This window comes from Schistocerca piceifrons, chromosome 5, assembly GCF_021461385.2.
Source record: "Schistocerca piceifrons isolate TAMUIC-IGC-003096 chromosome 5, iqSchPice1.1, whole genome shotgun sequence".
In the NCBI taxonomy this organism is placed as follows: Eukaryota; Metazoa; Arthropoda; class Insecta; order Orthoptera; family Acrididae; genus Schistocerca; species Schistocerca piceifrons.
The window spans coordinates 336580724-336724902 of record NC_060142.1 but is presented as its reverse complement, the minus strand read 5'-3'; the positions used below and the strand labels follow the sequence as shown (position 1 = coordinate 336724902).

General features: G+C 38.1%; 1 protein-coding gene across 1 annotated transcript; it reads right to left on the bottom strand.

Annotated features, from left to right (window-relative positions):
• Positions 1 to 50754: 50754 nt before the first annotated feature.
• Positions 50755 to 142257, bottom strand: LOC124798976. Its single transcript, XM_047262511.1, has 8 exons — positions 142250 to 142257; positions 142037 to 142202; positions 110813 to 111017; positions 89415 to 89521; positions 86648 to 86749; positions 86063 to 86128; positions 73511 to 73612; positions 50755 to 51006 (listed from the first exon to the last, which is right to left on the bottom strand). The coding sequence occupies exons 1-8, from the start codon at positions 142255 to 142257 to the stop codon at positions 50920 to 50922; spliced, it is 843 nt and encodes a 280-aa protein (XP_047118467.1). The 3' UTR covers positions 50755 to 50919.
• Between the last annotated feature and the right edge of the window lie 1922 nt (positions 142258 to 144179).

The window sequence follows — 144179 nt, the reverse complement described above, 5'->3', positions numbered from 1 at the left end:
TCTCATCATCATGAACGTTTTCTCGTCCACTTTTAAATAAACGTACCCATTCACGGACAACTCCTTCACTCATAACTCTTGGTCCGTACATGGCACAAAGCTCACGATGAATAGCTGCTGCAGAATATCCTTTGGCTGTAAAAAACCTTATGACAGCACGCACTTCACATTTGGCGGGGTTTTCTATTGCAGCACACATTTCAAACTGCCACAAAAACTAAACTAGCGCAGGTACGACGTTCACTCGACCACGGCTTGATGCCGACTGACCTGTTGAGTGCGTGAACGCACAGATGGCATCGCTACTCCCCCCACAACCCGCACTGTGACCAATTCTGAGGTTACTTTCTGAACCGCCCTCGTATGTACTTATGCTAGTTTACGTCATTATAAATGGATAGACTACATCAAGGCTTTTGAGGAAATAGTAAAACATTTGCCAATATACAATACACCATACCGCTAAACTAATGTCTAACAAAAGAGAGAAGAGTGAAAGGCTGCAGCCTTTGCATCAACTGCTGAAAGAAGAATCGTCACTGCAAGACAAGATAAGAGACACATTAACTGTACTTACAAACCAAGCAAGGCTACAAAAAAGGAGGGATGACAAAAGACTTATTAAAACTTAGCAGTAATCTGTGGGAGATCTAGTACTTCTACATTCTTCAGCTCTACTTAATAAAAACCGTACATGGCAGATACTGTACACAGGTCCATACATGACTGTAAACATACCACATTCTGGAAGTTATCTTTTGGCATCAGTTCAGTCATTAAAGATCAAAGCAATCTACTATCACCATGGTCTAAAAGATATCTATGAGCATAGATCTACAAATCGTAATACAAAAAGTTAAATCTCAAGTATACTAGTGTTTGAGCAATGATACACTATACAAACCAATTCATGAAAATTTTGCTATAAAATGTCAATGTATTTACAATGATGTAATTTCTTCCTTCAGTGTTTGCTTAAGGAATGCTGATTTTTCAATTCAATTTTGCTGAATGATGTTATTTATAAGAATATTTTACATGCATAATGTGTTATGAATTTACATATTTCTTTCTTCAAACAGAACTGATCTATAATGTTAAAATGTTGTTCTATGATGCAGATTAGTTTAATAGCTTAACAAAAAGGTAATACATATGGCCTAAGACCAAACTTAGAATTATTTAAAGAGGTTTTCTGACTAATGTGAAACTATGATTTTAGTGGTATATATTAGAATGTAAGTGGCTGTACTCACATGAAGTAGATCACTTTGAAAACTTTTAATAAGTATAACTTGATGGAATGACTAGCAGAGAAACTAGAATTTTACATTGGAAGGAATACTTTACCACACATGTGTGGAGAACTTTGTGTAAATTTTGTATATGTGAGCACAACTTTAATTTAGCCCATGGAAGGTGAAGTTTTGTCTGTTAGTTAAGTCTGAATAGCTATTAATGACTTAATGATGGACATAAATGTGGAATAGGAAACGTTGAGTGTATCACTGAAACACAAACAAACTCTTTGTAAGCATGTTTTTATAAGTGTTAAAATGAAGTTTGGGGTAACTCAACATTTAGAGAAAAAGTATTCACTGCTCAAAAGAAAGTGGTATTTATTTTATTTTTATTTCATTTATCCATCCATTGACAATAAATATTGTACGGATGTTGTCAAGCCATTTCAAAGAAATGGACACAAACAATATATATGTAAAAAAGTACAAAACAAAATAATACAATGAGGTTAATAATAATACAATGAAAGTAATGGTTTAAATTGCTCTAAGCACTATGGGACTTAACATCTGAGGTCATCAGTCCCCTAGACTTAGAACTACTTAAACCTAACTAACCTAAGGACATCACACACATCCATGCCCGAGGCAGGATTCGAACCTGTGACCGTAGCAGTCTCGCGGTTCCAGACTGGAGCACCTAGAACTGCACGGCCACTTCAGCCAGCACAATGAAAGTAATATAGCCTATATACATCCCTGCTTGTTATTTTAAATGCATAGTCTGTTTTTCATAAGACATTAGTTTTGTCCTCCCTAAACAGCAAGTCCTTATATAAACAACATTGCTTAAATATATATTTACATCACACAACAGCCATCCATTTAAGTGTGTAAATGTAATGAATGATTAGGTAATGAATGGTTAGGTACGTATTGAGTATATTCCATTTTGCCTTTATAAATATCATTAGAAAAAATTTATTGACCTACATAGTCATTTACACAATAAAAACATTGTTCTACTAGAAATTTTTTAAATTCTGTTTTAAATTTGTTATCATCTTCTAACTGCCTGATGTTGACTGGCAGTGCATTGTACAGTTTTGCACCGATATGGCTCACATGCCTTTGTGTATTCGTTCTTTTCGTTCGCTGAGTATGGAGTGCTGCGCTATTGAGGGTATTGTAGTTATGAAAGTCGGCATTTGTCTGAAAATCTGCAATGTGGGTCCTGACATACAATACACATTTGTATATGTATAATGATGGTATAGTAAGTATTCTAAGCTTTTTGAATATCGGTTTGCAGTGTGTCTGTGGATGACTGTGAGTTATTATTCGGATGGCCCTCTTCTGCAACAAAAAAATTTGTTTTAGGCGCCCTGTTGTGGAACCCCAAAATATTATTCCGTAGGTGCCAAGAGATTGAAAATAGCCGAAATATGCCATTCTGGCACCCTCTGAGGTACAAACATTTGCAATAATTCTGAGAGCAAAACAGGCTGAATTAAGTTTCTGTGCAAGTTTTATTACGTGGTCAATAAAATTTAAGTTTTCATCCACATGAATCCCCAGCAATTTTGTGGATGTCACTCTGTCTAAGGCTTTGTCACCCCACACCAGATTGAGATTTACATTTTGACATCTTTTCCCAAACTGCATATAATTTGTTTTATTTACATTCAATGTCAACCTGTTTGCATTGTGCCAAGAGTAGATGTAATTTAGTACTTTATCAGCAGTCGTTGGTAGCAATTGCTTTGGTGCACTTATTATCACACTAGTATCATCTGCAAATATTATTGCTTTGGCTGCATCATCTGAGGTGTGAAAATCATTTATATAGACAAGAAACAATATGGGCCCTAGGATGCAGCCTTGTGGTACTCCTATTTCTACATTTTTTGCCTCTGATACTGAATTTATTTTGTGGCTGGAGTAAGTTGATGTCAGTCCTACAACCTGTGTTCTGCTTTTTAGGTATGATTCAAACCATTTTTTTCCTATCCCATGTATTCCAAATGATTCCAATTTTTCTAAGAGAATGTCCTAGTTCACAGTGTCAAAAGCTTTGGAGAGGTCTAAATTTACTCCTATTACACTATAATATTTTTCTAGATTTTTGATTATTTATTCAGTGTAGCACATTACTGCTGTTTTGGTATTTTTATGTGCTTGGAAGCCATGCTGATTTCTGTTAAGTAAATTATGGTCATTTAGATATGTGTTGATTTGGTGCTTCATCAGTTTTTCTAATATTTTTGAAAATGCTAGGAGGAGAGATATTAAGCGATAGTTTTCTACCTTATACTTGTCGCTGTTTTTAAATAATGGCTTCACTTTTGAAATTTTCAGCCTTTTTGGAAAAGCTCCTTCACTGAATGATAAATTGGCTATGTGTGCAAAGGGCTTTGCGATTTGTGGTGATGTCCTTGTTATGATTCACACATGCACCTCATCTATGCCAGCCAACATTTTGGGTTTCAAACTTTGTATCACTTTCAACTCTTCACCCTCAGTTGTTGGCTCTACCCTCATCCTACAAGCTGTTTTTGGATATTCAGGTTTTTCTTTGTTTGTAAATTTTAAGCTTAATGAAGTTGTTGCATATATGAAACAATTGTTAATATAATTTGGCAAATCTTGTTTATTAATACTGACATTTTTTAAATTTTTTAGGCTAATGTCCTAGTTTTCACAACTCTTCCCCGTTTCAGTCTACACAATACCCCATATGGCTTTTGATTTGTTTTCAGACTGTCTTATAAAACTATCATTATTCATGAATTTTGCTTTAGCAATTACTTTTCTATATACCCTCTTGTAATTCCTGACATATTCTATGAATTGTGGGTCTGTGGATGTTTTCATTTTTGAAATTAGTCTCTTTAGAGTTCCACAGGAAGTTTTGATGCCAGCTGTGATCCAAGAACTTGGCTTTGCATTGCCATGTGACCTGATTTTTGACAGCTTTTTTGGAAAACACATTTCAAAATATCCCATGAAAATGGAAGAAAATGTGTTATATGCATCATTTGTATTTGTTAGGGATAGAACTTCTGCCCTAGCCTCATTAGTTAGGATATTTATGAATTCTATACAGTTCTCTGTAGAAAAATTTATTTTATACATGAAGTGTGTTTTTTTCTCTTCATTTGCCTTGAAGGGATTTTGAGGACAAGAGCATTATGGTCTGATAATCCCAAATCAGTATTTGTTACTTCAACTTCTGTGCATCCTACATTTGAAAATATACACTCCTGGAAATTGAAATAAGAACACCGTGAATTCATTGTCCCAGGAAGGGGAAACTTTATTGACACATTCCTGGGGTCAGATACATCACATGATCACACTGACAGAACCACAGGCACATAGACACAGGCAACAGAGCATGCACAATGTCGGCACTAGTACAGTGTATATCCACCTTTCGCAGCAATGCAGACTGCTATTCTCCCATGGAGGCGATCGTAGAGATGCTGGATGTAGTCCTGTGGAACGGCTTGCCATGCCATTTCCACCTGGCGCCTCAGTTGGACCAGCGTTCGTGCTGGACGCGCAGACCGCATGAGACGATGCTTCATCCAGTCCCAAACATGCTCAATGGGGGACAGATCCGGAGATCTTGCTGGCCAGGGAAGTTGACTTACACCTTCTAGAGCACGTTGGGTGGCACGGGATACATGCGGACGTGCATTGTCCTGTTGGAACAGCAAGTTCCCTTGCCGGTCTAGGAATGGTAGAACGATGGGTTCGATGACGGTTTGGATGTACCGTGCACTATTCAGTGTCCCCTCGACGATCACCAGTGGTGTACGGCCAGTGTAGGAGATCGCTCCCCACACCATGATGCCGGGTGTTGGCCCTGTGTGCCTTGGTCGTATGCAGTCCTGATTGTGGCGCTCACCTGCACGGCGCCAAACACGCATACGACCATCATTGGCACCAAGGCAGAAGCGACTCTCATCGCTGAAGACGACACGTCTCCATTCGTCCCTCCATTCACGCCTGTCGCGACACCACTGGAGGCGGGCTGCACGATGTTGGGGCGTGAGCGGAAGACGGCCTAACGGTGTGCGGGACTGTAGCCCGGCTTCATGGAGACGGTTGCGAATGGTCCTCGCCGATACCCCAGGAGCAACAGTGTCCCTAATTTGCTGGGAAGTGGCGGTGCGGTCCCCTATGGCACTGCGTAGGATCCTACGGTCTTGGCATGCATCCGTGCGTCGCTGCGGTCCGGTCCCAGGTCGACGGGCACGTGCACCTTCCGCCGACCACTGGCGACAACATCGATGTACTGTGGAGACCTCACGCCCCACGTGTTGAGCAATTTGGCGGTACGTCCACCCGGCCTCCCGCATGCCCACTATACGCCCTCGCTCAAAGTCCATCAACTGCACATATGGTTCACGTCCATGCTGTCGCGGCATGCTACCAGTGTTAAAGACTGCGATGGAGATCCGTATGCCACAGCAAACTGGCTGACACTGACGGCGGCAGTGCACAAATGCTGTGCAGCTAGCGCCATTCGACGGCCAACACCGCGGTTCCTGGTGTGTCCGCTGTGCCGTGCGTGTGATCATTGCTTGTACAGCCCTCTCGCAGTGTCCGGAGCAAGTATGGTGGGTCTGACACACCGGTGTCAATGTGTTCTTTTTTCCATTTCCAGGAGTGTATTATCAATAAGACTGACTGTATTATTTGTTATTCTTGTGGGTGTGTGTATATGTGGAAGCAGGTTGAAACTACATAGCAGATTTAGGAACTGGTCTTTTAGCCTACTTTCACTCATAAGATTGATACTGAAGTCCCCACACACAACTACAGTGGCTCCATTGGTGAACAGAGTGTTAAGCAATATTTCTAATTGGTTAAAGAATATGTCTGCATTACCAGTAGGTGGTCTGTATATTGCTATGACTATGACTTTTCCCTGTTTTTCATTCAACTGCACAGCTGCAGCTTCAAAATGATTTTTCACACTCAATAATTCAGCTTCATCAGGAAAGAGGGAAAGAGAGGGAAAGACGAAAGGATGTGGGTTTTAAGGGAGAGGGTAAGGAGTGATACCAATCCCGGGAGTGGAAAGACTTACATTGGGGGGAAAAAGGGACACGTATAAACTCGCACACACACACATATGCATCCGCAGATAACAGACGCAAGCAGACATTTGTAAAGGCAAAGAGTTTGGCTAGAGATGTCAGTTGAGGCGGAAGTACAGAGGCGAAGATGTTACTGAATGACAGGTGAGGTATGAGTGGCAGCAAATTAGCGGAAGTTGAGGCCTGGTGGGTAACAGGAAGAGAGGATATATTGAAGGGCAAGTTCCCATCTCCGGAGTTCTGATAGGTTGGTGTCAGTCGGAAGTATCCAGATAACCCGGATGGTGTAACACTGTGCCAAGATGTGCTGGCCGTGCACCAAGGCATGCTTAGCCACAGGGTGATCCTCATTACCAACAAAAACTGTCTGCCTGCGTCCGTTCATGTGAATGGACAGTTTGTTGCTGGTCATTCCCACATAGAAAGCTTCACAGTGTAGGCAGATCAGTTGGTAAATCACGTAGGCGCTGTCGTATGTGGCTCTGCCTTTGACCGTGTACACCTTCTGGGCTACAGGACTGGAGTAGGTGGTGGTGGGAGGGTGCATGGGACAGGTTTTACACTGGGGGAGGTTACAAGGGTAGGAGCCAGAGGGTAGGGAAGGTGGTTTGGGGATTTCATAGGGATGAACCAAGAGGTTACAAAGGTTAGGTGGATGGCGGAAAGACACTCTTGGTGGAGTGGGGAGGACTTTGTGAAGGATGGATCTCATTTCAGGGCAGGATTTGAGGAAGTCGCATCCCTGCTGGAGAGCCACATTCAGAGTCTGATCCAGTCCCGGAAAGTATCCTGTCACAAGTGGGGCACTTTTGGGATTCTTCTGTGGGAGGTTCTGGGATTGAGGGGATGAGGAAGTGGATCTGGTTATTTGCTTCTGTACTAGGTCGAGAGAGTAGTTGTGGGATGTGAAAGCTGTTTTCAGGTTGTTGATGTAATGGTTCAGGGATTCAGGACGGAGCAGATTCGTTTGCCACGAAGACCTAGGCTGTAGGGAAGCAATCGTTTGCTATGGAATGGGTGGCAGCTGTCATAATGGAGGTACTGTTGCTTGTTGGTGGGTTTGATGTGGACGGATGTGTGAAACTGGCCATTGGACAGATGGAGGTAAACATCGAGGAAAGTGGCATGGGATTTGGAGTAGGACCAGGTGAATCTGATGGAACAAAATGGGTTGAGGTTGGAGAGGAAATTCTGGAGTTCTTCTTCACTGTAAGTCCAGATCATGAAGATGTCAGCAATAAATCTGTACCAAACTTTGGGTTGGCAGGCCTGGGTAACCAAGAAGGCTTCCTCTAAGCAACCCATAAATAGGTTGGCGTACAAAGAGGCCATCCTGGTACCCATGGCTGTTCCCTTCAATTGTTGGTATGTCTGGCCTTCGAAAGTGAAGAAGTTGTGAGTTAGGATGAAACTCGCTAAGGTAATGAGGAAAGAGGTTTTAGGTAGGGTGCCAGGTGATTGGAGTGAAAGGAAATGCTCCATCACAGTGAGGCCCTGGACGTGTGGGATATTTGTGTATAAGGAAGTGGTTACAAGGATGCTTTCCAGGGTAACAGATTGGATAAGGATTCCAGGCATTCGAGAAAGTGGTTGGTGTCTTTGATGAAGGATGGGTGACTGCATGTAATGGGTGGAAGGTGTTGATCTATGTAGGCAGAGATACGTTCTGTGGGGGCTTGGTAAGCAGCTACAATGTGGCGGTCGGGATGAATGGGTTTGTGAATTTTAGGAAGTAGGTAGAAGGTAGGGGTGCGGGGTGTCGGTGGGCTCAGGAGGTTGATGGAGTCAGGTGAAAGGTTTTGTAGGAGGCCTAACGTTCTGAGGATTCCTTGAAGCTCCACCTGGACATCAAGAATGGGATTACCTTGGCAAACTTTGTATGTAGTGTTGTCTGAAAGCTGACGCAGACCCTCGGCCACATACTCCTGATGATCAAGTACCATCGTCATGGAACCTTTGTCCACAGGAAGAATGACGATGGATCGGTCAGCCTTCAGATCACGGATAGCCTGGGCTTCAGCAGTGGTGATATTGGGAATAGGATTAAGGTTTTTCAAGAAGGATTGAGAGTCAAGGCTGGTAGTGAGAAATTCCTGGAAGGTTTGGAGAGGGTGATTTTGAGGAAGAGGAGATGGGTCCCACTGTGACGAAGGATGGAACTGTTCCAGGCAGGGTTCGATTTGGATAGTGTCTTGGGGAGTTGGATCATTAGGAGTGGGATCAGGGTTATTTTTCTTCGTGGCAAAGTGATATTTCCTGTAGGGAGTATGGGTGTAGGACAGTAAATCTTTGACGAGGGCTGTTTGGTTGAATCTTGGAGTAGGGCTGAAGGTGAGGCCTTTGGATAGGACAGAGGTTTCGGATTGGGAGAGAGGTTTGGAGGAAAGGTTAACAACTGAATTGGGGTGTTGTGGTTCCAGATTGCATTGATTAGAATTTTGAGGTTTTGGGGGGAGTGGAGCTGGAAGTGGGAGATTGAGTAGATGGGAGAGACTGGGTTTGTGTGCAATGAGAGGAGGTTGAGGTTTGCTGGAAAGGTTGTGGAGGGTGAGTGAGTTGCCTTTCTGGAGGTGGGAAACCAGGAGATTGGATAGTTTTTTGAGGTGGAGGGTGGCATGCTTTTCTAATTTGCGGTTGGCCTGTAGGAGGATGCTCTGAACAGCCGGTGTGGATGTGGGAGAGGAATGATTGAGGGCTTTTATTAAGGATAGGAGTTGACGAGTGTGTTCATTGCCTGAGTTGATGTGTAGGTGAAGGATTAGGGGGGTGAGGGCTATGGATTGTTCAGTTTGGAACTGGTATACAGACTGATGGAAAGAAGGGTTACAGCTAGAGATGGGAACTTTAAGTGTGAGGCCTTTGGGGGTAATGCCAAATGTCAGACAAGCCTGAGTAAATAAAATATGGGAGCGTAATCTGGCTAGGGCGAAGGCATGTTTGTGGAGGAAATGTAAATAAAACTTAATGGGGTCGTTGTGGGGATATTGTGAGGGTGACATGGTATTAGAATGTGGGAAGTGTAACATGAGGCTCAAATGAAAATAAAAATAAAAATATATGGGGAGAGATAAAGGTGAACTAGAAAGCAACTGGAGATCTGGTGTGAAAAGTGTCGAAAAAATGTTGATTAAAGCTGAGCTATGTTGATCCTGTGGCGAACTTAGGTTGGTAAACAATGACGTGCACAGAGGTTAGGTGGGTGTGTTGCCTCCAAAACACGTTAAAGGGTGGAGAGAGCACGGAAAATTTCGAAAATACTGCATGTAACGGTATTAAAAGGAGTGGTTTTGTGGTGGCAGATTATGAAAATGAGGCTCCAGAACCTTCCACAGAAGAATCCCAAAAGTACGCCTCTTGTGACAGGATACTTTCCAGGCCTGATTCAAACTCTGAATGTGGCTCTCCAACAGGGATACAACTTCCTCAAATCCTGCCCTGAAATGAGATCGATCATTCACAAAATCCTCCTCACTCCACCAAGAGTATCTTTCTGCCGTCCACCTAACCTTTGTAACTTATTGGTTCATCCCTATGAAATCCCCAAACCACTTTCCCTACCCTCTGGCTCATACCCTTGTAACTGCCCCTGGTGTAAAGCCTGTCCCATGCACCCTCCCCCCACCACCTACTCCAGTCCTGTAACCTGGAAGGTGTACACGATTAAAGACAGAGCCACGTGTGACAGCACCCATATGATTTACCAACTAACCTGCCTACACTGTGAAGCTTTCTATGTGGGAATGACCAGCAACAAACTGTCCATTCACATGAACGGACACAGGCAGACAGTTTTTGTTGGTAATGAGGATCACCCTGTGGCTAAACATGCCTTGGTGCATGGCCAGCTCATCTTGGCACAGTGTAACACCGTCCGGGTTATCTGGATACTTCCGACTGACACCAACCTATCAGAACTGAGGAGATGGGAACTTGTCCTTCAATATATCCTGTCTTTCCATTACCCACCAGGCCTCAACCTCTGCTAATTTCAAGTTGCCGCCGCTCATACCTCACCTGTCATTCAGTAACATTTTTGCCTTTGTACTTCCGCCTCGACTGACATCTCTAGCCAAACTCTTTGCCTTGACATGTGTCTGCTTGTGTCTGTTATGTGCTGATGGATATGTGTGTCTGTGAGCGATTGTATACCTGCCCCTTTTCCCCCTAAGGTAAGTCTTTCCACTCCTGGGATTGGAATGACTCCTTACCCTCTCCCTTAAAACCCACATCCTTTTGTCTTTCCCTCTCCTTCCCTCTTTCCTGATGAAGCAACTGTGGATTGCAAAAGCTTGAAATTTGTGTGTGTGGTTGTGTTTGTTATTATTTCTATCAATGTACCAATGCTTTCGTTTGGTAAGTCACAGAATCTTTATATATAATGGAAGGAGACATTCCACGTGGGAAAAATATGTCTAAAAACAAAGATGATGTGACTTACCAAACGAAAGTGCTGGCTGGTCAATAGACACACAAACAAACACAAACATACACACAAAATTCAAGCTTTCACAACCAATGGTTGCTTCATCAGGAAAGAGGGAAGGAGAGGGAAAGACGAAAGGATGTGGATTTCAAGGGAGAGGGTGAGGAGCCATTCCAATCACGGGAGTGGAAAGACTTACTTTAGGGGGAGAAAAGGACAGGTATACACTCGCACACACACACATATCCATCCGCACATACACATACACAAGTAGACATTTGTAAAGGCAAAGAGTTTGGGCAGAGATGTCAGTCGAGGCGGAAGTACAGAGGCAAAGATGTAGTTGAAAGACAGGTGAGGTATGAGCGGCGGCTACTTGAAATTAGCAGAGGTTGAGGCCTGGCGGATAACGAGAGGAGAGGATATACCGAAGGGCAAGTTCCCATCTCCGGAGTTCTGACAGGTTGGTGTTAGTGGGAAGTATCCAGATAACCCGGACGGTGTAACACTGTGCCAAGATGTGCTGGCCGTGCACCAAGGCATGTTTAGCCACAGGGTGATCCTCATTACCAACAAACACTGTCTGCCTGAGTCCATTCAAGCGAATGGACAGTTTGTTGCTGGTCATTCCCACATAGAAAGATTCACAGTGTAGGCAGGTGTACACGATTAAAGGCAGAGCCACGTGTGACAGCACCCATGTGATTTACCAACTGACCTGCCTACACTGTGAAGCTTTCTATGTGGGAATGACAAGCAACAAACTGTCCATTCGCATGAACGGACACAGGCAGACAGATTTTGTTGGTAATGACGATCACCCTGTGCCTAAACATGCCTTGGTGCATGGCCAGCACATCTTAGCACAGTGTTACACCGTCCTGGTTATCTGGATACTTCCCACTGACACCAACCTATCAGAACTCCGGAGATGGGAACTTGCCCTTCAATATATCCTGTCTTCCCATTACCCACCAGGCCTCCACCTCCGCTAATTTTAAGTTGCCGCCGCTCATACCTCACCTGTCATTCAGTAACATCTTTGCCTCTGTACTTCCGCCTCGACTGACATCTCTACCCAAACTCTTTGCCTTGACATGAGTCTGGTTGTGTCTGTTATGTGTTGATGGATATGAGTGTGTGTGAGCGAGTGTATAACTGTCCCCTTTTCCCCCCAAGGTAAGTCTTTCCACTCCCGTGATTGGAATGACTCCTCACCCTCTCCCTTATAACCCACATCCTTTCGTCTTTCCCTCTCCTTCCCTCTTTCCTGATGAAGCAACTGTGGATTGCGAAAGCTTGAAATTTGTGTGTGTGGTTGTGTTTGTTATTATTTCTATCAATGTACCAATGCTTTCGTTCGGTAATTGACAGAAAAAAAAAAAAAACGAAAGTGCTGGCAGGTCAGTAGACACACAAACAAACACAAACATACACACAAAATTCAAGCTTTCACAACCAATGGTTGCTTCATCAGGAAAGAGGGAAGGAGAGGGAAAGACGAAAGGATGTGGGTTTCAAGGGAGAGGGTGAGGAGTCATACCAATCCCGGGAGCGGAAAGACTTACCTTAGGGGGAGAAAAGGACAGGTAAACACTCGCACACACACACATATCCATTCGCACTTACACATACACTAGCAGACATTTGTAAAGGTAAAGTGTTTAAGCAGAGATGTCAGTCGAGGCGGAAGTACAGAGGCAAAGATGTAGTTGAAAGACAGGTGAGATATGAGCGGCGGCAACTTGAAATTAGCAGAGGTTGAGGCCTGGCGGATAATGAGAGGAGAGGATATACCGAAGGGCAAGTTCCCATCTCCGGAGTTCTGACAGGTTGGTGTTAGCGGGAAGTATCCAGATAACCCGGACGGTGTAACACTGTGCCAAGATGTACTGGCTGTGCACCAAGGCATGTTTAGCCACAGGGTGATCCTTATTACCAACAAACACTGTCTGCCTGTGTCCATTCATGCAAATGGACTGTTTGTTGCTGGTCATTCCCACATAGAAAGCTTCACAGTGCAGGCAGGTCAGTTGGTAAATCACATGGGTGCTTTCACACGTGGCTCTGTCTTTAATCGTGTACACCTTCCAGGTTACAGGACTGGAGTAGGTGGTGGTGGGAGGGTGCATGGGACAGGCTTTACACCAGGGGCAGTTACAAGGGTATGAGCCAGAGGGTAGGGAAGGTGGTTTGGGGATTTCATAGGGATGAACTAAGACGTTACGAAGGTTAGATGGATGGTGGAAAGACACTCTTGGTGGACTGGGGAGGATTTCATGAAGGATGGATCTCATTTCAGGGCAGGATTTGAGGAAGTTGTATCCCTGCTGGAGAGTCACATTCAGAGTCTGATCCAGTCCCGGAAAGTATCCTGTCACAAGTGGGGCACTTTTGTGGTTCTTCTGTGGGAGGTTCTGAGATTGAGGGGATGATATTTACTTCTGTACCAGGTCGGGAGGGTAGTTGCGGGATGCGAATGCTGTTTTCAGGTTGTTGGTGTAATGGTTCAGTGATTCCGGACTGGAGCAGATTCATTTGTCACAAAGACCTAGGCTGTAGGGAATAGACCGTTTGATGTGGAATGGGTGGCAGCTGTCATAATGGAGGTACTGTTGCTTGTTGGTGGGTTTGATGTGGACGGACGTGTGAAGCTGGCCATTGGACAGATGCAGGTCAACGTCAAGGAAAGTGGCATGGGATTTGGAGTAGGACCAGGTGAATCTGATGGAACTAAAGGAGTTGAGGTTGGACAGGGAATTCTGGAGTTCTTCTTCACTGTGAGTCCAGATCATGAAGATCTCATCAATAAATCTGTACTAAACTTTGGGTTTGCAGGCCTGGGTAACCAAGAAAATGTACATAAAGTGTTTAAAAGTAAGAAGTCAGAAAAAGTTGTGAAGAGAAGGAAAGTTCTCTTGTTAGATATTTCACATTGTAGATATGTTGGCCAACTGTTGCAGGGTGAACTAGGGTCAGGTTCTTTTTAAACCTAGTGCAAGTCTGGGTAAGGTGATAGAGGACGTAGGTGCAAATGCACAAAGACCTCAGAAAGGAGGATACAGGGTAATAGTGAGTGGGGCAGGGCAATAGCATAGAAACGAGCCCTAACTATTCAACTGCAAGTGATCTGGTAAACATAGCTTCAGCAATGAGACACACTGGTGTTGGGCTTGTATCTGTTCTGAGGCACCAAGACGAGTCTCATTTAAACTCTTCTGTTAGGAGAGTTAATTTACAGGTAGAACTGCTGCTTGGCTCAGGTAGGCATCTCATATCAGTGTGGTTCCTGTTGACTCTGTCAGCAGGTGGGACTATACCAGGCATGGCCTTCACCTCAACAGGAAAGGGAAGGGAAGGAACAATTATCTGGGCTAATAGCAAATAAGTTAAAGGGAGGGGGGTGGGAAGGCACTAGCACAGGTGCTAAAGTACCAGTGGCTACAAGTGACAGACAGGTGGGCAGAAGCAGAAGATATTCAGACACTGGATGAAAATGGCATTCACGTTGATAAAACAGGCAGCCAGAAAGGAAATTTTAATGTACACAATTCATGCAGACAGCCTCTGATTGAAAAGTGCTGGTAACATGCTAAATGTGTCAAAGTCAATTTGAAATATATAAAAGACGAACATGACTGGACATGCCGACAGTGCTTCATAAGTGCCGTGGAAAACACAATAACGAACACGCTAAAGACAAAAGAAAAAATAATAAGCCTGTTAACAGATGATTTAGTGTCAATCAATACAAAATATGAAGAACTTCTGAGGAAATATCAAGAGCTGGAAACTAAATATAAAGCAGTGGATCGAGATTATTGGCTAACTCAAGACAACGCCATTGTTAATAGTCATTCTGCGCATAAAATCTGGCGTGTGCCAAAAAAGGCAAACAAGTAAGAACTACATGTAAGCATAGCTCCAGTGATACCATTATCAAACAAATTCTCAGCACTAGTAGCGAATTGTGGTAACACAACAGACATAAACAAAATAGAAAGCAATCGCAAAACTCCTGCTATAGAACCAATAAAGAACTTGCCAACCTTAAGATGCACCAAAGGGCTCCTTCTGTATGCTGACAGTCATGGAAAAGATCTATCCAAATATTTTCGTGAAAGTAAGCCTTCAAAGCATTCAGTTTTCATGAAAATCAAGCCTGGTGCAATGTTAAATGTAGTGGTGGAGAATATTACAACAGAAACAAGTCAATTGAACAAAGACGCTCACATTGTGATTATTGGCGGTGGCAACGACATATACAAAAACAAAAGCAAGACAGCCCTGTGATGCTTCCGCAACATATTACCAAAACTATTTCAAATGAACATTGTCATCACAAACGTGCCAGTGCGACATAATTTACCACTGTGGTCATGTATAAACAAGGAGATTCGACACTACAATTCTGAGCTAAAGAAACTGTGTGATGAACGTAGCCATGTACATTTGATAGACTTATGTAAGATGAGTCGTGATGAACATACAAAACACAGATTTCACTTAAATAGGAAAGAGAAGGCCAAGCTAGTTTCCTACAAAAGCAAACTGTGCAAGAAAGACAGTGTGGAGAAAGCCTCAATTGCTCTGGGCTACAATCACGAGACTTTTTTAGAATAAAGGACCATAATAATAGTTTTCAGGGATGTATTTTGGATATTACTGAGTCCTGTTCACGCAAAGAAAACCCAGGCTGTGAAATAAGTGATCAGTCATTTCAGGTCAGTTCTAAAAAACCAGTGTATGCAAAATGTCGTAAAAAGTGTAACTCAAACAATTTTGATTCGTGCAAGATGGTAAATAAACAAGAAGGGATAACATCCTTAAAGTTAATGCACTTAAATGTGCAATATCTCAGAAACAAACTAGACATTCTACAAATATTCATAGAGGAACACTTGCCAAATGTACTAGTAATAACAGAACATGGGCTAAAATGCAGTGAAATACTATATTATGGATTAGAAGGTTACATACTAGCAAATAGCTATTGTAGGCAAAACCGTAAAGGTGGTGGTGTGTCAGTTTATATTAATAAGGATAAAGAAGCTAAAAAAATTTCCTTTCTTGAACATCACACCAAAGAAGGATCAATTGAAATGACAGGTATTGTGCTCCATAGTAATGATCTTAAGTTACCAAAGCATAAAGTGATTGGAGTATATAGGCCACCAAATGCAGATGTAATACTGTTTATGGATAAACTTTGTAGTGTTATTGGTCAGGCTGGTTCTAATGACCTTACTATATTAGGTGACTTTAATATAGATGCAAACTCAAATAGTATAGAAAACTTGAAACTCGGTGAGTTGCTGACTTCATACAATCTTGTTAATATAGTGAACTCTGACACCAGAGTGATGGACACATGTTCCACTAGAATAGATTATGCTTTAATGAACAAAGATGTTATAGACAAGGTAAATTACAGTAACTTAGATTTTCTTTATTCTGACCACTTCTGTCAGGTGATGTTGTTGTTGTGGTCTTCAGTCCTGAGACTGGTTTGATGTAGCACTCCATGCTACTCTATCCTGTGCAAACTTCTTCATCTCCCAGTACCTACTGCAACCTACATCCTTCTGAATCTGCTTGGTGTATTCATCTCTTGGTTTCCCTCTACAATTTTTACCCTCCACACTGCCCTCCAATACTAAATTGGTGATCACTTGATGCCTTAGAACATGTCCTACCAACTGATCCCATCTTCTAGTCAAGTTGTGCCACAAACTTCTCTTCTCCCCAATCCTGTTCAACACCTCCTCATTAGTTATGTGATTTACCCATCTAATCTTCATCATTCTTCTGTAGCACCACATTTCGAAAGCTTCTATTCTCTTCTTGTCTAAACTATTTATCGTCCATGCTTCACTTCCATACATGGCTACACTCCATGCAAATACTTTCAGAAACGACTTCCTAGCACTTAAATCAATACTTGATGTTAACAAATTTCCCTTCTTCAGAAACACTTTCCTTCCCATTGCCAGTCTACATTTTATATCCTCTCTACTTCAACCATCATCAGTTATTTTGCTCCCCAAATAGCAAAACTCCTTTACTACTTTAAGTGTCTCATTTCCTAATCTAATACCCTCAACATCACCTGACTTAATTCGACTACATTCCATTATCCTCGTTTTGCTTTTGTTGATGTTCATCTTATATCCTCCCTTCAAGACACCATCCATTCTGTTCAACTGCTCTTATAAGTCCTTTGCTGTCTCTGACAGAATTACAATGTAACGGGCAAACTTCAAAGTTTTTATTTCTTCTCCATGGATTTTAATATCTACTCTGAATTTTTCTTTTGTTTCCTTCACTGCTTGCTCAATATACAGATTGAATAACATCGGGGAGAGGCTACAACCGTGTCTCACTCCCTTCCCAACCACTGCTTCCCTTTCATGCCCCTCAACTCTTATAACTGCCATTTGGTTTCTATACAAATTGTAAATAGCCTTTTGCTCCCTATATATAGATATGATAGAATACAAAAATTCAGTTGTGCCTCAAATAACAAAAATTGTGCTACAGAAACAAAAGCTGAATACCACAAATATTAATGCTCATAAAAACTAACTAGCGAATGAGAAATGAGATTCTGTGTACCAGGTAAATGGGTCGGATGATAAATGGAATAAATTCTACTCAACCCTACTGCATCATTATGAATATACTTGTCCAGTCAGAGAAACCTAGAAGGTAGTTAAACACTGTCAAAATGGAAGTAAACTTAGACCAATAATCTCTCAACAAATCTGATTATGCTCAGGCAGCAAGTACATGATCTAAACCAGTTTTATAAAGCTACTATGATGCAGGTTTTCAAGGAAAAATACAATAGGGCTAAGCAAACTTTTAAAACTGAGGAAGCAGATCAACAGCAAAACAACAGAACAGTCTGACAACATAAGCAAAGCATTTTGGAAACTGGTTGAGAAATACTGAAAAGGTCCCAACAAGATGAACATGGAACCACTCAGCATAAGACATGATAGTAACATTATAAAAGACCCAGATACTATATGTAATATTTTTAATAACTACTACATTTCTGGTGAACAATCACCCATATTATAGATTCACAAGTAGAGACCCGATGCCATCTCACCCATTGTACCGAATTTGAATTTGTGGAAGTGAATGAGCAGGATGTTCACAGGGCAATATACATGATAAAGAAAAAATTTTCATCTGGATGGGATGGTGTATCCAGTGCTATTACTAAAGCGTGCTTAAAAAAATCTCTAAACCTCTTACTCACCTGCTCAATTGCAGCAGTAGAGAAAACATGTATCCAACAGTTCTAAAAATGAGTGTAGTGACACCAGTGCATAAAAAGGGAAGTAAGGAAGATGTCTCCAACTACAGAGCAATGTCATTAATTCCCACTTTTAGTACGATATTCAAAAGCATTACCCTTTCTCAGCTAAGTACCTTTTTCACAAAACATAAACTGCTGGTAGATTCACATCATGGCTTCAGAAAAGAGCTAAGTACAACCACAGCTGTTACACAGTTCATCCATGAACTGTCTAACATTGGACCAGAAGATGCAGACTGCAGGTATATTTTTGGACCTGACAAGAGCATTTGATATGGTAAACCATAGGGTACTTCTTAAAAAGCTAAAATATTATAGTATTGGGAATCAAGCCATGAATCTTCTAACCACATACCTGCTGAATTGTAAGCAAAGCACTAAACTGTCATACAAACTAGATAATAAAATCATGAACTCCCAGTCCACCAGTGAACGTATTACAAGGTGTACCACAGGGCTGAATCCTTGGAGCCTTTCTCTTCCTTATTTATATTAATGACATTGCACAACCCATTAACTCCCATACTGTAAGCTATGCAGATGACACATCAATCTTATTCTATGGGAGTCAATCTAATGAGCTAGAATCTCTTGCTACTAGTGGTGTAACAGAAGTAACAAAACACTTCAATGATCAGGGACTCAAGGAGAATGTCACAAAATCTCAACTACTGACATTTAAAACAGGCAGTTCTCACCACAACAATATGAATAGTGTGGGTAATATCTCTGCAACAGAAAATGGTAACTATAAATTTTTGGGTGTGTATGTGGATGAAAATTTGCAGTGGACATACCACATTAATTTCATATGCGGGACAGTCAGTAGTGCCATATATCTCCTCAGCCAGCTCGCAAAGATAGTTCCTAACCAAGCACTGAAATTAGTATATTATGGAACACTTTACCCCTTTCTCAATTACGGAATTGAACTGTGGGGCTGTGCAGCTGATGTACATTTAAAAAGAATACTACTACTACAGAAAAGAGCAATAAGACATATACATGGGATGGGACATAAGGATTCATGTCGTGAAGTGTTTGACAATTTATATATCTGACAATATATTGTCTGTACATCTTCAAAATAGTTGTATTTTTTATAAGTCAACCAATAGAAGCTATCAAGGGCAGTGACGTACATGATCACAACACCAGAACAAAGAGTAACTATTTCCGTAACAGAACAATGTTAAAAATGACTGATAGAAGTCCATACATCAGTGGTTTCATTTGGTATAACAAGCTACCTAACTCTGTAAGAACGTACATGGGAAATGTTTTTACAACAAAATTAAAATCTTTTCTAATAGAAAAATGTTTATATTCTTTCAACGAAATTTAAGATAGTGATTGTAACATGAGGCATTAGCATATCAGTTGTAATGTGATAAATGTAAAAATAGACATAAGAAGCAACAGCTACAGAATATAGTGTATTTTATAAGTGTATATATAACCATAGTATTAAGTCTGACATTTGCAAAAGCCATTATTACGATGGCTCCACACAAAGAAAATGTAACTAAATAAAAGAAACTAAAGATGCCCAAAAATTGATGGAAAAATTAGGTGCATCCAGCTGTAATTCAGCTGGTGCGCAAAATTGGTTATCCTTATTGTATCAGAATACCCAAGGACTAATGGGTAAGCTTAATGAGTTGCTTATTTGTGTTGAAGAATTAGAGTTGAACAAACCACTTGATATATTCTGCCTCTCTGAATATCATGTGACCACTGGTATGGATATGTTAAATGTTACAGGATTCAAGTTAACTCCTTACTTCTGTAGAGAAAATATAGAGAAAGGAGGAGTTGCCACATTTGTCAAAAATTGTTTGGATTTCAAGGATATTGATATTAATCAATTTTGATCAGAGCAGCACTTAGAATCTTGTGCAGTCCTTTATCATGTTTCCTGAAAGTGCTATGTATACACTTATTATAGTAAGTATATACAGAGCACTTTCAGGAAACTTTAACCTCTTCGTAAAAAATCTGGAAGCTCTGTTATCCCATCTCACAGTAAAAAAACAAGAAAATAGTAATTGCTGGTGTGTTTAATGTAGATTTATTGAAAAGTTCTATCAGTGATCATCTATTGCAATCAATAACACTCTCATTCAATTCAGTTTCTACTGTGAACTTTGCAACTAGGGCATGTGACTGCTATTGATAATATCTTTCTAGACAATTCTAGGAAAAAAACTCATATCACAAATGGGCTATCTAATCATGACATGCAGCATCTTGTGTTAAATGTTGAAACTTGTCAGGATAAAAAAATCTATTAAATCTGAACACAGGAGGGTAATAAATCAGTCAAAACTTGAGAATTTTAGGAGACTGCTCAAACACATGAACTGGATAAATGTTTAAAATACTTCTGACTCAAACAGAACATACAAAGCATTCATAATAAAGGTACTTGCATTTTTGATAACTGTTATCCTCTAAAGGTTAGTCAAATCAAGCAGAAATCAAAAAAATAAACCATGGATTATGCAAGGAATAAAGATATCATTTGTTACCATCAAGTATAGATTTAAGCATCAGGAAGTCATTTCTGAAAATATTTGAATGGAGTGTAGCCGTATCTGGAAGTGAAAAATAGATGATAAATAGTTTGGACAAGAAGAGAATAGAAACTTTCGAAATGTGGTGCTACAGAAGAATGCTGAAGATTAGATGGGTAGATCACATAACTAATGAGGAGGTATTAAACAGAATTGGGGAGAAGAGAAATTCGTGGTACAACTTGACTAGAAGAAGGGATTGGTTGGTAGGACATGTTGTGAGGCATCAAGGGATCACCAGTTTAGTATTGGAGGGCAGTGTGGAGGGTAAAAATCATAGAGGGAGACCAAGAGAGGAACACACTAGCAGATTCAGAAGGTTGTAGGTTGCAGTAGGTACTGGGAGATGATGAAGCTTGCATAGGTTAGAGTAGCATGGAGAGCTGCATCAAACAAGTCTCAGGACTGAAGAGAACAACAACAACAAACAAAGATATCATGTGGGACAAAAAGGCAACTGTTTCTTCTGGCTAGAAAAATCTCTGATGTTAGCACTGTAATGCATTACAAAGATTACTGCAAAATACTGAAGCAAAAAATTCAGAAATCAAAGCAGCTTTATTATCAGAAAAAGATAATTACATCAGGCAACAAAATAAAAACTATGTGGGATATAGTGAAGACAGAGACAGGTGGGCCAAAAAGGAAGAATAAAAGATAGCTCTAAATATAAATGAGACTTTCAAAAACTGTCTGGGATATAGTGAAGACAGAGACAGGTAGGCCAAAAAGGAAGAGGAACAGGTAGCTCTAAATATTAATGAGACTTTCATAACAGGTACATGCAGTATTGCAAACCTCTTAAACAAGAATTGCATTTCTGTTACTGACAGCTTGGGGTTAGTAGTTTCGGTGATCAGTGCAATAGAGTATCTGAGACTAATCTCTAAAAATAACTTCAGTAAAATGCAAATGACACTCACATCTGAAGAAACAGCATCCATCAAAAATCCTTACAGTCTATGTATTCTAATGGGTATGATAACACATCAACAAAGTTAATGAAAGTGTATTCATGTGAGTTGAATTCTATCTTAAGTTATTTGTGTAATTAATCTCTTATCAGTGAAAAATTCCCAGACTGGCTAAAATATGCTGAAGTTAAGTCTCTTTACCCCAAGATTGGGGATAGAGAGATATCATCAAACTATTGACCAATTTCACTTTTGCCAGCTTTTTCAAAAATATTTGAAAATGTTGTGTTCAAGTGTCTCCTTAAACATCTGACTGCAGTTAATATATTGTCCAAGTCACAGTTTGTGTTTCTTAGGGGTTCTAATGTACAGAAAGCTATTTAAACTTACTGTGTGAATGTACTTATTAAATTAGGAAATGACTTAGAGGCTACTGTCATTTTCTGTGACCTGTCAAAAGCCTTTGTCTGCATGAACCACAGCATCTTAAGTAAATTATAATATTATGGTGTCACTGGCAATGCCTTGAAGTGGTTTGAGTCTTATCTAACTAACACAATATAAAGGGTGTCATCTGGAAATACCTGTGCAGTAACCGCCAGACTTCATCTGATTGGGAATTAATTACATGTGGTGTTTCCCAAGGTTCCATCTTGTTTCCATTGCTTACTCTTGTGTACATTAATAACCTCTCATCCATTACATTGCCAGATGCTAAATTTCTTTTGTTCGCAGATGTTACAAAAATTGCAATAAGTAGCAAGTCAAGTGCAGATTTAAAAGAAGCTACTAATCAAATTTTCATGGACATTAACTGAAGGTTTAAACCTAATTGACTGTCATTACACTTTGAAAAGACCCACTATATGCAGTTAAGAATCTGTAAGAGATTTACTTCCAGCATGTGTATATGTGTATAACACATGAAGACGTGCAGATTGAAGAGGTTGACATTGTTAAATTTCTGGGATTCTAACTAGATCATAAATTCAGTTGGAAAGCACACACCACAGAAATGCTGAAGCCTCTAAACAAGTCTGCATTTGCAGTGAGAATGATGTCAGATGTAGGAGATATAAATATAAAAAACTTGCATACCTTGCTGACTTTCATTCTGTTATGTCATACGGGATCATATTCTAGGGTAACTGGTCAAACAGGGCAAACGTTTTCAGCATGCAAAACCACGTAATAAGAATCATTTGTGGTGAAAATTCAAGAACATGATGTAGAAATATGTTCAAGGAACTTGGATCCTAGCACTGCTTCTCTGATTTTTATTGTGAAATTTGTTGCAACTATTATATCTCTATTTCCAACCAATAGCTCAATTCATACTTTCAATACTAAGAATATGAACTATCTACATAAAGACTTAAAATCCCTTACCTTGGTACAAAAAGGGATTCAATACTCAGGGACACACAGTTTCAATAAATTGCCAGCAACCATTAAAAACTTGGTTTCAGATAATGCATGGTCTAAACAGAGTTTGAAAGACTTTTTGATAGGAAACTCCTTCTGCTCTATAGATACTTGTGAATTTGTGTTTTATTCATCTCATGACATACATTTGCAATCCATTTGGTCTGTGTACATGTCAAAAATTTATAAAACAGTTACAATGAATTTTAAATTAATAAATAATAGCACTGTAATAAATAATAACACTATAAGGATATTTCTTGGAATGTGCAACATTTTTACTGTCAAACCAGCTGAAGTAAAAATGTCTTTTAGATTCCAGTTTTGACAGTACTTGGTCACAACAGTCAAGATTAGGTATTTTGTGTATGATAAAATTGTGAAAAGTCTATAAAAATGTTTCATTCTGACCGTGTACTAATTCTGTTAATATCAACAGTTCCAGTTTACTGTAATGGATTTACCTCTTTTGACAATCTCCTGAAAAATGATCAGAGTAGTAGGTATTGTATTCAGATGTTTTATGTTTTTTATATTATTTTTCCTGACACGTTCCACACCCAAGAGAATCATCTCATTTTTTGGTCTATGGAACAAAAAGTGTATCTAATATAATCTCTAATACAAACTTCTACATCTGACGATGTCTCTCCATCCGAGATAATGTTGCATCCTCCCTACCCAACCTCACTTGATGCCCTATATGATTTATTTATTCATTTATTTTAATTTTATTTTGAGCCAACATCAACTGATTACAAAGAAAGGAAAGGTTTTTTTTTTTGTTCCAGTCTTCTGGATAGGTCAGAGCCTTACTTACTAGAGTTAGATATTATTGGCTGGCACTTTTATCTACACAACTTTTTCTAAATTTAGTTGAGAGAACAGAGTTACATATATGGACTATACATAAGAAAATTGTTATTGCCATACTTAGATTAAGGAATCTACAATTTTTGACACAGTATTCATATCTGACATTCAAATATTTACAGTTTGTGACACAGGCTAAGCTCTAAGATTACAAATATTTTGAGATAGATGGTCTTCCAGCATACAAGTGTGCTAAATCTAGAAACTCATCTATTGAATATACAGGATTGTTTAGGAGCTATAATTTTAATTTCATTTTTAGTTTTGTAATGGGAAATTTGGAGATATTAGGATGGAAGCAATTCAGTAGTTTTATGCCTGCGTAGTGAGGGCTTTTCTCATAAAGTGTTGTTCTATGAGAGATGATGTGGGGTCTCTCTCTACCTCTGGTGTTGTGATCATGTATTTCTTTATTAAGTGTTTTGTTACTGTTTACTGCCATAATGATTATCTTCAGCACATACAGGTTATGAACAGTTAGTATTTTAAATTCTTTAAACAAATTTCTGCAGGACTCCCTGGCACATTTCTTTCCCATAATTCTAAGTGCCTTCTTTTGTAAGAAAGGACACTTTTCATATTACCTTTACTGCTGGATCCTCATACCTCTATCCTATAGCTTAGATGGGATTCAAATAGTGCATTGTACTTTTGATAATGAGTGTAGGTATGATACTGACTCAAATGCTTTTTTGGAAATTAAGAAATACGACATTTACCTGAATGTCTTGATCCAAAACTTTCATTATGTTATGTGGGAAAAGTGCAAGTTTGGTTTCACATGATTGATGTTTTCAGAATTCATGCTGGTTGACACTGAGGAGGTCTTTATGTTCAAGATACCTCATTATGTTTGAGCTCAGAATATGTTATAAGATTACAGAACAAATCAGTATCAAGTTTATTGGATAGTGCTTTTGTTGATCAATTCTACTACCTGTCTTGTACACCGTCCTGTTTGGATTAGATTAGATTAGATTAACTTTTCGTTCCATAGATCCATGCTGAGGAGACCCTCGTGGATGTGGAACATGTGCTGTGCTCTTTCCAAGAACTGGGCATGGTTTTTGTTTGAGGGATCTATAATAGAGTATAGCTGTAAGAGGGACTAAGTCAGTATCAAATTCAGGATAGAATCTGATAGGGATTCCATCAGGCCCTAGATATTTTTTCACTTTTAACTATTTGAGCTGTTTCTCAAAACCACTGACACTAATAATTAATTCATTCTTCTTTTAAGAAGTACAAGGATTAAATTGGTGCAATTCTTCTGAGATTTTCTTCGTAAAGGAGCGTTTGAAAAAAGAGTTAAGCATTTCAGCTTTCGTTTTGCTACTCTCCATTTCAGCTCCTATCTCATTCACTAGGGACTGGACACTAACACTGGTGTCACAAACAGCCTTTACATACAACCAGAATTTCTTTGGTTCTGTAAAATATCAGTTGTCAATATTCTGCTATGGCAGTCATTGAAGGCATCTCACATTGCCCTCTTGAGTGCCAAACATGATTCATTCAGCATCTCTTTGTCTATAGTCTTAAGCTTTGTTTTCCACCTATTAAGCAGTAATTTCTGTTTCTGTTTCTTTACAGTGATTGTACATCGTGGAGGATCCTTCCCATTACGAACTGTTCTACTGGATACATATCTATCTTGAGCTATCTTTCCTCTACATGCTCCTGCCCTGTGCTGAAAGTTTCAGGTTCCTCATTAACATATGATAGTATTGATTGTTTATCTAGTTCACTGAACATATATATCTTTCTTCTTGTTTGAGTTGTTATTTGTACTCTGGTAATCATTGTCACCACAACAGTATCATGGTCACTGATACCAGACTCAATGTGGACATACTCAAAGACATCAAGTGTAATTGTTGCAGTTAGATCCAATATATTCTCAACATAAGTGTCGTTCTCAACTATCTGTTCTTGCTAGTTTTCAGAGAAGTATATAGCAATACTTCACAGGATGTTTTATGCCCAACACTAACTAAACTGTAATGTTTCCAATTCATTGTTGGATGATTAAGTCTTTTCTGATGATTACAGAATGATTGGGAACTTACATACATGTGAATTGAGGTTTTCTCCAACGTTTTCAGTTATATCAGGAGTTGAGTCTGGTGGTCAATAGAAGGATCCAATTATCATTTTATGCCCAAAAAACCTTACATGCAGCTTCAATTTCTATCTATGTGGATTTGAGTGTCTTGTCTACTGTGACAAATACACCACTTCCATTTCCCATTTGTCTATCCTTTCAAAATATACTTGTGGCATTGATAGTTTGTATCGACCATGAAACTTAATATCTGTGAACTCTAAGTGCTCTGTCGAGCCTCCATCTTAACTTTACTTTAGTTATTTCTTTGTTATATTTCATTCTGTGCAAGGTTAACAGTGGACAGTTGCTGCCCATTCCCATTCACTCGGCACTGCATGCGCACCCACCCCCTCCACACAAGTGCCCGCTGCACTCCCATAAGAGACATGTGACTTTCGTGTTACCTTTCCCCACTAACGCTAACGGCTATGCTTCATTGTGCCCCAATCGTCCAAGGACTCGGCACCAGGACATTTACCAATCTCATGTGCAGTTCTCAGTTTCTTCCATCACTAATGGAACAACACATGAGATAGTTACAACTGCCGGCCCTCCTATTAGGCATAAAGTTCAATGCCTCAACTCTACCAAGTTGCGCGTGGCCTGGCAGCAGATTAATGAACTTTTGTTGGCAGGTATTCCGCAACCTTCAGACAGCAACTGGTCTTCACCAATCCACCTTGTCCCCAAACACAATGGATCTTTCCGAATGTGTGGTGATTACAGATGCTTAAACGCTCATACCATCATGGACAATGACCCACTGCCGAACATCAGTCTCCTTCCTAGGTTACACCATCCCTGCTGACGGAATACAGCCTCCCAGATCTTGTGTGCAGGCTATCACATCTCTGCCGCCCCTGGCTACTTACAAAGAGCTACGTTGTTTTCTCAGCACCATCAATTACTATTGTTGCAATCTGCCTCCTGCTGCCGCTGTTCAGGCAGCCCTGATGGATGCGCTATCAGGCAAACAAACTTCTGGTATCAAACCCGTCTCTTGGACTTCTGCGATGCTAGAGGCCTTAAAGGCTCTGAAGACTTCTTTAGCTCACACTGTGACACTTGCCCACCCGGACACCTCGGCCAAGTTATTCATCCCTACAGACGCCAGCAACATCGCGGTGGGGGCAGTGTTGCAACAATGCAAGTGCAACACAATTTCCCACCTTCATTTCTTCTCCAAGAAACTATCTATGGCTCAGGGAAAATATTCTGCATTCGATAGAGAGCTCCTTGCTGTTTATGATGCACTCAAACATTTCTGCCCTGACGTCAAGGGACGTTCGTTTTTCATCCTCACCAATCACAAACCACCGGCAGAAGCGTTCTGCAACCCACCTGAGGACCCACCACCTCAATTTTACTGCCACTTTGGCCTGGTTTCTCAATTCACAATGGACATCCGTTACATCAAGGGTGTAGATAATTTCACTGTGGATTTCCTCTCATGAATCAGTGCTGTTTCCAGCATCATTGATCTTTCCGATCTGGCCTCCCTCCAAGTTTCTGACAAAGATTCTCAGGCTCTCCTATGAGACCGACAAACATCACTTGTTTTCACAAAGGCTAAATTCCTGGGTGTTTCCAATGAGATGTGGTGCAATTCTTCGACCGGCTCCCTACGCCCTTTGCTCCCACCTGGGCTACGCCGACAGGTTTTCAACGCCCTGCATAACCTAGCCCACCCGGGTGTTCAAGCCACCATATCTCATGTCAGAACATTTTATTTGGAAGAATATTGAATGGGACTGTCAAACCTGGGCAAGCAGCTGTGTCGCTTGCCAGTGCAACAAGATCAGCCACCACACCTCCCCACCTCTGGGCAAGTTCAACGTTCCTGCACGGCGATTCCATCACGCACATATTGACCTGATCAGGCCTATTCCTCCTTCAGAAGGCCATAGATATATCTTATCAACTATCAACCATTTGTCTCACTGGGTCAGGGCTGTCCCTCTCCCTAACATTACTGCTGAGACGGTAGCCAAGGCTTTCATTGGCTCGTGGATTGCTCGTTTCGAGTGCCTGACCACTATCACCACCTCCCTTTTCACCATCATTTGCAATATCTGCAGTATTAAAAAAATACACACTACCACCTATCACCCACAAAGCAATGTGTTGGTGGAGATATGGCACCACACACTCAAGACGGCCCTTCGATGCCATGATTGTCTGTGGTCGGAAGCTCTCCCATGGGTGCTACTTGGTCTACGCTCGACCTAAAAACTTGACCTTCAGGGGACTATATCTGAATTTGTTTCTTCCCCAGGTTAGCTAGGATCTTCCCCCCTCACCACATTTCATTAGCTGGATGCACACGCATTTTCAACAAATGCGTTTGCAGCTGCCCATCAGTCACTCACCGCCCAAGACTTATGTTCCCACCACACTCTCTGACTGCTCCCAAGTCATGCTGTATGATCATGCAATTAGGCAGCCTCTTCAACCACCTTATCTTGGCACCTACAAGGTCCTGCGGTGGGGAGACTCAACTTTTGATATCATGATTAAAGACAGAACACAGACAGTTTCTCTGCATCACCTGAAACCGGCTTTCATCGACCCTGATGGTCTCACACCACTGCAGTCACACTCTGCAGATGATCCAGCCTTGATCAAAAATGAAAATGTGCTCCCATCAACCTCACTGCAAGCCTCTTCCGCCAAAGAGTGTTTGCCACCGTTCGCTGGTTTCCTGACCTCGCCCCCTGTTTCACCCTGCGCAGATTTCGCGCTCCACCTCCAACGTTGGAGACACACACACACACACACCTACTATCAGTTTGTCCTGCAGCATGCCGCCACACCAATTGAATGACGTTTCTATAGTGACGTTCAATGAGCAAGTGCGCATTCTTTTGACAGATACCGAGGCCCCACCATTGGACGGTCCTTTACACGTCAACATTGCACACAACCTCACACTCCCGTGCAAGTGTGACCAAGCATCTGTTCATGATTTCATTTCTACGGGTGGCTCAATCCACTTAAGGTCCACACACGCCTCCACCGCATCGTCGACCGCCTCGCCTGCTTACTCCCGGGCCGGCCGCCGTCTCGTCCGGCCACAGTGGCCGACTGACTACAAATTGGAACTACCTCTCGCCGCTCCGCCTGCACAACCCACCTCATTCAAGATGGAAGTACCTGTTGTGCGCCTGCCTAGGCGCAATTAACATCTTACCATAGGGTTTTGTGTTGTCTTGTTTTGTATATCTGCTTCAATAGGGAATTAGCAACTTTTCAGCTCAATCGAATTGAAAGATAATCAGCAAGTTTAACTTAGAGTTATTTGTTCACTGCCCTAATATGCTCCAGCAGCCAAATTTCAACACTACTGTGAATGCTGTTGTCAAACACAGGATGAGTAAATTGACATTCCTGGACAGCTGGAAATCAGCATGACTTGGCAGCTCCTGTGTGTTGGAAGAGCTCCTGAGAGTCATGTGATACAGGTACTAAAGGTGCCTCAAGTACTGTCATCTTCTATGGATCTTGTCTCCTCTGCAGAGCGTACAGACCTGTCATTACTCATCCAATTGACTGTGCATGGTGTGTTAATGCCAAATCTAGGCATCCTGCAGATGGTGGACAGGGACCAGCGACGACTCAGGGTGTTATACAGATCCCCCAACCAAATAGTTTGACGTGCTGTTTTCCGCTGAAACTGAAACTGAGCCAGAGGGACTCACTTCACCTGTTGTGGGGAAATTTGTATTGACCAGTGCCAAGAGAAGGCAAACGCAAAAGAGTAGGGGGTCTATTAATTGTCAGTAGTTCAAATGTGTGGTGAACAATGGTAACCTGTAGGGAAATGGCAGAAAGGGACCAGAAATGGCACTAGGTGCTCTTTGTGTGTACACATGGCAGCCTCATTCAACATGTTGAAGAGGCTAGTCCAGCAGCCATTGCAGTTGTTAGAAATCTTGAAAACAGAGTTCATTTACAATAAATGCAGATAATATATAGGGCTACCCCTCTTTAAGGGAAAACTAGATGTAACATGATATGTTAGTTACAATCTCTGCTACAGTAACTAAATCACAAATGCTGATGTGCTACAAATTACTTGTAGATTAAGCAAATGACAAAGGTAACTTCCAAAAATTCTCAAAAATGCACATTTATTTACAATGATATTCAGGGTGATGTATTCTTTGGTAGCAACTGCGAACCACAAATGCTGATTTTCAATGAAATAAATTACATATCTGAAACACTCATACTGATAAATTACCAAAATATAGTTACGTAAGTCTAAAAAATAACCTACTTCTCATGTAATAAGACAATACAATTACCGAACAGCTGCTCTGAATGATGATAGGCCTACTTTTCTCAAAAAGTTTAAAAAGAACAATATTAAGTTTAAGCTTACAATTGACAATAACAGTACAAGTTTATTGCAGTACTCGTCAATGTTTGAAATTTCACAATATATCACAATACAAAAGGGTATCAATACAGTCAATGAAATATTATGCACAACCAATGTGAACAGTAAAATATATGAGTCTAGAACTTCAAATCAGCCAATGTATCTTGTACATGTGGTCTCACACAAAGGAAATTTCCTAAGTCGGCTCTGATATGTAAATAAATGTGTGTAGGCCTTATTGCACAGATTTTTTGCTTAGCTGTTCCTGTGCACATTTCTACAATGGCATGCCAAAGAAGAATACTGCAGCATGAGTTTATCTCAGTCAAAATTGCTAAAATGCAAAGTACCAACAAAGCATGTCTTCTGCCTGTCGCAGCTAACAATGTTACCACAAACTATAATGCCATATGAAACAAATGAATGAAAATTGGCATATTAGGCTAATTAACTGATATTTTTATCATGCAAATTTGCAATAACCCTAATAGCATAAGAAGCTGTACTCAAATGTTCCAGTAGATCATCGATATGTTTCTTATCAGGTCACACATCCAGAAATTTTTAATATTCTGCCTTAGCAACAAACTTCTGTTCAAAGTCTACAGTTATCAATGGTGTTACACCATTTATTGTGGAGACCTCCATATACTTTACTTTCTCAAAATTTAGTGGGTGTCCATTTGCAGAGATCCTCTTAATAATTTTCTGAAAGACATTATTTACAAATTCCTCAGCTAATTCTTGTTTCTTGGATGTAATAACTATACTTCAGCAAAAGGATCTAGCTTTGTGTCTTCATGAATATAGAGTGGTAAGTCACTATACATATTAAGAATGGTAAGGGACCTAAGACTGAACCCTGTGAGACATCATTCTTGATACCTCTGCAGTTAGAGAACTCTGCTGAGTTTTGCAGACTATGTATTATTAATTTCAACATTCCACATTCTTCCAATTAAATTTGAATTAAACCAGTTGTGCACTGTCCCACTCATAGCATAATACTGAAAGTTATCTAGAAGAATTTCATGATTCATGCAGTCAAAAGCCTTTGAGAGGTCACAAAAAATTTAAATGGGTGACGCTCAGTTATTCAGAGCATTTAATATTTGACCAGTGGAAGCGTATGTGGCATTTTCTGTTGAAAAGCCTTTCTGAAAATTAAACTGAAATTTTTTAGTACTTCATTTTTACAAATGTGCGAAGCTACTCTTGAATACATTACTTTTTCAAGAATTTTGAATAAAGCTGTCAGAAGTGAGATTTATATTTGTTGGCATCAGAACTATCCCCCGTTTTATGCAATGGTTTAACAATGGCAAATTTCAGTCTATCTGGAAAAATGCACTGTTTCAGTGATCTACCACATTTGTGGCTTAGAATCCTACTTATCCATTGGGAAGAAGCTTTGAGTACTCTGTTGGAAATGCCATCAATTTCATGCAAACTTTTACTTTTGAATGAATTTAATATTTTCCTATTTCAGTAGAAGAGATGATTTGAATTTCAGTTTGATAAAATTGCATATGTATTGCCCTTCCATAAACAGCCTTGCATTTTCTAATGAACAGCTGATCCTATAGTCTCTACAAAACTATTTAAAAATGTTTGTTAAAAATATTTTCTACTTATGACTTTTTATTAACAAATTTTTCATTGAGTCTGATAGGAATACAGTCTTCCTGTGCTCTCAATTCCTCTGTTTCCCTTTTAACAATATTCCAAATTGTTTTAATTTTATGAGAAGAGGTGCTAATCTCATACATAATGTGCATACTTCTGGACTTTTTAATAACTTTTCTTTTACAGTGTAGCAGTTGTCCCAATGTTAGATTGTTTCTGCATCAATGCTTCTTCTAGCTATAGGATACATATCCCATTTTACATTTACAAGGTATTTTTATCCCCTTAGTGAGCCACTATTTTTAGATGGTTTCTTACAATTATGTTTCACTGTTTTCTTCGGGAAACTGTTTTCAAATATACTCACAAACGTATCATGAAATAGGTTAAATTTTAAATTAGCCTCAGCTTCCTTGTACACCTCATCCAAGTCTAACTATTGCAAGCTTTCCCTAAAATTTGTAACTGTTCAATTCTTAATTGAATGCACCATTTTGGAGGATTGTTTTGCATTACTGTATGGAGCTATGTCATATACTGCAATTAGCTGTGCACCATGATCAGAAAGACCATTCTTAATAGTAAAAGTCATGGCAGTAACCAGGATTGTAAGCAGAAAGATGGGTGATGCAAATAAGCCACAAGCCAACCGAGAAGGAGTGAACCAGGAACCTAAAGATTGACAGGGGACACCCTGAATAATGGATGGTGGTGTTACAAGGGGCAGTAGGAAATGCATGTAGTTTATGTGATACCAGCATGATGGCAAGCTTTACAAACAATTCATTCACAAATACAGGGATGGAATTGAAGTATTAGTAAATCGATCAAAAATTTCTGTCCTCATTGCAGTCATGTTTGCGGGAGTGATAACTGACACATGTGCAGCCCTTAGTGTCATTTCTCTGGAACTGTGTGGAAAAATCAAGGAATGTCAGAAGAGTCTAAAGTTAGCTGTATGTGATGTAAAGACAGGTGGTACATTTGTAGCATGGAGCAACCCTATACAACCACAAGTTTGTTTAGATATAATGATAGGTGATGCTGCTTTTCTGTAAGTGTCTGGATTAGTGGTCAATTGCATTTTAAAGATTGATGGTTTTAAGTGGATATAGGACTTGATTTCTAAAGAGGCAATTTTATAATATCTGCAGGAGATCACAAAGTGACAGCCAAATTAAGTTACCATCAGGACACAATACCGACAACCTGTAAGGTTCCAAGGGAAATGAAGACAACTGCTTAGACCATAAGAACTGTACCAAGTTTATTTTCAAGTTGGTGTTTTGAATAAAAACAAGGAATTGTAAAGAACTTTTATGTGAAAAATGTAGATCAAACCGCAAGCATGAGTTATTTTGCACCTCCCCCCCTCACCTCCCCACCCACTTTCCCATGTTATACCCTGGCAGCTGTTGATACAATTTCACCTTTGACAGACTGTACTATGATCTGTGTGCTGTGTGTCGGTTGGAGGTGGGGTTGGAAGGTTAAGGGGAGGGGGGGGGGGGGTTGATGTGCGCATACACACGTCTTCTGCCCCTCATCATCGCCCTCTCCCTAATGAACCAAAACATGCTGAATAGTGTATTGCTCCACCTTTGGAATACAATTATGTGTTGCATGATTTTGACAAGTCCTTGGTAGATTTGTGGAGATACTATGTGCAGATCACATAATTTCTGGAAGTTATGGGCTGGTGGATGGTGAGGGCAGAGTTGGCACCCAATAGTGCCACTGGCTTCAGATCAGATGAATTTGGTATCCAAGAAATCAATGTGAGATCACTATCATGCTCCTCAAACTGAAGCACTTAAGCATGATTCTAGCCTTGTGACTTGGACAATGGTTATTCACTGTTGGGGAAGACATCGAATATGAGGGAATGCAATTAGCATGCAATAATATTCATAGTCCCCAGTTGCCAGGTTGCCTTCAATTTTTACCATACAGCACATGGAAGCACAGGTTAATCTCCTTCTTATCATAATACTTATCACACTGGCCTTTATCTATGGTGTGGTGCGTGTTTTCAGCAGCCTTTTGCATGGATGACGGCATATACAGACACAGCTATCAACCTGATGAACAAGAAATATGATTCATCTGACCAGGAGACTCATTTTCATTGATCCACTATCCAGTATCCATAATCCTGTACCCACTGCAATTGTAATTGAGGGTATTGTTGTGTCAATAGGGTAAGAATCATATCCTAGAACAGTAAGCTGTGTAAACGTTAGGCACAAAAAAGACACTGAAATTAACAAGATCATTAATCATATTTTTCTTGTATTGTTAAACAATTTTCAAAATTCAATTTTCACTTAAAAACCTGCATTTGACCACAAAGAAAACAACATATTATTTCATAAATGAGTCTATAATCAAATGGTATGTTTAATGCAAAGAAAAATCAATATTTGTAATTGTAATTTGCTAATTTAACAGATCCAAAAACATGACTGCAATGAGGACAGAAATTTTTGATCCATTTACTAATACTTCAATTCCATCCCTGTATTTGTGAATGAATTGTTTGTAAAGCTTGCCATCATGCTGGTATCACATAAACTACATGCATGACAGAAACATGAGAGCTAAAGAGGGCAATGGTATGCCAATGGAACTGACTGTTTACAGTCTGGCATGATTGTCTGAAATATTTTTGGACTGACTCTTAAACAGCTGCAATGTCGAACAGATAAGCAGGCGGCCTACTTGACTCTGTTTTTTCTTTTCTTTTTATCTAATAATTTCTAACTGTAATGACTAACTGATGTGAGATTATACTTCCTTATTGAAATGTACAAACTTAACAGGAATGATTAACCTGGATGTAGATGATCCTATGTTAGTGTGAAATGATACAGGGTTCTATGAAAGTCACAGTCCACCTCCTAGGTGAAATAACAATATGTTTGTAAAAGGTGGTAAAATTCTTGGAGGAAAAAATAGGTGATCTAAAATATCCAAAAGACACAAAACTAGAAATGATCAACAAACATTTCACAGTTTGATGTAAGTGGGGAAGTAGACAAAATGAGTCAGCAGATGAGAAGTGACTCGAAAAATGTACTGGGTGACACAAAAAGTCATCTGAAGTCCAAGCAAATAACTGAAACAAATGTTAAAAAGTGACAAAAGTCTCGCATAAGGTATGACTGAATTACTAACTAAGTTATTCAGCAACAGTAAAATATAAAAATCAGGGATGTAGAATGAATTTTGTCAAAAGAGATAGAGAACAATGTGAAAAATTTTGAAATAATTAATAATGTTGTGAAATGGAAAAACTGAAACATGAAGGCAGAGACAGCAGAGACTAAACAACATTCAGAAGAAAATATGGAAACTTACAAATGTGATGCTTACAAAAAAATTCTGTGGTCAATGTGAAAGTTGATGGTACAGAGAAAGTTGTTATTTTTAATGTTGTAGTTGTTGTTGTTGTTGTGGTCTTCAGTCCTGAGACTGGTTAGATGCAGCTCTCAATGCTACTTTATCCTGTGCAAGCTTCTTCATCACCCAATACTTACTGCAACCTATGCCCTTCTGGACCTGCTTAGTGTATTCATCTCCATTAAATTTGTGATCCCTTGATGCCTCAGAACATGTCCTGCCATCCAGTGCCTTCTTCTTGTCAAGTTGTGCCACAAACTTCTCTTCTCACCAGTTCTATTCAATACCTCCTCATTAGTTATGTGACCTACCCATCTAATCTGCAGCATTCTTCTATAGCACCACATTTCGAAAGCTTCTATTCTCTTCTTGTCCAAACTATTTATCGTCCATGTTTCACTTCCATACGTGGCTACACTCCATACAAATACTTTCAGAAACGACTTCCTGACACTTAAATCTATACTCGATGTTAACAAATTTCTCTTCTTCAGAAACGCTTTCCTTGCCATTGCCAGTCTAAGTTTTATATCCTCTCTTCTTCGACCATCATCAGTTATTTTGCTCCACAAATAGCAAAACTCTTTTACTACTTTCAGTGTCTCATTTCCTAATCTAATTCCCTCAGCATTTGACTACATTCCATTATCCTCGTGTTGCTTTTGTTGATGTTCATCTTATATCCTCCTTTCAAGACACTGTCCATTCCATTCAACTGCTCTTCCAAGTCCTTTGCTGTCTCTGACAGAATTACAATTTCATCGACAAACCTCAAAGTTTTTATTTCTTCTCCATGGATTTTAATACCTACTCTGAATTTTTCTTTTGTTTCCTTTACTGCTTGCTCAATATACAAATTGAATAACATCGGGGATAGGCTACAACCCTGTCTCACTCCCTTCCCAACCGCTGCTTCCCTTTCATGTCCCTCAACTCTTATAACTGCCATCTGGTTTCTGTACAAATTGTAAATAGCCTTTCGCTCTCTGTATTTTACCCCTGCCACCTTCAGAATTTGAAAGAGAGTATTCCAGTCACCATTGTCAAAAGCTTTCTCTAAGTCTAATGCTAGAAACGTAGGTTTGCCTTTCCTTAATCTTTCTTCTAAGATAAGTCGTAAGGTCAGTATTGCCTCTCGTGTTCCAATATTTCTACGGAATCCAAACTGATCGTCCCCAAGGTTGGCTTCTACTAGTTTTTCCATTCGTCTGAAAGGAATTCGCGTTAGTATTTTGCAGCTGTGGCTTATTAAACTGTTTGTTTGGTAATTTTCACATCTGTCAACACCTGGTTTCTTTGGGATTGGAATTAATATACTCTTCTTGAAGTCTGAGGGTATTTCGCCTGTCTCATACATCTTGCTCACCAGATGGTAGAGTTTTGTCAGGACTGGCTCTCCCAAGGCCATCAGTAGTTCTAATGGAATGCTGTCTACTCCCGGGGCCTTGTTTTGACTCAGGTCTTTCAGTGCTCTGTCAAACTCTTCACGCAGTATTGTATCTCCCATTTCGTCTTCATCTACATTCTCTTCCATATCCAGAATATTGTCCTCAAGTACATCGCCCTTGCATAGACCCTCTATATACTCCTTCCACCTTTCTGCTTTCCCTTCTTTGCTGAAAACTGGGTTTCCATCGAAGCTCTTGATATTCGTACAAGTGGCTCTCTTTTCTCCAAAGGTCTCTTTAATTTTCCTGTAGGCAGTATCTATCTTACCCCTAGTGTGATAAGCCTCTACATCCTTACATTTGTCCTCTAGCCATCCCTGCTTAGCCAATTTGCACTCCCTGTCGATCTCATTTTTGAGATGTTTGTATTCCTTTTTGCCTGCCTCATTTACTGCATTTTTATATTTTCTCCTTTCATCAATTAAATTCAATATTTCTTCTGTTACCCAAGGATTTCTACTAGCCCTCGTCTTTTTACCTACTTGATCCTCTGCTGCCTTCACTACTTCATCCCTCAGAGCTACCCATTCTTCTTCTAATGTATTTCTTTCCCCCATTTGTGACAATTGTTCCCTTATGCTCTCACTGAAACTCTGTACAACCTCTGGTTTAATCAGTTTGTCCTGATTCCATCTCCTTAAATTCCCACCTTTTTGAAGTTTCTTCAGTTTTAATCTACAGATCATAACCAATAGATTGTGGTCAGAGTCCACATCTGCCCCTGGAAATGTCTTACAATTTAATACCTGGTTCCTAAATCTCTGTCTTACCATTATATAATCTATCTGATACCTTCTAGTATTTCCAGGATTCTTCCATGTGTACAACCTTCTTTTATGATTCTTAAACCAAGTGTTAGCTATGATAATCTAAAAGAACTAATTAGAAAATCTGTAAAATTATAAGAGGTGTTGCAGTGAAAAGTTTTGTGATTAGTTGTGAGGAGTTGTGCACTAATGTGTCTATTAACAGCTTTCCTGGTGAAGGAAAACTGTACTGTGCAGACTTTTTACAATGTTGTTGTGACAAATTTTCAATTGAGATGATCAATGCATTTAATATAAAATATGTAAAAATCTTCTTGCATGGATAGGCGTTTTCATGGGACAATCAAAATATTACATCAGGTATGACATAAAGTGATTTTGAAAAAAGTTTTCAAAACACATTTTGGTCTGAATCAGAATGGTCAAGAATCAAGAATGAATTTTTCAATGGGGCAATATATAGAGAGGGGGAAGTGGAAGCAAGGAAGAATTTTATGAAAAACTGTTAAGCCTTTTAATAAGTTAATTCAAATAGATTCTCTAAAGTGAACTTTACCTGGGAAACTACTGTGGGGTTTCATTTATGGACCAGATGGTTGTACTGATCAGCTGTTAAAGTATGTTGATAAACTAGACAGAGCATTTGAAAGGCAAAAAAGGAAAAACTTTAATCAGAGCTACACTGGGGGTCCACAGTACAGGAGGTGGAATCAAAATTACAGTGGTGGAGAAGAGATGGTGGAAGTTACAGAAACGAATATCAAGAAGATGGAAATAAAAGGGATTCAAACTGGAATGACAGAAACAGACATGGGAACAGGGAATTTTATACTAGAGGTAGGCTTTTGTAAGAGTAACTGAAGAGTAACAGGATAACTGAAGACCAGATAATAGAGGAAATGGAAGGGGAAACTGAGGTCAATCCCTTTGAAGGCCTGATAGTTTGGTGAAAGTAATCGGTATCAAAACCAGGGTAATAATTATAGGAGGAGAGACATTTGGGGGAGAAAATCGGAGTTGTAGGGACAAAATAAGTGGAGGCCACACCAGATAAATAGGATTTATTTCGACTAGAACTTTTAAAAGGCTATGAATGATGATCCCCCCATGAACCATGGACCTTGCCGTTGGTGGGGAGGATTGCGTGCCTCAGCGATACAGATAGCCGCACCGTAGGTACAACCACAACGGAGGGGTATCTGTTGAGAGGCCAGACAAACGTGTGGTTCCTGAAGAGGGGCAGCAGCCTTTTCAGTAGTTGCAAGGGCAACAGTCTGGATGATTGATTGATCTGGCCTTGTAACAATAACCAAAACGGCTTTGCTGTGCTGGTACTGCGAACGGCTGAAAGCAAGGGGAAACTACGACCGTAATTTTTCCCGAGGACATGCAGCTTTACTGTATGATTAAATGATGATGGCGTCCTCTTGGGTAAAATATTCCGGAGGTAAAATAGTCCCCCATTCGGATCTCTGGGCGGGGACTACTCAAGAGGATGTCGTTATCAGGAGAAAGAAAACTGGCGTTCTACGGATCGGAGCGTGGAATGTCAGATCCCTTAATCGGGCAGGTAGGTTAGAAAAATTAAAAAGGGAAATGGATAGGTTAAAGTTAGATATAGTGGGAATTAGTGAAGTTCGGTGGCAGGAGGAACAAGACTTCTGGTCAGGTGACTACAGGGTTATAAACACAAAGTCCAATAGGGGTAATGCAGGAGTAGGTTTAATAATGAATAGGAAAATAGGAATGCGGGTAAGCTACTACAAACAGCATAGTGAACGCATTATTGTGGCCAAGATAGATACGAAGCCCACACCTACTACAGTAGTACAAGTTTATATGCCACCTAGCTCTGCAGATGACGAAGAAATTGAAGAAATGTATGATGAAATAAAAGAAATTACTCAGATAGTGAAGGGAGACGAAAATTTAATAGTCATGGGTGACTGGAATTCGAGTGTAGGAAAAGGGAGAGAAGGAAACGTAGTAGGTGAATATGGATTGGGGCTAAGAAATGAAAGAGGAAGCCGCCTGATAGAATTTTGCACAGAGCACAACTTAATCATAGCTAACACTTGGTTTAAGAATCATGATAGAAGGTTGTATACATGGAAGAACCCTGGAGATACTAAAAGGTATCAGATAGATTATATAATGGTAAGACAGAGATTTAGGAACCAGGTTTTAAATTGTAAGACATTTCCAGGGGCAGATGTGGACTCTGACCACAATCTATTGGTTATGACCTGTAGATTAAAACTGAAGAAACGGCAAAAAGGTAGGAATGTAAGGAGATGGGACCTGGATAAACTGAAAGAACCAGAGGTTGTACAGAGTTTCAGGGAGAGCATAAGGCAACAATTGATAGGAATGGGGGAAAGAAATACAGTAGAAGAAGAATGGGTAGCTCTGAGGGATGAAGTAGTGAAGGCAGCAGAGGATCAAATAAGTAAAAAGAAGAGGGTTAGTAGAAATCCTTGGGTAACAGAAGAAATATTGAATTTAATTGATGAAAGGAGAAAATATAAAAATGCAGTAAATGAAGCAGGCAAAAAGGAATACAAACGTCTCAAAAATGAGATCGACAGGAAGTGCAAAAAGGCTAAGCAGGGATGGCTAGAGGACAAATGTAAGGATGTAGAGGCTTATCTCACTAGGGGTAAGATAGATACTGCCTACAGGAAAATTAAAGAGACCTTTGGAGATAAGAGAACCACATGTATGAACATCAAGAGCTCAGATGGAAACCCAGTTCTACGCAAAGAAGGGAAAGCAGAAAGGTGGAAGGAGTATATAGAGGGTCTATACAAGGGCGATGCACTTGAGGACAATATTATGGAAATGGAAGAGGATGTAGATGAAGATGAAATGGGAGATACGATACTGCGTGAAGAGTTTGACAGAGCACTGAAGGACCTGAGTCGAAACAAGGCCCCCGGAGTAGACAACATTCCATTGGAACTACTGACGGCCTTGGGAGAGCCAGTCCTGACAAAACTCTACCATCTGGTAAGCAAGATGTATGAAACAGGCGAAATACCCTCAGACTTCAAGAAGAATATAATAATTCCAATCCCAAAGAAAGCAGGTGTTGACAGATGTGAAAATTACCGAACAATCAGTTTAATAAGCCACAGCTGCAAAGTACTAACACGAATTCTTTACAGACGAATGGAAAAACTAGTAGAAGCCGACCTCGGGGAAGATCAGTTTGGATTCCGTAGAAATACTGGAACACGCGAGGCAATACTGACCTTACGACTTATCTTAGAAGAAAGATTAAGGAAAGGCAAACCTACATTTCTATCATTTGTAGACTTAGAGAAAGCTTTTGACAATGTTGACTGGAATACTCTCTTTCAAATTCTAAAGGTGGCAGGGGTAAAATACAGGGAGCGAAAGGCTATTTACAACTTGTACAGAAACCAGATGGCAGTTATAAGAGTTGAGGGACATGAAAGGGAAGCAGTGGTTGGGAAGGGAGTAAGACAGGGCTGTAGCCTCTCCCCGATGTTATTCAATCTGTATATTGAGCAAGCAGTAAAGGAAACAAAAGAAAAATTTGGAGTAGGTATTAATATCCATGGAGAAGAAATAAAAACTTTGAGGTTCGCCGATGACATTGTAATTCTGGCAGAGACAGCAAAGGACTTGGAAGAGCAGTTGAACGGAATGGATGGTGTCTTGAAGGGAGGATATAAGATGAACATCAACAAAAGCAAAACGAGGATAATGGAATGTAGTCGAGTTAAGTCGGGTGATGCTGAGGGTATTAGATTAGGAAATGAGACACTTAAAGTAGTAAAGGAGTTTTGCTATTTGGGGAGCAAAATAACTGATGATGGACGAAGTAGAGAGGATATAAAATGTAGACTGGCAATGGCAAGGAAAGCCTTTCTTAAGAAGAGAAATTTGTTAACATCGAGTATTGATTTAAGTGTCAGGAAGTCGTTACTGAAAGTATTTGTATGGAGTGTAGCCATGTATGGAAGTGAAACATGGACGGTAAATAGTTTGGACAAGAAGAGAAAAGAAGCTTTCGAAATGTGGTGCTACAGAAGAATGCTGAAGATTAGATGGGTAGATCACATAACTAATGAGGAAGTATTGAATAGGATCGGGGAGAAGAGAAGTTTGTGGCACAACTTGACCAGAAGAAGGGATCGGTTGGTAGGACATGTTCTGAGGCATCAAGGGATCACCAATTTAGTATTGGAGGGCAGCGTGGAGGGTAAAAATCATAGGGGGAGACCAAGAGATGAATACACTAAGCAGATTCAGAAGGATGTAGGTTGCAGTAACTACTGGGAGATGAATAAGCTTGCACAGGATAGAGTAGCATGGAGAGCTGCATCAAACCAGTCTCAGGACTGAAGACCACAACAACAACATGAATGATGAAGTAAATAATGAAAAATAGTATTAAAACATGTATTGACAAGATAGAATTAAATGATGAAACTCTCAAAAACCTTATAATCAATTAGAAAATGTAATTGTTACTAGAGAGGGCACATTAGGAAGCAAATATGATGACTCTTACTAATGGGTAATGGAGAGAATAGTGAAGAGAGCAGTGCTGATTCTAATCTAATTAATGTTAGGGCTGATGACCATTGATAGAGAGGGAAGAAGTGTTAACACTAAATGAAATGATAATGGTGTGGTAGGAGTTGATGTTAGTGTATGTAATGATAAATATAGAAATACAAGGTGCAACAATAAAGTAATGAGACTGATGTGAAAAAAAAATGTTGCTTACCAATTTAGTCAAGTTTAGTGTTGTCTCCTTCAAAGTAGTTCCCTTCTGATTGCACACACTTTTCCAAGCAATTCTGCCATTGATGGTAACATTTCTGGAACTCATCTTCTGTAATATCCTCCAAGACCATCGTCACAGCTTTTTGGACATCTTGTGTTGTTTGAAAATGGTGTCCCTTGAGCACTGTTTTGACTCTTGGAAACAGAAAAAAGTTGCATGGAGCAGTATCTGGTGAATAAGGTGGCTGTGGTAGTACTGAAATTTGTTTTGAGGTTAAAAATGCTGTATTGACAGAACAGTATGGGATGGCGCATTATCGTGATGCAGAATACAATTATCAGCAATGTTGGCACGGACATGAAGAACTCTTTTACGAAAGGTTTCTAAAATTTCTTTGTAGTAATATTGGTTACCTGTTTGTCCAGGAGGCACTCACTCTTTATGAACAATTCCCTTGGAATCAAAGAAGCAGACAAGTATGCATTTCACTTTTGACTTTGACATGTGAGCTTTTTTTGGTCTGAGTGATCCCTTTCAGCAGCATTGCGAACTCTGGCGTTTTGTCTCTGGATCATACTGAAAAAACATCTTTCATCACCAGTGATAACACAGCTCAACAATTCTGGATTGATTTCCTTTTGCTCTAATAGATCGGCTGCCACATTTTTCCATGTTTTTCACTGTTGTGGTGTGAGATTTTTGGGGACCATTTTTGCACAAATCTTTCTCATACCAAGATGTTCAATTACTATTAGATGAGCCATTTCTTTATTGATGTTCAGTTCTTCTGAAATCATTTTCACGGATAATCTTTGACGAGACCATACGAGTTCAAGCACCCTGGCCAAGTTGACATCGGTCCATGAGGTTGATGGTCATGCACTGTGGTCTTCATCTTCAACATTCATTCTGCCTTCACTAAACATTTTATGCCAATGAAAAGCTTGAGATCTTGACATAAACTCCTCTCCAAAAGCCTTCTGAAACACTATAAGTGTCTGTCACATTTTCACTCGATTAAACGCAAAAAAAAGGCATACTGTTGCACAATATTATGCGGTTCCATTTCTGTGATGAGAGACACAAACACATGTTAACTTATTACAGCACAAATGATGACTGAGCAGTTGCATCGATGTCCCGCTTGGACTAGAAACAGCTTATAGACCAAGGTCAAAGATATTGCGCCTACGTGAGCCTGCAGGGTTGCCAAATCTTGCAAAGAAAATCAGTCTCATTACTTTATTGTTGCACCTAGTATATAATGACAAACTAGATGAGATGATTTACATTGAGAGGAAAGGAGAATTATCAGAATCAGATAGTGATGATGAAACAAGTTTTTTAAGGAAAAACCCTGTTCCTACTCCACAGCCTTCTACTTTACAGGAGAATCCACAGTCTTTTTACTTCTCTCCTTTTACACCACTCCCCTGCCATCTAACCTTCCAACAGCACCTAGCTGCCCTACCCTCTCTCCACTTTGTTCCTGTGTGCTCCGACAAACAGCACTTTACTGTCCCCCACACTATCAGTGTCTTTACTTCCAAAACTTGTCTCATCATAGCTATCTGCTTCAGCTAATTCTCATTTTGTCTCAATGTAAATCATCCCCACCCATACCCTGCTCTCCCTCCCACTCTCTGCCTCAGCCTCCTCCTTACCCTCACCACCCACACTACTTCTCCCATCATGCATAGTTGCTCAAAATCTGGCCTCAGAGCCAAAGACAGTGGTCACGTGTGTGTGTGTGTGTGTGTGTGTGTGTGTGTGTGTGTGTGTGTGTGTGTGTGTGTTTTGTCTATTTTCAACAAAGGTCTTGTTGGCTGAAAGCTCACTTTCTGATGGTCATTTTGTTGTGCCTCTCTGTGACTCAGCATCTCGGCTACATGGTGGGTAGCAACTATCCTTTTCATAATATTGTTACATTCCATCTTGGATTTTCCATTGTTCAATGTTGGAAATATAATATATGATTAAGATATTTCTTTAATGTTTTTCTTTCACTTAGAAAAATGCACAACACAATAATACCTAGTAAAACTTACTTATTATGATCAGTTATGGTCATTGACCATCCTTCAATTAATGCAAACTTATGATCATTGTGTTAAGCATTTTGACTATTTTTAAGTTGTATGTGGAGACATGTGTAACAGGTGATGATGTGACTGTATTTTTTCTTACTTGGAAGAAGTTTGGCAAGACAGCATTGTATCATGCATTTTTCCAAGTATATACAGGGGATTATGTGATGAGCTGACAAACTTTCAGGGATGGCGAAGAAGGGTAGATGTATCAATCTGCAGTAAGGGACACTGTTCTGGAAATGACAGTCAAAATTTATGAGTAAAATTCATTCTGATACCTCTGACAGTGGAAAGCAGGTATCAATACTGTTTTGCTAAGATTCTAGGTTAGGCAACTTTCAAAGTTGGCGGTGTTGACCAAAAGTAAAAAAATAAGGTCTAGTAACTATGGACTCTAAAATGCATACCTTAAGAGCTAAGAGCACCTGTTCATCTGTGATACCCCAAAACATGTTTCTTCTACTACAAGCTCTTTGGTTTCCATAGTTTTGGAGGAGGTAGTATGGAACAAAACAAGGAAAAATGTCCAGTAAACATGGGATCTAAAATGCATACCTTAAGAGCTATGATCACTTCTTCAATGGGATAGCTCTTTTTCACAGTAGTGAAGACGAACAAGGGCTCATAGTTCTTAAGGTATGCAATTTAGAGTACAGTATGTGTATTCCACAGTCAGAGGTACCAGAATGGTTTTTTCTTATAACATCTGACTTGGGTCATTTCTGGATCAGGGTTCCTTACCTCAGATTAACATATTTTCCTGTCTCTACCAAAGACTATAACATCAGCACAGAGTCACCCTGTATTTGAAGTTAAGTATCCCCTGAAATGATACTTTTCATTCAAGTTGATTTTTATGATTCGATTCAAATATTTATACCAAAACAATTTTTTGCAGTATCTGTCTTTTAATTTTATTATTATTTGTTGGAAAACTTTCACTTTCAGCATTATGATTAGTGACAGAGGCTTGAATTTAAAATGTAACATTTCTTTTCTCAATACGGGACAAGATATACTAAATTACATACATCAGTAATCACAGCTGCCTTCTAATGTTTATTGTAATAAATTTTTTTACATACATATATTTTAATATGCCAATTTGTTTCATCAGTTGCATTCTTGCAATATATAACAAATAAATTTTATGCAAGACATACTGTGCGTGTGTGTTTGTGTTGTGTTGTGTTGTGTTGTGTGTGTGTGTGTGTGTGTGTGTGTGTGTGTGTGTGTGTGTGTGTGTGTGTGTGTGTTTGTGTGTAATATGGCTAAGCATAACATTACAAATTATGTGATTTCACATACTACTAGCTGACTTGATACTAGATTTTGCATCTTTTTGAAAGACAAGATTAAATATTTCTTTCTTGATACTATATTGTAGACTGTAAAATTGTAAGTTGTAAAGGAAAGCAGAATGTTTAGTTGACACAGTCAAGTTAAAAATTAAACTGTAAACAAACACTTATAATATGTTGTAATTCTTCAGGCTTTCCCGGCGAGATCTAGACATGTGGAATAACCGGGTCTACTGCCGGATGTTTGTGTCGCTCTGGCACAATATTTGGGCCACGTAACTCGTTGCCTTCTTCAGGTGAGACAGTCTCAGGTCGCACCTGAAGAAGGCAACGAGTTACATGGCTGAAATATTGTGCCAGAGCGACACAAACATCTGGCAGTAGACCCGATTATTCCACATGACTTATAATATGTTTAGAATTATTCTATTAAAAACTAACTATACAGTTTAATTATATCCTAGACCAGTAAGCTACGTAAATGTTTGTAACAAAAAGACACTGACATTAACAGGATAATTAACTATGTATTTCTTGTATTGTTAAACAATTTGTAAAATTCAATTTTCAGATTAAAAAACCTGCATTTCATGACAAAGAAAACAATGTACTAATTTGTAAATAGATCTGTAATCAAATTATATACTGGTACTTAATGTAATAAAAAAATCAAAATTTGTGATTTGCTTATTTAATGAATCCAACAATAAATTATGAAAGCAGGACCTCCGAAGGTGGGCACCATGTGTTGATTCTGGTTAAGTATTAGCTCTAAACCTATGTCACTATGTTAAGATCTTTTACAATGTTACTACTTCACTTGTGTTGGCCTGTGGTTCATTGATGTTGTGGATGTTGCGAATAATGAGAATATCACAAAAATTTCAAGCTTGACAAATTATTTATTGACATCATCTGATTAACAAAACTGACATAACTGCAAAACAACTGGTGAACTGAACTGCACTGACACCTTCAAGGAAAAAAAACTCAACTGACTCCCCCACAGCATCGCTGCGTCTCTTTAAATAGCATTTTAATAGTTGCTACCATTGGTAATTTATTACAAAATGTAACTTACAATTAAAAACAATTTCATCTAAACTAACTGCTGTTACATTTGTACAGGTTATAAAACATAATGTCAAATGACATAATCTTTTTTATCATCATCTTGGTTTTACATGTGAAAATTAATTCACAATCTGATTTCAACACTTATTTTGATTTTACTTCAATTTCATAATTAGTGATTGCATAGATTTTATTGCTAACATTTCTTTGAAGAATACACATCATACTTAGCCAGATTACATAAATTAAACACACACAAGTTCTCTCAAATACCAGAATTTCATAAATTTGGGTGTGTAACTAACAAGAGGTAAATATCTGGATAATTTACAAGCATCATTAATTACAATGAATTACATAAAAACGGATAACAAATGAAATTACATTACTGGATAATGATTGTTATTTTCATTTGAATAGTAGTGAGGTTTTTGTGTTAGTGAAATAACAATTTGCAATTATGGTAATTAGAGGCATTAGTTATCTATGCTAACATATCCACAGCCTCTTTATATTTGTTAATAAACATTTATTACTTCAATTTCACAATCTGATATTTAATTTGGCATATGTACATAATGACAACAATGTATTAACAATAACAAGAATGTACGTCATTACAGAATATTCCATATCTAACTATAAAGAACAGGTTTTTTGGCAAACTGAACTGAATGATACCTATAAAAATACTGATAAAAGCCCTTAGGAAGCACTGAATCATATGATAAATATACGGATGCATATAAAAAAAGAGAAAGATGGTATCAGACAGTTCATAATGATCTTGGTGGAGGGTGTTGCACTATACATAGAACTCATATATTTCTCATATGTTTTCAGAGTTTTGTGAATACATATTTCATTTTTTGCAAAGAAGTGATTCAAAGAAATGTCAGAAAAATTTAACTGCAAACCTGATGTTGTCTACATTATTTAGAGAACTAGTTTCAAACATATGATTTCCCCAGACTACAAACAGCAGACGCACACCCTAAATCACAATGGAGATCAACATTTTCTGTTACCATTTTGAATGTGAATACTTCTCTGTCAAATATAATATTAAGTGCAAACAAGTGTAGAAAGTTTGTTACTTAAATTTTGAGGTGATAATCTCATTTTGACCCTTCAACCACTTCCCATAGATGCTTGTGATAATAACACACACAGAACCAATCAGCTTTGTTATTTTTGAGATGCTCATTACCAGATGCCAGTTCTTAACCATCTGTCATTTCTCAAAGTCACTTATGTCACTGGTTTTTCCCATTTATTGATTGTAATGCTGCTAGAATGATTCCCCCACTTGTCCCTGTCCCTCTCATACACTTTTCTTACAGAATCATATGCCTACATCATGACCAAGCAACACACATACAGAAACAGAAGAAATGGTAAACAATGTCCTTAAATGTATCATTGGCTGTAGTTTTGTGACTCGTCCTGCCCTAATCTTAGATCTACTATTGTTCCTCATATATGGGAAGAATCTGTCATCTAATATACAGTAGTTCTTTTTGCAAATTACACTAGTATTGTAATAAATCCAAGACTAATTAAATAGCAGAAGAAATGGGAAACAATTTTCTTAAAAGTAACATGGATTGGTTTTCTGTGAATGGTCTTACTCTTAATTTTAGAAAGTCACAACAGATTCAGTTCTGCACATCTTGGATTACTACATTTACAATAAGTGTAACACATGGTGAGTAAATGATAAACTGTATGGAAATTTCAAAGTTCTGAGAAATATATATTGATTCTAATTTAAGCTGGAAAAAGCACATTTTAAAACTCTTAAAACAACTTAGTTTAGCTATATATTGAGAAGGGAAGTTGCTACTCACCATACAGCAGAGATGCTGAGTCGCAGATAGGCACAACAAAAAGACTCTCACAATTAAAGCTTCAGCCATTGAGGCCTTCAACAACAACAACAACACACACACACACACACACACACACACACACACACACAAACTCATGCAAATGTAATTCACACCCACAACTGCAACAGTCTCAGGCAACTGAAACCCACTGCCCCACACCTCTTAGAGAAAGAAAAAAATAAAGTGTAGTCAGTGTTTTCCTTTCAAGAAACTACTACGGAAACCATTAACTACTGCACACTCAGGAAAATTCAAAACACAGGGCTGTATATAGAGTAATAGTAAATGAGATGCACATGACTGTTAGAAGTGTCATGTGTGAAACCATCAGTGACTACCATAACAGAATCTTCTCAAAAGATGTCTAAAAACAAACTAGCTTTACTCTTGTAGTGGCAATGAAGTTAGTGTCCAGACACTTGTGAATGATAGGAACTGAAATTGAAGGTAGCAAATGAAAATCAGAAATGTGAAACTCCATTTTCAATATCCCTATACAAAGGAGGATCCAGGAGCTCTGCCCCAGTTTAGTTCTTCCACCACCACAAAGATGAGTGATGTAGATATGTTTCCTTGGCTGACAAATAACTAAAATTGAATCCAATTTGCAGCTGGGCTAGCAGCTATTTCAATGTTACAAGATGGGAACTTGCTTTATTTCATCATTGATTGTGCTCGGTGTTGACGTACTGCATTGCTGTACTGGCTGAAAAATGGGAGTGGAAGTTCAACACTGACTACTTTAAATGATGTAGCCGACAGGTGCACATTTGCGTTTCACAGTTCTTTACTTTCATTGTTCACAACCCCCTAATAATACACACTTATATGGACAGTGCACTATTGTTTATCTTCCAATAAGCCTCATTAATAGGTTGCAGGTAAACATCCACATACTGCTCCAATAGTTTACTGTTGAAAATCTATGAGCAGTAAAAACCTAACCACACAGTTCTTTCTGCATAATATGGTACATATTGAACAGACACTGTCATTATTTTAGCACACAGCCTATTACACTTATTTCACAGTGAAATCGATGCATTGTTGTTGATCTAACCAATACAGGTTCCTTGTCTGAAACTCGGCCATGGACTAACTGTTGCATATTATATATATATCCTCGAAATAATAGGCACTGAAACTATACATTGTTTGATGTTAATTTTACAGAAATTACAATTAAAACATAACTCATTAAATAAACTGAATGCATTGAAAAATTCCACTTTTTAACTGTTCTTCTACTACAATAGTTACTTTTGATAAAGCTGTTAATTAGTTTGGAATTAATTAAGTGCTGGCTTTGCTAACATGTTTTTGAATAGAGCTAAATACCTTAAGAATGCTATTAGTTGTTCCTCCAAATGTTTGTAATTAGTACAGAATTTATATTTGTTTATAACTCTTTTTTTTTGTTTATAACTCAACAACAGAATTTAAGTTATGAAACAATTACTGACTTCACCCTATAACAGAAGATACTAATCAGGAATAGTCTAAATAAATACGAAATTCAATTACATATATAAAACTAAGCACAAAATTAGATATGGTGTTATATTCTTTAAAACTGAGGGCTAACCTTCCTCTTTTATGAGAATGCAGATTATACTTACTTATGTTAATGGTAATTAGTCAGACACAAAAAAATGAATTTAAAGGATGCAGATGGCAAAACAAGAGGGGAAGTAAAAATATCCCATCTTGCTTTGTCACGTCACCCCCTCATTGGACTGACCAGATAGATATTACAAATAGCTAACTGGGCAATTCAATGACCACAATTTGGTTTAACAATCTAGAAATAAAATATTACATATGAAATCTCATTAAAACTACAGTACATATGTTATTTCAAACTTGTAATTATATGAACTGGCCATATGAAAATCGCCATATAAAATATGTATGTATAGTGTACTGTATAATGGCACAAAAATCCACAAATTATACTTTTAATAAAATTTAGACAACTTCATCATAAGTGAAGTGTTTTTTGGGTAAACAAGGATTGCACTCTAAGTTCCATATCACTATATACAAGCCCTATCTCACTTAAAAGAATAAATCCTCATGGGTTGCAAAAAGTTAAATTACACTGCGCACTGAAATTCTCTTTTTAGACAGAAAAATTCACTTGCTCAGTGTTTAGTATTTTTCACATGCACTTTCACTCTTTTTCCATGCCTTCAACAGGTCCAAGTGGCAGTTGGTAAGGAAATGCACTGCTGTTAGTTCCCTTGGAGGTGGTTTTCCTCTGTCACAACACATGAAAAAATTAGACAAAATACCCTACTTTAGTACACTTACTTTTACTTCTAAATTAAGTCTAAGAAAAAATGTTTAACACTAATGACAAATAATAGTCATTACAACATAAATAAATACATTACATAGTCCTCATAACATTACAATAATTAGCACTAAAATTGACTACAGTATGAAAGGTGTGGACTAGTAAAAATTTTAAATCAAGTACACATTACATTACAAAGCATTACTCTAAGTCATAACTCTATCTGAAACTGGTTAAACTTGAAAGACTTTTGTTTCTTTCCCATTTGCAAAATATCACCTTAGTATCTAAAATATGTACGTTACTTCTAGTAAAAACTGAAGATGTGCAGTAGCATAGCATCACTAGGTCATGAAAAAAGAATAGTCATCATCACATAACTTAATTACTATTCAAATCAAGATTTAGGGGATGGAAGTTGTACCAAATAATTGCCCTATTTCTCTACTCTGAGTACTACTCTCACTCAACCAGAAAATTAAGCCCTCATAAAATTCCAAAATGTTACCAAATAGTTGGCCTGTCAGAATATTCACATCAGTTTAGCACCACAGTTACCAATTAATTAGCAAAATTACTGGTCTTCATTTCAGCATTACCACTTTAAGCTCATAATTCCTCAGAATACAAGTAGAAGTTTTCAGATCCAATGAAGCATCATTATATGACTTGTACCTTACTAAAATATTGCTTTTTCTGTTAAGTTCTCATTCCCAGCTTCAGTGTCACGAATTGCACAACATACACAGTACTCAATGTAGCCTAGTTCAAAATTTAGACCATCAAGATAGTTACACTACATTTGTTTGTATACAGTTATTTTTTTCATTACTCAATCATTTCTGTCAGCTCCATTGTTTTACTTACATTTCTTACCTTGATAGCCAGTGGAGTGCATTCTCAAAAAATATCCCTACTACAGAGACAGGCTCCCTAACCAGTAAGGCCCTAAACATTATTCATTATTTTATTATTTCCTTATTTCTTGATTAAGTAATAAAAAAACACCTCCTCTGCTTATCCAATGCAAAATTGATTCTACTGAAAAACACTCCACAGTAACAGATCCTAATGCTAAGGCAAACTTAACTCTCATTACCGATAAGACATAATTATCACTTAGAAAAACAATTATTTCATTGTATTCCATCAAACTGCTTAAGATTCTAGCCTGAAGGGTGATATACATACAAATCTTGTTTACTCTTTCCACATAAATTACTCTGGGCAACTATGTTTAAAGCTGTAATTCATTAAGGTTAGAAAAGGCTGTACCATGACACACTTCTGTAGGTAGATAGTTATCTCAATATACTGATTGCATTGAACACGAACACTTCTATTATACCACAATTAATATTAATAACCTAGTATCCAAAATGGTTTTTACTGCATATTGCATCTCCGGCTGCATTAAACTATGCTAATTTCACTCATGAGCTGAATACTTCAGACATTACTTATAGTTTTCAGATAATCTGCAGCCTCTCCACCACATATGCTGACACTTTCCATTTTCTGTTTATCTTACCTCCTTGGCAGAAATTCTTTAACAATGGTACCAATTTATTTTCTTCCTTCCTCTTATGATTCTATTGCTTATAACTAACACAACATAATATACACAGATTACACTAGAGAAATCTTTTCTAAAATATCCCTATACTAAAGTATCCTGCTGTACCCAATCACATGGAAGTCAAAGTAAAATGTCTCAGATTCACTTATAAACTACAGATAGGACAGGAGAAGAGTTTGACTGCCTCAGGAAACATGAAAAATGAGACAGACAGCTGGGGTAAGCATTACTGCCACATAATGAATCCAACACAGAATGTTATACCCCCTACTTTCTATTTGCACAAGAAATTCGTTCCAAATATTACATCAATGCAGAGGTTTTGAATCACCAAGAAATTGCATTTCAACAGCTGTCCTGCCAATTCCACAGTTAACAGTACCTCTTGTTTCACACTCTTTGATAGCTTAACAGTAGCACCAATAATTTTTATTCCAGACCCAGGCATCACTACTTCACCCTCTGTGTTCTTAATAGATTCAAAAAATTCCTGTGAAATTCCATCAAATCACTACCACTGTCCAGTAAACACTTAACATGCATACCTTGTACACTTGCTGTTATTACAGGGTGCCACACTTCCTTTTTACTTACGACATTATCATCATTATCGATAATAAATTCAAATACCCCATCTTCATCACTACTGGATTCATCATTGCTATCATCTTTACAGCTACTGTCAGAATCAGACCCACTGTCTCTTTCTCTAACCTTTAGATCATATAGCTCTTCCACGTTCATCTCCATTTCAGTCAATGCTGAATTTACATTTTCATTTAATTTTACCAGTTTTTCCTCTACCACTACTGCACATTTGGTTTCTATCTCAGTTTCTAAATCATTCTTAACCTGATTGATTTGGTCCTCAAGTTTAACTCTCCTTCCAGCATGAAATTTCTCTGAAACCTCCACCCTCCTACTACAAAGTTTCTCTCTCTCTTCTACACATTTATTACTTATATCTAATAATTTCTCATTAGTGTTATGTACTACTTTCCTTATACTAATATCCTTTTTCATACTATTTTCCCACATACTACTGTCTTCTTAGGTGCACATACTACTCATAATTTGCCTTAACATCTCTTCCAGTTTTCTGTACCCACTACTGCCTTGTGAGTCAGGCCCCATTAAGCCTTTCTGTTTATTTAAAAACTTAACCTCCATAGCTTTGTTTTCAATCACACCACTCCCCTGTTGTCCACTGTCTTGTCCTCCACAGCTTTGTTTTCAATCACACCGTCCCCTGCTGTCCACTGTCTTGTTCATTAAGGTCACTCATTAAGTATTACTTAATATAAAACTGCTTTTGCTGTGAAATTACCTTATTTTTTAATCACTCTTCTTCTCCTTCTTCTTCTTCTGCTGTTGCTGTGGTTGTCATCTCATTTCATTGGCTGCATGGCTGCTGCAAGTTGTAATTCTCTCGGTGAGGCGTGTTGTTTATCCCGGGAGGCTGTGTCCACCTGCGTGCTGATTGGCTGCTCCCATATTCAATGTCTGCTTCCACAGAACCTGCTTGCTGATTGGCCACTGTCCTACTGTAGCCATGAAACCCAACTGCTGATTGGCTGTTGCATCTCCTTCAAATCACTGCACTGTAAACCGCTCTTGCGTTCACTGTTCAAAGTTTACGAGTCCTAGTTTATTGTGCCCACATAAAATAGTCCTCACAAGCAAGGGCACCATATGTAATGTCTGACTGCTTTATTTCATCATTGATTGTCCTCAGCGCTGATGTACTGCTTGGCTATACTGGCTGAAAAATGGGAGTGGAAGTTCAACACTGACTACTTTAAATGATGTAGCCAACAGGTGCACATTTGCATTTCACAGCTCTTTACTTTCACTGTTCACAACTCCCTAATAATACACACTTATATGGACAGTGCACTATTGTTTAACTTTCAATAAGCCTCATTAATAGGTTGCAGACAAACATCCACATACTGCTACAATGGTTTACCGTTGAACATCTACAAGCAGTAAAAACCTAACCACATAGTTCTTTCTGCATAATATGGTACGTATTGAACAGACACTGTCATTGGTTTAGCACACAGCCTATTACACTTATTTCACAGTTAAGTGGATGAATTGTTATTGATCTAACCAATACAGGTTCTTCTTCTGGAACTCGGCTGTGGACTGACTGTCTCAACCCCAAAAATCAGGCCTATATACATATCCTCACAATAATAGGCACTGAAACTATACATTTTTTGATGTTAATTTTACAGAAATTACAATTAAAACATAACTCATTAAATAAACTGAATACATTGAAAAATTCTGTCTTTTTAACAGTTTCTTCTACTACAAGAGTTAAGCCAAGTTATTTGTTTAAATGTGAAATTAACAGATATTGTTATGCAAACAATACTTCTGACAATATTGTTAATTACTTTGGAATTAAGTGCTGGCTCTGATAAAATGTTTTTGAATAGAGCTAAATACTTTAAGAATGCTATTAGTTGTACCTCCAAATGTTTATAACTAGTACAGAATTTACATTTGTTTATAAGTCAACAATAGAATTTAAGTTACAAAACAATTACTGATTTCACCCTATAACAAAAGATACAAACTAGGAATAGCCTAAATAAATTATAAACGCAATTACATACATAGAACTAAGCACAGGATTAGATATGGTGTTATATTCTTTAAAACTGAGGGCCAACCTTTCTCTTTTATGAAAATGCAGATTACACTTATGTATGTTAATGGTAATTAGTCAGACACAAAAAAATGAACTTTAAGGAGGCAGATGGCAAAACAAGAGGGGAAGTAAAAATATCCCAGCTTGCTTCATCACAAAGTGATCCACATAATAATCATTAATATCGTTGACATCCATCTGTTTTACTATCTTAGAACAGATTTTAAACCAAAATGTGAGGAAGTACCACAAACAGAATGTGAAGAGAGTGAGTTGGCTTTCACCTTGACCAATGTATTTGGTTGACAATCAGGTAGATGCAATCTTTTGAGATTTCCATTATTCAGAACCACACCAGTACTTAGTAACGAAAGTACAGTCACAATCAGTATTGATTGCAATTTGTGGCTGTGCTCTGAATTTCTTGATATGGAAGATTTAGCATGTTATCTCAGATAGTGAGTCATCAAAAATGTATAAGTAACTTCAGGCATGTCACCAGTGAATTGGTTTGCAGTCCTTGATATTTGTGTTAGTTAGTTTCAAGTTCTATGGATGATTTTGCATGATAAATCACAATGATATGTAATGAGTCATTTTACATTCACAGAGCAAAGTAATTTTTAAGTACACCTACATTCTGAGCGTTTACACTTATGTGCAAAAGACACTGGTATAGGCAAGCATATTCAAATACAGTGATAAGTAAACAGGAAGAAGATGGCATTGCACTATGCAACACCTATGTAAGACAACAAGTGTCTGGCACAGTTGCTAGGTTGGTTACTGCTATTACAATCACAGTTCATCAAGATTTAAGTGAATCTGAATGTGGTGTTATAGTCGGTGCATGAGCAATGGGACCCAGCATCTCTGAGGTAGTGATGAAATGGGTAATTTCCCATATGACAATTTCACAAGTGTATTGTAAATATCAGGAATCTGTTAAAACAACAAATCTCTGACACACTGTGGCTAGAAAAAGACCCTGCAAGAACAGGACCAATGATGACTGAAGAGAAACATTCAGCGTGACAGAAGTGCAACCATTCTGCAAATTGCTGCAGTATTCAATGCTGGGCCATAAACAAGTGTCAGCATGTGAACCATTCATAGAAACATCATTGATATGGGCTTTTGGAGCTGAAGGCCCACTCAGGTACCCTTGATGACTGCATGGCACAAAGCCTTATACCTCAGCTGGTCCCATCAATACCAACATTGAACTGTTGATGACTGGAAACATGTTGCCTGGTAGGATGAGTCTTGTTTAAAATTGTATCAAGTGGATGGACATGTACAGGTATGGAGACAACATCATGAATCCATGGACCCTTCATGTCAGTAGAGGCCCTACAGTCTGGAACCGCGCGACCGCTACGGTCGCAGGTTCGAATCCTGCCTCAGGCACGGATGTGTGTGATGTCCTTAGGTTAGTTAGGTTTAAGTAGTTCTAAGTTCTAGGGGACTGATGACCTCAGAAGTTAAGTCCCATAGCGCTCAGAGCCATTTGAACCATTTTTGTCAGTAGAGGACTGTTCAAGTTAGTGGAGGCTCTGTAATGGTGCAGGGCATGTGCAGTTGGAGTGACATGGAACTCCTGATATATCTAGATACAACTCTGACAGGTGACATGTACATAAGCATCCTGCCTGATCACCTGCATCCATTCATGTCTATTGTGCAATCCAACAGACTTGGGCAATTCCAGCAGAACAATGCTACACCCCACATGTCCAGAATTGCTACAGAGTGGCTCCAGAAACACTCTTCTGAGTTTAAACACTTTCGCTGGCTACCATACTCCCCAGACATGAACATTATTGAGCATATCTGGGATGCCTTGCAATGTGCTATTCAGAAGAGATCTTCATTGCCCCGTATTCTTACAAATTTATGGACAGCCCTGCAAGATTTGTGGTGTCAGTTCCCTATATCACTTCTTCAGATATTACTTGAGTCCATGCCACATCATATAGCAGCACTTCTTTGTGCTCATGGGGGCCCTACATGATATTAGGCAGGTGTAACAGTTTCTTTGGCTTTTCAGTGTATTAGGTTTTTGTAATTTTTCTTTTGTTTCTTTTCTTTTTTTCTTTTACATGCAGATGTGAGTAAGTAATTCCTACTCAGTACATTTTACACCTTACAATAACAGAAATTCTACAGAACAGAAGGAGTTGTCTAGGAGAAACTTTTGCTATTTGTTTTCAAATTTTACTTTTCTGTCTATTGGGCATTTTATACCACTGAGTAGATCATCAAAAAATTTGGTTTGCAACATCGTATATCCTTTTTTGTGATACAGACAATCTTAATGTGGAGTAATGGCAGTAGTTTTTCCTTCTGTTATAGTAATTATTTTCATCATCATTCTTTACAATCTGTAAAGCATTATTTACAACAAAACTTCTTGACAGAATAAATATACTGTGAAACAGTAGTCAGAATGCCCAACCCTTAAACAGATGTCTACAGGATGATCAGGTGTGAGCACCACATATTTTCTTACAGCATATTTTTGAGGAATGAAGACTTGCTTTCTTAAAGATGAATTGCCCCAAAATGTTATTCCACATGTAATTATTGAATGAAAATATGCAAAATATATCATCTTCCTGATTTGTCTCTCTCACAGACTTGCAATGATTCTATGTGCAAATATAGCTAAACTAAACAATGGAAAACCCAAGTTGGAATGTAACAATATATGAAAAGGAAAGTTGGACATGCTGAGTTGCAAAGAGGCACAACAAAAAGACTCTCACAGTTCAAACTTGCCCCCAGGTATGAGAAATCTCGTATGTTAGTAATCATTGTTACTGTGACTGCCTCATGGTCACCAAGGCTAGTTTCAAAGTAGACATTCTCAGTGCTGTAGGGTCTATTTATTGCCATTAGATATATTTCCTTCATGACTCAACTTCCAAACTATTTGTTTCTAGAAGTTTTCAGAGGAAAGCAATAAATACTGTATTCCTTTATGTCTTGTCACACTCATGACTTACAAACCTGTAACTATCCCAATTGATTATTAGATGTTCAAAATCTCCTACAATGATGGCAGTGTAATAGGAGAACATGTGTACTAGCAAGCTGAGATAAGAGTCAGTTAGATGGCCAGTAGGAAGTCCTAGTTATAAGTTTATGCCCACTCTCGACACTGAGTGTCTAATGCTCTAGACGACAAGAATTGATGTGGAGCTGATTTGCCAACTTTGCACCTCTCTCGCATCAGTTGACTTACTTGGTATGCACAGCCGATCTTCTCCAAAGAATAAAGCTGGTTAAGGAAATTTACATGACTCTCTCTCTCTCTCTCTCTCTCTCTCTCTCTCTCTCCCTCTCTACTCATGAAATAAGTGGATACTTGCAGAATACTTTTAGTTTAGACTTGGTATATTTCAACTTCCACAAAGAACAAATTCACCATTTCTTACATAAATACTCAAAAGTTCGCAAGTCAACCGATTCGTCTCGCATTAGACTCAATTAAATACATTTACAATAGCGTTGATTTAACAACCACATAATTTATGAAACATGTCTTGCTTCTAGCAAGTCCAATACATGAATTACTTGAAAGTCTAATCTCAATTCTTCATTTGTCCTCAACAATAGTCACAGTCACTAAAAGCACAGAATAATACATAAACACCCCTTGTTCTTCTCTACACACACACTGAAACTCTATGGATCACATAGCAGGTACTTGTCAGACCTGCACATACAAACACGCAATGCGCAGCAGGTCGGATTCATCTCTTTCACACTTCTATTTAAAATATTGTGCGTTCAAGATGGAGGAAGGCCAAATGGTTATAGAATTTATGAAGAAATTCTTGAAGCACTAAATGTGCACCCCCCCCCCCCCCCCACCCCCCCACCCCCCAGCCCCACCCCCAACCCCCTCAGATCGAACATACAATATTTTATATACAATCATTATGTACATTTATATCACATATAATAACAATTCATATTTCAACAGTATACCTCGTTCTTTTCACAACCATGAATACCCTTCTTCTTATTATTTAGCATTCCTTATTTTTTTCATTTTACTTTAATTATAAAACATGAACAATTCAATCAATGTTGGAGTTTGTTTTCTTATATCTATGAATTGTGAAGACTAAACCTTTAGTTTCCAATCATAAGCTCCAGGTGTTCATGACACTTGAGTAAATTATCCTTTATTTTAATTCCTTGTACTATTTTTTCCTTATACATACTAGCATCATTATTTATAATGGTTTGTAGTCTGGAGGAACTCTGGGCAACTGAAAGTTTTTCTTTCAACACTTGTAAATTCACATAAAACATAATAATGCTAGTCATATATAGAATTCAAACTTACCAGAATAATTCCTATTAAATGTGTGCCTTCTGTCACAATCCTGTCCATTTCCCCTAGGATCAGTACTTATACTTTACATGTGGGTTTGACCCTCTGAGTTCACTTCTTCCTTCCATTCTGGTAGGTACGCCCCTTTATAAAACATCCCTATTTGTCAGGCCACAGGTCATCCTATCTCTAAGTAGGTACGCCTGCCCTATATCCTTAGCATATGCCGGGTATGCCCCCTTATCCTTTGTGAGTAGGCCTCATGGTTCATTGTCCTAGTATATATCTTTATGTACACTATAATTAAATACTTTCTGGTAAAGATAAAAAATCTATTCTATAATTCACATTTACTTCTTAATACTTCATCTAATCCATGGAGTCCTCCTCTACTTTTCAACTTCTATAATCTCAGTAGATACTATGTCTACACATATTATTCAACTCATGCTAGATACTATGTCTATCTATTTTGTTCAAGTCCCACTATCCTACTATTCATCAATTTATCCGAGTATTCACTACATTAACTTTTCTTAAATAAGCATCACAATTAACTCCAATCTGTCTTGCGTCATCCTTCATTATTCATGTTTCCTGCTTATGTATACTCGTTGTAAGATCATCATAGTTTTTCTATACTTATGTTCATATGCGATATTGAATCTTCATTGTCCTTATATATATATATATATATATATATATAAAAAAAAAATAGGGAAACATTCCACGCAGGAAAAATATATTTAAAAACAAAGATGATGTGACATACCATATGAAAGCGCTGGCAGGTCAATAGAAAAACAAACAAACACATACATACACACAAAATTCAAGCTTTCGCAACAAACTGTTGCCTCATCAGGAAAGAGAAAAGGAGAGGCAAAGACGAAAGGATGTGGGTTTTAAGGGAGAGGGTAAGGAGTCATTCCAATCCCGGGAGCAGAAAGACTTACCTTAGGGGGAAAAAAGGACAGGTATACACTCGCACACACACACACACATATCCATCCGCAGATACACAGACACAAGCAGACATTTGTAAAGGCAAAGAGTTTGGGCCTGGCAGGTCGATAGAAAAACAAACAAACACATACATACACACAAAATTCAAGCTTTCGCAACAAACTGTTGCCTCATCAGGAAAGAGGGAAGGAGAGGGAAAGACGAAAGGATGTGGGTTTTAAGGGAGAGGGTAAGGAGTCATTCCAATCCCGGGAGCAGAAAGACTTACCTTAGGGGGAAAAAAGGACAGGTATACACTCGCACACACACACACATATCCATCCGCACATACACAGACACAAGCAGACATTTGTAAAGGCAAAGAGTTTGGGCCTGGCAGGTCGATAGAAAAACAAACAAACACATACATACACACAAAATTCAAGCTTTCGCAACAAACTGTTGCCTCATCAGGAAAGAGGGAAGGAGAGGGAAAGACGAAAGGATGTGGTTTTTTTTTATATATATATATATATATATATATATATATATATATATATATATATATATATATATATATATATATATATATATATATATATATATATATATATATATATAAAAAACAAAGATGGATAGATATGTGTGTGTGTGCGCGAGTGTATACCCGTCCTTTTTTCTCCCTAAGGTAAGTCTTTCTGCTCCCGGGATTGGAATGACTCCTTACCCTCTCCCTTAAAACCCACATCCTTTCGTCTTTCCCTCTCCTTCCCTCTTTCCTGATGAGGCAACAGTTTGTTGCGAAAGCTTGAATTTTGTGTGTATGTTTGTGTTTGTTTGTGTGTCTGTCGACCTGCCAGCACTTTCATTTGGTAAGTTACATCATCTTTGTTTTTAGATATATTTTTATATATATATAAAAAATAGAGGGAAACATTCCACTTAGGAAAAATGTATCTAAAAACAAAGATGATGTGACTTACCAAATGAAAGTGCTGGCAAGTCGACAGACACACAAACAAACACAAACATACACACAACATTCAAGCTTTCGCAACAAACTGTTGTCTCCTTCCCTCTTTCCTGATGAGGCAACAGTTTGTTGCGAAAGCTTGAATTTTGTGTGTATGTTTGTGTTTGTTTGTGTGTCTGTCGACCTGCCAGCACTTTCATTTGGTAAGTCACATCATCTTTGTTTTTTTTATATATACATATGATGACTTTTCATGTAAATAGGTGATGTACAACTGTCATAATAAAAACAATGTGTGCAACTTTCTAGATGTACATATATTTTCTCCGCTGCAACCCTTGGTGGTTGTTACGAACTTCTAATCTGTGACTTCATTGTTTGTGTAAGCGTAGGTCTTTGTGTGTATTCATAAGTGTGTTTGTGTGTTCCGATTCTTCAGCCTTCTTATGTGAAAATAAGTTGTAGGTTATCGGAAACCACAGAGGCTAGGAAGGACTATTGTGATAGAAGTATATGAATATGGAAAGAGGAAAAAAGTACATAGGTCCTCAAATGAGAAGTAAGAAAGGAAATAAATAGAAACAGTTGCTAAGGTCAAAGAAGAGAAAGAAGACAGCCTCAAAGACAGGAAACCCTTCCCCCCCACCCCCGAACTCCTCCACCCCCCAACTTGCTGGTACCTGAGTGAGGAGCTGGAGGAGGTATGGTGTTAAATCGTCTCCTACAGAATAGACGTTTCCACCTTCACCCTTGAGGTCCCCGAAGAAAATCTTAGCAACCCTATGGAAACAGCAAATGGTGAAGAACAAGTCACACTTGTCTGCAAAGGTTGTTTGAAAGGTATGATGTGTGTTCTGTGTTACCCATGATTTATCTGTTGGTGTAAATCATGCTCTTATTTACACTACCCACCCCTTTCAAAATCAATACAAACCCTCCCGTCTACATCATATCTCATAAAAGGTATAAAAATATTCTGTACAAAATAGAAAATCCATACACTACAGTATAATGGTTGTTCAATTAGTTACATGACATTACCTTTTTTCCACAAATATTGTATTCTAGTCTGTTCATTTTGTCTAGAGATCACTGTTTATTCATGATTCTCTTTAATTGTTTTTTATTTTGTTGTCATATCCAGTTTTCTCAGTACTAAAATTATAGGATAGTTTAAGAATTCAAGAACATATTACAGAATAGTTTGAGATTTGAAGGGAATTCAGTGCAGGAAACTATTATGGAAGAAACACCAAAAACAACTTGGGATCCAACGGTCGTCACTGCGCCCGTTAACACAGAATGTTAACATCCCTGAGGGATAGATGACTCTGCCTGGACCCATGGATCTGATATTAACTTCACTTGAGCAAGTACAAACCAGTACTTCTCGTTAAATTTTGTATGAAAGTCTCCCCTCTGAAAAACAATCACCATGTCACTAGGTAACACTACACTAGGTGACGATGCATTTTTTTTCTACTTTGTTTTGGATAAGCTTGAATTTTTTCCACAGGTGATCTATAACCTTGCTAGTATCATTAAGTTTGGAAGAAGCAATAGTCAAAACGTTTCCGGAGGATATACTCTTGGTAACTTTTGGTCAATTATTCCCTTTACCTGACTCTCCAGACTACTTATATTTACAGTATCAGAGTTGGCTATTCTCTCTTGGAAAATTTTTTCTACATTTTGTACTCGTGTGTTAATGCCTGTAATTTGTGATTGGATTATTGGTATTACTTTGCTATTCTTATCGACGCTCCCTTTTAAAGTATGCAGTCTCTGTTTCACAGCATCAAACTTAACATTACACACATTTTAAAATGATCCTAATCTTCCACTAAGTTCAGATTCCCCATTATTACATTTATCTTCAATATCAAATTCTACCTTTTTTATCAAATACTGAATTTGATCATTCTGTTTCTGACTAAAGTCAGCAAACAGGTGATTTACATGGAGGTTTAAAGGGTTAGTTACTTCATTCTTTAATTCTAATTTCAAATCTTCTACTTCATTATTTAAATCATCAAATTCAGTCTTTAAAGCCACAATGCTTTGGCACAGTCTACCAAATTTTTTGCCTTGTGATTCTACTTTGGCATTTAAAAAATTTAATTGAGAATTTACTGAGCCTAGTTCTTTACCTAAGGTAGCATTTTGAGCAGTTCAAGCTGCACTCTTGGCATCTAATTTAGCATTCTGAGCTTTTAAAGTTTCATTTAATTGTAAACTCTGGGCTTCTAGTTTGGCATTTAAAGTCGCACTTAGTTCCTTTCTTAAAGCTGCTGAATCTGCACTTTGGGCTTTGACTAAATTTACTAATTCAGACCAGTCTGGCACTTCCTTACTCACTTTCATAGCCATGGCCAGTTCTGAAGTTTCTCCAACTCTCTGTGAATTATCCATATTCCTATTAGTTTTTGATCTAGTGATCATTTAATGAATTAACTCTAAGTATAATAACTACACCCATAAAAGTCACTCTACTGTTTGTATCACTTCTTGCTAAGGTACTCAAGTTCTATTTTGCGCCCACCTGGCATAGAATTCTTGCAACTTAGGTAAGTGGATGTGACAGCAAGTCAGCACCGGTGAGCAGCAAGCGGGCAGTGTCGGAAGCAAGCTGGCAGCGTCAGATGTTGGTGTCAACATTGGTAGGCAGCAGGTCAACACTGGTGAACCACAACTGGTGCCAGCAATGTCGGATGTTGTTTCCACGTCAGCATTGCTGCAATGTGTGTGAGAGCTGTATACTCCCCCTGCTGGATCTTCGTAGTTGAATTATTCTCGTCATATCTCTTCTTAGTCTAATATGTTGAGCTCTTCTTTCCATTCTTTTGACGTTATTACTTCCTTATGTCTTCCCTTTTGTAGCATCCACAAATTTTTCCATTTGATTTTTGGACTTAATCCAATTACACGAAACAGTTCTCTTGTCTTGGTATATCTGGTTGCTATGGCAACATATCTTATCTTCTTCTTCGATTTCTTCTCAAAATTCCCATTTTTTTAGTCCTTTTCACTGGTCACCATGCTCTAATGCTTTTTGATGATAGAAAATGTGGAGTAAATATACAATATTTATGTATTCATCAATTAACGATGTACTGGATGATGCAGAATAACATTCTCACATTTCACATGTAAATATCTCCATCTTCTCATATTTCACTCCTATTTTGAGCTTTAGAAACACATTAAATTAACATTTGTAAGTGAGGTGGTTTAAGGACCACTCATAATTTATGAACATGTTTGCTTCTAACAAGTCCAACACACGAATTACTTGAAAGTCTAATCTCATTTCTTCATTTGTCCTCAACAATCACCACAGGCATTAAAAGCACAGAATAATACATAAACACTCATTGTTCTTCTTTACACATACACTGAAACTCTATTGATCTTATAGTAGGTACTTCTCAGTCACTGTTCAGCCACCTCATCCACATTTTTCTCGTGACTGTTTTTAGACCTGCACACACAAACATGCAATGTGCAGTAGGTCAGATTCGTCTCTCTCACACTTCTATTTAAAATATTGTATTTGAGACAGAAGAAAGCCAAGTGGTTCTAGAATTTATGCAGAAATTCTCAAAACACTACAGATGTTGTGCAAACAATGTCACATGCAGCTTCTTGGTGGATTTGACTTTTGTGTACTGCCATGAATACACCACCCCCATTCCCTTACGGTCTGTGCTTTTGATATACACTCTGATTCGCCATAAAATTCCCACTGCTGTCTATTCCAGGTTTTAGATAGTTTCCTGTGCCTAAATTTTGTGAATTCAACTGCTTTTGGGAGTGCTTCAACTCTGGCTTATTGTCACAAGTGTTTAATAAACTGGTCACAATGATTTCAGTAGTAATCATCTGGGGAGGGGGGGACAGGGTAATGTTGTTGGATCTTACACTAGTGTTTCAGGGGCTCTTACAGATATTTGGACTGGATGGAGAGTCTCCCAGTCAACAAAATCCCAGTGTGCATTGTCACCTACCTGGATAGCAGTCTTTATATGTAGTGCATCCTACCCATGTAGCAGGACCAGATAGTTATTAGCCCTAAGGACCAAGTCTTGGAAGTCACAGTCTAACTTGTCACAGAACCTTTGAAGTCTCTACTTCACATCTTCCACTCAACTCAGAACCATGCGGCTTTGATTAACTTTGGGGACAGTACTGTACATTGTGAGTTTCATTGAAATTTTATGAGCATGGCTGATGTTCTCAACCTTCTCTGTCAGACACTGGAATGATCCTAGTATAACCTCAGAACATAGATGGCAGGAATCATCTTCCTGAGATGCACCACAATCTGTAGTTATTTTCATCCTGCTCCTTCAAAGCCTGCTGAACAGCCTCTTCAAGACGATGAATAATGTGCAAGGTGATCCTTCTTTTCCTTTTCTGGCATATCTCAAAGGAGTAGCATTATTCACTGTATGTTCAAACTGCTTATGTTTGACAGATACCTACATTTTGGGGTTTTCTTCCCCCTGACATGAGAAACTGCACACTTTTCTACAGGAGAATTGTGTTGCACTGGTTGACTTTCGGTTTCAGTTTTATAGGGAGACAGCATCTCAAACATGTCAGTTAGGGAGTTGGATGTGATACACTAAGTTCTCCTTGGTCCACTGAGTTTTTTTGGTCCCTGACTTTGCTGCACAGGGCCCCTACACCTACCAATGATATACCATGCTCATTCAAATCAATGATAGGAACTGTTTCATTTACTGAGGAGGAGACAATATCCTTGGGAAAGGACAGTACTTGAAACACATTCAATATTTACGGTACAAGTTTCTCAGGAGCCCATCCAAAATACACATTCACAGTAGATTCCAACTGCATGTCAACTGTCAGCACAATTTACAGCTACTTATGAAGAGTAACTGACTCATCCCATGCTCAAGTACATCATTCAGAGTGGGGCCACATTGTGGCTGGTGCAGTGGTTCTCAGAACAGCAAACAAATAACTGTAAAATAAGCTAACTGATTCTTTTTTTTATTTCTGGATGAGGTACATTACAAGGACAACACATTCCTTTGAAGAAGTGAAGTGATTAACAAACAAGAAAGTTATTTTGCATTTTAACAAGAAAAAATTTGGGATAAAATTTACTGGTTCCCTGAAGCTACTTGGAACTTTTACTGTTGAACTTTTGTTCTGTTGAAGCTATGGTCACAAACAACCTCATTCTAATAGGTCTTCAGGAAGTATTCCTTGAGCCATTCACTAATTACAAAGAACTTTTATTTATGATTGAACACTCAGACTTTGTTTCCTGCAAATAATCAACCCTGTTATTTTTACATTCATCATTCATTCAAAATAAAGTTCTTCTAACACAGATAGCCATTCAAAATATATTTCCCATTACTCTTCAATATACATCATCAAGCATCAAACAACTCTTTGTCCTCCAGATACAAATTTGAACTACCTCTATCTTCATCCTCTTGCCTACCCTTTCTTTTCATTTTCACTGTTGTCAGATGCCAAGGAAATCACTGATATACTATACTGGAATGGCACAGTCCATGAAGCTCTCATAAATACATCACAACAAGTAATGTTACCTTTGCTTGCCCTCCCAGTAGAAGAAAAATTTTGCCAAGTTATATTATCTTTTCGTGGCCATGGAATGCATATGAAAAATAAGAGATTGTGTGCTTGACAAATCAATCAGACAGTTCATTACCATCAATACATTTAAGCTGAAATTACTATTGTGGCACTATGTAGGAAGAAGAGTGCACACCACCAATATTGAGAGAGGCATGTTTCACTATATACTGTCAAAGAAAATCAAAGATAATGCAAAAGGGATCTTACCAGTGATTTTAGTATTCTACAAGAAATACCTCTGTGACAAGAAGATGTGCAGCTATTTAAATCTTATTGGTGGTTTTATTTTAGATAGTATTGTCTCAGTGATATTGTAAGCATTTTGGGATAAATGTAATGGATCTACACGTGACTGTTTGTTATTAGGTCCAGAGTTTTCTACCACTGTTGAGTACTAATAGGTGAATTTGGTGTTGTAATAGTTCAGTGTGAAATATACTAATATATGATTGTTAAGACAAGTATGAGATGAAATGTAGACCTCAAGAGTCAGGTTCATTTCAAGTGTGTAATCATTTTAATTGCATTTTGTTCCACTCCTTGAAATTTTCTCATGTTTCTTTAGTTTCCTAATACCAGTTTTGTTATTGTTGGGGAGTTTTGTTTTTATTTATTAACTTTTTTTGCATCACACAAGAGTTTTGCATTTTTCATTCTAAACTGGAGGAGTTAAAATACTGTAATTATGTAGTTTCAGCTATTGTTAACAGACAGTCCTCAGAATTATACAAAACTATGTATTCCTAATAGTAATAATAATAATAATAATAATAATAATAATAATAATAATAATAATTTTATTGTCTTTAAGCCATTACAGCAATAGACAAAGTCATACATATAATACAATACAGTACAGTACATGCTATAGAAGGACAGAATTGTTAAGAACTTTACAGTTTAATATCACAGGTCATGAAATCCTTTACATTGTATAATGGGTTTACAACTAACCAGTCATAAAGTGTTTGTTTGTATTGTTGCTCTGGTAAATTTTGTATACCTTGTGGAAGTTTGTTAAATAATTTGTGGCCCATAAGTTCATAACTGTTAACTGATTTTGACAGTCTGTGGTAGGGTGTATAGATAGAGCTGTTTGTCCTAGTGCTGTAACAATGTATATTTGCCCTGCATTTTACTTTAGGTAAGTTCTTTTTTGTGTAGATTAAAACGTAATAAATATATAGGTTTATTACTGTCATGATTTTTTGTTGAGTAAACAAAGGTTTACAATGAGCCTTGTATGGTGAGCCTGTAATTATCCTAATAGCTTTCTTTTGCAGCAATAGTATATCATGCACACAAGTGGAGTTTCCCCATAAAATAATGCCATAAGATATGATGCTTTGGAAAAATGAGTAGTAAGATACTCTAACATAATTTTTAGGTACACAGTGCATTAATCGCCTTAACAAATAGATTACCCTAGACAATTTACCGCTAATATACTTAATATGTGGATTCCAAGAAAGTTTATCATCCAAATATACCCCCAAAAATTTAACACTACTAGGATCATCTGATGGAAACTTGTCTTTTAAACTAAATACCATCTGCTGGGTTTTGCTTTCATTAAGCAAGAACCCATTTGCTTTAAACCAGAGTGAAGCTTGCTCAATTGTCTCTGTAACACATGTTTTAAGGCTATTAAGATCATTACTGCTGTTCAGAAATGTTGTATCATCAGCATAGAGTACTGTTCTGGATTTGATAAATGATGGCAGGTCATTTATCATTATTAGGAAAAGGAAAGGGCCCAGCACGGATCCCTGCGGAACACCTACCTCAACTTGTTCTATACTGGACATTTCTTTCCCAACACAGACGGCTTGCTTACGGTTTTGTAAATATGATCTTAATAGCTTAAGGCTGTTACCTTTAACACCATAAAAGTCCATTTTTTCGAGTAGCAGTGTATGTTCTACACAGTCAAAGGCTTTGCTTAGGTCACAAAAAGTCACTTGGGCAAAGCATTTATCTTCAAATACTTGATGGATGTATTTAACAACATTGTCTATGGCATCAATGGTTGACAGGTTTTTCCTAAAGCCATACTGTGATCCACTTATTAATCCTATGTTATCAAAGTAAACAGATAATTGTTGGTAAATGATGCATTCTAGAACTTTTGAGAAAACTGGGACTATGGATATTGGGCTGTAACTAGAGACAGAATTTTTATCTCCTTTTTTATGTACTGGAACTACCCTAGACAGTTTAAGCTCATCAGGGAAAAAACCCTCCAGTATACACTTGTTTATACAGTATGTTAGGGGGTACACTATACAGTCTATTACTTTCTTAAGTATGTTACAAGACAGGTCACATATGTCTACATTGTCTGATGATTTTAACTGCTGCACTATTCTTAACACAAAACCAGGTGAGACCTCAGAAAAATTGAAGGTACTTGTGTTTGTTGATGACCTAGTAATATTTTTTGACAGTAACTGTGATGAGCTGATTTCAGATTTAATTATAGCACTTCCTACTTCCTCAACTGATTTAATAAAAAAGTCATTAAATTCCTGGGGAGAGATACTAATTTTGTCACTTCTTTTATCTTTGGCGACACTATTTATTAGAGTCCATGCTGCTTTGCACTTATTGGTGGATTTCTCAATACTTCTGAGATTGTGTGCTTGTTTGGCTTCCACAATTGCTTTTTTGTACTCATTCCTAGATCTAACATAAGCTAGTTTAGCATGGTTGGTTTTCAGATTTTTATAAATATTGTACAACAACATAACTTGATTTTTCATAGTAGACAGCTGTTTTGTGTACCATGTATTTTGTCTATTTGGAACTTTTGCTTTTAGGACTCTGTCAGTTACTTTGCATTTCTTTATTGGTATGCAGTCATTAAAGTGTCCCAAAAATGCTTTGAGAAACCTGTCAAATAGTACCTTTGCTGGTAGATAATTGCTTAGAGTATAATGTGTCTCATCATAACACAGGCCAAACCAATCTCTGTTAGAAAGGGACGTACGAAACCTGTCAATTTTCTCATCTGTGACTGGTCTAGTGACCACAACTTCTGGGACAAACTTATTTACATAACTCTTATCAAGAGGGAACCTACTTGTATAATTTAAAGATACTGAATCATGATGAGAATACGGAAATACTGTCACAAAACATGATTCTTCTGTTGTTTTAAAATTTACAAAAATATTGTCAACACATGCATGTTCTCTTGTAGGTTTGTTATTGACTGAATGTAAGTTGCACTGTCTTAGTAGGTTTTGGAGTTCAGTGACAGTACGTTTTTGTGTTGTGACATCGAATTCAGCATTCACATCTCCACCTATCACAATATCATAATGTATCCATCTAGTATCTGTTAGTACATGTAACAGCAGGTCCAGTTTTTCTAAAAATACATTGGTTATACCCTTAGGTGACCTGTACAGGGAAATTATAACTAACTTAAAACTGTCTGTTACTATACCAGCAGCTTCAAAGTTCTGTTCATCACACAGAAAATCTAGATCTAATCTATTGAATGTACCGCTAAATGACTTGTTAACATATATTGCCACACCACCTCTTAAATGCAATTTTCTGCAGTAGCTACTGGCTAGAATATAATCATCAAATTTAAATAAATGTAAGTTCACTCTCACTAGCCCAGTGTTCACTTAAACAAAAGATATCAAACTTATTTTCTAATCCAAAGTCATTGACAATAAATTCTTTATCCCTTACGCCTTCAATGTTAAGATAACAGATTATAAAATCAAACCTGACTTTCTTTACAGATGCACTATTTTGCTGAGAGGCTATTAAATCTCTGGCACTATTTATCTTATGGGCATCTTCCCCTCGCTGCCTTCTACTAAAAAATCATTTAGACGTAAAGGAGGTACAGTTTTCCGTTTGCCCGCTACACTTGATACTGCTTCTACTCTTGGAGGTCTCTTCGCGTCTTCTTGTTCATGGCATGATCTAAGTGGCTGGGTTCCCACTGTAGGTAGTTCAAATGTTGCTGCAGAATGGACAGCTGGATCACCTATTGGTACACTTGTTGCTGAATATGCTGCCACTTTTGCTGTTTCTGTTATCTTAGTTCCTGAATGAGGTGTTCTACCTGTTGTAACTGTAGTTACAGCTTCCTCTCTCCCAGCACATTCTTTTGTAATCAATGATACCTGATGTTGTGTTACTGCTGCAACTGGAGTACATGGTAGGGAAGATACTTTGCAGGCGTCCTTTACCAGTAACAAATTGCATCTTTGGTGTTATTCATATTATTTCCTTTTCTCTTCCAACTGACCCATACTTTTTTTAAGAATGAACTACCATATGAAGCACCCCTCTATAGAAGTAAATTGTATTCTTTGGCTTGACTAATCGCTAACATGGCAGTCATTATATACCAATATTGGACCAAAAGATGATATGAGTGAATGACTGTTTTTTTCCTTTAAATCACTAGAAGTGACATCCTTAGTAGACAGTAGTCTGATCTAATAGGAAAATAAATGGTACAAAGATTGGTTTGCAGGACACAGAATCAATTTCCTGTCCAGAAACTTATGAATATTTACTACTGCTTATGGATAGGATGACTTGTGGTGTCATACTTTGTTTGGCATATGTTTCTTAGGTATTACTTTGAAGAAGTTTGTTTTGACCATCTTATATTTTATTTACATCTCATTGACAAATTGTAAAAAGAGGATTACACAAATAGAGACTACACAATATATAGTATACTGTAAACATACGTTCTCCCAATACAAAAAAATGTAAAATCAAACAGAAACAGAGATAAGGTAGGATAACTCCAGGCATTAAAGTGTCTTGTGTTGAGAGCTATATTTAATTAAGAGGCCAAATAGTAGAAGAAAATTAAAAAAAAAAAAAAACTAGCTCTGGTAGAAATAGTGATGCTTTCAAAGCATTGGCCACCAAAGTCAATGGATACTTCTCTCTGCTGTAGTATCAAAAACTGTATTAACAAATAAATAAGTGTTCAAGGAGTATTCCTGATGATTTTAAATACACTAAAGTAATACCAGTCTACAATACTGAAGATAAACAAACCATATTACAGGCCCATTCCTATCCTTTCAGTTTTTTCAAAAGTTTGTGCAAAAATGGTGTATGGTAAACAGTGACTCATTTTTCTAAGTGGAACTTTTTACCTGTTGCCTTTTGTACAGGATTCACCTTGCTTAGCTCATCAAGGACTTAATTTGTGAGGTTATGCTGTGGTTTCTCTGTGGTACTGTAAAAATAACACAACTGTGAAAAAAATTTGTAGTGTAGGTGCTGACCTGTGATAAATGAACTGCTAAAATTATTTATTGCAAGCTGTTCATCTTTAGCTAACTGATTCCAATAAATGTGAAAATACCATAAATTAGCCCCATTTAACATACTGGCCATTAAACCAAATTATAACAAGAAACAAGACATCAATGAGCAGTAGTGCCACTACTTGCAAAAAATTTCAGATCAGTTAACTTACACTTGATCCATCTACTCCTTGTTGTTCTTTGTTGTTGATAACAAAAATCAATTTTGGCTGAAGTGCTAATTGCACAATCACAACAGAAGATGCAAAAATAATTTTCAAATATGCTTCACCTACTTGTCTACTTGTCTATAGTTCAGAGTGGAGCTATGTACTCTGATGCAAAGGTATTCTACTAGCTCCCATCTAACATGAAGCAAGAAGCTGGGAACCCCAACCAATTGAAAAGAAAGTTAGGACACATCTAATTAGCCATTATTTTGGTACACTATCTGAATATCTAGATTTCTGTTAGCTACTTGGCTGGTAACAGTGTTCATTGCAAAGATAAATGTCAAGTAATAATTTATCGTAAAAGGTACTCTATATTTACAGAGTTATATTAGTGTAATCAAGTACATATTAAGTTAGGATAAAAGAGAAATCAGAGCAGTTTAACATAACTGATGAAGCACCAGCTCTCTCCCCCCTCCCCCCAAAAAAGACCAGTTTTCTTTCTAATTAACATGCATAAATGAGTGATAGTTTGATGCTAATATAGTATGCAGATTGTATTTCACTGATTTGATTGTCTTCCGAACCAAAAATGTTCTCATTATTGATGAGATTTATGGAGCACAATGAATGAATTAATGATTGAATGAATGAACAAAAAATGATAGATCTTATCAGAGTGTACAAAAATGATATTGAAGAGGAATTTTAAGTCTTACCATACTTTAAAATAATTATTACTACAAATGGTGAATTTTATTAGTGTTAAAGACTTCATCATTAATTTCATGAATGAAGAACACTCTTAAGGATATGAAATGCAAACAAATACTTACATTTTGTAGATAGTTTAGGACTGCTGTTACAAAAGCCTCCATATTTACAGTGTTAGATCCATCCATGCTTTGTATTGTTATTTTTAAGAGTGCAATTTCACTCTGAAAAATAAAAAGTGAGGTACTGATAGTCTTAGAGTACTTAGTACAAAAAATAAAATGAGAAAAGCTTATTAAGAAGTGTTTAAAGCAGCTGCTAGTCTAATTCTAATGTTCAGTTCTCAAGTTAGATTAGATTAGATGTGCCGGTTGTTCCACAGACCAACAGTGAGGAGATCCTTTAGGGTGTGGAAGAAGTCAATTAAAAAAATACATTATATATATATATATATATATATATAGAGGGAAACATTCCACGTGGGAAAAATATATCTAAAAAGAAAGATGATGAAACTTACCAAACAAAAGCGCTGGCAGGTCGATAGACACACAAACAAACACAAACATACACACAAAATTCTAGCTTTCGCAACCAATGGTTGCCTCGTCAGGAAAGAGGGAAGGAGAAGGAAAGACAAAAGGATATGGGTTTTAAGGGAGAGGGTAAGGAGTCATTCCAATCCCGGGAGCGGAAAGACTTACCTTAGGGGGAAAAAAGGACAGGTATACACTCGCACACACACACATATCCATCCACACATACACAGACACAAGCAGACATTTGTAATTTACAAACGTGTGGTTCCTGAAGAGGGGCAGCAGCCTTTTCAGTAGTTGCAAGGGCAACAGTCTGGATGATTGACTGATCTGGCCTTGTAACAATAACCAAAACGGCCTTGCTGTGCTGGTACTGCGAACGGCTGAAAGCAAGGGGAAACTACAGCCGTAATTTTTCCCGAGGGCATGCAGCTTTACTGTATGATTACATGATGATGGCGTCCTCTTGGGTAAAATATTCCGGAGGTAAAATAGTCCCCCATTCGAATCTCCGGGCGGGGACTACTCAAGAGGATGTCGTTATCAGGAGAAAGAAAACTGGCGTTCTACGGATCGGAGCGTGGAATGTCAGATCCCTTAATCGGGCAAGTAGGTTAGAAAATTTAAAAAGGGAAATGGATAGGTTGAAGTTAGATATAGTGGGAATTAGTGAAGTTCGGTGGCAGGAGGAACAAGACTTCTGGTCAGGTGACTACAGGGTTATAAACACAAAATCAAATAGGGGTAATGCAGGAGTAGGTTTAATAATGAATAGGAAAATAGGAATGCGGGTAAGCTACTACAAACAGCATAGTGAACGCATTATTGTGGCCAAGATAGATACAAAGCCCACACCTACTACAGTAGTACAAGTTTATATGCCAACTAGCTCTGCAGATGATGAAGAAATTGATGAAATGTATGATAAAATAAAAGAAATTATTCAGATAGTGAAGGGAGACGAAAATTTAATAGTCATGGGTGACTGGAATTCGAGTGTAGGAAAAGGGAGAGAAGGAAACATAGTAGGTGAATATGGATTGGGGGACAGAAATGAAAGAGGAAGCCGCCTGGTAGAATTTTGCACAGAGCACAACATAATCATAACTAACACTTGGTTTAAGAATCATGAAAGAAGATTGTATACATGGAAGAACCCTGGAGATACTAAAAGGTATCAGATAGATTATAAAATGGTAAGACAGAGATTAAGGAACCAGGTTTTAAATTGTAAGACATTTCCAGGGGCAGATGTGGACTCTGACCACAATCTATTAGTTATGACCTGTAGATTAAAACTGAAGAAACTGCAAAAAGGTGGGAATTTAAGGAGATGGGACCTGGATAAACTCAAAGAACCAGAGGTTGTACAGAGATTCAGGGAGAGCATAAGGGAGCAATTGACAGAAATGGGGGAAATAAATACAGTAGAAGAAGAATGGGTAGCTTTGAGGGATGAAGTAGTGAAGGCAGCAGAGGATCAGGTAGGTAAAAAGACGAGGGCTAGTAGAAATCCTTGGGTAACAGAAGAAATATTGAATTTAATTGATGAAAGGAGAAAATATAAAAATGCAGTAAGTGAAACAGGCAAAAAGGAATACAAACGTCTCTAAAATGAGATCGACAGGAAGTGCAAAATGGCTAAGCAGGGATGGCTAGAGGACAAATGTAAGGATGTAGAGGCCTATCTCACTAGGGGTAAGATAGATACCGCCTACAGGAAAATTAAAGAGACCTTTGGAGATAAGAGAACGACTTGTATGAATATCAAGAGCTCAGATGGAAACCCAGTTCTAAGCAAAGAAGGGAAAGCAGAAAGGTGGAAGGAGTATATAGAGGGTCTATACAAGGGCGATGTACTTGAGGACAATATTATGGAAATGGAAGAGGATGTAGATGAAGATGAAATGGGAGATACGATACTGCGTGAAGAGTTTGACAGAGCACTGAAAGACCTGAGTCTAAACAAGGCCCCCGGATTAGACAATATTCCAGTGGAACTACTGATGGCCTTGGGAGACCCAGTCCTGACAAAACTCTACCATCTGGTGAGCAAGGTGTATGAAACAGGTGAAATACCCTCCGACTTCAAGAAGAATATAATAATTCCAATCCCAAAGAAAGCAGGTGTTGACAGATGTGAAAATTATCGAACTATCAGCTTAATAAGTCACAGCTGCAAAATACTAACACGAATTCTTTACAGATGAATGGAAAAACTAGTAGAAGCCAACCTCGGGGAAGATCAGTTTGGATTCCGTAGAAACACTGGAACACGTGAGGCAATACTGACCTTACGACTTATCTTAGAAGAAAGATTAAGGAAAGGCAAATCTACGTTTCTAGCATTTGTAGACTTAGAGAAAGCTTTTGACAATGTTGACTGGAATACTCTCTTTCAAATTCTAAAGGTGGCCGGGGTAAAATACAGGGAGCGAAAGGCTATTTACAATTTGTACAGAAACCAGATGGCAGTTATAAGAGTTGAGGGACATGAAAGGGAAGCAGTGGTTGGGAAGGGAGTAAGACAGGGTTGTAGCCTGTCCCCGATGTTGTTCAATCTGTATATTGAGCAAGCAGTAAAGGAAACAAAAGAAAAATTTGGAGTAGGTATTAAAATTCATGGAGAAGAAATAAAAACTTTGAGGTTCGCCGATGACATTGTAATTCTGTCAGAGACAGCAAAGGACTTGGAAGAGCAGTTGAATGGAATGGACAGTGTCTTGAAAGGAGGATATAAGATGAACATCAACAAAAGCAAAACAAGGATAATGGAATGTAGTCTAAGTAAGTCGGGTGATGCTGAGGGAATTAGATTAGGAAATGAGGCACTTAAAGTAGTAAAGGAGTTTTGCTATTTGGGGAGCAAAATAACTGATGATGGTCGAAGTAGAGAGGATATAAAATGTAGGCTGGCAATGGCAAGGAAAGCGTTTCTGAAGAAGAGAAATTTGTTAACATCCAGTATTGATTTAAGTGTCAGGAAGTCATTTCTGAAAGTATTCGTATGGAGTGTAGCCATGTATGGAAGTGAAACATGGACGATAAATAGTTTGGACAAGAAGAGAATAGAAGCTTTCAAAATGTGGTGCTACAGAAGAATGCTGAAGATTAGATGGGTAGATCACATAACTAATGAGGAAGTATTGAATAGGATTGGGGAGAAGAGAAGTTTGTGGCACAACTTGACCAGAAGAAGGGATCGGTTGGTAGGACATGTTCTGAGGCATCAAGGGATCACCAATTTAGTATTGGAGGGCAGCGTGGAGGGTAAAAATCGTAGGGGGAGACCAAGAGATGAATACACTAAGCAGATTCAGAAGGATGTAGGTTGCAGTAGGTACTGGGAGATGAAAAAGCTTGCACAGGATAGAGTAGCATGGAGAGCTGCATCAAACCAGTCTCAGGACTGAAGACCACAACAATAACAACAACAATGAAGACTGTTTTGTATCTTTTTGTATGTTTGTTGTTTTGTATGTTTGACTCATTCCACATCTCATGTGACATGCTCACAATACGAGATCTATGGAACATGAAATAAATAAATAAATAAATTTTATTCCGGAGATCGACCAGTGCACCAGTAAAATAGTGCCTGAAATAAAAACCCAAGGCCCCATAATATCTCACATAAGTAACAGTAGAGATGATAGTTATATGCCCACTATAGCAGTTGTTAATATATAGTGTTTAAGAAGCAAGGTGGACCTTCTATCATTTTTTGTAGAAGAAGTCAAACCAGATGTTTTATGTATCTGTGAACACTGGTTAGATGACGCAGAAGGTGACTATTACAGAACCATTGAATATTCGGACATGGTAAATTCATGGTATTGAACTACTACAATTCATGGTGGTGTATCTGTATATACAAGCAAGACTCTTAGTGTAAAGGAAATAGACTTAAAAAACTTTTCCACAGACCTAGATCTAGCATTAGCTTCACTAGTGTTAATAGATATTGACCTTATTATTGTCTTTGTGTACCACTCACCAGATGGTAATTTTGAAAACTTTATTGCACAAATGGAAACCTGTTTGTCCTACCTAACATGTCTTAAATCTAAAATTGCACTGTGTGGAGATTTCAACATACATATAAGTGATGGAAGCACTAAAGAGAGAGTCTTCATGACTTTGATAAATAGCTATGGGCTGTTTGTTGCAAACCGACTGCCAACAAGAGGTGATGCCTGCCTAGACACAGTTATCACAAACCTCAATATCTGGGACTATAATATCAGTGTAGTTGAACCAATGATTGCTGACCATAGTGCATTAGTAATGGAAATAAGTATGAAATGCTCAAGTCAAGTGCAACCAAGCTCATGGCACTCCAGTTACATATTTAGTAAAAGGATCATAAAAGAAGAAAGTCTAAATGATCTTCAAATAGCCCTGTAAAGTGTAACCTGGCAGCAAAAAATTGCAGGAATGGGGGCCAGTGCCTCATTCGAATGTCTGTTCCAATCATTAAAAGCTAAATTTGATGATTTATTTCCAGAAATCCACAAGAAGTATCCTACAGGCAAAACTAAAGGAAGGGACAAACCTACTACAGGGAAGATGTGGTATACCCCTGAGCTAAACAAATTAAAATGCATTGTGCTAATTTTCAGGGACTGTGTGAAAGCAGCTAGAGATCTCCCTTCTAGACACCTGCTTCATTGTAACTATGTAAGAGCCAAACGAATTTACAGAAAGCAAGTGGAGCAGGCAAAAAAGAGATACAATGACAGGTTCATTAAAGAGGCTCACAATCCATACAAAGCAGCTTGGAATCTGGTAAACGAGTGCAGAAAAAAGCCCACCTCAGCCTTAAATTCCGGTAGTCAGTACTTTGTTAGGATAGTGAAAGATACTATTAATGAAATACCTGGCTCAGGCTTAGTCCCCACAAGTCACATGAGAAACATAACCAGTTGCACTTTTGAAAACTGGAAGAAAGTGAACCCTAAGTATATCGTAAAAATAATTAAGGCATACAAAAACTCAGAGAGCGAAGATATCTGTGGTATGTCTTGCACAATGCTGAAGAAAATTATTCTAGAGCTAGCTCAACCATTATCTATACTAGTTAACAAATGCTTATCCTCTGGTGTCTTCCCAAAATTTCTTAAACTAGCACGGAGAGTACCAATCTACAAAAAAGGTGACCCATGAGAAGTGTCCAGCTACAGACCAATTTCTATCATTCTTATTCTAGCTAAAGTTATGGAGTCTGTTCTGAAACTCCAGTTACAGAATTATTTTGAAGTAAATAAGCTCTTCCAGGACACACAGCATGGTTTTTGCAAGGGAAAGTCAACGTTACGGCAGCATTAGACTTAACCAGAAAATTAAGGCAAGGATTCGAAGGGAGAGAAAGTGTGACGCTGACACTCTGTGATCTTAGCAAGGCATTTGACTGCATTTCCCACAATATACTGCACAAAAATTGAAGTGTTATGGTGTCGGAGGTGTTGTTCTGGCAACTTTTCAGTCTTATCTAGAAAACTGGAGACAAGTGTTATCAATTCATGGAGCAACATCACAAGAACAAAAGCTGGAATATTGAGTACACCAAGGGTCCATCATAGGGCCTCTCCTGCTCCTTATTTATGTCAATGATATGGGCTATAACAACAATATGTTACAGTTTGCTGATGACACCACCCTTTTTGCCAAAGGAAGAAATGCTGCAGAATCACTCCAAGAAACAGATGTACTTTTCCAAAACATCAAAGAATGGTTCATCAAAAATAAAATGAAAATGAATGAAGAAAAAACACAACATCTGATAAGCACCCTTAACAACATCGGATGCCATGATAATATGGAGGCTGTCAAGCTGTTGGGCTTCATGATAGACAGGAAACTAACAATGAATGAACACACAGTGTATGTGTGCTCCAAGCTCTCCCGTGTAATATACCTTCTGAAGAGGTTAAAAGGTGTATTGAATGACCAATATCTCATAACAGTATATTATGCCCTATTCCAATGCCACATCAATTAAGGCCTACTGTTATGGGGACATTCTGCAGGTTGTAAGGATGTGCTAATTCTACAGGAAAAATCTCTCAGAATAATCACATCAAGCAAAAGACAGGAGCACTGCAGGCCTACATTCAAGCAGTTAGGAATTATGACAGTCTTCAGCCAGTATGTGTTTTTATGTCTCATCAGCATGAAAGAAAACCAAGGAGTCTTCAGCATGAGGCAAGATATACACAATCACAACACCCATAACAAGGGGAACATCGAAATACCCAGGTGTTGACTGACGGGAACACAAGACAGCTTTCCAACTCACTGCCTCTAGAAGTACAATCCCTGCCACTAGGAACATTCAGAAGGAGAGTAGCACAGGACCTGAAAGAATGCCCATTGTACTCCATTGGTGAATTCTTTAATAGTGACCAAAGTGAATGGACAAACAAATATTGTTTCTATTAAGTATAAATGTCTAAATTTTGTTGATATTTTTTTAAATATATATATATGTAATTAATCTTGATGCAGTCTGCCCAGTCATGACTGGTAAACAACACAGATCTAGTAATAAAGTAATGCATATTGTTGTGATATTCTTGACATGATGGCCACATATTCTGGTTTGTTCACTCTTGAAAACTGTTATCTCTGCTTTGTTTCTCCTCTTAAAACACTTCAACACAGTTAATGATTATAGCCCTTCAATATCCATGTGTTGCAACAGTACCAACTTTTCACCTACAGTTACAGCAACTTTTTGATTATAATTGTAATCAGCTTGTTTCCTTTTGAATTATCATCAAGATAAGTCCTAGAATTCAAATCATTCCACTCCATGAATATTGCAGTAGAACTGGTACAGCAGTGATAATAGATCTTTAGAACAGGAAAAAAACAGTCTTGGTTGCACAAGATAGGTTTATTTAACCTTCATATGTGATGCTTTCTGCCTGTTCCAGGCATCATCAGACAATTTGAAGAAATTATAAACTGGTATAAGTATGAATTGCTATTAAAGGCAAGAAGAAATGAATAAATTAAAAATAAGGAAAGGAAGACATACACCATTTGGACTATGGGCACAGGGTCACATTTGTGTTTCAGAGGATGGTGAGGATTATTAATTTCAACTCATAAAATACTGCACCATAACTGAGTTTACTGATAATAATTCTTGCTAATTGTGACCAGGGCATCAAGTGTAATTAAAAATTCCATAGACCAGGGAGGTAGCAGCCAAGTATCCACTGTCAATACTTCATTTTATCACTAATAAAATTCTTCCTACTCATAACTGAGACATCAGACATGATTAAGAGTCCCAAAGAGCTGGGAGGTAACAGTCAGATAGCCACTGTCAGTACGTTATTACGTCACCTACAAGCAACATGAAAAGAGGCAATGACAGTAGGAAAAAGAAAGCTACTAAAGTGTGCAAGGAGTGCCTGACTTAGGCAAATAGGCAAATTCAGTGAGCAGAAAAAACTCACAAGCGCAAAATACACCCATATAATGGGTAGGTTACACACACAATAAGTGGGCACTAATAAAAATAAGGAAACAGCTAAAAACTTGTACAAAAATGTCGAACAACAAAGCCATAAGCAATGATAAACCAGAAAACCAACTGTAACATTAACATGCTCATAAAGAAACCGCTCCATGAACAAAAATATGATCCATTAACAACATAGTGAACATTCACTGTTATGCCAGCAACTAGACTGCCAAGCAAGTGTCAAGACCCCTTGGAGCCATAGTCATAATTAACAAGAATTATTATCAGTAGGCTCAGTTATAGTGCAATATTTTATGATTTAAAATTTATACCCATCACCACTCTGTGAGAAACAAAAGTGGTCCTGCACTCCATAGCCCAATGGTATACATCTTCCTTTTGTTATTTTTAATGTGTTCATTTCTTATTGTCTTCGATAACAATTTATACTTATACCAATTTGTAATTTACCCAGACTGTCTGTTGATGCCTAGAACAGGTGAAATGCATCAGAGATGAAGATTAAATAAACCTATCTTGTTCAGCCAAAACTGTTTTTTGTGTTCTAGAGTATTACAATTCACTGACTATACCATAACTTCATACAAAATTCTTTGGCATACGCTAACATAGTTTTACCACCCATTCTTCTTAATGAGGTCAGTACTTGTTAAAGATGCAATTTAAAGTCTTCAAAATGCCTGTAATCTTCAGAAATGTTGATTCTCCACATATATCCTCCATTTTTTGTGTTTCTAACTCATATGCCTACCCTCTGTCTTTCTGGGCACATGTAACCTGTTTGATAAATAATCAGAATATCAGCAAACTTTCTAATATGGACATCCATAGCCCAAGGTAAGCATTCTTGAAAAATAAAACGCAAACAGCTGTCGTATGATCCTTTAATAGCACTACCAGATTCACAATTCTAATGTTGTGAAACTGGAAGTGCTTTTAAAGTAACATACAACAGCTGTTTGTGGTTTATTTTTCAAGAATGTTAGATAAATTCACCAGTCAGAATCTGTTACTTGACTTAATTCTTGATACTGGCCAATGTTCATTATATTCCCATGTATAGATGTAAAAGCTGTAATAATCTGCACAGATCAGTGCAGATCTATTCTCCTTTAAGATGGCTGTACTTCCTCATGTGTTGTCCCCTGGAAGTGTGATGATTTCAGTGCATTTATTTTTTATTGGGGTTGTAGTTGAGTGACTAATTTACTAATTACTCTTTTGTTTGCTACATTATTATCATCAACTTTGATACTCAAAGCATGTATTTTTGGAGTCAAAGTATCAATATTTCTGTATTTGACCATGATTTTCAGGAAGCTACATTCTTACTTCAAAAACCTCACATTCATTTTTATCATAGTGTCCCTGAAATTCAAACCTCGCTGCAGTAATGAGTACGTTAGTGAGATCCCTTTTAAGGTCAGCAAATGATTCGTTTTGATTCTTGAACAACAATGTCAATTTTACCTTCCAGTGTTTTTGTAAGGGCATGGTCAACTTTGTCTATATTCTTCCCTTTTTCCTTTGATTGCTTACCAGTTTTGGCCATATTCCCTTCTGCTCTTTAAACTGCTTACCAATTTTGTTCATACTCTTCTTTAGTTCCTTAAATAATTTGTTGACTTTGTCTGTGCTCTCCTGTTTTTCTCTATTACTTCCTATTCACTGCAGAAGTTTAATAACTATATTGCTACTGATCAATCTATTACCACTATCTGGGCTTCCAGCCAACAATGTCGAACACAGTATTGTTTCAATCATTTCATTACTTTCTGAAGTTACAATACTGTTTGAAAAAAAAAAAACAGAAACTACAGTAGTTTCTAAATCCAATCATTGTCTATGGATATTTTACAAACATTCATGTCTTCTCCAATGCTATTCATTTTCAATTAGATTTCTTAATTGTGAAACCATGCCTAATTATGTCCAAGTCTATTGCATACACTGTCAGAATTCACAGTCTATAAAATCACTTCTACTCAACATAGGTTTCACCGGAATAGTGTGTTCTTATGTGTTTAAGGCAAAATTCACTTCATGTCATAAGTTTACCACATCTGTACTCTCTGAAGATTAGGCTGAATTTGAAGTTCATCTCAGAAGCCATGTAACTCTCCAATTGCCACATCTTCCTTCTGGCATGTTTATGTGTAATGCTATGGGGTTTTTCAGGCTAGGGAATTGGCTTAGGATAATGACAGTATTAACATTTAAAATTATATCAAACAAACACTATGTTTGCTAGAATCATTTTCATGATACAAAAGAAATAAAACAACTCTGCTTCAAAGCATAATTCCATCCACACTCACTCATGATAATGCCACAGATCAAGTTAATTCTAATGTAAATGTGAATTTGACACAAATACAGCAAATGGTAATAAATAAGTGCTGCAGGGCAGACCGATATGCAAGCTGCTGTCCATAAGAACCAGTTAAGAAATGGTATGCTCACCAAGAGTAAACACTCTTTTGGTTTTAATCACTGTTGCCACTATGTGCAACTTTTAACTTATTCTGTCAATGTGTAGATGCAATTTAAGAACTCATAGAGATGTGAAATACTGAAAGGCTGTGGAGACACATGAAGTAATGTGATAATGATAATTATAATAATCACTATTTTCACTAAATAAAAATGAAATAATAATAATACACACATCAAAAAAAGTTTTGCGTCACCTTGGTTCAGAGAGTTCCAGAACCTGCATAAAAAATTGGAATAGAGATCAACATACACACCATTTTTGCCCTTTTTATTGCTCATGAAAACCATGCATTGCATGTTGTATCCCTATGCATCGAGACCTTCAGAGGTGGTGGTCCAGATTGCTGTACAAACTGGTACCTCTAATTCCCAGTAGCATGTCCTCTTGCACTGATGCATGCCTGTATTTATCATGGCATACTATCCAAAAGTTCATCAAGGCACTGTTGGTACAGATTGTGTCAGTCCTCAATGGTGATTCAGTGTAGATCCCTCAGAGTGGTTGTTGGGTCACATCATCTGTAAACAGCCCTTTTCAGTCTATCCCAGGCATGTTCGATAGGGTTCATGTCTGGAGAACATGCTGGCCACTCTAGCTAAGCAATTTCATTATCCCGGAGGAAGTCATTCACAAGAAGTGCATGATGGAGGTGCAAACTGTTGTCCATGAAGACGAATGCCTCACCAATATGCTGCCAATATGGTTGCACTATCGGTCAGAGGATGGCATTCACGTATCGTACAACCATTTTGGCGCCTTCTGTGACCACCAGCGACATACGTTGGCTCCCCATAATGCCACCCCAAAACAGTAGGGAACCTCCACACTGCTGCACTCACTGGACAGTGTGTCTAAGGCATTCAGCCTGACCAGGTTGCCTCCAAACATGTCTCCGACCATTGTCTGGTTCAAGGCATTTATGACACACATCAGTGAAGAGAACATGATGCCAATCCTGAGTGGTCCATTCAGCATGTTGATGGGCCCATCTGTACTGCGCTGCGTGGTGTCGTGGTTGCAAAGGTGGGCCTCATCATGGATGTTGGGAGTGAAGTTACGCATCATGCAGCCTATTGTGCACAGTTTGACTTGTAACATGACGTCTGTGGCTGCATGAAAAGCATTAGTCAACATGGTGGCATTGCTGTCAGGGTTCCTCTGAGCTATAATACCATAGGTAGCTATCATCCACTGCAGTACTAGACCTTGAGTGACCTGAGTGAGGCATGTCATCGACAGTTACTGTCTCTCTATATCTCCTCCATGTCCAAACATCGCTTTGGTTCACTGGACACTTCCCTTGTTGGGAGCCCTTCCTGGAACAAAGTAACAATGTGGACACAATCAAACTGCAGTATTGACTGTCTAGGCATGGTTGAACTACAAACAATACAACCCGTGTACCTCCTTCCTGGTGGAACGACTGGAACTGATCAGCTGTCAGACCCCCTCCGTGTATGTTTACATCTTTGGGGGGGGGGGGGGGGGGGGGGGGGGGGGGTTAGTGACACCTCTGAACAGTCAAAGGTCCTGTGTCTGTGATACAATATACACAGTCAATGTCTATCTTCAGGAGGTCTAGGAATTGAGGTGATGAACTTTTTTTGATGTGTGTAATAATTGTTCTTATTGCTATTATTATATAAACAAAAGCAACCCATGAACATAGCATGCTCACAAGAGGCAAATCTCTCACAGAGGAAACATGGAATGCCAAAAGATTTCAGATACTACGAGGTAGTGTGTGGGGAACATGGTATATTAGTAGAAGTTGCTAAGTAATTACTCTCTGCCAACTCACAAAGTAAAAATCAATAACCAAAAGAAAAATTAACTTGTGATAACTTTAAAATTACAAGAAGACAGAATGGCTCATCACTGGGCTACCATATTGTGTCCCTGTAGTTTTAGTAATCATGTACTTCCATGAATATGGTGACTGAATTCGTTCCTCTGCCTTTTAAATCCTATGGTTCATTCCATCAGACAGTCCACTAAAGTGCCCTGTATTAGATAACTGGCAAGATGAGCACCCCACAGCATATTCACATTTTTAGTGACACAGCACAATAAACAACTTTATGAAACCTACTTGAAACTAACCAAAGTTTCAGTTTTGCACTCCATTACTGGAACTTACCTTCATACTGTTTATTTGGGTTTCATTCTCATTTTCCTTGTTGCAAGCAAGGAAAACTCCTCTCTCCTGAAAAATATGAATTTCTTATGCAATTTATAAAGCTGACCCAACTGAGTGAAAGAAAACCACGCAATGAATGTAGAACACTATAATGTGATTAATTCTTGGTAAATCACATCACCACTGACATTTTTTATGTAGTAAAAATCATTACAGAATTTCAGTTAGGATTTAGTTGTAGTGTAGGGGCTATTTGTCACAAACAAAATATTTACTTATGTTCTTCAATTTTTTTGATAGCCTACAGAGGTAGTTAACCAGACTAACACCATCTAAGGTTAAAAAGAAATGTGAGGCAATACACCATAGGCAATAAGTTTAGAAAACATTGTCTTTAGTGACTGGGAAGATTAAACATTCATTTGTGACTTAAGGTGGGGTTTTCTCAAAGATGCTGCTTATATAGGTATTGACAAATACTTTTGACTACAAGCTGACTACAACAGCTGAATTTGTTAGAAAAGCAATTTATAAGCTCACAAATAGAATTCTATATGATTTGACAAATACTCTCTGTATGTTTACCAGTATATGTTGAGAAGTAGTATAATTCTTCAGTATGTCAGCCAGTTCTTTTATATCAGAGATGTTTTCCTCCATATATAAATAAGTTATATCAACTTTTTTCTGAAACAAATTTAAGATTGGCAGCTAGAAAATAATGATTTAACTTACATTTATTAGTTCAAAGTACATATAATGTATTTCTTCCTACAGAAGCTATTGTAGTTAAATTTAAAAGGAAACAAACAAATACAATTCACACTGTTATATACTTGAGACTTGTGCATATTGTGTTGAAGAAGTAAGATTCCTTAGTGGAAGATAATTTGCATTCTTTACATGAAAATTCACACAAGCAACCACTATGTTGGTTTCAAGACCAAAGGTGTGGCATCAAATTATAACTTGTTTCAGAGAGGGGTTAAAGCCCTTGAACCACTTCAACCAGTAACTGCAAGAAGAAAGTAACAAAGCCATTTTATTTGTAAGGAACAATATATTTTCCTCACAATACAGCAAGAAGTGGTGGAGATATGTTTCAGACTTCTTTTCTGATGCATCAAAACAAACAAAGGGTTGGGAAGAGAGAGTGGATTGGCTGCTTGTGGCATAGTAGGAGCTTCAGCAGATTCTCATGCTGCTGTCATAGCTCTTCATGATGTAGTTTATCATGATATTGCAGCTCTTGCCACAGGTGCTGGCATTGCAAATACTGCTCTTCCAACTTTGCTGGAACAAATATTTGTCCCTAATACCATCCTCATGAGGACATAGGCACTACTCTCAACTTATGTAACATCTGCTATCAGCAGATCATTTAATGCTGGTAAGTACTAAATCCAGTATTTGCTGTGAGCCATCAGCAAATAAACATGCTGATGGCAGTCACGTCAAGTGATAAAATCAGTCTTCATTAACCACTTGCTAACTGTATGATCATAGCCAAGAAACTATATGGAAGTATTACTGAATAATATACAGCTAGTACTTGAAAAAACACCAGCCTGTTACAAATACTCATAACTACCTTTTAATTCAGATAATTTCAAAGCCACACTCATAACAAAACATAAAAATGTAGTAACCATTAATTCTTAAGTAACAAATCACGTCTAAGATTGGTCATGTTTACAAATAGTTAGAAGTAAGAAAGTGCAGAAATAATAAATGACAGTCACATAAACTAATTTGTAGGATTCTGGGAAACTGCTGTTTGTATATGAAAGATTTCAGTTACAAAACATTTGTTTTGCTCATTCTGCAATATTCCCTAATTATTTGGGTACCATTTCAGGTCATATCTATAAGAGGTTTCAAGCATAAAAAAGATAGTGGTATAAAGCTCAGAGGCTTATTGACTAGCAGGATTGTGCACTGGATATGCTGAAAAAATGAAATGGGAGGCACTTTAACAATGGCCTTCTCTGTGACATATAAATCTGCTTAGAAAATTCCACAAAATAGATTTCAGTATGAAAATAATGAAATTTAAGTCCCTTGCATATTGATGCCATGGAGTTCATAGAGATAACATTAAGCTATTAAAAGTTCGCAAAATCCATTTGAGAAAGGAATGGAAGAAACTGTAATAAGTGTTCAAAAACAAGTGTTCTACACAATACATTTCATAGTGATTAACATAGTATGGACATAGATGCAATTTGACTATTTGTACACATATATTAAATCATATAAATAACAATGAGCAATAAGGCTTCTTCAAAGACTAAATGGAGTAGTGCATATGTTAGCACACTGGACTCGCATTCAGGAGGGCAATGGTTCAAATGTGCATCCAGCCGTCCTGATTTAGGCTTTCCACAATTTCCCTAAATTGCTCAAGGCAAATTCCAGGGTAGTTCCTTCTAAAGGGTACAGCTGCTTTCCTTATCCATCCTTCCTTAATCCAAGCTTGTGCTCCATCTCCAATGACATTGTTGTTGAGGGGATGTTAAATCCTAATCTCCTCCACCCCCTCTTCCTCATCCTCAAAGTAAATTTACTTGAAGACTTGTTATGGCAAAGTATATGCTCCTGTCTTAAAATTAATCTTCAATTTACATCTAAAGTATTTACCTTCTATTGCAAGTGGGCTTTTATTTCAGAGTTTTCAGGGACGTGTTCTTTTCCAAGAATATGAAGTATCAGACTGATATCTCTGTGTAGTCACTATTCACAGACCAACCTGTTTCAGTTATTATTGTGGTATGTTACTGAAATTCTTCGTCAATTTTCCATAGAACTCAAAGCATAAGTAAAATAGAAATCAGGAAGTGGCACATTTGTTGCAGAGACTTGAGGGGCATGACTTACACTGTTAACATCCTAGTGTTTCTTGGTATAGGTTGAGAGCACTTCAGTTAATGTACTGGAAATATTGGAATGATATGCACTGGATTCTATGACACATATTATCTCATGTTGGAATGTAAAAAATTCACTCGAGAATACATTACAAATTATACAGTATATTCAGCTAGCGCAGTGTAATCATAGATGTGTGTGTGTGTGTGTGTGTGTGTGTGTGTGTGTGTGTGTGTGTGTGTGTGTGTGTGTGTGAGTGTGTGTGTTTATGCGTCCTCTTCCTCAACAAAGAAATTGCCTGAAAACCAGCAGAGTTTTCAGTCTTCATTACATGTGTGTTGATGGCCAAATTGAAGAATATGTAAAAGAAAAATGAATCATTCTAGTTCTTACATCTTTTGTTAAGCAAATGTAAGTTGTTCAATAACTTCATGGATTTGGTATCTTGACTGACTTCCTAAGATAAAAATAGAAAATTTATTACCTTGTAAGTGTATACATCACATATTAATTTTGTTAGCAGTGCAACAGACAATGAAAATATTGCTGGCAGTAACCACTGAATATTTCTGAATTGTGAGTGCAGCATACCTGAAACAAAATTTTGTCAGAATATAGACACAACAAAGTTCTGCAGTTTGTTACATTCACTGTAAAACCAGTCACTTAATGATTTGTTATTGATGCAGATATTGCATTCAACCAAAATACATTTCTCTCATTTATTTGTATAACAATGAGCATACTTAATTTAAAATAGTTAAAATGGTACACAAAATTAGATGTTTAATATAAAAGTTTGTTGATAATTCTCTCTGAAAATACATGTATAAATTATAATTTGTAATTTATAATAACAAATAAGAAAATATATATCTTTATTTTGCACAGCGACATGCACTTTCAATGTGAGAAATTTTCAGATCAAATTTTGATTACATGGAGCAGCTTTACTGAAGACTGAAAACTGCCACTATACAATTGTGTATTGAGAGCACCAGTGACCCAATTAATGATGAAACTTCTACATTGTCAGGGCATCATTAACAGATGCTAATTGTGAGTGAAACTGTAAAACAATGAAAGTGATTGCTGTATACAACAATATAGTTAATGTTGAAGAATGGCATCAGAATGCAGTTAGCACATCAAACAAACAGTTACTGAAATTATAATCCGACACACTAACATCCACTGCTGAGTTGTGGTCTATTGGTTATCACTGAGATTGTAAGACTACATTGCAGGTAGCACAAAGACCATTTAACAATAGATACTGCTTCTCAGAATAATAATTTGGTTCAAAAAGCAATATTATTCTTTGCTTTTTGCATCAAAGAGTTAGCTGGACTGCATTTATGTGCAGGCTATCGAGTCTGCACCCTTTAGGTGCAAACCAGAAAATTATACAATAAAATAAAAGTGGCACTGCAGTTGACAAAATTGCTAAAACTTATAAAGCAATATTTAACATAGTTTTAGCCATCTGCAGTGAGTACAACTTCACTGAAAGCTAGTTTATTGGATACCTCATTTCATACAAACCAGAACCTATAAAATGGCTTTTTAAGCCATCACTTGTTGAACCATGCAAACTGTAGAAGTGTACTCAGCAACTACCTTTCATCAATGATTTGTGAGTAAATTGTGCATCTAACTAACAAGTGAGTTTCCAATGAAGTTATCTCTCAAATTAAGAAGTCTATGTGATTACATTCAACCCTAGATTAAGGCTGTAAGGTAGCAGTATAGGATAGTATAAAATGCAGAGAATGATATCCTATACGTCAGAGGTTTTCATACTATCACTTAGTCTTTATGCAAAGTCATATACATGCAGATGTTTACATTGTATCATTACTTGCTTTTGGTATCTATGAAAACTACAGTAATTATCTTATAATGAAACTAAGTATATAATATTCAGTTCTGCTCAGTTTATAGAAAGACTGTACAACAAACCCAAGATATGTTAAACCAAATGTAAACACAGACTGAAACCATCCTCTTAAGAGTAATATACAAAAGATCAGTAGTAATAACAATAGAATTCAGTATAATGACGCCAAAATCATATTAGGGCCAAAGTAACGGTTTAATTGTGAAGTAATTAATTAGACAGTGTATTGTTATCAATGTATATTTCATGGAATCTGAATGCTAAAACAGAATTATCTGAATATACTAATTATATCAGACATGTTTAGTCATGATTTTCATGCTAAATTTTGTGGACAATTTCATGAACACCACATAAATTTCAATTGTAAATTTAACTATGCACACTTTAAGAAATACATAGAGATATATTGTAATTGTTGTGTGTTATATATGGAGACATAATATTAGCCATGGAAAGTCACATTTTTGTTTTAGCATGGCATTACCCAAGTAGAGTCTTAGTTCTGAATGAGATTTTTGTTTATGCCTTTGTAGATATAAATTGGCAATAGATTAATTACAACATGTCAACTACATAATTTTAATAGTTAGTGTACCACAAAAACTGTCTTGATATGATGAATAGATACCAGGAATGCTTCATAAGTCATGGCTTATTTACTTGCTGAAAAGTTACACTACCCATTCAGTGAGAAACAACTAAAAAAGTTGCATATTCAAGATTATTCTTAGAAACAGCGAAATATTATAAGGATATGTTGATCAGTTACTGTAATTTTCAAATGTTTAGAGGAACACATCACTATGAGACATTTTTAACATTTATACCTGACCAAAGCTAAACATGTGTTTCAAGGCTTGAGCAGGTTTTAAAGTCAATGGCATAGATATTAAGGAGTACTACAGTCAATCTTATGATAATACCTCTTTAATGAAAAGTAAAGAAGCTTTCAACAACTGATACTGGCACTATGAGAACCTTGCACCAGGCATTCATCCAATTTTGTAACACACTGTTTGAGTCTTTTAACATTTTGGAAGAATCTAGTGTATTTTTTACAGCTTCAGTTAATATGTATAAATCTGAGTTTCTCCCAAAATATAAAACATTCAAACAACTTAACGAATGCAGCCTGGTGACATTTGCAACAACCAATGATATTTCATAAGGTGCACATCCTATCATTTTCAAGGCATAATGCAGAAAGAGAATACTGTGTGAGGAAGCTGCTTGGCCCCTCTTTTGTTTAACCAGGGAGAGAGTAAAATTACAAGTATAATTTAAGCATAATACTCAGTCTGTATTCGGAAGGTCACTTGCTAATTTGGCCTCAGTTGTTTTCTTAATAACACTCCTTCAATAACATGCACGGCAGAACCTCCATGCTGTAATATTCCATAGGGCGACTAGTGCAATGTTCTGCAGTAACAAATTTTCTCACCAGCTGTAAGCATGAGTGATGCTCATGCTCAATACAATGGTCCTCCATAGTCCTGATGGTCTGGTCTGATCATCGTATAAAAAAGCCACAAATGCAAGGGATACGGTACACATCCACATCACGCAAACTAAGATTATTCTTCTGATCTTAGGTGGTGGTTGAATAACCCACTCTGCATCATGTGATCAGTCCCACTGGAAATGCAATATACGTAAAGGAGAAAGTTCATAGACTTGAGTATCTTTCTACATTTCCATCATCCATCTGATTCACAGTGGGCTGATAGTGCAATGTGTGTCTAATCTTTCTCTTGCTATAAAAATTCTGGCAAAAGATGATGTCAAAGTGACAAACTTTCAGATGATGGTCGATCCTATGAACCAAGTTATGAAGTATCCAGTCATGTTGAGCCATGTGGTGACAACAATCAGCCTGAAGATATAAATTAGTGTGAATCTTATGTTGGACAGGCAGGAGTACATTCAAAGATGCAGTGTTTACTATACAATTGAGTGTATTACAGACTCAGTGCTGACCCGACAAAATGGGTTGAGAGAATGCCAAACTACTTCCTGAAAAAAAGTTCCTTGTCACAAGAGACTATCAAGAGTATTAACATTATTGTGCTGTTCCCCTTAAATTATTTTGCCTTCTGAAGATCCACATGAAAGAGTTTCCTCTTAGGCCTATTGTCAGTAACACTGGTGCTCCAACACACCATGCAGCAAAACACATAGCACTCATGGAAAGGAAAAAAAATGTTGTGTAGTCAGATGTTTTTCTTTCAAGAAAATGATTTAAAAGTTGGTATTACACAGGTTTCTAACTACTTACAAGCCACCACTCATTTTCCAAATATTAAAAATACCTCATACCCTGGGTCTTGGCACCCCCTACAAACTACTGTATGGGCACCATTGGGATAGAAAGGTGGTGGGGGTGGGCTAGACCTGGAGGTATGGAGTATTTTTAACATTTTGGAAGATGAATGGTGACTTATAAGTAGCCATAAAAACCTTCTAGTTATGATCAAGTGAAAAACCTATGTAATACTGACTTGTAAATCATTTTCTTGAAATAAAAACATCTGACTATACTATATTTTTTGTGTGCTTGTAAGCTATATGGGGCCACAACCACGCCCTGCCCCCAGGCATGGGCACCCTTGTGTTCATAGTAATCACCAACTGGCTCAATGTAGAGGTGGTTCTGACACTGCCACTCCCTATGTCCAGTTGTTACACAAATTGTTGATGATGTCTTTGCATTTCTTCATCAAGACAAACTGATATGTAAATGTGTATCGAAGATAATGAGAAACATCAGAGTAGAGAACCAGTTCTACATTGGTTTCTGCAATAAACAATAAGATTTTGTTTATGGCTTTGAGCACTGTGTTAATGTTGTCTAGGGGAATGATGTTCAGATCCATGGTATTAAGTGATGGTGAAAATACTTATTGACAGTTTTATGATGTCATAGTTTACTTCTACTTCTCACATAAGAAACTAGCAACTTCATGTTTCAGCTTTATGGATTTTGCCAGAGAGAGGCTTCCATATTGCTTATAATAAACATGGTTTGCCAACTAATGACATTGAAATATGCTTGAGATGCATTTTCAATTGAAAGACACAAGTTTAAATAAAAAGACATACATGATCAATATCTAATTCAGAGTATCCAGACCAAACATATTATGGCGCTTCTGAAACTAAGACTTCTTTTTTCAGTTCAAACAGAGAATGTTCTACATGAAAGCTAAACAAAGGCTCTACTACTTGAACTGTATGCAAAAACTACATGCAATACTGTATCCCAGTCACTGTGATAACTATTGACATAGTGACTCAACTTCTTCCCCGTCATCCTGGGAACCCATTTTATTCTTCCATTTGCTTGCGGCTGTAAGGTACTTGTTCTTAATTTACAAAGTCACAACAAACGATAAAGTTGCTTTGTCAGCTATGTCATGAACTTAGTGTCTTGACCCATAATCACATTTCTGGAGTACCGAACATTAACAACTAATTTTTAACCATGGTTTGTGCCACAGTCTCAGCTTGTTGATTCAGAATAGCTATCATTTCTAATAGAATGGAAAAAAAGCTTTACTATGAACATATAACAATTCTTTGTCAGTGTCTGCCTAAAAGGAGCTTTTCCTGTTGGGGTCTTCAATTTGAAGACTTGTTCGATGCATCTTTGTACCCTACTCTATCCTGTGCAAAAATAACTACTGCAACTTACATCCTTCTGAATCTGCTTACAATATTTATCTCCTGATCTGCCTCTATGATTTTTATGCCCCCCCCCCCCCCCCCACACACACACATACACACCTCTTCCCTCCAGTACTAAACTGGTGATCACTTGATGTCTCAGAAAATGTCCTACCAACAGGTTCCTCCTTCCAGTCAAGTTGTGACACAAATCACAAATTTCTTTTCTCCCCAATTCTATTCAGTATCCCTCATTAGCTATGTGGTCTACCCACCTAATCTTCAACATTCTTCTGTTACACCACATTTTAAAAGTTTCTGTCCATACTGTTCAACAGCTCTCCTAAGTCTTTTGCTGTCTCTGACAGAATTACAATGTCTCCAGCACAACTCAAAGTTTTCATCTCTTCTCCCTGGACTTTAATTCCAACTCCAAATTTTTCTTTGGTTTCTTTACTGTTTTCTCAGTGTACAAATTGAATAAGATCATGTAAAGCTACAAACCTTTCTCACTCCCTTCTCGTTCCTCTCATACCCCTCAACTCTTATAACTGGTGTCTGGTTTCTGTATCAGCTGCAAATAGCTTTTTACTACCTGTATTTTACCTCTGCTACCTTCAGAACTTTACCCCTGCTACCTTCAGAACTTCAAAGAGAATATTTCAGTCAACATTGTCAAAAGCTTTCTTTAAGTCTAAAAATGCTATAAATGTAGGTTTGCCTTTCCTTAACCTGCCTTCTAAGGTATGTCATAGGGTCAGTACTGCCCCTCATGTTTCTACATTTGCCTGAAGTCCAAACTGATCTTCTCCAAGTTTGGTTTCTACCAGTTTTTCCATTATTCTGTAAAGAAATCATTTTAGTATTTTGTGACGATGACCTGTTAAACTTACAGTTCAGTAATATTCGCACCTGTCAGCACCTGCTGCTTGTTTCAGAATTGGAGTTATTATATTCTTCTTAAAGTTTGAGAGTATTTTGCCTCTTTCACACATTTTGCTCACTGGAATGAAAGTTGGCTCTCCCAAGGCTATGAGTAGTTCTTAGGGTCTTGTTTCAACTTATGCCTTTCAGTGATCTTCTTAGTGTCTTGTTTCAACTTATGCCTTTCAGTGATATGTCAAATTCTTCTCACAGAAATGTCTCATCTTACATTTATCTGTGTCCTCTTCCCTTTCTATAACATTGAATTCAAGTTAATATCCCTTGATCCGAACTTCTGCAAAGTTAATGAAACTGATCATCTCAAACATGTTGCTGGCCTCCAGCAGCCTCCACGTAAGTGTTCACCACCAATATTTTAATTTGGCTCTAGGCTGAATACTGGGGAAATGCTACCAGTCTACAAAGGAGATCACTTGCAAATCACTCATGTGACCCATCCTGGAATACTGTTCAAGTGTGTAGGACTCATACTGAAGAGGTCTAACAGCGGATATTGAATGTATGCAGAGAAGGGCCACAGGAATGGTCACAGGTTTGTTTGATCCATAGAAGAGTATCGCAAGGATGCTGAAAAACACTTGAAAATAGACATAAACCATCACAAGAATGCCTACTTGCAAAGTTTCCAAGACACAGATCTAAATGAAAACTCAGTGAACATTCTACAACACCCTACATATTGCTCCCATTGGGATCATAAGGACAAGATTAGATTAATTATTGCATGTACAGAAACATTTAAACAATCATTCTTCCTATGCTCCTTATGTGAAAGGAATGGGATACAACCATAATAATTGGTACAATGGGATCTACTCTCACTGTGCACTTCATAGTGGTTTGCAAAGTATGGATGTAAATGTAGGCTTGTTGTACATGCAATACACAGTTCTTTAAATACTGTTCTACATCCTGCTTATGTGCTTGTCACCAATATTTTACAGCTACACATTGGTCTGCTGTTCTACGATCTGAATTTTTTGCTAATACATGATTGTTTAATACTTCATTTCTCTATGTAGCTGCTATCACAATAAAAGGCCAAAGGTTTGTTTGCTTTCACAGTTCTCCATTGTGCAAAATGCATTGTGGTTGCTTTGCAAATAGTTTGTGTCAGCTGCTTGCACTTCCTGCCACTCTGCTGTGGTGGAGACTGTGTGTTGTTTTGCACACACCTTCAAGCTCACATCACCCCTATTCCTGTGGGACTCAGCAGATTAATGAGTACCTCAAAATCAAATTCAATGAGTTTTAGTACGTGGTGCATTAACCTGTTTGAAGCAGGTTTCAGACCTAAGAGTCATCTCAGTGATGCATGACCTGCTTTGACTTTAAATTTTCTCCCACCCAAATGACGTTGAAAGTATGTTATGCCATATGTGAGACTCAAGATCTCTTTCTCCAATGCAGAGTAGTCATTTTCTACGCTATTTCACTGTAGTTAGGCATAAGCAAATAGATGTTCTGCCCCATACACTTCCTGTTTTAACACACAGCTGAGCATATTACTGCCTAAGTCACACAACAGCATAAATTCCCTTTCAGAATTCAGAAAATCCAACATAGGTCCAGTTGATAACAATCCTTTCAACTGAATGAATGCATCTATGCACTCTGATGACCAGAGAAACTTCACTCCTTGAAGGATGATTGGAGAGTAAGGCAATAGCACCCATTGAGTGGTACCAGCATGAAGCCCAGAACCATCGAGGTCACCTGATAGGGCACGGACCAGTGGCTTTGCCTTGTTAATGATGCTGCCTGATGAATCTGTAGTTCCCTTGCTACACATCTGACTGGCAACTGGGATGGAGACTGTGCTCAACAAATGCACGGTGCCAATGGAATGCCATTAATGGCTGGGTTGGAAGTTTGTTCCTGCCAGGGTGTTATTACAAGAGCTAAGCTCCCATCACATAGTCAGCTGCAGAAATGCAGTGTTACACTACAGTGTGCAGCAATCTAATCTACCACAGATGGAAGAAAACTGCACTGCAGAACACTATGCCTGCACTGTCTTAGCACCCGCCCCCACCCCCATGTCTGGCAGTTGTGGTCTTCCTGAGACTAATGCTGGAAAGGAAGATAAGAACACTAACAAACCACTTAAAATGAGATACAATTTTCTCATATGACATTCTAAAAACCATGGATCAATGCTATAAAGTGGATGCAGTATTTCATCACTCTCAGATGAAAACCCATTGACATAAAGTATTTTCAGACATGCCCCAAGGAATGTATTAGGAGTCTTGTTGTTCATGCTGTTTAATAAAAACCAGGCAGAAAATATTAATATAGCCCCCGACTTTTTGCACATGTTGCTGTTATCTGTAGTGATGTACGATCTGAGAAAAAGTGCACAACTATCCAGGTAAATAATGATAAGACTTCAAAGGGTGCAATGGTTGTAGTTTGCTTTAAATGGTCATAAATGTACAATTTTAAGCATCATAAAGTGCAGACAATACAGAAAACTAGAGTCCTATGACTACTACATCAGTGAGTCACATTTGGAATCAATCATTTCATATAAAAACCTGAGTATAATAATTTGTGGGGGCATCAACTGGAATGATCACATACACTCAGTCACAGGTGAAGCAGATGTGAGACATCTCTTTACTGGTAAGGTACTGGGAAATATAATCAGTCTACAAAGGATTAACAGGGGATAAAGAGTGTCTACAAATGGTCACAGATTTCTTTGAGTCATGCAGCAGTATCAGATAAATGCAGAAAACCTGCCACATGCTGATAAACATCAACTATCCTGTGAAAGTCTCCTGACAAAATTTCAAGATTCAGTATTACATGAGTAACCTAGTAATGTACCTACTGCCCCCTACAAATGAAGTTCTGGCTGGTGGATATGTACAGCAAGTGGTGAGTGCTTTCTTGAAGTCACAAATATTCAATTTTCATCACGTGCAGACATTTTATCTCTCAAAATTGATTTTCTGTAGTAGAAGCTAAGTTACAGTTTACTGTAATATGAAATCCTTTTGTTTCGTTTATATGTGCTACCATAGATTTCTGACACATTCCTCCTGTGATACTGTCACAACATGGATCACTGGAAAAAGAAATAAATAAAATAAGGAACATATATGCACACACATATAATGTACAACTCAAAAATAGATAAATACTGTGAGGTTTCAAATTGTCACCCCCCCCCCCCCCCTCCCCACTCATAAATAAGCTAATGGCCTGGCGTCTAGACACCCAATGCTGCATTCTAGTTTCATATGAAGCTTTTGTGGGGTTGTAATTTCAATTCAAAGTGCTTCTTCCAATGTTATATGTCAGTTGCATTCTGCAGCTACTTTCATTGCCATGTATGTAGAGACATCAAACTACTGTGTTAGGTTGCTGTCTGCAATACAGAAACAGGCCAATAAAAAGGTCTTTGAATAAAATAATACAGCAGAGTCTTTTCCATTGTCTCTAGTATATGTCTCTTTAAACTTAGAAACTGACTTTTAACTCATGTTAAATAAACAGTGAGGTATTGTTAAGCTATTTACTAATAATAGTCTAATTGTGTTCCTTTTTGGCAAGTATATTACTGTACAACTTATTAGACCACTTCAGATTAAAGAAAACTCACACATTACACTGCACTCAGTCCTACATGATGTGCTGTTATGATGAACGCAACATAATATATGACAAGACATGACACAATAGCAGGTATACACTGGAAAGCAGACAAGCAATCATGTGGACATGTAGTGAGAATGAGAAAATCAAGGGGCCTGCTATATGAAAGCAGACATATACAAAGATCATGGCTCATATGTGTCCACAGAAGTTCATTTGAATGCTTTTGATTAAACTAAACACACCCACTTCGAAAAATTAAAATGATTTTCTTAAAAAAAATCCTGGTCCATAAAGCTTATAAATTCATAATTATTTTCTTTTTGTCATTATGTCTGCTGGCATATCACTTGTTTGTAAATACACTGTCTTTACAACTTTGTTAGACACAATGTCCTTTATATAATGTTGTCTAATATCAACATGATTTGAAGGATCAACAGACAAATTTAATGCAGTCTGATTATCATTAAATAAAGTTGCAAACTAGTGACAAGGCTCACAATGCACCATATGTTCAGCCTCTGTGCTAGAAAGAGCAACACTGTTCTGCATAGCACTTTGCCATGACATTGCAGAATCACACAATTTAAAAATAAAGCCAGTATATGACTTCATGACCAAGGAATAATCGGCCCATTCTGCATATACAAATCCATGTAATCCTAAATCTCCTTTTGTGAATGTTAGACTATAAACCTTAGTTTCATAATGTTAGATATTCTTCAAATATCTCAAAATTCTCTTAGTACACTTCAAATGCTTGTTAGAAAATGAACTATTAAAACTGGCTTAAATAGCTCACACTGCAAGAAATATCTGGCCTTATACATACAGAGAAATACTTTGACCTACCAACTAAGGCTTGATAAAGAATATTACCAACCTAATAAGGTCTTCCACTTAAAGTATCAAGTTTAGTTTTAGTAGGAGATTTTACAGTTTTACAGTCTGTCATAGTGAATCTTTCCAACAGCTGATCAGTACACTTCTCTTGACTTAACATTCTCATAACCATTAGTCATATCTTATTTCATTTCCAACCCTGAACAATTTTTAGGTACTCCTAAACCCTTTTTTTGAATTCCAAACTTGACTTATGTTTCAAAAATTCAGTCTCACATGTGTTATTTGAGAAAATATAAAACTCATCACCATACAAAGCTCTCATAGCAAGTAAATCTTTTTATCCTTATGTTTCAAAAACTAACAAGTTGCTAGTCTAGACCATTTGTAACACAAACATGTTTAAATGTTGTTAAGCCTTTGATTCTACACTGTGCATGATCGTTTTAATCATACACAGCTCTAACTAAATTTAAAAATGTTTGTTTATCTTCAAAATGATTAAAACTTCCACATTGCTTTACAAAAGTTCCCTCCTTGAGAGTACCATTTAAAAAAGCTCTATTCACATCAGGTTGTGTGACGTTTAAATCTCATTTAACAGATAAAGCCTTTAGAAGTCTAAGTGCAGTATGCCTAGCCACAGGTGAGAAGGTTTCTTAGTGATTCCTCTTGGCACTAATCTGGCATGTATCTGCACTTCACCTCTGCTGTTCATTAGTTCCTTAAACACTCATTTACACTGTGCAACACTAGTACTTCCTGGAAGAGCTAACCCTTCACAAGCATTGTTGTCTTCAAAAGCTTGTACCTCTTGATCTCCAGTCTGGAAATGGCCCCTTCCACAATTGCTGGGTCCTCCATCTGGCTTGCAGAAAAATAACTCTCATAATCATCAGATCTCCTATTTGGTTTGAACTGCTGTTGTGATCTATTAATCCCTTTCACTTCATCTTCTTGTGAAATAAGTTTCAGATTAACAGTTTCTTCCTCTGACTGACTGATGCATCATGTAAGTTGCCTCTTGATATAGGATCAGACTTCTTTTTCCTTCATCTTCCCTTACTGAAATTATGATTTCTTCATGATTCTTTAAATCAACTTCTACGTCATTGATGTTTTCCATTATAGTCACATATCTGCTTACCCCTACATCAATTGCTTCAGTATCGTAAAGCCTGTAACCTCTTGTGATATTGGTATACATCATTAAGATCATTTCCTTTGCCTTCTTACCCAATTTTGCTTTCTTAACTTTGGGAATATGCATCATGACCTTGCTTCCAGTGACACCAGATGACTAATATTTGGTTTCTTGCTAGCCGACAATTTATAGAATGACTTATTCCCTAAACTTGAAGTTATTGACCTACTGCTTGAATATACTGCAGTATTAATAGCTTCAGCTCCAAATCTTTTATCAAGTTTACCATTAAATAGTATTTGTCTTGCCTTTTCTACCACAGTTCTGTTCAGCCATTCTGCTGAACCATTTTGTTCTGGTGTATAGCTATTAGTGAGCTGATGTATAGTCCCATGCTTTTTCAACATATTGTCAAAACACACACAACAAAATACTTTGCTTTATTTGTTCTCACTATTTTGATCTTTCATTTATTGCTGATTTTCTGCCATTTTTTAATGCTTGAAATTTTTCACAAGTTTCATCCTTTGTCTTTAAGAAATAAATAAATAAAATGCAAAAGTCCCATTTCACATAATCATCTTCCAAACTGAGAAAATAATGACAATATTACGAAAAGGATAGATTGCTACTCACCATATAGTGGAGATGCTGAGTCACAGATAGGCATAATAAAAAAGACTGTGAAAAAAGGAAACTTTTGGCCAAAAAGGCCTTCATTAGAATTAGACAATACACACACACACACACACACACACAAATGCAACTCACACACACATAACCACAATCCCTGTCTGCTGTGGCTAGACTGTGAGGAGCAGTGCATTTTGGGAGAAGCAATTTGGGTCAAGGGGATAAGGAGGAGGCTGAGGTGATGGGGGAGGGGAAGGGATATCAGATAAGGGGTGGGGGATGGTAAAATGCTGCCTGTGGGAGCATACAGGGACGAGGTTGAGAGAGGGTAGGGCAGCTAGGTGCGGTCAGGAGGTTAGACAGATGGTGTAGGGGGAAGGGGGGGGGGGTGATGGTAAAGGAGAGAAGTAAAAAGGCTGAGAGAGCTATGGTGGAATAAAAGGCTGTGTAGTGCTGGAATGGGAACAGAGAAGGGGATAGGTGGGTAAAGGACACTGTCTAATGAAGGTTGAGGTCAGGAGGGTTACGGGAACATAGGATATACTACATAGAGAGTTCTCACCAGCACAGTTCAGAAAAGCTGGTGTTGCTAGGAAGGATTCAGATGGCACAGGCTGTAAAACAGTCACTGAAATGAATAGCATTGTGTTGGGCAGCATGTTCAGCAAGTGGGTGATCTAACTGTTTCTTGGCCATAGTTCCTCGGTGATAATGTATGTGGACAGACAGCTTGTTGTTTGACATTCCCATGTAGAAAGCACTACAGTGGCTACACCTTAGGTTGTAGATCACATGACTAGTTTCACAGATAGCCCTGCAATTGATGAGATAGGTGATGCTTGTGACTGGACTGCAGTAGGTAGCAGACTCTACCAAAGACCAACGCTGAAACCCACCTGACACGGTTCACTCCTCCATCTAACCGTGATCCACCTCCACTGCCCCCCAAACTTTCAAGAATTTCTTAATCCCGAAACTTTCTTTACCATCATTCCTCAAATCCTTCAACATGCAAGCTAACCTTACCTCCACAGAAAAAACTGCAATCCATCACCTTAAAAGTGATTCTGACCTTATAATCTTACCTGCTAACAAAGGCTCCACTACCATTTTTTTTAATCACAAAGATTACCTGGCAGAAGGACTCAGCCAGTTGTCAGATTCACACACCTACAAACCTTGCCACAGTGACCCCATTCCAGAAATCCAGCAGGATCTCCAGTCTCCTGAAATCCTTAGGTCCATCCCAAACCTCTCCCTGGAGTCCATCTCTCTCCTCACCCTTACAACTCCCAATATTCCTACCTTCCATATACTTCCTAAGGTCCATAAACCCAAACATGCAGGATGCTCCATTGTGACTGATTACTGTGGTCCCACTGAGAAAATCTCTGCTCCCGTAGACCAACACCTTCAGTCTGTTATCTGCAATCTCCCATTATATATGAAAGATGCCAACCATTTCCTGCGCAGACTCTCCATAGCTTCTGTTCCCTTACCACACAGTGCTCTGCTCTTCTTTATTGATACCACTTCCCTTCACACTAATCCCCCCCCCCCCCCCAATGCTCATGGCAATGCTGCTATTGAACACTACCTTTCCCAATGCCCAGTGGATTTCAAAACTACAACCTCCCCTCCTGCCTAGTCACCATGACCAACTATGTCCTCACCCACACAATTACTTCTCCTCTGAAAGCATTATCTACAAACAAATCCAGGGAATAGCTGTGGGCACCCAGATGGCACCATCCTATGCCAATCCATTCATGGGCCATCTAGAGGAATCCTTTCCATCCATCCAGAATCACAAGCCCTTCACCTGGTTCAGGACAATTCTTGATATCTTCATGATCTGGATCAAGGGTGAGGACACCCTGTCTACTTTCCTCCAGTACCTCAACATCTCCTACCCCATTTGCTTCACCTGGACGTCCTCAACCCAAAAAGCCACCTTCCTTGATGTTGAACTCCACTTCAAAGATGGAGACATCAGTAGCTCCATCCATATCAGACCTACCAACCACCAGCAATACCTCCATATCAAGAAGTCCCTTCCATACAGCCTAGCCATCTGTGGCTGACGCATCTGCAGTGATGAGCAGTCCTACTCAAAACACACTAAAGATCTCACTGAGACCTTCATAGGCAACCCCGTACAAAAACAGATTGCTTGTGTCCTATTTCTCCAATCACCGACCATCTCCCAAAGTCCCACCATTTGGCCACAGAGGAGCATTCCCCTTGTGACTCAGTACCAACTATGACTAGAGCATTTGAATTACATTCTCTGCCAGGGTTTTGACACCTCCTGTCATGCCCTCAAATGAGGAATCTCCTATCCACTACCCTTGCCAGCCCTCCCACAATGGTATTCTACCACTCACAGAACCTACCCAAGATACTCATCCATTCCTGCACAACCCCTGGTCCCAGCCACTTGCCTAATGGCTCCTATCCCTCTAATAGTCCTAGGTGCAAGACCAGTTCCATACATCCTCCCACCACCAGTCTGGTCACAAGCATCACCTATCCCATCAATGGCAGGGCTACCTGTGAAACCAGTCATGAGATCTACGAACTAAGCTGCAATCACCCAGCTGCATTCTATGTGGGCATGGCAGCCAACAAGTTGTCTGTCTGCAAGAATGACCACCGACAAACTATGGCCAAAAACCAGCTGCACCACCCAATTGCTGGGTACTCTGCCTAACATGACAATCTTCATTTCAATGACTGTTTCACAGCCTGTGCCATCTGGATCATTTCTAGAAATACCAGCTTTTCTGAATTGTGCAGGTGGGATCTTTCCCTACAATATATCCTACATTCCTGTAACCCTCCTGACCTCAGGTTTCATTAGTCATTGTCCTTCACCCATCCATCCCCTTCCCTGCTCCCATTCCAGGATTACACAGCTCTCTATTCAACAAACACCCATATTGTTTTTACTTCTCTCCTTTACTGCCCCCCTCCCTCTCCTGTCCATTGACTAACCTCCAGACTGTACCTAGCTGCCCTACCCTCTATCCACCTTGTCCCTGTATGCTCCCACAAGCAGCACTTTACCATCCCCCAATCCTACCCTGCTATCCCTCCCCCTTCCCACCCCAGCCCCTGCTTTACCCAGACCACCAAGATTGCTTCTTTTCCATCAGGTGCTGCTGCTCATATTCTGGCCTTGGCAGTCAGAGACTGGGGTCATATGTGTGGGTCATATGTGTGTGTGAGTTGCATTTGTGTGAGTTTGTGTGTGCATGTTGTCTAATTCTGATAAAGCCTTTTTGGCCAAGAGCTTACTTGTTTGACAGTCTTTTCATTATATCCTTCTGCATTTCAGCATCTCCATTGTATTGTGGGTAGCAAATCTATAATTTTTATACCATTGTCATTACTCCATCCAGGATTATCCACTGTTTGAAAATGAGAAAATACTGAGATATAACTTCATTGATCCACAGAGATCTGCATACATAAATAACTTCATGTAATTTAGTAGCTCTACTGCCTTCACACAGAAAAGGCTGTTTTCTTTGCTAGCCTTCATTACATATCACACAGTTCTGCTTGCTAATAATGATGTTACCATCTTCACACACCATTCTTTCAATAGCCCCATCTTTAATTTTTATAAGATCCTTCGTGTTTCAGTGACCTAATCTTCTATGCAAACTAGATGCACTAAGTATTCCCACCAAATTATTTCTTCTGTCAATGTTCACATACACCATTATTAAGATCTGCTGTTGTGACTAATTCTTCATTCTTATTAAAAATAGTACAGTGAATGCTACGAAACTTAATTGAATTTATTTGTTCCATCAACCTGCTCACTGGCAAGAAATTTGTTATCAGTTCTGGAGCACAGGCAACATTTCTCACTGTGATGACAGATCATAACAAGTTTTTCCAACTATTGTTAAATCAACTTCTCCATATCATAACAATGGAATTTCAGTCTGATTTTTTGCCACAATTTTATGCATGCTAACATTGTTTGCTATATTCTTCATCCAATTTTTATTTTCTTTGAGATGCACACAAGCACCCAGTTACTTCTATTAAAAGAACCACTGAAAAACACTGCACTGAAGGCAGCTGAGGTCCTGTTTTGTCCAATAGCATCAACATCAATGTTAGAGAACTTACTTTTAAAATCCCCTGGCTTTTAGCGCTTATGGCAAACAACTTATTTCTTGCTTTGTTATTGATGTCCCAGATGATTTGACAATATGGGTTGTGAATAAAAATACATCCCATTTTGACAAAAATATTTTTGTTTAATTTTCCAACTTTTCATTCTAAAAGCTCTGCTGGTATCAATCTCTTCATCCCTATAATGAAGCTTGTTTTTAATTAAATCTGTTGTAAAAGGAATTCATGAATATTCAATGCCCATAATCATTGAGCAGTATTTTTATGGTAACCCTGCTAACAATGATGAACCAATCTATTCAAGACTAACCACAAAACTAGTTCCACATGGTTTTGACCACTTTCTACTACTTGATTTACAAAGCTTGTCACTGAATCATATTTTTCTAGACATACTGATGTATTCTCCTTCCCAAACCATAGTCATAAAACAATGATTTCTGTTTCTGTCACAAGTACAGTGTCATAACTGTTTCTTTTAGCTGTGAATACAAAGATAGGTCAATAATATGAATTATTTTTGCCTCGTCACCTTCAGTTACAACTACTTCACAAAAACATTTTGCTAATCCTTTGAGAAAAAGCACATTCTTGATTGCAAAAGCCAAATTTCCATAGTTTTCACATCCTCTCAGTTTTGGCATGTTAGTCAATTTGTCTCCCTCTTTGTCCAAAAACACAGTTCTTCTTTTGAATAACAATATCCACACTTTAAATTGTTGTTGTTGTTGTGGTCTTCAGTCCTGAGACTGGTTTGTTGCAGCTCTCCATGCTACTCTATCCTGTGCAAGCTTCTTCATCTCCCAGTACTTACTGCAACCTACATCCTTCTGAATCTGCTTAGTGTAGTCATCTCTTCGTCTCCCTCTACGATTTTTACCCTCCACACTGCCCTCCAATGCTAAATTTGTGATCCCTTGATGCCTCAGAACATGTCCTACCAACCGATCCCTTCTTTTAGTCAAGTTGTGCCACAAACTCCTCTTCTCCCCACTTCTATTGAATACCTCCTCATTAGTTATGTGATCTACCCATCTAATCTTCAGCATTCATCTGTAGCACCACATTTCGAAAGTTTCTATTCTCTTCTTGTCCAAGCTATTTATCATCCATGTTTTACTTCCATGCATGGCTACACTCCATACAGATACTTTCAGAAATGACTTCCTGATACAAATCTATACTCAATGTTAACAAATTTCTCTTCTTCAGAAACACTTTCCTTGCCATTGCCAGTCTACATTTTATATCCTCTCTACTTCGACCATCATCAGTTATTTTGCTCCCCAAATAGCAAAACTCCTTTACTATTTTAAGTGTCTCATTTCCTAATCTAATTCCCTCAGCATCACCCGACTTAATTTGACTACATTCCATTATCCTCGTTTCGCTTTTGTTGATGTTCATCTTATATCCTCCTTTCAAGACACTGTCCATTCCGTTCAACTGCTCTTCCAAGTCCTTTGCTGTCTCTGACAGAATTACAATGTCATCGGCAAACCTCAAAGTTTTTATTTCTTCTCCATGGATTTTAATGCCTACTCCAAACTTTTCTTTTGTTTCCTTTATTGCTTGCTCAATATACAGATTGAATAACATCATGGAGAGGCTACAACCCTGTCTCACTCCCTTCCCAGCCACTGCTTCCCTTTCATTCCCCTCAACTCTTATAACTGCCATCTGGTTTCTGTACAAATTGTAAATAGCCTTTTGCTCCCTGTATTTTACCCCTGCCACCTTTAGAATTTGAAAGAGAGTATTCCAGTCAACATTGTCAAAAGCTTTCTCTAAGTCTACGTATGCTAGAAACGTAGGTTTGCCTTTACTTAATCTTTCTTCTAAGATAAGTCGTAAGGTCAGTATTGCCTCATGTGTTCCAACATTTCTACGGAATCCAAACTGATCTTCTCCGAGGTCGGCTTCTACCAGTTTTTCCATTCATCTGTAAAGAATTCGCTTTAGTATTTTGCAGCTGTGACTTATTAAGCTGATAGTTCGGTAATTTTTGCATCTGCCAACACCTGCTTTCTTTGGGATTGGAATTATTATATTCTTCTTGAAGTCTGAGGGTATTTTGCCTGTGTCATACATCTTTCTCACCAGATGGTAGAGTTTTGTCAGGATTGTCTCTCAAGGCCGTCAGTAGTTCTAATGGAATGTTGTCTACTCCCGGGGCCTTGTTTCGGCTCAGGTCTTTCAGTGCTCTGTCAAACTCTTCACGCAGTATTGTATCTCCCATTTCATCTTCATCTACATCCTCTTCCATTTCTATAATATTGTCCTCAAGTACATCACCCTTGTATAGACCGTCTATATACTCCTTCCACCTTTCTGCTTTCCCTTCTTTGCTTAAAACTGGGTTTCCATCTGAGCTCTTGATATTCATACAAGTGGCTCTCTTTTCTCCAAAGGTCTCTTTAATGTTCCTGTAGGCAGTATCTTTAAATTACCCTGGACTTTAAATTATAACACATTTTAACTGACTGTTATCTGAATACCTGTTTACATATGAATCTGGGAGTATAAGTATCAGAGAATCTGGGCCAAAACACTTTCAAGTGTTCTAGTCCATATCGATAATGCCAGTAAACTACTTCTATTGAGACCACTGGTAAGTGTATTACTGTACACTTAATCAGACCAATTCAGGTTAAAGGAAACTCACGTACTACGCTATATTGGTTTCTACATGACATACTGTACAATGAACATAAAATGATACATGACATGACACAATAGCAGACTCACACTGGCAAGCAGACAAGCAGTCAAGTCAACATCCAGTGAGAAAGAGCAAAACAATGTCACTGGCACATAAATGTGAATACACACAAAGATCATGGCTCACATGAGTTCACAGTGAGTTCACAGATACACAAAGATCATGGCTCACATGAAGTCACAGATGTTCATTTAAATGCCTCTGACTAACCCAATACTTCTTGTGAATAAAGTACAAAATGATTATAATTAAAGTTAAACATTCAAAATTCTGTAGAAATAACACCACTGGTCAGAATGAAGTCAAATTTACAATGGAGTATTATTGAAGAAGGGGTAAAATGTATGGCAGAGGAAAAAAATAGTGTCAAAATTGATGAATAGATAGCGCTGTATGTGACAGAATATGTAAATAAAAACACCCGTAGAGACTGATGACCTTAGCAGTTAAGTCCCATAAGATTTCACACACATTTTTGAAAACACCTGTCATGTGCATGACCCTCTGAAGTTGGTATTAACATGCTGGGTTCACAGCATTTCTTCCTTTTGCATATGTGATGTCCACCATGACTTGCACTCTGCTTGTAAAGCTGTATTACAAGAATGATGACTGTGCACATGTCACTCTGCAGAAGTTCCAGACACTGAAGTATTTTAAAAAAGTAATTTGGAAATTTGAAAAGATGAGTTCTTTTGGTGTGCAACCTGGTAGAGGGATGAAATGAATTGATTTGACATCATTGCAAACAGTGGCCACAGCAATGCTGGAGGTGAAGGGTGGTTGCGTTCAAATGTGTAGTGCAAGTAGAATTGCCCGAACACTGGACATAGCTGTGAGCAAGGTGCATAAAATCCTATGAAACAACCTTCTTTGGTATCCATTCAAAATTACCCATGTGCCAGCAAGAGAAACCTTTGCTTTATAATTCCTTGTTCGCATGGAAATGGGAAATGATTGGCCGTGGAAGATTTTGTGGACAGGCAAAGCCCACTTTCATCTGACAGGATGTGTCAATACATAGAATTGTCCAATATGGGCAATGTAAAATCCACAAGCAAATCAACTAGTACCACTTCATCATGAAAAGGTCACTGAGTGGCGTGAGTTCATGGCACCATTTATCATAGGGTCATATTTTTTTGAAGAGACAGGTGCTTCTGGGCCTGTTACCTGTATCGTCACTGGTAAATGCTATGAGCGTCTTTTACAAAACCGTGTCATTCCAGCTCTCCAGCGGCATGGATGTCTGGACGGGATCATTTTTATGCAAAATGGCGCACCTCAGCACACTGAAAATCCAGTTAAGCAGCAGCTAAAGTGCCGTTTTGGAAATGCTACAATTATCAGCTGCAATTTCTCTACAGCCTGGCAGTCCAGATCACCTGATCTTAATCCATGTGACTTCTGGCTGTGGAGCTATCTGAAAGATGTGTTCATTGGTCTGACTGTAAACTTAGCTGCAATGAAGGAGGCATGCATTGTGCAACACATACTGATTGTGACACTGGAAACACTTCAGTCAGTTGCGGAACATGCTGTTTCTCAATTTCAACTTGTTGCGGACAATGATGGGCAGTGTATTGAACATGTTTTGCAGCAGTCACACACAAATGAATAATCCGATTTGACTTTGATTGATGCTTTTTATGCAGTTATTGGCCTCAGGAAAATGAAAAACCGATTTTTTCCATCCGATGTGATATGACCTTCCTGTGGTGGATGGGCTTCTGCAACTAACAGTATCGCACCAGTATACCCATGCACACTGAATACTACAGTTTTTTAACATCAAATGTACACCTTAGGCATTGTTGTATGATTCATTTGCCATTTGTAGTTAACCACTACTAAATTATGATGCTTACAGTGCCATATATTGCTACATTTAGCAGCAACTATTTATTTTTCTTCTGCCATACATTTTCCCCCTTCTCCAATGATATTCCATTGCAATTTGACATCATTTTGACAAGTGATGTTATTTCTACAGTGGTTTGAAAGTTAAACTTCAATTGTAATTTGTATTTTATTTTTGGGTGGGGAATTATGTTTGATCTATGTATGGACTATGAAATTATCAATGTTTTAAGGATGTAAATTAGTACTGTAATTACATAGTATAGCTGATAAAAAATTAAATAACATAATAAAAATATTTTCAGCAAAATAATTTTGTATGATGTATTTATATGTTTGCTGAGCATGCTAAAGCAATCAAGTTTTTTTAGTTATTGCATTTCTCATGTGAAGATCTTTACTTACCATTTATTATATCAGAAAATGACACCTGCCGTTCATTCAGCCAGCCATTACTCTGTTGTGATGAGTACTGTGACTCATTAATTGTTTGAAGTATTGCTTCCATATCTTGTTCTTGCACAGTACCCTTCTTAAGAACCACTACTTGATGTATTTGGCATCTTTTTTGTGAACAGGTATGAACAACATAATATACATCCTTTATGTCCTACAACAAATGAGATGTCATTAACTTGATATAGATCTGCCTGAGTTTTTATCGAAGAAAAAGAAACTGTCAATATTCTACATAATTTATTTATCATGTAAACCAAAACATGTCTACAATATAAATAAATACTGTGAAACATCCACTGGCAGTGTTTTCATAGATAAATGTGACATTTTTCTACTAAGCAGAAGATTTCATCCCTTGAATTTGTTATTAAAAACACTGAAGAGGATACATATATGATACTTCAAATAAGCAGCCACAATGGATTTTCTGCCATGACGGTTGCAAAATGTATAAGGAAACATGTTATAGCTGTGATCTACAGTCTGGAGACTGGTTTGATACAGATCTCCATGCTAGTCTCCTCTGTACAAGCCTTTTTATCTGTGTGTAGCTGCATAGCTACTGCAACCTAAATCTATTTGAATCTGTTTATTGTACTCAGGTCTCCATCTCCCTCTACAATTTTTACCTTACATACTTCCTTCCATTAACAAACTGACCAGTTCCTTTTGCCTTAGGATGTGTCCTATCAACTGCTCCCTTCTTTTGGTAAAGTTGTGCCATAACTTACTATTTTCCACAATTTGATGCACTGCCTTCTCATCTGTTATTCTATCTCCTTACCTAATCATCAGCATTCCTGATAGCACCACATTACAAAAACTTCTACACTGTCCTCTTGTCTGAACTGTTTATCATCCACATTTCACATCTCTATAATATTATATTCCAGACAAATTCCTTCAGAAAAGACTTTCTAGCAATTAAATTTATATTAGATGCAAACAAATCCCTCTTTCTTAGAAATTATTTTCATGCTATTAGTAGTCTGCATTTTCCCAGTCTGTAATTTACATCTCAACCACTTTGGTCATCATCAGTTAGTTTGCTCCACAAATAAAAAAACACATCTACAACATTTAGTGTCTCATTTACAAATCTAATCCACCCAGCATTACCTTATTTGCTTTAACTACATTCTGTTACCTTTCTTTTATTTATACTGGTGTTCATCTTTGACTGCAATTCCATTACCCTTGTTTTATTTTTATGTTCATCTTATAATAACTTTTCAATACACTATCCATTTCATTCAGTTGCTCTTGCAAGTGCTTTGCTGTCTTTGATAGAATCACTATGTCATTGGCAAACCTCTAAGTTTCTATTTCTTTTCTCTAACCTTTGATTCCCTTTTCAAATTTCTCCTTGGTTTCCTTCACAGTTCACTCAGAGCACAGACTGAACAAAATTGGGGATAGGTTACTCCCCTCTCAACTACAACATTTCTTTCATATCCTTTGACTATTACGACTGTGGTCTGGTTTATGTACAAATTGGAAATAACCTTTCAGTCATCATATTTTATCTCCGCTACATTCAGAATTTCAAAGAGTGTAGTCTGGTCCACACTGTCAAAGGCTTTCACTAAATCTACAAATGCTACAAACATGTGTCTGCCTTTCTTCACCCTATCATTTAAGATAAATTGTAGCATCAGTATTGCCTTGCATGTTCCTACATTTCTCCAGATCCAAAGCTGATATACTCCAAGGTCGGCTTCAAATCACTCAATTTTTCACAAAAGAACCATGCTCTATTCTGTTTTCTGTACAAATGCCTTACCCCGTCTGCCAATTCTGTAAACATAGTAACCTTAGCCAAAACTTCGTGGTACACAACGTACATCTTAGCCGCACCCAACAAGCTCAATTTGGCCATCTGCAATTATGTCTGGTCAGACCAGTTCCACAAGCTAGCTGTGGATAACATGTCCTGTATAAAAATAGTGTCATCCTCTGATGTTTTGCCAGAAAAAGTGGGAATAAAGTCAGCGGCTGTAGAATCTATGGAACTGATACTACTGCTTTAGACATTTCAGACCCTGGCTGTATCAAATAGACTGTTAAATTTCACAATTATTGAGCCATCTGCTCATTCTGCTCCTGCAATAACTTGACCCGCCCCATTAGAGCTGAAATTGTACCTGTGGTAGGAGCTGCTTGCATTTGTGCCATATTTGTGCTATTTCCTTCTCAAAATAGGCTCTACTTGCTACATAAAACACATAAAAATACTTATTACTCTGTCTCATTGCCAACCAATGAGACTTATTAATCCTCTTTCGAATCACCATAATTCCCACATGCTGAACACATGACAGGAACATATCTGACGAATTCTTCTTGGGTTATCAGCCAAGTGGTGGCGTCATCTTGTTGCAACATTTCAATGAGTTTTGTACACATCATCTTCTGGCGAAGTGTCGGGATGCTGTGCCTTATCCCAACACCTTAGCAAGAAGGCTAGTCTGCTGAGCAGCTTTCCCTTCTTGATTTGTAGATTCTACAGCATCTTGTAGCTGGGCTGGACATCCTCCCCATAGAGGTGTGATATATGCGATTGCAGTCTTTCTCAGTGTATTCCACTGATAAATTCTTCTTGGGTTATCAGCTGAGTGGTGGAGTCATCTTGTCACAACGTTTCAATGAGTTTGGTACCCATCATCTTCTGGCAAAGTGTCGGGATGTATCACCAAAAGGTGATGGGTATGAAACTCATCCCAAAACTTTGCCAGTAGATGATGGGTACAAAACTCATTGAAACGTTGTGACAAGGTGAAGCCACCACTCGGCAGATAACCCAAGAAGAATTCATCAGTGGAATACGCCGAGAAAGACTGCATTTGCATATATCACACCTCTACGGGGAGGATGTCCAGTGCAGCTACAAGATGCTGCAGAATCTACAAATCAAGAAGGGAAAACTGCTCAGCAGACTAGCTTTCTTGCTAAGGTGTCGGGATAAGGAAACAGCAGTCTGACACTTTGCCAGAAGATGATGGGTATGAAACTCATTGAAACAGTGTGACAAGATGAAGCCACCACTCGGCTGATAATGCAAGAAGAATTCATCAGTTGAATATGCCAAGAAAGGCTGCAATCGCATAGGAGCATATCTATCACAAGGCACACTATGGTCAGACAGGTTACACATCTTACATGCTCCTGGTACTAAGTACACTTCCCTACAGTTCCCCTTAAACTCAGACATGTTAGCTGGTTCACTATACTTCACCAAAGTTACTTTCAAATGACTGTGTCCTAATCTGGACATGATCACAACCAAAACAAATATTTGTGTGAGCAAGAAAGTTATTCAGCAACTCACCCCACAACTGCTACTACTGCTGCTTGGCTCTGGTTTGATACACTCATACAGGCTCTCGTTGCCAGTGCAGTAGGTGACAGAAGAAACATTTCTGGACACCACTTTTGCAGGTGGTTACTATTGGGAGACGTGGCAGATGGATGGTATGTCAGGAGGCACTCTCCCAGTTCACCACTTGCTGGTTCCTCAAGGAAGAGGAGGTGGTTGTAACCTGTGTACATTGGTGGGCACAGTAAAAGAAGAGTGAATTTAAACCATTTATTTCAGCAAATACATCTCTCCTTTAGGGATACTACGATGGTCCTGTGCTGCTGCTTGTCCGGGTGCACTGTGAGCGCTCAGCAGCTACTCAGGAAGTGGGTGTTGCGTCTCCACCCTCTGCACTCGAAGAAGGTGGCATGTTTGTATGTAGCACACACCAGCCTAGGAGGTCCTCGATCCCCTCACATAGCTGTGGCTCTCTTCTCTCTGAACGTCAATGACAGTTGTCATGTGGTCGAGAAGTGTGGCAATCCTGGCCTGCCATGCAGGTAGGCCCCGTGGCTCTGCTGAAGTATCAGAACAATGTTGTCCCGGCCCAAGTTGACATGGAAGACTCACAGGCCTTCCCATCTGCATTGGAAGCTGTTGGCAGCGTCAAACTTGTGACTGCTGCTTACAGAGAGGAAGACATCTCTCTGGTGGCTGTTGGAGGTGTTGAGTACAAGCAGGAAATCTACAACAGACTTATGCCCAGCATTAATACCATATCAGGGAATTGAGTGTGCACATCCTGTACACCATCGATCCTTCTGACCAACCCTCCACTGAACTCAAATGCTGGAGTATTTATGATGTGAAATATCTGCTGGTGTTGACCAAACATCAATTGTAATGACCACATAGACTTTGCTAATATGAATATATCAGCAATTCATATTGTGCCCTGTTTGCTTAATACATTTGTTATACCAACAGACTGGTCCTTAACAATATTCAGTATGCCTCCTTGCATTAGTGATGTGGCTTCTTTCTTCACATAACAAGGTGATGCGATACTTCCCACTCATATTGCTTCACTAAGCTTCTGGTTATGCTAGCTACCCAGTTCACGCAAAGTGCTGATGTCTTGCTTTCCACCTGACATGCTAATGTGATGAAACACTGTCGTTTTATGTCATGCTTGTTGACACTCTCACAAGGAACACAAAGTGAATGAGGTCTTGCAATTATGTTCTTCACATCCCGACATAGCTGCCAAACCATGCCTCACAGACCTTCACTACATTTACCACACACTCAGAAACTCCCTCCTGCCACCATCCCATATTGAAACAGATCTGAAACACAGCCTTGAACGTGTCCTTTAGAAAATGCAATCCCACAGAAGTATTAGCTCTTCCCTGACACTTTACCTTTTGCCCTACTCCCAAAGTTAGTTAAACTGGCTTTGTTAAATACCTTCTCTCCTTCTCCTACTCCCTACAGTGCAGACCTTTTTTGCCACCAGTCCTACCAATTAGAGCCAATCCATAACCAATATTGAACACAACCTGACTCGCTTCACACTTCCATCTAACCATGATTCACACCCATTGCCCCAAATCGCCCTCCGTTAACTTTCCGGGATTTCCTAAACTCAAACTTTGCTGAGCTATCAATCTCCAAATCACTCAACATGTAAAACCACCTTACATCCACAGGAAAATCCACGATCCACCACCTAAGAACTGATTCTGATCTTACAGTCCTGATCTAACAATTCTACTGCCAACAAAGGCTACACACCTGTGCTTCTGAGCTGTAGGAATGACCTGGTGGAGGGACTCAACCATCTGTCAGATACATCTACCTACAAGTCCTGCCAAGGTGACACCATTCCAAAAATCCAGCTGGATCTCCATTCCCTCTTCAGATTTCTTGGCCCATCCCTGAACATCTCCCGTGAGTCTATCTCCATTCTCAAGCCCACCACTCCTCATATTCCTAATTTTTACATGCTTCCTAAAGTCCATAAGCCCAAATACCCAAGCTGCCTCATTGTAGATGGTTATGTGCCACCAGAGACAGAGTCTGTGCTGTTGTAAGCCAACAACTTCATCCTATTACCAGTAACCCATCCTCCTATATAAAAGACAGCAACCATTTCCTCCACTGACTCCTCATTCCTGTACCTTTACCACAAAATGCCCTGCTCTTTACAGTTAATGTCACCTTGCTCTACACTTAACATCAAGAATGCCCATGGCCTTGCTGCTGATGAATACTACCTTTCTCAACATTTGACTGATTCCAAATCTACAACTTTCTTCCCAGTCATTACAACCAACTATATATTTCCAGAATGAGATTTTCACTCTGCAGCGGAGTGTGTGCTGATATGAAACTTCCTGGGAGATTAAAACTGTGTGCCCGACCGAGACTCGAACTCGGGACCTTTGCCTTTCGTGGGCAAGTGATCTACCATCTGAGCTACCGAAGCACAACTCACGCCCAGTACTCACAGTTTCGCAGGAGAGCTTCTGTAAAGTTTGGAAGGTAGGAGACGAGATACTGGCAGAAGTAAAGCTGTGAGTACCGGGCATGAGTCGTGCTTCGGTAGCTCAGATGGTAGAGCACTTGCCCGGGAAAGGCAAAGGTCCCGAGTTCGAGTCTCAGTCGGGCACACAGTTTTAATCTGCCAGGAAGTTTCAACTATATATTTACCTGCAATTATTTTTCCTTTGAGAGCATCACCTTCAAACAGATCCATGGTACAGCATTGGGAATGCACATGGCACCATACTATGCCAATCTATTCATGGGCCATCTATAGGAATCTTTCATAACCACACAGAATCACAAACCTCACGCAGTTCAGATTCACTGATTTCATTTTTGTAATATGGCCTGAGGTTGTGGGCACTTCCCCGAGAACCTCAACAGCTTCTGCCCCATTCACTTCACATCAGTAACTCTACCCACCGCAAACCTACCAGCCACCCACAATACCTCCATTTTGACAGGTAACATGTACCATCGATTCTTTACCTGGAAATCCCTTCCATTCAGCCTATTGCCTCCCACATACTCACTGTCCAACCACAAAGGAGCATTCCTGCACGATGACTCAACCACATCCCTGCATGCTCTCACAGGGGTGTTGTAATAAAAAATGAATAAATAAATGAATATTACTAAATATAATTAACTATGCAGGTGAAAACACTTTTTAAATTGATATAACACAATTGTGTTATTAGAAATGTTCTGTGCTTATATGAATTTTTAGGTTATTGGACATGGTTTCTTATTTCTTCAATTGTAGTTGCAGGCAGTGGACTCCAAGTGCACTGGTGCTTGTCATAATTAAGAAAATCCTCCTTGCTTGGTTTCACTTCACTGATTTATTTTGGAAGAAGTACTTTGTCCAAAACCTTAATTTCTTGCAGTCTCTTTCACTGTGATTCATTGCCTCCTCTATATGGCGAGCAACAATCTATTCTTTCCGTATTGTTATTATTCCACCCAGAGCTTTCCAGTGTCTGTGTTATATGTCTTGCACATCAGGTGGAATAATTTGTTGCAGTTGGCTTTCACAAAGATCACAAAAATTCTGAGGGGATGCCATCCATTCCAGTAGCCTTGTTCTCACTTAGGTCTTTCAGTGTTCTTTCAGATTCTTCTCACAGTACCACATCTCCCATCTCATCTTCATCTATTTCTCTTTCTATAATACTGTCCTCAAATTTGTTCCACTTATAAGCCTCCTCTATATATTCCTTCTGCATTCAGCTTTCCTTTCTTTGCTTAGTAGCAGCTTGTCATTCAATCTCTTGAGATTCATAGAGTTGCTTCTCCTTTCTCTATCAGGCAGAATCTATCTTTTCTCTTGTTATGCATGCTTCTGGAGCCTTGGATTTGGCCTCTGAACATTCCATCTTAGCTACTTTGCATTTTCAGTCTTGGCTTGGTTTAAAGTTCATGGTGGGAAGGAAACATAAGAGAATTACATCTACGTCTACATTGTATTCTTCAAACCACCATGAGGTGCCTGGCAGAGGGATTGTCCCACTCTACCAGTTATTGGGGTTTCTTCTCATTCCTTTCACATATGGATCATGGGAAGAATGACTGTCTGTCTGCTTGTGTGCATGTAGGATAAGATTAGAATATCTTATCCTCACAATACCTATGTGAGCTACATGTACGGGTTTCTGGTCTATTCCTAGAATCATCATTTAAAGCCAATTCTTGAAATGTTGTTAATAGACTTTCTCAGGATAGTTTACATCTATCTTCAAGAGTCTTTCAGTTCAGTTCCTTCAGTGTCTCTGTGACACTCTTCCATGGATCAAACAAACTTGTAACCACTCATGCTGCCCTTCACTGTATATGTTTAACATCCTCCGTCAGTGCAATGTGGTATGAGTCCCACACACTTGAGCAATAATCTAGAACCAAGTCATACAAGTGATTTGTAAGCAATCTCCTTTGTAGACTAATTGCACTTTCACAATATTCTACCAATAAACCTAAGTCTATCAGCTGCTTTACCCATGACTGAGCCTAAGTGATCATTCCATGTCATATCCTTTCAAAGTGTTACACCCTGACATTTGAAATGATCTGGCCAATTCCAAAACTGACTCATTGATATTATACCCATAAGATGCTACATTTTTTCAGTTCATGAAGTACACAATTTTTCACTCCTTAACATTTAAAGCAAATTGCCAATCTTTGCACCACTTTGAAATCTTATCAACATCAGACTGAATATTTATGAGGCTTCTTTCAAATAGTACTTCATTATATTGTATTGTATTGTATATCATAGCCTTGGGAGAGCCAGCCCTGACAAAACTCTACCATCTGGAGAACAAGATGTATGAGACAGGCAAAATACCCTCAGACTTCAAGAAGAATATAATAATTTCAATCCCAAAGAAAGCAGATGTTGACAGAAGCAAAATTTACCGAACTATCAGTTTAATAAGTCACAGCTGCAAAAAACTAATGCGAATTCTTTACAGACGAGTGGAAAAACTGGTAGAAGCCAACTTCAGGGAGTATCAGTTCGGATTCTGTACAAATGTTGGAACACGTGAGGCAATACTGACCTATGACTTATCTTAGAAAAAAGATTAAGGAAAGGCAAACCTATGTTTCTAGCATTTGTAGACTTAGAGAAAGCTTTCGACAATGTTGACTGGAATACACTCTTTCAAATTCTAAAGGTGGCAGGGGTAAAATACAGGGAGCGAAAGGCTATTTACAATTTGTACAGAAACCAGAAGGCAGTTATAAGAGTTGAGGGACATGAAAGGGAAGCAGTGGCTGGGAAGTGAGTCAGACAGGGCTGTAGCCTATCCCCGATGTTATTCAGTCTGCATATTGAGCAAGCAGTAAAGGAAGCAAAAAAAATTTGTATTAGGAATTAAAATCCATAGAGTAGAAATAAAAAATTTGAGGTTTGCTGATGACATTGTAATTCTGTCAGAGACAGCAAAGGACCTGGAAGTGCAGTTGAATGGAATGAACAGTGTCTTGGAAGGAAGATATAAGATGAACATCAAAAAAAGCAAAACGAGGGTAATGGAATGTAGTTGAATTAAATCAGGTGATGCTGAGGGAATAAGATTAGGAAATGAGAAACTTAAAGTAGTAAATGAGTTTTGCTATTTGGTGAGAAAAATAACTGATGACGGCCAAAGTAGAGAGGATATAAAATGTAGACTGGCAATGGCAAGGAAAGGGTTTCTGAAGAAGAGAAATTTGTTAACATCGAGTATAGATGTAAGTCTTAGAAAGTCTTTTCTGAAAGTATTTGTATGCAGTATATGGAAGTGAAACATAGATGATAACTAGTTTAGACAAGAAGAGAATAGAAGCTTTTGAAATGTGGTGTCACAGAAGAATGCTGAAGATTAGATGGGTAATCATATAACTAATGAGGAAGTACTGAATATACAAGTAACTGGGCGAACAGGAATTTGTGGCACAACTTGACTAGAAGAAGGGATCGGTTGGTAGGACACGTTCTGAGGCAACAAGGGATCACCAATTAGTTTTGGAGGGCAATGTGAAGGGTAAAAATCGTAGAGGGAGACCAAGAGATGAACACACTAAGCAGATTCAGAAGGATGTAGGTTGCAGTAGTTACTTGGAGATGAAGAAGCTTGGGCAGGATAGAGTGATGTTGAGGGCTGCCATCAAACCAGTCGCTGGACTGAAGACCACAACATCATACACTACTGGCCATTAAAATTGCTACACCAAGAAGAAATGCAGATGATAAACGGGTACTCATTGGACAAATATATTATACTAGAACTGACATGTGATTACATTTTCACGCAATTTGGGTGCATAATCCTGAGAAATCAGTACCCAGAACAACCACCACTTGCCGTAATAAGCCTTGATACGCCTGGGCATTGAGCCAAAGAGAGCTGGGATGACATGTACAGGTACAGCTGCCCATGCAGCATCAACATGATACCACAGTTCATCAAGAGTATTGACTGGCGTATTGTGACGAGCCAGTTGCTCTGCCACCATTGACCAGACGTTTTCAATTGGTACGAGATCTGGAGAATGTGCTGGCCAGGGGAGCAGTCTAACATTTTCTGTATCCAGAATGGCCCGTACAGGACCTGCAACATGTGATGGTGCATTATCCTGCTGATATGTAGGGTTTCGCAGGGATCGAATGTAGGGTAGAGCCACAGGTCATAACACATCTGAAATGTAATGTCCACTGTTCAAAGAGCCGTCTATGCGAACAACAGGTGACCGAGACGTGTAACCAATGGCACCCCATACCATCACACTGGTTGATACGCCAGTATGGCGATGATGAATACACACTTCCAATGTGTGTTCGCTGCAGTGTCGCCCAATTCTGGTGCGACCATCATGATGCTGTAATCAGAACCTGGATTCATCCGAAAAAATGACATTTTGCCATTCGTGCACCCAGGTTCATCATTGAGTACACCATCACAGGCGCTCTTGTCTGTGATGTAGGGTAACTGCAGCCATGGTCTCCGAGCTGATAGTCCATGCTGCTGCAAATGTTGTCGAACTGTTCGTGCAGATTGTTGTTGTCTTTCAAATGTCCCCATCTGTTGACTCAGGGATCAAGACGTGGCTGCACAATCCATTACAGCCATCCGGATAAGATGCCTGTCATCTTGACTGCTAGTGATTTGAGGCTGTTGGGATCCAGCACAGCAATCTGTATTACCCTCCTGAACCCACCGATTCTATATTCTGCTAACAGTCATTGGATCTCGACCAACATGAGCAGCAATGTCACAATATGATAAACCACAATCACAATAGGCTACAATCCAACCTTTATCAAAGTCGGAAACGTGATGGTACGCATTTCTCCTCCTTACACGAGGCATCACAAAAACGTTTCACCATGCAACGCCGGTCAACAGCTGTTTGTGTATGAGAAATCGGTTGGAAACTTTTCTCATGTCAGCATGTTGTAGGTGTCGCCACCAGTGCCAACCTTGTATGAATGCTCTGAAAAGCTAATAATTTGCATATCACAGCATCTTCTTCCTGTCGGTTAAATTTCGTGACTGTAGTATGTCATCTTCGTGGTGTAGCAGTTTTAATGGCCAGTAGTGTAGATAACTACATCATCTTCAAAAAGTTTGAGGTTACTATTAACATTATCTGCAAGGTCATTAGTATACAACATGAACAGCAAGCATCCCAACACACTTCCCTGGAACATAACTGTAGTTACTTCTACATCTGGTGATGTCTCTCCATCCAAGATAACATGTTGCATCCTCCCTACCCAACCTTACTTGATGCCCTATATGATTGTAATGTTGACAACAAGTGTTGGTATGGTATAGAGTTAAAGAGTCACATGCTTTTTGGGAATCAAAAAATACTGGATCTACCTGAATGCCTTGATCCAAAGCTTTCAGTACATCATTGCAGAAAATTGTGAGTTTGGTTTCACGTGATCAATGTTTTCTTAACTCATGCTGGTTGGCAATGAGGAGGTCTTTGTGTTCAAGATATCTCATTGTGTTTGAGCTCAGAATATGTTCTAAGAATCTATAACAAATCAGTGTGAAGGATATTGGACAATAGTTTTGTGGATCATTTCTGCTATCCTTTTTGTGGACGTACATGACTGTGCTTTTTTCCAAGAAATGGGCATGATTTTTTGTTTAGGCGATATCTGATAGATTATAGTTAGAAGAGGGGCTATCTCACCCACAAATTCAGTATATAATCTGACAGGGATTCCATTTTTCAGTTTTAATGATTTCAGCTGTTTCTCAAGTTACATTAAAACTAATACAACAAATTCTGTACAATATAAGCATGACATAGGTATGTATTAAATAAAAAACATTCTCATGCTAATGCTATAATCATTGATGAAACAATAAAAACTGGCATAATGCCAAGGTCACACCAGCTACCAATTATAGGTAACAAATTTGTTATTTACAGGGAGTAGAAGTGTTATTAAGTCATCAAGGTTTGGGGAAGAATGATTGACAACTCAGAGGGAGCCAGCAGATGTATGGGATAGTAGTGGGGGGGGGGGGGGGGGGGAGGCAGCAGGTGCCTGTTTCGCAAGGCACATAATCATTAAAATGAGGGTAAATGTATTACAATGGGGTGACAAGAAGGGGAGACAGTTGGGCAAAGCTTGCAGGTGTCAGGAGCTAGTGGAGACCAATGCCAGGGAGATTTACAGGAATGAAGCATATCTACCAATGATAATTCCCATTTATGAAGGTCAGAGAATATGGTACTGGGGAGGATGGGCATAGTTCCCATGGGTTGTGAAGCAGCTATTGAAATTGAGTATGTTGCGCCCACATTCCATTACAGATTGGTCAACTCGGCTCTTGGCCACAGTTTTGAAGTGGCCATTAATTCAAGTGGACAGCTGGTTGGTGGTCATGCCTACATAAAGTACTGCTCAGAAATTAGAGAAGAGCCTATACATTGCACAGGTGCTTTCACAAGACTCCTGCCTCTGATGGGATGGGATAAGACTATGATAGGTTTGGAATAGGATCCCAAATCATGTAATACTCTACATTATCTGGGATAATATGTGCTGTAGATGAATTGGGCAAGTCTTGCACCTGCATCTTCCATGAGGGTATGAACCCATGTGGCAACAGGCTGGGAATGGGAGTGGCTTAGTAATGGACCACAACATTGTGTAGGTTGGGTGGGGGGTGGAATACCACTTTGTGAGGGGTACAAAAGGTTGCTGGTATTATGTCCCTAATTTTCAGGCAAGATGATAGACAGTCAAAGCTCTGGTGAAGGACACAGATTAGGTACTCCAACTGGGGAAGATATTGGGTGATTGGGGGGAGGGGGGTGGTGCTCATTTGTAGCTGGTTCTTGGGGATGGTGGGAGGATTAGGGATGCATAAGCATATAGCTTGGGAAATCTGTTTTCAGAATTAGTTTTTTTTGGAAGGGGGGAGGGGGGGTGTGGAGGAAGAATAGTGCCCATCTGTGAAGGCCTTTGTGAGATGCTTAGCAAACCAGACAGGGAATTAATTTCACTGTAGATTCTATGTCCACTGGTGGCCTGACTATATGGGAGTGACATTTCACTGTGGAAGATATGACAGCTGTCAATGTCAGAATGCAGATACTGTTGATGGTTTGTGAGCTTGATATGGACAGAACTATGGATGAAGCCATGAGAGAGGTGGAGATGCATAGCTAAATGTTTCATCGACCACAATTCAGACAACAACAGTCTTACACAAGCCAGACCAGATAAGTCACATGCAGAGGACCAATTGCAAACTGTTCATCTGTCTGCAGGTTTGCAATTGATCAGTACAATTTCTGTTATTGCTTCAGTCACAGTGATTAATCAAAATATGTATGAACACTTGGGACACCCTTAACTACAGAAATCAAGTCTGAACCACCTGGCCTACAGTAGGGAAAACATCTTTGTTCTTGGAAAGTGCACTTTGTAAGCAAAATGTAGAAATACGACTACATGAGTGGCTTTCACAGTAGTTCAGTCACTTTCTAGTCCTAATATTTTTGGTATAGGTGCTTTTGATTTATTTGGTTTAGATATCCATGAAAATGTGCATACTATTCATACATAACTTTCCCATGCCAGTATTCATCAGTTGTGAGAAAAATATGGACATTTGTTCAATGGCATGCAGGGAGGAGAGCTGGTCAGAAAAAAACAAGTTTGGCACTGTGCATTTCAATGTGCAATACCGCCACTTTCATCCACAATTTGTATGCAGATCACCAAGAGAAGTGTATACAGATTCAGAGTAAGAGATCACATGTATTTCCAAATTCCTCAAGTTGAGGTTTGTGTGGAAAGGAATTTACTTTACATTTCTTTTGCATGCAAACTTGAGTGTGTGTTCTGATTTAAGGCAGTGTTGGCAGTCCACACAGCAGAGAAAGCAGCTTTTGCAGTCGTGTGTTACATAACATTTCACACACTGCTCCAGATGGTTGGGACTAGCTGAGGAAATGGCTGACAAACTTGTGCCCTGTTTATACTGGTGCCTGTGGTGGCGGTGGTCCTGAGCCATGAGAAACTGGGGCTACTGTGAACTACCCATGGTCAGTGTTCCACTAATACGCATATCAAAATCAAGTTCATCACAGTCTTACACTTATTGGGCTTTGATTACTTTAAGTACAACCATGAGACCAGAGTTGCAATGCTAGAGAATTTCAGCCTGTATATGTAATCAACAGGGTTTTAAATAATGGCACCATGAAGCACTATGACGACACATATAACAAAATTTGAAATAAGTAGCAGCTACTTGAATCTGAGTGTTAAAACAGTCATTCAACTTTTGCTAACAATGTCTTCATAGTGTAGGGTTTGGATTGTTTGCTGGGTTTCAGCAGTGAACAAGGAAGTAATTTATTGGTTCTAAAACTGAAAAAATGCTGTTAGTGACTGTTCTCCAGAATTTGCCGTTGCATACACAAATTAAAGACACTTGAAACAGATAAGAGTTCACACAAAAATTATGAACTTTTACTGACAGTCGATCACTGCTAAAGTAAATCCAGACTCATTATAAATGGATAGAAGAAACAAAACTTGTTGCCAATGGAGAAAAAAACCAAACTTGTCACCAATGGATGTCTGATGACTCAGTAGCTGAGGTGGCCTATAAACACAGTCATACATCAATAAAAAAGTAACATCTTAATAAGTTTATTTACAATATGCACACTTAATAAATGAGATATATACTTAACTTTGTATATGTTTAGATTCTTATATGGTGTAGAGTTGCAGACAGTGCAAATAATGTTCTCAATAGTACCAAATAGCCTTGAAAGCTGATACACTCTGATAAGACACTGACACATTGTAAATTTTAATAACATTGTGCTATGTCAAATACTGTCCTCATGGAAATCTCCCATACTAAGAGTAGTATGAGTCTGAAAGTTCAGTGAATCTCTCGGGTGAAGCACTGAATTGCAGCTGCTTCAAAAATAATGCCTGTCAATTGGAGACACAACAGTGAGGCCACATGAATTTAGCATCCTCTGATGGTATGTGTACATGGCGTCAGAGATGGGGAGCAATAGAAGAATGAACTCACACAGGAGCATGCTGGTGGGAGGTTCAAATGTACCATCTCTTGGTCAACTGCAAGTGGTGTGCAGCACAGTAGGTGCAGTTGATAAAGATGATGTTGATACTGCACATATGCCATATGGATGGCTACAACTACTATGGCAACTAAATCTGTTCACAGCATCTCATTTCAAGATTTTTGTCAGTGCGATAGCACTGAGCACCTGACCATCCCACTCCTGCCCCCTTTTTCCATCCCACAACCAATCAATACCATCTGGACTGCAAGCTTATGTGTGCCCTGGTGATGTCACACACAGTAGTGCTTCGAGAATTTCCACATAACTTCTAGAACCACTCGTCCTTCTACCGTCTTGAACACAAAATATTTTAAATATAAGTGGGAGACTGGAAGTGTATTTACTGAACCACCTGTTTCTGTGTGCAGGTTGGAAGTTTGTTATGAGAAGACTGTAAGCATGGCGGTCAAACGACGCCGACACAAGTGTTCGCCACTAGCGCCACAGAAGCCGTATTGTAAGAACAAGAAGTACTTATGCAGTATTCTTTGCTGTTTTAGTGACTGTGATTATTGTTAAAGAAAAATGAACAATTGATTCTGGATTATTAAGTACTTCACGTATTGGACTCGCTAGAGGCAAGACAGGTTCATAAATTATGTGGTTGTTAAACCAACTTTATTGCAGATGTATTTTATCAAGTCTAACACAAGACGAATTGGTTGACTTATAAACATTTGAATATTGATGTGAGAAATGGTGAATATGTAACTTATGGAAGTTGAAATATACCAAGACTGAACTAAAAGTATTCTTTGAGTACTAAATTATTTCAAAATTAGAGAGAGTGTGTCATAAATTCCTGTTAACCAGCAGTATTCTTCAGAGAAGAAGTTTTTGGAGACTGATGTAGCTGGAAATCAAGAGAAGAAGATTGACTGTACATACCAAGTAAGACAACCGATGTGAGTGAGGTGTGAATTTTGCAATCCAACTTCACACCACTTCTTATTGTCACACATCATTAGAACGTAGCTAACAGTGAACAGGACTAAAAAAATGGGAATTTTGAGACAAAATCAAAGCAGAAGATATTATGTGTTTCCATAGCAACCAGGTATGACAAGACAAGAGAACTGTTATGCATAATTGGATAAAGTCCAAAAATTAAATAAAAAATTTTTTGAATCCAACACACGGAAAGACGCACGGAAATAATAACGTGAAAAGAACAGAAAGAAGACCTTGACGTATTAGACTCATAGATAGGTCGAGAATAATTCAACTAAGAAGGTCCAGTGTGTGGCATGTACAGCTCTCACACACATCGCGGGGACACAGATGTGGAGACAATATCCGACACCACCGGCACCAGTTGCTGCTAACCGATGCTGATTCTACATCCGCACACCAATGCCAATGTGGAAACCAGCAACTGATGCCACCAGCACCAGTTACTGTTCACCAGTGCTGATTCCATGCCTGCTCACTGATGCAACCTAAAACCCCATGCCGGGTGAGCGAAAAACAATAATTGTTCGAGTATAAAATCAAAGAAAATTGTCACTAGACTTTATTAGTGTAGTTATAATATTTAGAGTTAATTCATTACGTGATCAATAGATCAAAAACTAAGAGAAATATGGATATTACACAGAGAATTGGGGAAACTTCAGAACCAGCCATGGCAATGAAAGTGAGTAAGGAGATGCCAGACTGGTCTGAAGTAGTAAATTTAATCAAAGGCCAAAGAGCAGATTCAGAGGATTTAAGAAAGGAATTAAGTGCAATTTTGGATGGCAAACTAGAAGCTCAGAGTTTACAATTAAATAATAAAATAAATGACCAAGTTGCTTCTTTGAGAAATGAAATAAGTGTGACTTCAAGTGAAAAACTCAATGCACAGATGGCTGGTTTAAGTAGAGAAATAGACTCGGTAAATACTCAGTTGTGGTAAAATAACTGACCAGGGTGCATCTTTGAAAGTAGAAAATCTTAAAATAGATCTGAAAGGTGAATTAACTAGTTCTTTAAGCAGTTATGTAAATCAACTGTTCACTGACTTTAATCAGAGACAGAATGCTCAATTCCAGAATTAGACAAAAAAGATAGAATTTGATATTGAAGATAAATGTAATAGTCTAGAAACTGAACTGAGTGAAAAATTAGGATCATTTCAAAATGTATGTAATGTTACATTTGATGCTGTAAAGCAGAGATTGCATACCTTAAAAGAAAATGTTGAAAAGCAGGACAAGTTAATACCAATAGTCCAAACACAGACTACAGGTGTCAGTACAAGAGCCGTCAGTACATGAGCAAATAATGCAGGATGGAATTTCAAAGAGAATCTAACCAGCTTTGATATTACAAGTGTATGTAGCTTGGAGAAACCATTTGAAGAAATGATAGATTGAGGAGTTGCCATGAGAGTAACCTCCGGAAACATTTCAACTATTGTTTCTTCCAAACTTAATAATACCAGCAAGGTTATAGGCAACACGTGGAAAGGATTCAAATTTATCCAGGATAGAGTAGAAAGTGGTGATTGTTTTGCTGTGACAAAACTTTCACACAAAATTTAATGAGAAGTACTGGTCTGCACTTGCTCAAGTGCAGTTAATATCAGATCCATGGGATCCAGGTGGGGTCACATATGTCCCCCAAGGATGTTAACGTTTGGTGTTAACAGGCAGAGTGATGACCGTCGAATCCCGAGCTGTTTTCAGTGTTTCTTCCAAAATAGTTTTCATGCACCAAATTCCCTTCAAATCTTAAACTATGCTATAGTCTATTACTGAATTCTTAAACTATCCTATAATTTTTGTATTTAGCAAACTGGAAAATACCATAACATAAAGACTGGCATACGAGAACCACGGATAAACAGTGATCTCTAGACATGAAAAGAAATGAGTAGAATATTATATTTATGGATAATGTAATATAATGTGACAAACAGAACAACCATTTTATTGTAATATATAATTTTCTATTTTGTATAGAATATTTTATATCTTTTATGAGATATGAAATAGACGGGAGGGTTTGTATCAATTTTGAAAGGGATAGGGTAGTGTAGATAAAAGCAAGATTTACACCAACAGATAAATGATGGCTAACACTAAACACACAGCACACCTTTCAGACAACCCTCACAAACAAATGTTCCTGATCCTTCACCATTTGCTGTTTCCATAGCGGTTGCTAAGATTTCTTTTGGGGACCTCAAAGGTGAAGGTGGGGATGTTCATTCTGTAGGAGACAATTTGACACCATACCTCTTCCACCTTCTCACTCAAGTACCGGCAAGGTAAGGAGTACTGGGGAAGGGGGATGGGGAGGGTTTCCTGTCTTTGGGGTTGTCTTCTTTCTCTTCTTTGATCTTAGCAACCACATCTATTTTTTCCTTTCTTACATCTCTTTTGAGTACTTGCCTATTTATTCCCTCTTTCCATATTCATCTGCTTCTATAGCAGAAGTCCTTCATATTCTCCATGGTTTCCAATAACCTACAACTTATCTCCATATAAGAAGGCTGAAGAATCAGGCTGCACAAACACACATCATCATACACACAAAGATATGCGAGTACGGATACAATGAAACTACTAACTAGAAACCTGTCGAGAGGTTTGAACCAACAAGTGTTGTAGGGGGAAGGTATGTGTACATCAGGAAATGTGCACACATTCTTGTTTATTGTGACGGTTCTACATTGCAAAACTTACCAAACGAAAGCATTGGTATGTAGATAGAGACACTAACAAACACAAACACACACGCAAAATTCAAGCTTTCGCAACCCACGGTTGCTTCATCAGGAAAGAGATAAGGAGAGCGAAAGATGAAAGGATGTGGGTTTTTAGGGAGAGGGTAAGGAGTCATTCCAATCCCGGGAGCAGAAAGACTTACCTTAGGGGGGAAAAAAGGACAGGTATACACTCGCACACATACACACACACACACACACACACACATGGTATATGTGCAGATAGATATGTGTGTGTGTGCGAGTGTATACCTGTCCTTTTTTCCCCCTAAGGTAAGTCTTTCCACTCCCAGGATTGCAATGACTCCTTACCCTCTCCCTTAAAACCCACATCCTTTCGTCTTTCCCTCTCCTTCCCTTTTCCCTAATGAAGCAACCTTGGGTTGCGAAAGCTTGAAATCTGTGTGTGTGTTTGTATGTTTTTTATTGTGTCTATCTACCAGGACTTTCTTGTTTGGTAAGTCACAGCATATTTGTTTTTTATATTTATTTTTCCCATGTGGAATGTTTCCCTCTATTATAACCATGTACAAAAGATTGTATGTATATATAGGAAAATATATATACATATAAGAACTATGATGATTCGATATCGCATATAAATACACATATAAAAAACTAGAAGGATTCCATGTCGAGTATATAAGAAGGAGGTGTGAGTAAGGAAAGAGAACATAAACCAGAGAGGAATCGATTTTGATCATTATTGAGGAGTGTTGAGTCAAAGTAGAGGTTCAAATGGTTCAAATGGCTCTGAGCACTATGGGACTTAACATCTGAGGTCATCAGTCCCCTAGAACTTAGAACTACTTAAACCTAACTAACCTAAGGACATCACACACATCCATGCCCGAGGCAGGATTCGAACCTGCGACCGTAGCGGTCACGCGGTTCCAAACTGAAGCGCTTAGAACTGCACAGCCACACCGGCCAGCTCAAAGTAGAGGCAGACATAGTATCTGTTAAGAGTAAAGAAGCTGAAAAGTAGAGGAGGACTCTAGGGTATTAAATGAGGCACTTAGAATTGAGAATGAAGTGTAAAATACATTTTTACTTTTACCAGGAAAGATTTATTTTCAGTATACATAAAGATGTATACTAGGACAATGAACCATGAGGCCTACTGACAAAGGATAGGGGGGGGGGGGGGGGGCGTACCCAATATTTGCTAAGGATATAGGGCAGGTGTACCTACATAGAAATAGGATGACCAGTAGCCTGATGAACAGGGTTGTTCTATGATGGGGCGTACCAACCAGAATGGGAGGAGCAAGTGCACTCATAGGGTCAACCCACATGTAAGGTATAGGAACTGATCCTAGGGGAAAAGGACAGTATCGTGAGAGAAGTCAATCATTTCATGGGAATTATTCTGATAAGTTTGCATGCTATATACCACTATCATAATTATCTGTTCTGAGTGTCAGAAAAAACATTTTCATTTGACATTGTCTGCTTGTGTCTGTATATGTGTGGATGGATATGTGTGTGTGTGTGTGTGTGTGTGTGTTTGCGAGTGTATACCTGTCCTTTTTTCCACCTAAGGTAAGTCTTTCCACTCCCGGGATTGGAATGACTCCTTACCCTCTCCCTTAAAACCCACATCCTTTCATCTTTCCCTCACCTTCCCTCTTCCCTGATGAAGCAACCATTGGTTGCAAAAGCTTGAATTTTGTGTGTGTGTTTGTGTTTGTTTGTGTGTCTATCAACATGCCAACGCTATCGTTTGGTAAGTTACATCATCTTTGTTTTTAGATATATTTTCTCCCACATGGAATGTTTCCCTCTATTACAAATATGATGTAAGATTATTTAACTAGAACAAAATATGTGACGCATTGACTAATGAACCAGAAATGGAGATGCTCTCCATATGAAATAGTTTAAAATATTTGATCCAAAAAAATTTCACTGCACCACATACTTATCTTTGTACCTGATGTAATAGCTGAAAACCAGTTCATGTAACAAATAATAAACATTTTAGAATACTACATCAGTGTTGTGTGTGTTTCATTCATAATGGACAAAACCCTATCATTTGACAGAATGGACTATCTTTTGAGATAATGTCCAATAAATCAAAAGACATGACAAATATCTTTTATTTCTCTGATTTTCCAGGAAAACATGAAAAATTTGTGTCTCTTTCATATCTGTAACTGACAGTTTTGTCAGAGAGTGCCAATAATTTCATCATAAGGCACTTACCTCAAAATTTTTATTCCTACATCACTTAATCTACAAAACTCTGATTTCATTAAGTTATGAAGGTAATTTTGAGTTCAAAATTATTTCAGAAATAGCTGTTTTGGTATAAATGACTATATATTTGCGTAATTGTTAAAAATTGTGCTGAAGCTCTTTGAAACCATACCTACATACTAAAATATCTGGCAGGAATGATAAGGAATATTAAACTTTTCCAAGCCACAGAGTGAATGAAAATTTATTCTTCAGCACAGAAATGAATTGAATAGAATAGAAACTTTATTGCCACATAAAATGTCATATACAATCAGATGATTGGGACATAGATAACTCGTCAGTTTAAAGGTACTTCTAATTGTAAGTAATTGTAAGTATACAGAATAATTATAGGTATTTTGTAATTTTAAGTACCACAAAATCATTTAAAATAATCATGTTGAAAATACAGGAAAATTAAGAATAAATATGTACTTAAAGTACTTTTTTTGCATGACTGAATAAAATGTAACATCAGGCGCAATTATCTGTGACAGTCAGTCATAAATTCTTCTATACTGTAATAATATTTCCTTGCTAGGTATTTTTTAAATGATGTCCAAATTGTTCTGGTTCATTATTTTTAAATTTTTCACAGAATTTATTTCCCAGCCTCATACCCATATAACAAGGTGTCTTCTCCACCAGTTTTCGCCTATGAGATGCCAAAGAATAACATTTCAACAGCAGAACGAAAGGCGCTACAGGCACTCAGGAAGGACCAGGACACAGTGGTCTTGGCAGCAGACAAAGGCAATGCCACAGTGCTGCTTAAATCAGAAGACTATTGGCAGAAAATCGACACCCTCCTGCAAGATCCTGCCTATAAAAGACTAAGGAAGGACCCCACCGCAACAGTGACCTGCAAGACCGTTGAGATGCTCAACAACTCGGGACTAGACAAGGATATCATCAGGAAGCTGTACCTGAGGGCACCGGCACCACCATGTCTCTATGGCCTCCCAAAGGTCCACAAAGAAGGTTTCCCATTATGACCTATTCTAAACACTATTAACTCTCCGACATATGGTATTGCTAAGCATTTATTGCAGATGCTAAAACCCTTGGTGGGTTACGGTCCACATCATGTGAAAAACTCCGCTGAGTTTGTGAAAGTACTACAGGGAATGCAGCTGGAAAATGAAGACCTACTAGTCAGCTTCGATGTGACATCCTTATTCACACGATTACCAATAAAAGACTCCCTAGCTTTACTCGAAGAACACTTTGAGGAGGATATCATCAAGCTATTTTGCCATGTTCTAACCACCACCTATTTCAAGTGGGGTGGGAAGTTCTACAAACAGATAGATGGTGTAGCTATGGGCTGCCCCTAGCACCAGGCATAGCCAACCTATACATGGAGCACTTCAGAAAGCTAGCACTGGACACTGCTAAACACAAGCCAAAAGCCTTCTACAGGTACGTTGGTGATACCTTTGTAGTTTGGCCACATGGCAGGGACAAACTGCTAGTGTTCCATCAACACCTCAACAGCATACATGGAAATATCAAATTTACTATGGGGATAGAAGAGAACAGAAGCTTACCCCTTCTGGATATCCTGATCACAAGAAACATGGATGGCATGCTGGGACATGCAGTGTATAGAAAGAAAACATACACGGACCTCTATCTTAATGCCAATAGATGCCACCACCCTGTGCAACGCAATGCTGTACTCTACACCTTAGTGCACAGGGCCAGGTCCATCTGCGATAAGGAAAGTTTGCCAAGAGAATTGCAACACCTAAAGGACACCTTCAAGAAAAATGGATACAGTGAGACACAAATAAGGAGAGCCCTGAAGACCGACCACAAGAAGAGAGAAGAGCGACCGGATGAAGACGAACCAATGGGCTGTGCGTTTTGCCATACGCGGGTCCTCCGATGTCCAAGATCGCGAGAATTCTCAAGAAACATAAAGTGAAGACCATTTTCTGTGCAGCAGGAAAAATCAAAGACCTTCTCAGTTCAACCAAGGATCCACTAGGTCTCATGGCACCAGTTGTGTACAAGATCGGATGCGAATGTGGGATGCAATATATAGGACAGACGCAGCATTTCATCTCACAGCGCCGCAGTGAACACATTAGGCATGTACACTTGGGTCAGACCAACAAATCTGCTGTGGTGGAACATAGTATTGATGAGAAGCACACCTTTGATTTTTGAGGACACAAAGAAAATATGCAGTACAAACGGATTTTGGGAGTCAGTAATCAAAGAGTCCATAGAAATACGGTTACACAACAACCTAATCAACTGCGACAGTGGCTACCATCTCAGCACAGACTGGGAGCCTGCAATCAGGAAAATCAGAGAAGAATGTGCTGTTCCACCAAGGGCTGTGGATGGAGCAGACAGAGATGGACACCGGGACTTGAACCCCGCGCACGCGTCTCCCCCTCCCCCCCCCATCCCCACCGGCCGATCCAGGCGCATCGGGCGATTCCGCGGGTGCATGATTGGCCGGCTGCAGGAAGTGGAGAGCGGTCCAGCAGAGATATAAGCCTGCGACCAACAATATTCCGACACTTCGCCTGAAAATGATGGAGACGCATTCCATCGAAATGTTGCTACGAGACGACGACGCTACTCGGCTGACAACCCGTGAAGACTTCATATATACATAAATATCATTTCTATTTCATTTAGTTTATTCGGGAGTGACTGAACATTTTGAAGGAGTAATTTAAAATTAGGGACAAGGAGGGAATCATTTCTTGCTTGACCATTTACCTCACTATTTGAGCTGGTGTACTCAGTGGTAAAAAATCCTCATGTTTTCCAAGGATTGATCAGAGGTCTGCACAATCGTTTTCTTTTTCTTTCTTCCCCCCCCCGCCCCCCGATTTTTTTCTGTAGCCTAAAGACTCTGTGTAAGTTTGTTTTCTCTCATCCCCAAAAAATTATACCATCTATAATCACAGATACAAAATATGCATGATATACAACTTTTTTGACTGGTGTTTCTATTGTACTGCTTGTAACAATTGTTGCAAATATTTGACTGTTTAGATGGTGACACATGGAATTTACGTGGTCTGTCCATGATACATTCTTGTTCAGAATTACACCTACAAATTTGGTACTGTTTGTGGTGGCAAGGTGATTGTCCTCATATGGTATTTCTAGTATATCCTGTACAACTTGTTTTGTTATAAAGTGAATGATTTGTGTCTTTGTTAGATTTAATTTCGGACCATTATTTCTCACACAGGCTTCAATTTCAGCTAGAGACTGCTGAAGATTAATAATTAAATATTCACTTTTCTTGCAACAGACTATTTCTGTAGAGTCATCCACATAAATAATAGTGTCTGAATATATGTTAGTCAACATGTCATTTATATAATACAAGAACAATATTGGCCCAAGGATAGATCTGTTGCACACCTTGTTCTGTGTTATTCCACCTAGAGAAGAATCTCTTACCAGTTTCTTCTATTACTATTCTTTGTTTCCTGTTTAATAGGTAAGATGACATCCATCTCAGTGAATTTTGAATACACAGTAATACAGTACAAGATGCTGAGAGGTTTGCTCACTGTAAAAATGAAGCTACTTCTTTATATCAGAACATAATTAAAATGAAGACAAAATAGTTTATTTCTTGGATACTACAAACACAAATGTTTATTTATTTTTTATTTATTTAGCATCCAATAGATCACACATGTGATATAGGATTTGTCATTTGATTACATGTAACACATAACAACACATACACATAATAAATTGACAAAAATATACAAACAGCAAACAAATTACGTACACATAGTACATAAGTAGTGTACAAGAACTTATTACACAAAAACAATAGTACGTGCTCATGATAAACAATTATAGATCATGAACTATGCTTTATATACAAAGCGCATTACGGGTATTTAACAGATTTTTCCTAAGTACCATAATTATGAAGTTGAAAACATAATTAAATTAGTTTGAATTTTTAAAAAATAAGTCTGAGACAGGTATTCATTTACACTGTAGTAGCATTTTTCCATCAAGTATTTTTTTACTTCACGCTTGAAATTATTTTTGCCTTTGAACTCTGATGGAAGTGCATTTAAAAGCTTTATTCCTAAGCAGCTAACATGTTTCTGACTTCTAGTTTTTGCTACACAGGGAATGTGGAAGTCTTTACAATGCCTTGTATTGTGATCATGGTAGCTTGAGTTGGTTTGGAGATCACAGTTATTTTTACTGATCATTTCCAGGCAATTAAAAATATATATTGATGGTATTGTAAGTATCTTTAGTTGTCTGAATAAGGGTCTACAGTGAGTTTGTGGTGGGCAGTGTGTCATGATACGAATAGCTCTTTTTTGCATAATAAAAATGTCATTAGTCTTGACCTGATTTTTCCCCCAAAAAATTATGCCATAGCTTGCAACTGATTGGAAATAACTAAAGTACACCACTCTAATACATTCTTTGCTACATACCTTGCATATTATTATTAAGGCACAACATGCTGAGCTAAGTTTGTGAGTAAGATATACACTGTGTTCATTCCAGTTTAAATCTTGGTCAATTCGCATTCCCAGAAACATTGTGGTGCACAATTTTTCTATTTGTTTGCTATCCAGCATAAGGCACATATTTTCCCCTTGACACTTGCTTCCATACTGTATAAAGTTTGTTTTCTTTGTATTTAATGTCAGCTTATTTGAATAAAACAATGACTGTATGTATGAGAGCATTTTTCCTGCTGTAGTACACAATGATTCTTTTATATCACTAATTATGGTACTCGTGTCATCTGCAAATAGTAGAATTTTGGCTGAGCTGTTTGGAGCCTGTATATCATTGATATAAATTAGAAATAACAATGGGCCAGAATGCTGCCCTGTGGAACACATATTTCAATTTGTTTTGGTTCAGATATGAGTTTAAAATTGTGAAGATTGTTGGATGACCTCAGCTCAACAACTTGTGACCTGTTTTGCATATAAGATTCAAACCATTTTTTAACAGTACCCCTGATGCCTATTGCTTCAAGTTTCTCTAGTAATATGTCATGGTTCACAGTATCGAAGGCTTTGGATAAATCTAGATTAATTCCAACAACATGTTTATTTGACTCCAAATTTCTTACTATTTATGTTGTGTAGTCCAATATGGCTGTTTCTGTACTGTGCCCTGCTCGAAAGCCATGTTGACTGTTGTTATTTATTAGTTTATGTTTTTCTAGATATTTTGTAACCCTGATTTTCATTAATTCCTCAAGTATTTTGGAGAAGAGTGGGAGGAGAGATATAGGTCGGTAATTTTCTATTTTATGTCTGTCACCATTTTTGTATAGAAGTATCACTTTAGAGATTTTAAGTTTATCTGGAAATATCCCTTCACTAAGGACAAGTTTGCTATGTGCACTATAGGTTTGACAATGAATGGAGCAATTTTCTTAATTATTGATACAGGTACATCATCCAACCCAGAGGACATTTTGGATTTCAAGCATTGAATGACTTTTATAACTTCATGCTCATCTGTTGGGATTGCCATCATGCTGGTATTTACCTTTGGAGTCGTCACTGTTGGTTGTTTCTTAAATTTACTACTTAAAGTAAGAGGAATATTTACAAAATAATTGTTTACATAGTTTGCCATGGCATCTTTTTCTATGGGAATGTTTTCATTATTTTTAAGATTGATTTCCTGTTCTTTAGTTTGACCCCCAGTTTCTTTTTTTACCATTTTCCACATCATTCTGGACTTGTTACTAGCCTGCCTTATTAATCTATCATTACTTAATAATTTTGCTTTTGCTATTACTCTGTGGTAAGTCATTTTGTATGTCCTCACATACTCAACAAACTGCTGATCATGACATGTTTTTAACTTTAAACTTAGTAATTTCATGGTTTCACTTGACTTTTTAATTCCGGGTGTAATCCAGGTCCCTTTGGATCCAGATGATCTATAACTCAAAAGCTTTTTTGGGAAACACATTTCAAAGTATGTCATAAAAGTGGAAGCAAATATATTGTAAGCATCATTTGTGTTTGTTTGTGCCAATACCTCTGATCAAACTGCATTTTTGAAATTATTTTTGAACTGATTACAATTTTCAGTAGAGAAAAATCGTTTGTACTCCTTTTTATTTTCCTCCTCCTTGGGAGTTGCAGTGAGATTAAAGGTTAGTGCATTATGATCTGATAATCCTATATTCACATTTGTAACTGCAACTTCATGTGTGACCACATTTGAGAAAATGTTATCTATTAGGCTTTCACTGGAATCTGTTGTTCTAGAGGGAGCTGATATGTGGGGGAACATGTTGAAGCTTTTTGGTATGTCTAAAAACTTGTTTTTTACTGAATTCTGGACCAATAGATTAATATTAAAGTCACCACAAAGAATTATGGTAGAGTTCTCATTTGCGAAAATGTTGAGCATTTCTTCCAAATTCTTAAGAAAGACTTCAGTATCTCCAGATGGTGACCTGTAAATTGCTGCAACAATTATTTTCTTCTTTAAACTATATAACTGAATGGTTACTACCTCAAAATCCTTTTCTATGATTAATGGTTTAGCCTCATATCTTAACTTAAATTTAAGCTTGGGATTTAGATAAATGCATACACCACGACCTTTGGCATTTTGCTTACAGTACTGACTGGCAAGTTTATATTGGCTTAAGTTTATGCTGTTTAGTTCACTGTCCCTGCACCAATGTTCCATAACACATAAACAATCAATATGGTCACTATTTGCTGCTACCTCAAGTTCGAGGTATTATTCAGACTCATAATTCTTAGCTGATTTGAACAATCCGACTGACCTGTGACTTTACACTCTGTTGATGCATTTTCTCTTACACTGTTACAAGATTTCATACCTTGTTGTAGATTCCTCTGCTTGCAAACATTTACCTGTTTCCCTGTTATGTGCTGTTGTTCACTGTTTTGCCCCAGCAAAACTCCTGGCTTCTCAAGGGTGGCTGCCTTCTTCTGGTGTGATGACTGCTCCTATTACCACTGCTGCTGCTGTGTGCTGTTGCAGTGAATGCCAGTGATTCTGGTTGCTTGGTTGTTGATGTTGGAACTACTGATTACAAATTGATCAATATACATCCAGCATCATGCAAAAAGTGTAGTTCGTCATCAGTATCCAATAAATCATAGTCCAGAAGTAACTACATAATTTCTTGTAAATATCCCAAAACACACACTGATGCTAGAAGATGATTGCTTAACATAGATAATACTATGCAAAAGTCCATGATGTCACATTGAGCTATGAGCCAAAGTCATGGTGTATTAACACGCACCGTATATACTGATGGCTAAGTTATTCAGAAAATGTCAAACACATTTCATTGCTAGGCACATTGTTAACTGAAGGAAGCTGTGCATTAATTACACTGGAAACTTCACTCAAATAAAACGATCCCCACTTTCACTTTGTGGTATTTCTTATCACTATTCATTTGAACTTTTTCATCAAACCATGACACAATATACAAGAGAGATGAGTTTCTCATATAATTGTAGATATCTGAAAAATCAAAAGTTATTTCTACAGATATGTATTATGTGTAACAAAATGTTATTTGGAGTGCCTAAATGAATAATAGTCAGCAGTAAATTACTGTAGGCATAATGTAAGGAAGAGAGAAGTGGTTATAGCACCTGTACACAAAAACTGGAATAAAGTTCCAGACCACAGTCATAAATAAGTACTGCAGTTAAGGCACTTCAGTTCTGACAATGTAAACGCCCACAACAGAACTTTTATTAAACTTCACCAAGCAGTAAAAGTACTAATAATACTACTGATAAGAAACAGCTACAAACTCATTGTATGTGCATATTTCTATATTAATTTCATCTTGGATAATATTGATTGTACTAATGCAGCTGCCTTCTTGAAATAGATGTGAACTCCAAAGTAAATGGTTTGTATGACTTCTGTAACTTGATGGTCACATGGCAACAGTAAGTATCTTCATCAGTAACATTTAATTAAAGAAGAGAGACAGTACAGTTACCCAGAATGAGAAATGTTGACTCAGTCACACCATTCTGAGAGAATTTACTGCATGAACAGAATGAGGATGTTTATTGAGGACCAATTTTCATTTATTTTTATTTATTTACATGTCAAGTTCCATAGGACCAAATTGAGGAGCAAATCTCCAGGATCATGGAACGTGCCAGTACATGAAATTACAACATAAAAGTAATAACAGATAAAAATAAAATATTTATGAACACAAAAAAAGTCAAGCCATAAGTTTAAGTAAACACAATCACTAATACAAGAAGAATCAGCTTAATTTTTCAAGGACCTCCTTGACAGAATAGTAGGCATGAAACACACAAGGAAACTCTTCAGTTTCAATTTGAAAGCACATGGATTGTTGTTGAGATTTTGGAATTCTAGTGGTAGCTTATTGAAAATGAATGCAGCAGTATACTGCACACCTTTCTGCGCAAGAGTTAAGGAAGTCCGATCCAAATGTAGGTTTGATTTCTGCTGAGTATTAACTGAGTGAGTGCTGCTTATTCTTGGGAATATGCTAATACTGTTAAAAAGAAATGACAGTAAAGAATACATATATTGAGAGGTCAATGTCAAAATACCCAGACTTGAGAATACAGGTCAACAAGAGGTTCATGAACTTACACCACTTACTGTCTGAACCACCCATTTCTGTGCTAAAAATATCCTTTTAGAATGGGAAGAATTGTGAATTGTGGTTTATTAGTCTCATAACGTACATAATCTAAATCATTTGATTTACGTACAAGAGACATGTCAAAATTTTGGTAAAGTTTTACCATATACATACAACACCTGATTTTAACAAATGGTACCATAACAATAATACAATATAAAAATACACACACAATAAAAAAACTAACAATTAATTACAGCAACTTATTTTAAGAAATGGCATCATAATAATAATATAATTTTGTTACACATACAATAAAAGACTAACAATTAATTACCCCTTGCTCAAATTATCACGTCATCCATTATAAATTCTTCTACTGAATAGTAGCATTTATCCCACAGAATCTGCTGTAGCCTTATTTTTAGACTCTCTGGCTTCGTATTAAATATATTTTTGCCCATTAGCTTGTTATATATTGTCATCCCCATATACTGTGGAGTTCGTGCATATAATTTAAAATGGTGTGTGGGTAACATAAAATTATTTTTATTTCTTGTGTTGTACGTGTGGTTAAAAGATTTTCCTGAAATAATTTTTGTCTGCTGTGTACAAAGATTATAATTTCATAAACGTATATGGAGGGAACTGTTAGGATTTGCAGGTTCCAAAATAATGGGCAACAAGATTCTGTTTGTTGTGCACTACACATGTCTCTTATAATTTTCTTTTGCAGTTTCAATATTCGAGATACACTACTTGAATTTCCCCAAAAACAGATACCATACCTAATGACAGATTCAAAATAACTATAATATGCTATTTTTCGTGTATTCATGTCAGAAGAGTTTGCTAGTATTTGCATTGCAAATGCAAAGCTGCTTAGTTTATTTGATAGGAACTCAATATGTGTACTCCAGCTTAAGTTGTTGTCCACATTTAGTCCTAGGAATTTGACTGTGTTTACTTCTTCCATAGGATGATTGTGATGTATTTTAAGATCCACACATTTCAAATGTTTGGTTCTGAAATGTACCATATTAGTTTTTGCAATGTTCAGTTTCAAGCCATTTAACTGGAACCAGTTTTCTAGAGTACCCATTGTGCTCACAAAGGAGTTCTGAATTTTTCTGCATCATCTTCAATTAAAACAGAAGTGTCATCCGCAAACAGATTTGATGGGGAATTTATATTTATGGGCATATCAAGAAACTTAAAGAAGAAAAAAGTGAACGGAACATGAAAAACTCGCGCCACGAAAGTACGAATATGTCAGAGAATTGGACGGAAGTGAAGTACAAAAGACGCAAACAGATAATACAAGATACAGAAAACGGCGAAAGAAACATAAATATAGTGAATGAAAATTACTTTCAAGCTCTTTCGACTACGGATTGTGAAAGCGAAGTTAACAGTGCGAGTGTACCATGTGGAAAACCAAACGACTTTGTGAATAAGGTAAAACAGTTAAGTAAAAGATCATATGCGAAAGTGCTCACGAAAAATCTTCCACCACTAAGCTGCTCTACTGAGACAATATCGACATGTGTTAGCAAAAAAGACACAATAAATAGTGCCAAACAAGACTTCGCTTACCGCAAAGATAGGCAGGAAACAGGCAATCTCGGAACAGCAAGTACCGGTAAAATTGAACTGTATGCTGACAGCCAAGGACAAAATACAGCCGCTGAATTTCGGCGTACAAGTAGTCAGAATTTTAGTTTTAACTGTACAATAAAACCAGGAGCAAAATTCAGTGCTGCTATGTCAATGAGTCAAGAAAAAATTTCCTCATTGAGCAAAAAGGACTTTTCCATCTTCCTGGCGGGATCAAATGATATAGCTAGGAACGAAAAATTGAAACAGCAAATAAAGAGATGCAAAATATTTGCAAGCGGTTTGAAAATGTAACATTTGTGAACATCAGTAATTTAGGGAAAAGATTTCACACAACACATGGTTCCCATCTAAATGTACTAGGAAAAAACGTAATAGTAACCAAAATTTTAGAACTTGTAAATAAAATCTCAAATGTGCAGTGTGATGATAGAAAAGTCATACCTCTCATGGACAGGAAGTGTGTGTATCCTGTAGAATCCAATGTGAAATCTGCTATCAGTGAAGCTACACCTCTCCAAGACAAACGTGAAATTTTATTAATGCAAGTGAACACTCCAAATGTTAATAATTCACAGAAAGGCATAGCAGTTATGGAACAACAAACACCAGAAATAAGTGAAACAGCAGCAGCACCATCATTATCAGCAGAAGCAGCAGCAGTAACAGAACCAACAACGACTGGAGCAGCAACACAGCAATGCTTAAGGAGGAGCCAAAGGAAAAATACATCTGTGTCATTCAGTGATAATTTTTTATGGTTTCAAGCCAAGAAGAAAATAAAAATGTGAAAAACCAGCCTGCTAACTCACAGATAAGTCACAACAACATCCTATTTTTAAACATTCAGGGTCTTGAAAATAAAGTTGAAATTCTGGATGAGTCATTGCCACAGAATAAGTATTCTTTCTTATGTCTATCAGAACATTGGCTTAAACCAGAACAAATACAATACTATGTACCAGAAGGTTATAAATATGGAAACAGTTTTTGCAGATCTCAGTACCGTAATGGTGGTACTGTTATCTATGTTTCAAGTGAAATAGAGTGTAGAGAACTAGATCTTAGTTGGGCATGTGTAGAGAAACACTTTGAAATTACCGGGATCATATGTGACATAATGAAACTTATCATAGTATGTATCTACCATTCCCCTGACTCAGATGATAAAACTTTTTTAGATAATTTAGACAGTGTACTCTGCTACATAACGAAATGGAAACAGTATGTAACTGTAATTGGGGGAGACTTTAATTCAAGCTTTGATGTAACATGTAACAAACCCAGTGTAAATAAGTTAGTGAATATGCTAAGGCAGCACAACTTCCATCATGTAAATTCAGAACCAACAAGACTACAAGCATGTTTGGATAATGCTTTTGTCAACTGTGCTCGTGATCTGTACTCCACCAAGGTAAAGGAGTTTGTTTTCTCAGACCACTCCATGTTAACAGTAAAGTTAAGACATTTTATAAAAGGGGATGAGAGCAAGGCTGGACAATGTTAACAAAATCTAATACCTTAATATTAACAAAACACAATCTCATAAAACTAACACACCAGTTGAGCATAACAAACTGGGACAAATTATTTCAAAACTGTGATTCCAGTGCCCAAACAGTTTATGAAACATTCCACAATTACTGAACAGGTATTTTAAAAGCCCATCTTGTTCAAAAGAAATACCATAAAACAAGAAAAGGTAAATTTTGGTACACCAAAGAACTGGAGAATCTAAAAAATAAGCTACTGCTGTTGAAGCGCCTTGCCAAAGTAAACAATTCTAATGAAATTAAGGATCTCGAAAAAATCACTAAGAAACTGTATAAGAAAGAGTTGCAATTAGCAAAACTAAGATACAACACAAATGTCATAAAAAATAGTAAAAACCAATGCAAAACAGCCTGGTCAGTAATTAATACTGTTAAAGGTGAAGTCAGAAACTTCGACAAGACAGTCCCAATACCAGCAGATACATTCAATAAATATTTTGTAAGCTGTGCTGATGATATCAAAAAGCTGATCAGTGAACCCAATGTAACATGTATAGATTATCTGAAGAGAGCAAACCTAAATCATAATAGGGCCGGATCATCATTGAAACACTTCAAAGAGGTATGCC

Bases quoted from the DNA above. Each gene is read 5' to 3' on its own strand.
- LOC124798976 (XM_047262511.1), bottom strand. The intron at 111,018-142,036 runs GTAAGCGAAGTC...CATTTGTTGTAG, and splicing joins GTTTCCTGCCTATCTTTGCG to GACATAAAGGATGTATATTA. The intron at 73,613-86,062 runs GTAAGTTCCAGT...TTTATTTTTCAG, and splicing joins CCCAAATAAACAGTATGAAG to AGTGAAATTGCACTCTTAAA.